This window comes from Tachyglossus aculeatus, chromosome 6 (assembly GCF_015852505.1).
Source record: "Tachyglossus aculeatus isolate mTacAcu1 chromosome 6, mTacAcu1.pri, whole genome shotgun sequence".
Taxonomy (NCBI): Eukaryota; Metazoa; Chordata; class Mammalia; order Monotremata; family Tachyglossidae; genus Tachyglossus; species Tachyglossus aculeatus.
Window position 1 is genome coordinate 47,735,703 of NC_052071.1, and position 119,728 is coordinate 47,855,430.

Genomic DNA, 119,728 nt, shown 5'->3' on the forward strand with positions numbered 1-119,728 from the left:
GCAAATAAATAAATTACAGATATATATTTAAATGTGGGACTGGGAGGGGGAAGAACAAAAGGAGCAAGTCAGGGTAATGCCAAAGGGAATGGGAGAAGAGGAAAGGGGAGGCTTAGTCTGGGAAGGCCTCTTGGAGGAGATATGTCCATATCGAGCTTATAGTCTAGACAGTGAGACAGAAGAAGGGGTGAATAAAGAATGAAAATCCAAGTGCAAGGGAAATGCAGAAAGGAGGAGGAGGAGAGGAGATGAGGGTCTAGTCTGGGAAATCCTGTTGGTGGAGATATGTCTTCAACAAGGCTTTGAAGGTGGGGAGTGATCATCTGTCGGATATGAAGAGAGAGGGTGTTGAGGCCAGAGCCAGGAAATGGGTAACAGGTTGACAGTGAGATAGACCAGATCAAGGAACATTGAGTATGTTGTCATTAGAGGAGACTGTAGTAGGAGAGCAGTGAGGTGAGGTAAGGCAGGAGGGGCAAGGTGATTGAATGCTTTAAAGTTGATGGTAAGGAGTTAGTTTGAATGAGAGTCCATTTTTAGCCAGTGCTCTTTCCTTCTTTGCCTTCCTGTTCCCTCCTTCTCCCAAGCTCCCCTCATTCACCAAGGATTTTACCTAGTACCTCCCTACTCTATAAACTTCTCCAAGTCGCTTGAAGGAAGCTCAGGTACTGCAACTGCTGCCTATGCATTTAGACAGAGGAAAGGTAGAAATGGAAAGGAGACGAGCAGAGGGAGGGGAGAAAAATAGATTTTAAAAAAATATATGAGCTACAAATAAACCTAGACTGTCTACTGCTGCCTCTCGCCACAACTGAACAAGATGATTCACAAGTCTGTGTCCTCCAAAGAGAGCAGAACAGAGGGGAGGACAGAAGGGGATTAAGGGGGAGGGGAGAGGGTGGAACTGAACTGATTAATCCAGAATATAAACCTGAAAACATCCTCCAAGGACTTTGGAGTCACAGAGCGGAATCTTCCACCAGGAAAATCCATGTTTCTGCTCCAAAGGGAGAATTAAGAGGGGTCTCCCCTGGCTAGCCCTACCACAACCTCCCTAGAGGGGGATTAAATAGGGAGATGCCTGATTTAATTCTCCCGATAGCAAGGTGTTGGATTGAACCATACTTTCTGGGTGTGAGATGCAGCACCTAGCTGGGCTGGATTCTACCAGGAGCCTAGAGGTACTAGGATAATGCTCTCAGGTGAGAAATTATAGGGTACACTGGTAGTGTGTTTGGAAGTGTCACTACACAGCTCTCCCTTGAGACTGCAAACTCCTTGTGGGCAGGAATCGAGTCTACCAAGTCTGTTGTATTGTGCTTTTAATCAGTGGTATTTATTGCTTAGTGCTTAGAACAGTGCCTGGCACACAGTAAGCACTTAAATACCATCATCATTATTGAGTGCTTAGTGTACTATAGCACTATATTAAGTGTTTGGGGGAGTACAATAGAGTTAATAGACAAGTTTCCTGCCCTCAAGGAGCTCACATCCTACAAAGGAGACAGGCATTAAAATAGGTAAATAAATTATGGATCTGTACATAAGTTCTGTGGGAATGAGGGGGAGGTGAATATCAAGTACTTAAAGGGTAACAGTAATAATAATAATTCATTATGGTATTTGTGAAGTGCTTACTATGTGCCAGGCACTGTACTAAGCGCTGGAGTAGATACAACAAATCAGGCTGGACACAGTCCCTGTCCCATGTTGGGCTCACAATCTCAATACCTATTTTACAGATGAGGTAACTGAGGCACAGAGAAGTAAAGTGACTTGTCCAAGTTCACATAGCAGACAAGTGGTGGAGCCGGGATTAGAACCCATGACCTTCTGATTCCCAGGCCCATGCTCTAGCCACTACACTATGCTGCTTCTCAGCATACAGATTCAAGTGTGTAGGCTACAGGGAAGGGGGAAGGACTAGAGGAAAAGATGTCTTACTTGAGGAAGTCCACTTCAAGAAATGTGAATTTAATAAGACTTTGAAGGTGGGAAGAGTGGTGGGAAGGGGGAGGAAGTTCCAGGCCAGAGGGAGGAAGTAAGTAAGGGCTTGTTAGTGGGATAGACAAGATCAAAGTATAGTAAATTGGTGTTAGAGGGATGAATTGCATGGACTGGTTTGTAGTAGGAAATCAGGGAGGTAAGGTATGAGGGGGAAAGTAGATTGAGTGCTTGAAAGTCAATAGTTAGGAGTTTCTGTTTGATGGAGAGGTGAATGAGCAACTACTAGAGGTTCTTGAGGAGTGGGGAAACATGGAATGATTTTTTTCTTTAGAAAAATGATCCAGGAAGCAGAGCAAAATTATGGATTGGAGTAGAGAAGAGACAAGAGGCAAGGAGATCAGCAAGGAGGCTGATACAGTAATCAAGGCGAGATAGAATAAGTGCTTGACTCAGCGTAATAGCCATTTGGATAAAGGTGGAAGGGTTGATTTTACTGATGTTGTGAAGGTAGAACAGACAGGATTTGGGTGACAGATTGAATGTGTGGATTGAATGAGAGATGAGTTCAAGTTAATGACAATATTACAGACTTCTGAGACAGGGAGGATGTGATGCTGTCTACAGCGATGGGAAAGACCAGGGGAATAAAGGGCTTGGATGGGAAGATGAGTTCTGTTTTGGACATGTTTAATTTGAGATGTCAGTGGGGCTTCCCGAAGGCAGGAGGAAATATGAGACTGCAGAGAACAAGAGAGATCAGTGCTGGAGAAGTAGATTTGGGAATCATCGACAAAGGGATGGTAGTTGAAGCTATGGGAATGAATGAGGTCTCCAAGAAAGTGGCTGCACTTAGTACAGTTCTTTGCACATGGTAAACACTCAAAGAATACCACTGATTGACTGATTACACACCCCACACCAGCTCACTTGGTTTACTCATTCAGTCAAACTTGGTCTTCTTCTCCCACTCTCTAGATGGAAGAAATCCTCTTGATAAAAGTTCCTACTTGTAAAAATTTTACAAATGATATATTTAAGTAGGAGTTATAGAATTTATTAAGTGCTTTTCTGTGTGTAGAGCACTGTTCTAAGCCCTTGGGAAAATACCATTATCATTATTACCAAAGTAATAATTATTATTAGTATTACAAAAGTATTATTATTATTACAAAAGTAATAATAATAATAGTGTGGTCTACTGGAAAGAACATGAGCGTAAGAGTCAGAGGACCTAGGTTCTAATTCCAGCTCTGCACTCGCCTGCTGTGTGACCTTGGCCAAGTCACTTCACTTCCCTGTGCCTCATTTTACTCATCTGTAAAATAGGGATTTAATTCCTGTCCTTCCTCCTACTTAGACTGTGAGCCTCATATGGGACAGGAACTGTGTCCCACCTGATTAACTTGTATCTACACCAGTATTTAGAAAAGTGCTTGACACATAGTTCTTAACAAATACCATAATAATTATTATTACAGTAAAGTAGACATTATCCCTGCCTTCAAGGAGCTTACAGTCTAGTGGAGGGATCCAGCCCCTAAAATAAATTACAGGTAGGGGAAGACCAAGAATAAAGACCAAGAATAAAGATATGACCATAGGAGGAGAGGGGATGGGGAGAGTACCAAAATGTTTAGTGGGTGAGAACCCAAGAGCACTGGGGACATAGTAAGAAGGAAACCAGAGTCCTCAGTGAGGCACAGCTCACCAACTGCTGATAGAGTTTGTTCAATCAGGGGGCATTCGGGATCAGGAACTCCCTCTCCTCATCCTCCTCTTCCTGCCCTCCAAAGCACATTCCAACAAAGCCCCTGGGTTCTATCCTCCCACACTCCTTTGTCATTCCCGACTTCACAGTCCATCCCCAAATTTCTACATTTGCAGTAGGGGAGTCTCCCCTTTGTGCAACAATGAACTGAAGAAGAGCCCTCCAGCTGCCCCATTTCCAGCCTGTGGAGCACTGTGTCAATTTTTTAAATCCTGGCCACTGATTCCCCTCCTTCAGCCCCATCATTTCCCTTCCTGCAGTTAGGGAGAGAAAGTCCAAAAGGGAGCCAGGGCTGGGAATCAGCAATCCAGGCTTTGTTTCAATTCAGCTCCAGTGGACTCTACCAAGCACTTAGTAGAGTGTTCTACAGGGGACCCAACGTGGGCCTGGGCTGACAGGGCCTGAAGAACCCATCCTTGCTCTGTCAGACTGAGTGAAGAGCACTGCCCCATCATTTCAGTTTCCTCATCTGTAAACTGGGAGTTAAAACCGTGAACCCCATGTGGGACATGGACTGTGTCCAACTTAATTAGCTTATATCTACCCCAGTGCTAAGTACAGTGCCTAGCACATAGTAAGATCTTAACAAATACCATAAAAACTGATTTTTTAAAAAGTCTTGCAGGGCAGTGCTGAGTCCAGCAGTCTCAGGCAGCTTTGCCCAGGCTCCACACTGGCTTTCTAGGAAGTTTGCTTCAGAGACCTCCAGTTTTCTGAACAAACCCTGCTGTCTTTGTTGTGTCAGCTTTCTGAGGTTTAGTGGATCCTGGGGATGCTGTATTTCCCAGTGTAAACATCTGCTTTTTAGGCAGAAAAAAGCCTAAAGCCTAGAACCATTTCTAGGGATACTGTATTTTCCAGTGTAAACACCTTCCCAGACTGAGCCCCCTCCTTCCTCTCCCCCTCCCCACCCCCCACGCCCTACCTCCTTCCCCTCCTCACAGCACCTGTATATATGTTTGTACAGATTTATTTCTCTATTTTACTTGTTCATATTTACTATTCCATTTATTTTATTTTGTTAGTATGGTTTGTTTTGTTTTCTGTCTCCCTCTTCTAGACTGTGAGCCCGCCATTGGGTAGGGACCATCTCTATATGTTGCCAACTTGTACTTCCCAAGCACTTAGTACAGTGCTCTGCACACAGTAAGCGCTCAATAAATTCTGATTGATTGAATGAATGAACCTGCTTTCTCGAAGTGATCACTGTTGTGGATGCCTTATGAGCCCACTGTTGGGTAGGGACTGTCTCTGTATGTTGCCAATTTGTACTTCCCAAGCACTTAGTACAGTGCTCTGCACATAGTAAGCGCTCAATAAATACGATTGATGATGATGATGATGATGATATGTAAATGCAGGTTTTCTAGACAAAAGCTGGTGCTCTGGCTTTTTCATTCATTCATACAATCGTGTTTATTGAGCGCTTACTGTGTGCAGAGCACTGTACTAAGCGCTTGGGAAGTACAAGTTGGCAACATATAGAGACGGGTCCCTACCCAATGGCAGGCTCACAGTCTAGAAGGGGGAGACAGAGAACAAAACAAAACATATTAACAAAATAAAATAGAATAAATATGTACAAGTAAGATAGAGTAATAAATATGTACAAACATATATACATATATACAGGTGCTGTGGGGCGGGGAAGGAGGTAAGGTGGGGGGATGGGGAGGGGGAGGAGGGGGAGAGGAAGGAGGGGGCTCAGTCTGGGAAGGCCTCCTGGAGGAGGTGAGCTCTCAGTAGGGCTTTGAAGGGAGGAAGAGAGCTAGCTTGGTGGATGTGTAGAGGGAAGGCATTCCAGGCCAGGGGGAGGACGTGGGCCGGGGGTCGACAGTGGGACAGGCGAGAATGAGGCACAGTGAGGAGGTTAGCGGCAGAGGAGTAGAGGGTGCGGGCTGGGCTGGAGAAGGAGAGAAGGGAGGTGAGGTATGAGGGGGCAAGGTGATGGAAAGCCTTGAAGCCGAGAGTGAGGAGTTTTTGCCTGATGCGTAGGTGGATTGGTAGCCACTGGAGATTTTTGAGGAGGGGAGAAACATGCCCAGAGCGTTTCTGCACAAAGATGATCCAGGCAGCAGCGTGAAGTATAGATTGAAGTGGAGAGAGACAGGAGGATGGGAGATCAGAGAGGAGGCTAATGCAGTAATCCAGTTGGGATAGGATGAGAGATTGAACGAGCAGGGTAGCGATTTGGATGGAGAGGAAAGGGCAGATCTTGGTAATGTTGCAGAGGTGAGACTGGCAGGTTTTGGTGATGGATTGGATGTGAGGGGTGAACGAGAGAGTGGAGTCGAGGATGACACCAAGTTTGCGGGCTTGTGAGACGGGAAGGATGATAGTGCCATCAACAGTGATGGGAAAGTTCAGGGAGAGGGCAGGGTTTGGGAGGGAAGTTAAGGAGTTCAGTCTTGGACATACTGAGTTTTAGATGGTGGGCAGACATCCAGATGGAGATGTCCTGAAGGCAGGAGGAGAAACGAGCCTGGATGGAGGGAGAGAGAGCAGGGGCAGAGATGTAGATTTGGGTGTCATCAGGGTAATGATGATAGTTGAAGCCGTGGGAGGAAATGAGTTCACCAAGGGAGTGAACAGAAGCATACCTTTCCACTGCTAGGAATTATTGTACTTTCCTATGCAATACAGACTCTCCAAATCTCATCAGACACATAGGTGGGGAGGGGTGGAGACAAAGGACACTATTTCTTCAAGCAAATCTCTGCATCCCGTGCTTATTTCCGCTTATTTGATTTTCATGACACGCAATTTCCAATTTTCCCCACTTCATTGCTATTGATTAGAGCCAGCCAGAAAGCAGGAATTGAAATGAAAGACTAATAGCTGGGATTAACCTGAGGGTGGAGTGAGCATGCAGGTCTGAATAAGAAAGGAGGAGGGGAATGGTACAAAAGAATGATTGACTGAACTCTCAACTCAAAGAATGAACTGCGTGGAGTGGAAGTGGGAATCTGGCAAGTCTGTCAATAGATAGTCGCTAGTATGCATCTACTGTATGTACACTTCTGTACTGAACACTTGGGAGAGCACAATAACAATAATAATAATAATGGTGTTTATTAAGTGCTTCCTATGTGCAAAGTCCTGTTCGGAGCGCTGGGGAGGTTACAAGGTGATCAGGTTTTCCCACAGGGGGCTCACAGTCTTAATCCCCATTTTACAGGTGATGTAACAGGCACAGAGAAGTTAAGTGACTTGCCCTAAGTCACACAGCTGACAATAGAGTTAGTACCCATGAGCCCTGCCCTCAAGGAACTTAAACTCTTCTGGGTGCAGAGCTCTGTACTAAGCACTTGGGAAAGTACAAGGGAGTTAGAAGGCATGAATTAGAAAGCATGGTCCCTGCTCTTAAGGAGAGTACAATCTGATTGTCTGGCCTTGCAGGGTGATGTCCAAATGTCCAGCTTACTCTGGCTCCCTCTTGTTCTTCTGTCCTCTCTTCATGCCAGCCGGCCGCGCTTTGGGGAGCCTGCCAGCTCTGACCCCACAGGGAAGTCAGGGCCAGGTCTAGAGCAGCCTTTGGGAAAAGAGCTCAGTAAGAGGAGGAGATAGTCAGATCTAGACCGTAAGCTCCTCTCCAGACTGTAAACTCATCGTGAGCAGGGAATGTGTCTGTTTATTGCTGTATCATGCTCTCCCAAGCGCTTAGTAGAGTGCTCTGCACACAAAGTGCTCAAAAATATGATTGAATTAATGAATTTGTGGAGTTTTAATTTCAGGGAACATCTTGTCCCTGTGACTCTTCCCTGTCCTCCAATCCATCATCATTATCCTTATTATCATTAGTAGTAATAGTAATTCATTCATTCATTCAATCGTGTTTATTGAGCGTGCTTACTGTGTTTATTGTTTATTTATTATATCTATCGAGCATTTACTGTATGCAGAGCACTGTACTAAGCACTTGGGAGAGTACAATAAAACAATAAACAGACATATTCCCTGCCCACAAGGAGCTTGCAGTCTAGGGGCAACCATTGTTCATTATTATTTCTTAATACATAATATAATGATATTATAATTAATTATTAATATTGACATCAACAATAAAAAATAGTAATAGACTGTGCTTGCATCTATAATTCTATTTCTCTATTTTGATGGTATTGACACCTTTCTACTTGTTCTGTTTTGTTGTCTGTCTCCCCATTCTAGACTGTGAGCCTGTTGTTGGGTAGGGATTGTCTCTACCTGTTGTCGAATTGTACTTTCCAAGCGTTTAGTACAGTGCTCTGCACACAGTAAGTGCTCAATAAATACGATTGAACAAATGAATGAATGAATGGTGAACATAGTGATGCACTGACAGTCTAGGGGACCAGCTTAATGTTTCAGCAAGAGTGTCTCAGGCTGCAAGAGAGACAAGGAGATAATTGTGGGGGCTGGGAGAGCCTCCTTGTGGAAACTGGGCACTGAGGAAAGGAAGAAGGGCCAGGACCTTTCTCTGAATTTTCAGAAGCATCCGTCTCCAGTTTGGAATCAGAGATGCTGCCACCTGCCAGAGCAGGGATCAATTAACAGCACCCCTGGGTACCTTCATCCAGCATGCCAAGAATGGCAGCCTTCAGGAAATAGATGCCAACGGGAAACACCTGGCCCTACCACAGCCCCAAACCTAGAATTTCAGTCTCCTATTTACTACCCTCCACTAAATTCCAGAAATCATTCCCTCAAGGGAATGAGGATGCAGACATTACTGTGTGACTTTCCTCTGCCTCAAATCACCCTGAATTTGTCACTTCTGCAATTAGAATGGGGATTAATAAGAGACCATAATAGGTAAACTGTTGTAAACCACCTAGAAATTGATCTGATCCCTGCCTTCAGTGGGTTTATGACCTAAAACCAGCCAAGTGTAGGTGATGAGCACAGCAAAGAAGCAGAAGTGGAAGGTAAAGTTTTCAAGAATTGACACTTTGCATATAAAAGTTGAAATTCCCAGAATGGAAAAGTCAAAATCACTGCTAGTTTGGAATGTCTCCCCAACTCTAGCCCTTAACCCTAACTATCCTTGGGGACACAAAGGTCAGTCTCAGCAGTCACTTCCCAGGGCATCCAGCTCTGTGCAGGACACCACCCCTGCCCAGTGCTGGTCAGAACTTGGATAATAATAATAATAATGGCATTTATTAAGCACTTACTATGTGCAAAGCACTATTCTAAGTGCTGGGGAGGTTACGAGGTGATCAGGTTGCCCCACATAGGGCTCACAGTCTTAATCCTTATTTTACAGATGAGGTAACTGAGGTACAGAGAAGTTAAGTGACTTGCCCAAAGTCACCCAGCTGACAATTGGCGGAGCCAGGAAGGAGCCCTCCTTCCTCCCCCTCTCCTCCCCCTCTCCATGCCCCCCGCCTTACCTCCTTCCCTTCCCCGCAGCACCTGTATATATGTGTATATGTTTGTACATATTTATTACTCTATTTTACTTGTACATATCTATTCTATTTATTTTATTTTGTTAATATGTTTTGTTCTCTGTATCCCCCTTCTAGACTGTGAGCCCACTGTTGGGTAGGGACCGTCTCTATATGTTGCCAACTTGTACTTCCCAAGCGCTTAGTACAGTGCTCTGCACACAGTAAGCGCTCAATAAATACAATTGATTGGTTGATTGATTGATTGATTTGAACCCATGACCTCTGACTCCAAAGCCCGGGCTCTTTCCACTGAGCCACGCTGCTTCTCAGTCACCACTGTCATCACCCCTCTGATGGCTTCTGTGTGAGCTGGGGTAGTGGAAACAGGCCAACAGGCCAGCCTAGTGTTTGTTAATTTGAGATACGGTAATTCTCTTAGAGCAGAAGCCCTGAGATGACAGTGATGCCAAGGGGATGAAAAGAAAACGGTCTCCCTCACTGTAGGTTGTAAGGGCCATTGTTCACCCACTCACAAAGGGGGAAGGATGGTCTGTCGGACACTGATCAGGCCAGCCACCCTCACCTATGATGGGTCTGTCTCATCGTCAGGACCAGCGGCTTTGAAACCTGAAGGAGAGCTACATGTGGAATGGGGAAACAGGAGTCCCTACTGCTGTGCAGGAGTGGGGAGGGGATTCACCTTTATACCTAGGTAAGGGGCCCAGAGCAAAGGCAGGGAAATCAAGGGCCAAAGACCTGCTCTATTCCATCTACTCTAAACTCTCAGCTACCAACCCAGTGGCAATGGACAGAGGACACCTCAGCAGAGAAATTAGATCTCTGCTCTATTAAGGACTGGCCCCTCCAACTAGACAACATATTACTGAGCACACACAGTCTTCAGCTCCCTCAGGAGGCAAAGCCCGGCACTAGGCATTTGAAGTTTAAGCTGAAATAGAGGACTTGGCAACCTTCTGTCGTCAAAAAAATAAAAAAATAACCGTGCAAATGCTATACTGTGGCTACTCTGTTGTACTGTACTCTCCCAAGCGCTTAGGACAGTGCTCTGTATACAATAAGCACTCAATAAATAACTTTGATTGACTGGCTGATTGTCCAGAAAGAGTTGAGGGCCACTGTTGTAGGGCCAGTGGGAGCGGAGAAGCAGCATGGCCTAGTGTGGTACCTCGGAGTCAGAAGGACCTGGGTTCTAATCCCAGTTTTGCCACTTGTCTATTGCGTGACCCTGGACAAGTCACAACTTCTCTGTGCCCCATCAGTAAAATGGAGATTAAGATTGTGAGCCCCATGTAGGACAGGGACTGTGTCCAACCTGATTACTTCTAGCTACCCAGCAGGTAGAACAGATACTGTACTGTACTCAGCACTGAGGTAAATACAAGATAATCAGGGCAGACAAAGTCCCTATCCCATGTAGGGCTCACAGTCTTCATCTCCATTTTACAGATGAGGTAACTGAGGCACAGAGAAACCAAGTGACCTGCCTGAGGTCATGCAGCAGACAAGTGGCGGATCTGGGATTAGAATCTATGACCTCTGACTCCCCCAGGGACACACAGCAGGCAAGTGGCAGAATTGGGTCTGAGTTAAAATTTTCCAGCTTCCCTGAAGACCTGTGAAACAGACTCTTGAGGAAGACCAGTCCAGAATTCCCATTGTTGTCACTTTTAGCACTGCTACGAATGATTATTCTCTGCATTTGCAGCCTCCCTCACAGACACAAATCCCTCCTACTTTCCCCCTCCATCCCACACCAGCCTTCCCCAGCCTGGCTTCTCTCCTCAGTCCCAATACGTTGGATTCATTCTCCCTCCTCTTTCAGTCAACACCGCAGTACAGCAACTTACCTAGCCACAGCGCATCAGGTTTTCATAGCGATCATAAACGTTCCTTCATTACCATCTGCCTGAATTATTTATCCCACTGTAATGAATGCGGCAACGGTAACACAGGATGCAAATCTCCCCTGACTCCAGACACTTGAGGGCTCCTAGCCTGTGGCTCCTGATTAAGTAGGCATCCCTGCTGATAAATAGCGGAAGGGACAGGGCCCGAACCCCAATCTCCTTAAATAATAATGATGGTATTTGTTAAGCACTTACTACGGGCAAAGTACTGGGAAGAGGGTTCAGAGAGTGCTAGTGATGGTGGGCTCACAGGTGATCCCAGTCAGTCAGTCAGTCGTATTTATTGATTTTTGTATTTATTGAGTCCTTACTCTGTGTGGAGCACCATACTAAGAGTTTGGGAGAATACAATATATATATTGTGTGTGTATATGTGTGTATATATGTGTGTGTGTGTATATACAATACACACTTCCTGCCTGCGGAGAAGTTACAGTCTAGAAGGGAGACAGACTTTAATATAACTCAATTACAGGTATGTACATAAGTGTTGTGGGGTTGGGAAGGGGAATGAATAAAGGGAGCAAGTCAGGGCAATGCAGAATGGAGTGGGAGAAGAGGAAAGGGGGGTGCTTAGTCAAGGAAGACGTCTTAGAGGAGATGTCCCTTCAGTAAGGCCTTGAAGGTGGGAGAGTAATTGTCTGTCGGATATGAGGAGAGAGGACATTCCGGGCCAAAGGCGGGATATTGGCGAGAGGTCAGCAGTATGACAAGATCAAGGTACAGTGAGAAGATTGGTGTTAGAGGAGCAAAGTGCGTAGGCTGGATGTAGTAAGAGAGTAGTGAGGTCGGAGGGGGCAAGGTGATTGAGTGTTTTAAAGACAATGGTAAGGAGTTTTGTTTGACTCGGAGGTGGGTGGGCATAGTGCAGCTGGGCCATTCGGCTTCTCTCACACTGTTAGAAACCAATTCCCGTATTTGGTGTCCAGCAACTCCTGGCTCAGACTGCACACACCCAGCCAGTCACTGGTGGGTTTATTCGTGGCCTAGTGGTAAGAGCAAGGGATCAAGAGGCAGGGGTCCTAGGTTCTAATCCCAGATCCGCCACTCATCTGCTGTGACTTTGGGCAAGTCACTTAACTTCTCTGGGCCTCAGCTACCCCACCTGTAAAACAGGGATTAATCAGTGGTATTTGAGTGCTTACTGTGTACAGAGCACTGTACTAAGTGCTTGGGAGCATGCAACAGAGTTGATAGCCCACAGTGAGCTAAATCCTACTTCCTCCTTATTAGATTGTGAGTCCCACATGGGACAGGGACTGTCCAACTGGATTGTCTTGTATCTATCCCTGCACTTAGTACAGTGCTTGGAACTAAGCATTTAAATATCATAAAAAACGGTATCAATCATATGTATTGAGTGCTTAACAGGTACCGTAATAATAATGATAATTATTATTATTACCATCTCTTTGCCTACTGCACAATGGACAGAGGAAATGCAGTTAGAGATACTGATTGTGCCCTTACTGTGTGTAGAGCAGGGCAAGGAATGTGTCTATTATTGTTATATTGTTCTCTCCCAAGTGCTTTGCGCAGTGCGCTAAACACAGTAAGTACTCGATAAATGCAACTCACTGACTGACTGACCCTGGGCAGAAACCTGGCAGAGGGTGAGGAGCTATTTAGGTTCCTTTACAGTGGTCAGGAAAATGCTCAATAAAATAAAAAATGTATTTATTTATTAGTGCTTGGCTTACTCTGAGCCAAGCATTGTAGCAGGAATGGTTTTTGAGTGCAATGCAGTGAAACAAATACTTAGTAATAATAATGGGGCTATTTGTTAAGTGCTTACTCTGTGCCAAGCACTGTACTAAAAGTTGGGGTAGATACAAGTCAATCAGATCCTATGATCAGATACAATCCCTATCCTACATAGGGCTCAAAGTCTAAGGGGAAGGGAGAACAGGTATTCAAACCCCTTTTTACAGATGAGGAAACAGCATGGCTCAGTGGAAAGAGCCCGGGCTTTGGAGTCAGAGGTCATGGGTTCAAATCCCAGCTCCGCCAATTGTCAGCTGTGTGACTTTGGGCAAGTCACTTCACTTCTCCATGTCTCAGTTACCTCATCTGTAAAATGGGGATGAAGACTGTGAGCCCCCCGTGGGACAACCTGATCACCTTGTAACCTCCTCAGCACTTAGAACAGTATTTTGCACATAGTAAGCACTTAATAAATGCCTTCAGTATTATCATTATTATGAGACTTCTAGGCCTGTGTCCTTTCCACTCCATCCCAGTTTTTTTCCAATAGCAGCAAAAGGAACTATACCTCGTGATTCTGGAGAACCTTTCACCATAGAAGCCCTCGGTGTTTTTCAAAAACATCCCACCGTGATTTCATGCCTACGCTGCACACGGAACAGCAGCACAGATAAACTGAAGAGGCTACGTATGCTGTTTCTATGAGTGTCAGTTGGGTTTCTGTTTTTATAGAGGTCACTCAGTTTCTGCCACAGATATTTATAGACATTATCTGTGCTTCTCTCGCTTCCTCCATTAGGTTGTTAACTCCTCTGGAAAGGGGTACAAAGTTTCCTTCTGCCTTTGCAATTCCCCACAGAAGCTATATAAACACAAGGATCTGTACAGAGGCTGCTCAATATATTTATTAACTGATTGATTGTTTATTTACACATGTAGTGAGCTGGAGCTGCAACTGCCTGAACCTGTGTTAATCAGCAGGATGAATTGATCACCCATTGTGTGCAGAGCACTGTACATAAAGCAGGACCCCTGCCCTATGAATTTGGAAGGGCACCATATTGGTCCCATGGTTTTATGGTGGTAATTATGTGGGAGTGGACTCTCTAGGGGAAGGGAGATAAAACTTGAGAAATGCAATGGCTAAGCCCCGCTATGGGTTTTCCCTGTATTACTTAAAAAATAAAAAAGCCGCACCCTGCCCTTTCCAAATGTACCTCAATCAGGCATTCCTCAGTTCTAATCTGGTCTCCGCCACTTGTCTGCTAGGTGACCTTGGGCAAGTGCAAGTCACTTCACTGGGCCTCAGTTACCTCATCTATAAAACTGGAATTAAGACTGTGAGTTCTATGTGGGACAGGAACTGTGTCCAACCTAACTTGTCTCTACCCCAGTGCTTAGTAAGCACTTAACAGGTACTGTAATAATAATAATAATTATTATTATTATTTTTATTACCATCTTCTTGCCTCCTGCACAATGGACAGAGGAAATGCAGTTAGAGATATTGAGTGTGCCCTTACTGTGTGTAGAGCAGGGCAGGGAATGTGTCTGTTATTGTTATATTGTTCTCTCCCAAGTGCTTAACACAGTGCTCTGAACACGGTAAGCACTCAATAAATACAATTGACTGACTGAACCTGGGCAGAAACCTGGCAGAGGGTGAGGAGCTATTTTGGTTCCTTTACAGTGGTCTGGAAAACGCTTACGGCAACTAGCCCTTCCGCAATAACTGTTGAGATAAACCATCCTCTCTCCGATAGCTGATGTGGAATCCAGATATCTCAGGGAAGGCCATGTGTGAGTCAAGGACAGGGATCTGAGGAGATGGTTTACAAAGCCACGGTCTACAAAGCCTCCTCCACTTTCTGTGCAATTAGCCTTTCAGCCTGCTCCTCCTTTTTCAGAGAAGAGAACCTTCCCACCTCCTTACCCCAGCCCAGTCCTTGAAAAGGAAAGAAAAATCAATAACAACAGACCTTTTCACACACCACCTTGCCCGACAGTCCTATTTTTCATGGTTTTCTCCCATTTTTTTGTTCTTCCCTTTTCTTCCTTTACCAGGGTGTGCGTCAGTTCCATTGTGTTTCCCAGCCCTGAGCCTATAGAATCCACTGGGCAGGAATGAAGGAGTCGGAGTCTTTAATCAAGGATGGAGATATTCATCTCTGCCCTCCTCTTTCCATCTCCTTGCTCTCCTCAGTCCCTTCGGGTGGGAGAAATCCACCCCGACCTCTCTCCGCAAACACAGCCGCACTGGGATTTAGCTTCCAATCCTTCCTCTGCCCCAAATCTTGTCTCCTACCATGGGGCTCTTCTAGCTCGGACCCTTAAACACCACCTGTGCAATGTCAGGTTTGAAATACTAATCCCTTAGACTGTGAACCTCCTGAGGAATAGGATCCTCTGAAGTGTTTTCCTTCCCCGTGCTTAGCACAATACTCTATACACAGTAATTGCTAAAATACTAGTAAGCACTTAACAAATAACACAATTACAATTATTAATCAGGACATCCTAGACAAATGTGGTCATTCCATTCTGATGGTCTCAGGTGAACCTTGCAAGTGACTTTTCCCAAATTGAGTCCCCTTTTTCCTCTCCTCCTCCCCATCACCCACTGCCCTACCCTCTTCCCCTCCCCACAACACTTGTATATATTTGTACATATTGATTACTTTATTTTACTTGTACATATTTACCATATTTTATTAATGATGTGCTTATAACTATAATTCTTTTTATTCTGACGGTTCTGACATCTGTCTACTTGTTTTGCTTTGTTTTCAGTCTTCCCCTTCTAGACTGTGAGCCCATTTTTGGATAGGGACCGTCTCTATATTTTGCCGATTTCTACTTCCCAAGCGCTTAGTACAGTGCTCTGCACACAGTAAGCGCTCAATAAATACGACAATGAATGAGTGGGTGTATATCAAGAAGCAGCATGGCTCAGTGGAAAGAGCATGGGCTTTGGAGTCAAAGGTCATGGGTTCGAATCCCGGCTCTGCCACATGTCTGCTGTGTGACCTTGGGCAAGTCATTTAAGTTTTCGGAGCCTCAGTTACCTCATCTCTAAAATGGGGATGAAGACTGTGAGCCCCATGTGGGACAATCTGATCACCGTATATCCCCCCCCCCCAGAGCTTAGAACAGTGCTTTGCACATAATAAGTGCTTAACAAATGCCATTATTATTATTATTATTATCTCCCATCATACACCTCTTTCCAGTTGTTCACCAGAAAGTAGTTCATCTCCACTTCCTCTTCCACTCTCCACGCCTTAATGCCAGATTCCTGCACTCCGGGAGGCAGGCCTGAGTTTCCCATCCCTGCTTCCTGGGTGACAGCAGACATGGAGCACCAGAATGAAGCAGTGGTGTCTAGTGGAAAGAACATTTTGTCAGTAGACCCCCTCCCCGTCCTTTGTATTTTCAGACTTTGAGCCCCGCCAAGAGACAGAGACCATGTCGAATTCCCACTTGGGTATTCTTCCCCAGCACTTAGTACAGTGCTCTGCCCACAGCATTCATTCATTCATTCAATCATATTTATTGAGTACTTACTGTGTGCAGAGCACTGTACTAAGAGCTTGGGAATTACAAGTTGGCAACATATAGAGATGGTCCCTACCCAGCAACAGGCTCACAGTATAGAAGGGGGAGACAGACAACAAAACAAAACATGTAGACAGGTGTCAAAGTCATCAGAACAAAGAGAATTAAAGCTAAACAAAATAAACATCATTAACAAAATGAACAGAATAGTAAATATGTACAAGTAAATAGAGTAATAAATCTACAAATATATATACAAGTGCTCTGGGGAGGGGAAGGAGGTTAGGTGAGGGGATGGGGAGGAGGAGAGGAAAAAGGGGGCTCAGTTTGGGAAGGCCTCTTGGAGGAGGTGAGCTCTCAGTAGGGCTTTAAAGGGAGGAGGAGAGCTAGCTTGGCAGATGTGGGGAGGGAGAGCATTCCAGGCCAGGGGAAGGGCGTGGGCCGGGGGTCGACGGCCGGGCAGACGAGAACGAGGTGCAGTGAGGAGGTTAGTGGCAGAGGAGCGGAGGGTGCGGCTTGGGCTGGAGAAGGAGAGAAGGGAGGTGAGGTAGGAGGGAGCGAGGTGATGGACAGCCTTGAAGCCGAGAGTGAGGAGTTTTTGCTTGATGCTTAATAAATACTTTAGCTTATTCTACCTGGGTTCTGACAACACCTCCATCATTTACCTTCTATGTGGCCTTGGGCAAATCACTTAATTTATCTGTGCTTCAGTGGGGATTCAATACCTTTTCACCCTCCCCATTAGGGACAGTGAGTGATCTGATTGTACTGTATCTACCCTACTCTTAGCACCTAAAAAGCACTTAAATACCACTGATTGAATACCGTTAGTGTTTTTTATTATCATCCTACTTATTATGGGGATGGAGGAAATAAAACATCCTTTGATTCTGTCAACTCTTCAGACACACTATCTCCAGGATGGGCTCACGAATTGGGATAAGGGGCACATTGCTTTAAAACCATGATTTTGTCTCCATAGGGCAAGCCCCAGTTTCACCAGATCCAAGATGAGCTTTTGGCTGGCCCCTAGCAGACTCAGGCAGAACCCAGAACTAGGCTCTGAAAATTACTTTTAAAAAAATATCCTGGCCCTGGGCAGGCACACCCACATGATCAGTTTACACAGGCAAATTGTCTGGGTAATTTGAGACTCAATAATACATTTAGATATTTCAGCCCACCCTGGCAGCATGCACTTTCCCCTGCTCTATGTGTCTGCCTCCCTTAGGCTGTGACTCCCGTGGGTTTTTGTGGATTTTTTGCATCATTACTCAAGCTCAATACCATGCCTTGCTCATTAGAAGCTTCAGTATTAGTAGCAAGCTCAGTAACAGCAACCGCATGCGCTGAAGCCTAGCACATAAAGCAAGGACCACATCTCCCCAGCAATTAGTCACTTTAACACATGATCACAATGGAAATGTCTACTCCAGGGAACAGGTTATTTTGGGAAAGCAATGGAATAGCATGGCTTAGTGGAACGAGCACAAGCTTAGGAGTCAAAGACCTGGATTCAAATCCTGGCTCTGCCACATGCCTGCTGTGTGACTCTGGGCAACTCACTGACTTCTCCCTGCCTCAGTTACTTCATTTATAAAATGGGGATTCAATACTTCTTCTCCTTCCTATGTAGACTGTGAGCCACGTATGGGATAGGGACCGTGTTTGAACTGATTATCTTCTATTTTCCCCATCACTTAGAACAGTGCTTGACACATAAGAATATTCTTATTTAGAAGAAAATAGACTCGAAATTGTAAGGTTGTTGTGGGCAGGGAACATGTCTGCCAACTCTGCTGTATCATACTTTTCTAGGTGCTTACGACAAGAAGCAGCGTGGCTCAGTGGAAAGAGCATGGGCTTTGGAGTCAGAAGTCATGGGTTCAAATCCTGACTCCACCAATTGTCAGCTGTGTGACTTTGGGCAAGTCACTTCACTTCTCTGTGCCTCAGCTACCTCATCTGTAAAATGGAGATGAAGACTATGATCCCCCAAGGGACAACCTGATCACCTTGTATTCCCCCAGAGCTTAGAGCAGTGCTTTGCACATAGTAAGTGCTCAATTAATTCCACTGATGAAGAGCCCTTTCCCTGCCATTAGGAAACACTTAAAATTGGTGAGCTTTTTCCACCTGCAGACATATTCACCGAGTGCTGAGTTGTGCAGTGAATGATCTCCTCCTTCCACCAACGCCAGACAGGGCACCACTGACACCACCTTTCCACCTGCCCTCTGCTCCCCTTCCCCCAAGCAAAATTGCTCTCCGTACCCCTCACAAAACATTCCTGCCTTAAGCCATCATCTAGGCCAGGAGCTTCTGACATATGGTCCCCTGGGGACCACTTGACTGTGGGCATTATGGGCATTTTTTCCCCCAACTAGCCAACCCACAATTACTTAGGCCACAGTAGGACTTGGTCCGAACTGAGATGGGCCCTTAATGAATACAGTCCACAGTTCACAAGAACAGATAAGCCTGTCAGATGCACAGATTCTCATTGACTTCATCTTAACTGATCCATGGCTAGCAACTGACCACTTTTGTACTAATCAAAGTGATTCAACAGTTTCTTAAATTTTATGTGTGGCTAAGAAATACATATTTTTGAATAGCTAACATGTTATACTTCAAGGTTGCTCTCAGTTAAAAACTTTATGCAGTCTGAAAATAGAAAAGCAGCATGGCTCAGTGGAAAGAGCATGGGCTTTTGAGTCAGAGATAATGGGTTCTAATCCTGGCTCTGCCACTTGTCAGCTGTGTGACTTTGGGCAAGTCACTTGGCTTCTCTGTGCATCAGTTACCTCATCTGTGAAATGGGGATTAAGACTGTGAGCCCCACGTGGGACAACTTGTTCACCTTGTATCTACCTCAGCTTTTAGAACACTGCTTGGCACATAGTAAGCACTTAAATACCATAATTATTATTATTATTACACAGAATTCTGGTCAAGGGACCAGTATTGAAAACACTTGGAAACAGCTGTCCTATGCTCTCTTCGCAAGCTCAGCTGCCTTCCTGGCTTTGCCAAGTCACATCCCTCCACTCCTTCAAAAATTTACTAAATCCCTCCTTCAGTTGAAAACCTTTCCCCTCCCCCATCCCTCCAACCTCTGCCTAAACTACCCATTCCAGTAAGCCAAGCATTTGTATGTATCTCAGGATACCTTATGTATATATTTCTCTTACTTATATCCTTCAGCTATAACCCCAGGGCACTTGCCCCTTTATCTAATTGTGTGTTAGGTTTTTAATCTTCTTTCTGTGTACTCTACTGGATTTCTAATTCCATATAGACAGTGTCCTTTTCTTCTTTTGCAATTCTTCTCAGTACTTAACCCAATACTCTGCATCTTACAGGGGTTTAGTAAACACTTTTGACAGTGGCCACTACCAATACTATACATTCCCCCATATCTCTGTAGATAAAGGTTTTGCCCCCTTTACTCCCTGAGAACTAACTTTTCCATCTGCAGGTCAGGAAATGACACTCATGGTATTTATCAGGCATTACTAAGTGCTAAGATTGGGGAGGGATAATCAATTATATTCTTGAGCACTTACTGGGTGCAAAGCATTGTACGAAGCACTTGAGAGCACAATAGAACAGAGTTGAGAGGCATGTGCCCTGCACATAATGAGTTTATAACCTAGAGAGGGATATAAGATTATATCTATACAGTCCCTGTCCATGAGACCTACAGTCAATCATATTTCCATTTTACAGATGAAGAAATTGAGGGCCCAAGAGGTTAAGTGACTTACCTGAGGTTTCACAATAGGTCAGTGGCTTGAACCTGGTTATCCTGATTTTCAGCCCAGTGTTCTTTCCACTAGGCCATAGAAAATGCTAATAGGGTGAGTTGAATTCTGTTCAACGAGGTAGGCAAAAACCCCATGATAAAACCTTCTGCAGATTGCTTAACTCTGTGCTTCACCTCATATGTAAAATGGAGATTAAGACTGTGAACCACAAGTAGGGCCTAGACTACGTCCAACCTGATTAGCTTGTATCTACCCCAGCGTTTAGCACAATGCCTGACACATAACTCTTAACAAATACCCTAAAAAAAGGGATCCCTAAGCAAGACCATTACTGGTTAAGACCTGTGGTCCATCCAGACTAATATTCTGACTCTGACAATATCAGTGGGATGCTCGAAGGGACTATGACCCTTCTTGACCTCATCCTGGTAGCTACAGAACTTAGCATACAGAACTTTGCACACAGTAAGTGCTCAATAAATACAACTGAATGGATGAATAAATACAGAGGTAGAAAATAACCACGTTGTGACAACTGGGCAGTTTTAGAGAGCTGAAGGACTGAAAAGAAGGGTAATCTCAGGTTGTGTTATCCAGGAAGGAAGGTGAACATTAAAGAGAAGGCCACAGATGTGTTTAATGTATGTAAGCTACTAATTTATTGGGAGAAGAAATAGTACTGGTAGTGAGGGCTAGGATGAAGCAAGCTGAAGGCAATAAAGCCTTCCTGGTTTATGGGGCAGCTCGCTAGAGAAGTGCCCAATCAAATCGATGGACTCACTTAAGAAACATGTAAAACAGGTGTGTCCCCTTTGAAGCTGCTGAGAAATGGCAATTGGCACAGTTGGGGCAGCCACGTACATAGAACAAAATTGAGTCTCCCCTACAGCTTCCTGGCATGGGGAATACATTGAGAACCTATGGGGTTTTTAAGAAGAAATCTGGGAAAACTTTGCATTTGTCACTGGATTCCCCATTCCCTAGAGAGAAAACCAGAACAGGAGTCTAGTGTTAAGGAAGAAGGGCTCAGTTTCACCAAGCCGTAAACTCCTTGAAGGCTGGGATGTGTCTGCTTATTCTACTCACCCAATTGCTTAATACAATGCACTGCACACAGTAAATGCTCAATAAATACCACTGATCTGAAGCCTCCCCAAGACTAGGGGAGGAGTGAGAATTCAAACCCACAGAATACACCCCCTAGCCAAGGCTTAATCTACTGAGTGATTCTCCCCTCCAACACAAATTCCCTTGATCAACAGTATAGCTACTGTTGAAAAAGGTCATCAGGTTCCTTCACACTGTCTAGGTACATGGCAGAGAAGAGGGAACTTACTCACTCTCCTGCCTCCAGTTCAAAGCAGAAGCTGTAAATAGGCTGTGAACAGTGTGAAGGAGAATGGGAGTGTGAGATTCCAGAAGGGCCGTTTTGCCAATTAGCTCATCATCACCCCAGTTCCAGCTCCAGATGCCAAGATTGTCATGGGCTACAAAAGCAAAAAGTTAAAGATCTCAAACTTCTTCCTCCATTGGATTTACCCTCCCATAAGGACCTCTCCTGGATTCTAAAATTGCCATCTAGTGACCACAGCAATAGTAACTGCTCATGGCAGACTCAGTTTCCCCCTTTAGGAACAGTAATGCACCCTCTCTGGGCATTAAAGGCACCAAAGTCACCTTCTGACTCACCTTACACTCCTCAGGCTTGACCTGCCTAGCTAAGTATCTCAGAGAACTATAAAGTAAGTTGTTTAAACATGTAGCCCTGCAGACTCATCTAGCCTGTACTCTCCTTTTGGGGGGTATTTTTTAAGTGTTTACTATGTACCAGGCACTGTTTGTTCTAAGCACTGGGGTAGATACAGTATAACCAGGATGGGCACACTCCAGATCCCACATGGAGGTCACAGTCTTCATCTCTATTTTGCAGATGAGGTAACTGAGGCACATAGAAATGAAGTGACTTGCCCAAGGTCACACAGCAGACGAGAGGATGTAATTCATATCCATCCTACACTTCCCCTAAACCCCAAAACGAAGCAAATCCCCTCCTATTTTCACAAACCTCAAATTCTTGTGTTCAGATGAACACGAGATGCGCTTCTCTGGTTTTTGGCCAGTAGAGAACAGGCAGAGCAGAAAGGATCAAGTCCAGGAAGCAGGCAGCCAAAGATGCTTGTAGTTCAGGCTTTCCAGGGAATTCACGGCAGTTTCCCTGTGTCAGCAACCCTCCTTCCAATTACACAGATCGGCCCTCCTCTGCTGACTTCTGAAGTGGTATTGATGGCGCAAATCTGTGTGAATTGCTAATTAGCTCAGGGCAGAACCCTCTTCTCCGCCACTTGTCTGCTGTGTGACCTTAGGCAAGTCGCTTCATTTTTCTGTGCCTCAGTATCCTCATCTGTAAAATGGGGATTAAGACTATGAGCCCCACGTGGGACAACCTGATTACCTGTATCTACCCCAGTGCTTAGAACAGTGTTTAGCACATAGTAAGCACTTAACAAATACCATCATTATTATTATTATTCTCCACACAGCTGCCAGAATTAGCTGCCTCGGAAGGGGCTTTAATGCTCCACTCCCAGCAAGGAGTGCTCGTGGTTCAGTGGAAAAAGCACGGGCTTGGGAATCAGAGGTCGTGAGTTCTAATCCCGACTCTGCCACTTGTCAGTTGTGTGACTTTGGGCAAGTCACTTAGCTTCTCTGTGCCTCAGTTACCTCATCTGTAAAATGGGGATTAAGACTGTGAGCCCCATGTGGGACAACCTGATAACCATATTTATCCCAGTGCTTAGAACAGTGCTTGGCACGTAGTAAGCACTTAACAAATACTACTATTAGTGTTATTACTTTTATTGTATTATTATTATTTCTGGGTGCTGGTCGTTATCCCGCCACTCGAGAAGAGCCGCGTGCTGGAGCATCTTCTTTCCAGGGCCACTGCCTGCTCTAGGAAGCCCAGAGGATCAGGAGGACAAGAAGCAGAACGTGGGATGTAGCGTGGCCTGGTGGAAAGAGCACAGAATTGGAAATCTGAAGAACTGGGTTCTTATCCCAGCTCCACCACTTACCTACTGTGTGACCCTAGGCAAATGCTGAACTTCTCTGTGCCTCTGCTTCTTCAACTGTAAAATGGGGATTCAAGACCTGTTCTCCCTCCTTCTTAGGCTGTAGGGCCCAATTTTTTTGTATCTGCCTAATTTTTTAGTAGAGTGGTTGGCATATAATAAGCATTTATTATTATTATTAACAATTATTAGCAATAATAATGATGATGATAGTATTTGTTACATGCTTGCTATGTGCCAGGCACTGTATTAAGCACTGGGGTCTATACAAGCAAATTGAGTTGGACACAGTCCCTGACCTATGGAGCACTCATAGTTTCAATCTTCATTTTACAGATGAGGTAACTGAGGCACAGAGAAGTGAAGTGACTTACCCAAGGTCATGCAGCAGAAAAGTGGCAGAGCCAGGATTAGAACCCATGACCTTCTGACTCCCAAGCCCATGCTCTATCTACTACACCATGCTGCTTCTCTGCATTTAAGAAACACCAAGGTTGTTACAGCAGGATGGCTCTCTAGAGACCTGCCCCAGTACTAAGCAAGCACATGGACTGGTTAATTTTCACCCATCTGCTTGTCCAGCGGGGAATCAATCCATCAGTGGTATGTACTGAGCATCTTCAGTGTGCAGAGCACTGTAGTAAAGGCAGGGAAAGAATAAGGGTGGGAATGTGACACTGTCCCTGGTTCAGAAGAAGCTGACAATCTAAGAAAATATGGTGGTAAGAAAGGACTGGTGACAGACACGAGGAGAGTTGAAATGAGATAAAGACAAGGACAAATCCTCTTCCTTCACTGTCATTAGCTCAATCTAGTCAATCAATCAATAGTATTGATTGAGCATCTACTATGTGCAGAGTGTTGTACTTAGGCGGTTGAGAGACTACAGTATTGGTAGACATGCCCCCTACCCACAATGAGCTTAAAATCTAGAGGGGGAGACAGACATTAAGAAAAATAAACTACAGATATTTAATAATAATAATAACAATTTTGGTGTTTGTTCAGCACTTACTATGTGCCAAGCACTGTTCTAAGCTCTGGGTAGATACAAGGTAATCAGGTTGTCCCACATGGGGCTCACACTCCTAATCCCCATTTTTCCAGATGAGGTAACTGAGGCACAGAGAAGTTAAGTGACCTGCCCAAAGTCACACAGCTGTTAAGTGGCGGAGCCACGTGTGCTATGCTATTGGGTACAGATCCAAGTGCCCGGAGGGAGAGGGAGTTGGGGAAAAGAGGGCTTAATCAGGGAAGGCCTCTTGGAGGAGATGTGACCTTTGTAGTTGGGAAGAGTGGTGGTCAGGTGCATACGGAGTAGGAGGCAGTTCCAGGTCAGAAAGAGGATGTGGGAAAGGAGTTGATGGCAAGATAGACAAGATAGTGACAAACTAAACGATCTGGCATTAATAATCATAATAATGACATTTATTAAGTGCTTACTATGTGCAAAGCACTGTTCTAGGCACTGGGGAGGTTACAAGGTGGTCAGGTTGTCCCACGGAGGGCTCACAGTCTTCATCCCCATTTTACAGATGAGGTCGCTGAGGCCCAGAGAAGTGAAGTGACTTGCCCAAAATCACTCAGCTGACAATTGGCAGAGCCAGGATTTGAACCCGTGACCTCTGACTCCAAAGCCCGTGCTCTTTCCACTGAGCCATGGAATGAAGTGTGCGGGCTGGGCTGTCATAGGAGATCAGAGAGGTAAGGTTGGAGGGGAGAGCTGACTGAGGAAAGGAGTTTCTGTTTGATGCGGAAGTGGTTGGGCAACCACTGGAGGTTCTTGAGTGGGGAGACAATGGACTATTTCCCCTGTGGAGGTGGCATTTCTGAATGAAACTAAATCCCTGGCTGCCAAGCCCCTCTTGTGCCCCCACAGTCATGGCAGCTTTGTGAAGAAGACAATGGAATCCATGGACTTCTCCAGTTGGTGTCAGACTCAGCCCGGAGAAGACTCAAGCTGGTGCTCAGCTGTAATAGTATTTATTAAACACCAACTGTGCACAACACACTGCGCTATACATTGGGAAAAAATATATGGGTGAGAATTTTGACCTGCTTCCTGGCTTCCAAAGAACTCACAGTCTGAGAGTAAGGCAGGTGGGGGAAATCAGGGTTAGACCCAAAAGGATAGATGAAAAATTAAAATGTGAGACATGGACAACGATAAATAGGGAAAGGCAATAGGGCACTGTGGCCAGAGGGGAGCAGGGTTTTGGGCTCCTTTTGGCCCAGTACAAGGTCTGAGCCATAGCCACAACCATCCGATGTTCTGAAGTTGAGAAGACCTCAGCCCACAAGTGTTTGAATCTTTCCAGGGTTGGAGCAAGGGCTGACGGGAGTCCCGATGGTACGCCTGGGAGGCAGCCTCTCTCTGCACAGGGGACCCCAGTGTCCAGTGCAAGGGGACTAGTAAAATCGCTGGTGTTACACATGGGAGTGGGAAGATATATATGTTCACACTCAAAAGAGCAGATATTCTAGACCAGCAGCCAACAGGCTCAGAAGCCAATGAATGGCTCACACCTCTGAGCCCCCAGGCCAGGGATGAGGTTGGCATTCGGCCCATTGAGGCCCAAGACGTGTGGTCTGTGCCCTCATCATCCCAGTTTGAGAAGAAATCCTTTTGTGCCCTTGGTAACTCAGTCTCATCTCTGCCCTGGACAATTTGCAAACCAAGAAAAGCCATAGCAGGAAAACAATCACAGAGCCAGGAAGAGATCCAGTGATATTCATTTATTCATTCATTCAATCATATTTATTGAGTGCTTATTTTGTGCAGAGCACTGCACTAAGCACTTGGGAAGTACAAGTTGGCAACATATAGAGACGGTCCCTACCTAACAACGGGCTCACAGTCTAGAAGGGGGAGACAGACAACAAAACAAAACATGTAGACAGGTATCAAGTCACCAGAACAAATAGAATTAAAGCTAAGTGCACAGCATTAACAAAATAAATAAAATAGTAAATATGTACAAATAAAATAGAGTGATAAATCTGTACAAACATATATACAGGTGCTGTGGGGAGGGGAAGGACGTAGGGCTGGGGGGATGGGGAGGAGGAGAGGAAAAGCGGGGCTCAGTCTGGGAAGGCCTCTTGGAGGAGGTGAGATATTACAAGAAAGAGGGAGAGGGAGAGAGAGGGAGAGAGAAGGAGAGGGAACAGGAAAAGAGGCATAAGAGGCCTGGGAGGGGGAGGGAAACAGACAGGCAACCTGACAGGCTATTCAAGTCAAATTTGCTTTGATTCAAAAGCATATTTCATCTTTTAATTCTGCAAATAATTTGGCAACGTAGACACTGTGTAAAAAGCAATCTGGGCAAACATTTCCAGTGTTGGTTTGGCTCAACTGACAATGTATTCAATTACCCTAAGTCTGGGCGTGCTTCTGTTGTAATATAGAATCCTAGTGCCCAGCCTGAAAAACCTTTGCAAAAACATGGAATGAGGTATGGCTCTCCTAAAGCCCTTCCTCTTCAGTCCTGCAGCCCAGTCTTGCACCAGCAGGAGAGATGATATAGGGACCGAGGGAGTGTGGCGAGGCCGGGTTTTGCGGGGGAGTTTTTTTATGGTACTTTATTAAGCACTTACTATGTGCCAGGCACTGTATTAAGTCCTGGGGTAGATACAAGCTAATCAGGTCGGACATAGTCCATATCCCACATGGGACTCACAGCATTAATCCCCATTTTACAGGTGAGGTAAGTGAGGCACAGAGAATTTAAGTGGATAAAGGGAAAAGGTGCTTAAGAAATTAATCAGTGATCTCTTTTGAAAACTGTTTGGGTGCAAAGCACTCTGCTAAGCACTCGGGAGAGTAAACTACAACAGAGTTGGTAGATATGTTCCCTGCCCACAGGAGAAATCTAACTCTCCAATTGATTAGGAATAATCAAAATTTACTTTCACGTTTAACACTGAACATGGGAAATTGAGCCTCTCAGTGGAGGCCTACTACCTGCCTACCCACCCAACCTTAGACTTCTAAGTCCTCCTCTTACACTACGGGAAGAGTATTATTATTTTTATTATCCTCTGTGGGTCTCGATATGTCCAGTTGTGAAATGGAGATGACATTTGATACCACATGAAAGAAAAGTGCAGTCTAGAGAGTCCCCCTTCCCCTCTGGACAGGCTGTACTACACATCTCTGCTCACATCCTAATCTCAATCTATGGTATTTATTGAACTCTTACTCTGTGCAGAGCACTGTACTGAGCACTTGGGAGAGTACAACAGAATTGGTAAGCACATTCCCCACCCACAACGAGCTTGCGGTCTAGAGTCTCCCTAGGGAAGAAACAGCTCTCAATTAGGTTGGGGGGCCACCAAAATGGGAGCAGGGCAGTAGCTCCAACACAGAATTCGAGTTAGGGGAAAACTAGAATGAAGGTGATGGCAGAGAGGCCAGCACCTGCTGAAAGAGCTTGCTTTCTTTTCTTTTTCTTTTTTTTAATGGTATTTGTTAAGAACCTATTATGTGCCAGGCTCTGTACTAAGCACTGGGGTAGATACAAGCTAATCTGGATGGACACAGTCCCTGGAAAAATAATAATAATAATAATGGTATTTGTTAAGCGCTTAATATGTGCCAAGCACTGTTCTAAGCACTAGGATAAATAAAAGCTTATCAGGTCGTCCCACATGGGGCCCACAGTCTTAATCCTCATTTTACAGATGAGGTAACTGAGGGCCAGAGAAGTTAAGTGACTTGCCCAAAGTCACACAGTTGATAAGTGGCGAAGCTGGGATTAGAACCCACAACCTCTGACTTTAAAGCCCGTGCTCTTTTCATTATGCCATGCTGCTTGGGCTCACCATCTTAATCCCTATTTTACAGATGAGGTAAATGAGTCACAGAGAAGTTACGTGGCTCACCCGAGGTCACATAGCAGACATGTGTTAGACCAAGATTAGAACACAGGTCCTTCTGATTCCCAGGCCTGTGCTCTATCCACTAGGACACACTGTTTCCCATATGACTTCTTGCTGTGATTCTTCCTAATGTTTTAGAAGGCTCAGCTGGCACCTCTCCCTCATATCTCTTCCAGCCAATGAGGCCTCGGTCCTAGATAAATCCACTGAAACTCCAACCCATTTCAGGACAGGGACCATATCTTATTCTTCCTGTCATTTTCTCACAGGATCTAGTTCAGAGCCGATGAGATCTCGGGAAATTTTTATTAACTGCTCAACTGACTGATTAATCAATCAGTGGAATTCATCGAGTGCTACCTGTGTCCAGAGCATTGTACTAAGGACTTAGGAGAGTGCAATTCAGTAGAGTTGGTAGAAACAATCTCTTCCCTCAAGGTGTTTCCAGTCAACTCTTAGAACAGTGCTTGGCACATAGCACTTAACAAATACCATCATTATTAACGGACTGTTGTACAAGAGTTGATGTGTCAGTGATGCACCTGGAAACCAATTTTCCTGGGGATTTTGAAAGAGCCCTAGGTCCTACCTGCTCATTCCAGGGGGCCAGTGCTGCTTTCTTCAGATGAATAATGTCAGCATAAACTCAAATTCTTCTTGACTTTGTGCCAACCTGCACAGGGCTGACATGATGGATTCCCTATTCCCATTTCTAAAATTGCCCAGAAAGGGGATGTGTTTAGAAGCAGCTGGCAGAGCAGCCTCTTGCAAGGGGCAGGCCTTTCCCCACCCACTTCTTCCCGGGACAGATCCCTCTCCTGTCTCGGTGCAACCGCACAAAAATGCAGAGCTGGTGATGTATTAGTCCTATCTCCGAGATGGCTCCTGGCTGGGCAGTCAGAATCCCCTGGGGACTAGGTTTGTTCTGTGTCTGGGAAGGACAAGAAACTTCCCTCTCTCTAAGTGGTGATGAGAAGGAAAGTATTTTTTGTTTGTTCTTTCCAAAACTAGCTGGCAGTTCATCCCCTCCACCTTCACAGCTCACCCCTCCCCTTCCCTCTCAGCAATGAGTTGCTAGAAGGACTTTTCAAGGACTTCTCTCAAAGATAGCACCCTATCTCCTGGGTCTCCCGGACCCTGTGAGTATGGTTTGCATAGGGGCTGTGGGGGGTGGGGGGGATAAAGAGGGATGAGAGAAAGGATTTGTTAGACTGGTGGAGTGGATTTGATTGTGAATCCCTGAGGGACAGGGTCCATGTCCAATGCCCACCTGTGGATTCTTACCTAGTGTTTAGTACAGTGCTCTGTACACAGTAAGTGCTTAATAAATGCTATTACTACTACTACCTGGAGGAGGGTGGGAATGCTAAGTTAAGGTGGGGTAATATTGCAAATGAAAATGATCCACCAGGGAAATATTCATTGATTTATTCATTCAGTGGCTTATTGGGTGCGAATTGTTGGATAAGAATACTATAAGGATAAAGGAGACCCAGTCTCTGGACCTCAAAGAGCTCATGATGGGGGCTGGGAGGCTGGCATGGAGTATATAGTAGATAGAGCACAGGACTGGGAATCAGGAGATCTGGGTTCTTATCCTGGCTCCTCCACTTCACCTGCTGTGTGACCTTGGGCAAGTCATTTAACATCTTTGTGCTTCTGTTTCCTCACTATAAAATGAGGGTTAAATGTCTCTTCATTCATTCAATCATTTTTTGAGCACTTACTGTGTGCAGAGCATTTATTCAATCATATTTATTGAGCACTTACTGTGTGCAGAGCACTGTACTAAGAGCTGGGGAAGTGCAACTCAACAGCAAATAGAGACAGTCCCTACCCAACAATGAGAGGGGGAGACACAACAAAACAAGTAATAATAATACTAATGATGGCATTTGTTAAGCCCTTACTATGTGCAAAGCACTGTTCTAAGCACTGGGGGGAGGATACAAGGTGATCAAGTTGCCCCACGTGGGGCTCACAGCCCCATTTTTACAGATGAGGTAACTGAGGCTCAAAGAAGTTAAGTGACTTGCCCAAGGTCACACAGCAGACATGTGGCAGAGCTGGGATTTGAACCCATGACCTCTGACTCCAAAGCCCATGCTTTTTCCACTGAGCCACGCTGCAGGTGTCAGTACCATCAGAATAAATAGAATTATAGTTATATACACATCATTAATAAATCGAGTACTGTACTAAGCACTTGGAAAGTACAATTCAGCAACTAATAGAGACAATCCCTACCCAACAACTGGCTCACAGTTGTTGCAGAAGTGGGGAGACAGACAACAAAACAAGTGGACAGGCATCTTCTCCCTCGCTCTTAGGCTGTGAGCCTTTTACGGGGCTATGTTCAATATGATTATCTTCTATCTACCCCGGCACTTAGTACAATGTGGCCTAGTGGAAAGGGCATTGTCCTGGGAGTCAGGGGACCTGGATTGTAATTCCACTTCTGCCACTTGTCTGCTGGATGACATTGGGCAAGTCATTTACTTTTTCTGTGCCTCAATTCCTTCATCTGCAAAATGGGGATTCAATACCTGTCCTTCCTCCTACTTAGTGAGCCCCATAAGGGACCTGATTATCTTGTATCAGCCTCAGTGTTTGGCACATAGTAAGCACTTAACAAATACCACAATCATTATTATTAAAGTGTTCTACACAGTAAACACTTACTACTACTATTACTACCAGAATATTGCAGCTGAAGGTGCCATTTACAAGGTTTTTACTACCCAAAGTGCTTCCATAATTCTAAAATTTGTGAAGGTCTCACATGTCTGCTTTTTTTTTTCTTAATGCCATTTGTTAGGTACTTACTATGTGCCAGGTGCTGTTCTAAGTGCTGGGGTAGATACAATCTAATCAGGTTGGACACAGTCCATGTCCCACATGGAACTCACAGTCTTAAACCCCATTTTACAGATGAGGTAAGTGAGGAGACATGCAGTGACTTGCCCAAGGTAATACAGCAAACAAGTAGTGGATTCAGAATTAGAACCCAGGTCCTTCTGACTTCCAAGCCCATGATCCATCCACTAGATCATGCTGTCTTCTGCTCAAATCCCTTGTGGATTGGCTATCAAGGTATAAGGCGGGAGCAAAGATTCAAGATGACAGTGCTTTTGCTCGGTGATCTGGAGTGTTGTGAGAAAAAACAGAAAGAGAGGAAACAGCTGAAAAGAGAGCAAAGAATGAGAAAGGGACTTTAGTGGTCAAAGGTTGCCCTGCTCCAGAGGAAATAGGAGGGTGATGTACCTTTTCCAGGTGGATATAGGTTCATGGGATTAAAGTTCATATCCAACTGGCCCCTCACACTTTCTCTGGTGCTCCAGCTCTCAGGTGATCATCATTTTAATTCTCAGTGTATTGAGCCCTGTACCAGGCATCTAGTGGGTTGTCAAAGGAGGCCTCAACTCTCCTGGCTCCCACCCCACTCCTGGCCAGTAGTTGCTTCCCTCCGTAAATCTGCCAGACCAGAGCTTTCCACATCCTCAAAGCCCTCCTAAAATCCCATCTCTTTGAGGAGGCCTTCCAACCCTGCCAAAATTAAAAGAAAAACCAAGAGAATCAGGTTAAGGAATGAGCCATTTGATTTGGGCAAAAGGAGACCCCTTTCTCTCCATCATATAAGAGTCTACCTCTGCTCCTCTCGGGGTGTTTATGAGCCTGCCAGCCTCTCTTCAGAATTAGGGGGAAAAGAACAAGAGACAAATACATAGCATGTCAAATGGGCCAAGAAAAACCAGAGGAAAGGAAAAGTTTAGGGGGTTGATGGCATTACTGCTTCCAAAACAGGGCATGGGCAAGAGTATCTATTTATTTATTTATTTTACTTGTACATTTCTATCCTATTTATTTTATTTTGTTGGTATGTTTGGTTCTGTTCTCTGTCTCCCCCTTTTAGACTGTGAGCCCACTGTTGGGTAGGGACTGTCTCTATGTGTTGCCAATTTGTACCTCCCAAGCGCTTAGTACAGTGCTCTGCACATAGTAAGCGCTCAATAAATATGATTGATTGATTGATTGATTGATTGAGTATCTGCAAGGCCCAAACGATGAATTCTACTCTTGGCCAGATGTAAAAAGAGACTTTTACTTCAATTCCTGTGCTTTTTCTCCTGAGTTCCCTGCCATAGGTGGGTACCAAAAGAAGGGCTTATGAATAACTTCTCCTAATGGATGGGCCCAAATTGTGCCATTATCTTCCTATGCTTGGTCTGCATCTCACTCACTGCCTTATTTTCCCTGCCAACATGCTGACCCCTTGGCCCATTCTCATAATTAAAGAATGACCCCCTGGACCATCATCAATTGCATTCCATCCCCAATGTCAAGATCAACCACCCATATAAGCTGCTTCTTCATGTGGTGCACGAGGATTTTTTTGTTCAACATCGGATCCTCATTCATCTTCATCCTTTTCATTATCCCATCCTCCTCTAACTTTTATTTGTTATTATCACAATCCAGATACCATTTATCATTTTTATTAAAGCCCACTGGCTCCTTGTTCTTCTTTGAATCCTGCCCACTGCTCCCTCATCCTTGCAGTCCCCGTCTGTCTCCAACATCACCTCCCCATACTTCGCCTTCTCATAGTGTTGTCGCACTTCCTTGTCTCTCTCTTCTGTCTCACCCTCCTTATACCTAATAATAATAATAATGGCATTTATTAAGCACTTACTACGCGCAAAGCACTGTTCTAAGCGCTGGGGAGGTTACAAGGTGATCAGGTTGTCCCACAGGGGGCTCACAGTCTTAATCCCCATTTTACAGATGAGGGAACTGAGGCACAGAGAAGTGAAGTGACTTGCCCCAAGTCACCCAGCTGACAATTGGTGGAGGCGGAATTTGAACCCCTGACCTCTGACTCCAAAGCCCATGCTCTTTCCACTTAGCCAAGCTGATTCTCAACTAACTATCCTGACCATCACTCCAGGGTCCCTTTAATCCCATGAACCTGTATCCACCTGAAAAAGGTACATCAGTCTCCTATTCCCTAGGGTGCAGGGCAACCTTTGACCACTCAGGTACTTAAAATTCAAGGAGGAGTCATAGTACTCATTCATTCATTCATTCAATTGTATTTATTGAGGATTTACTGTGTGCAAAGCACTGTACTAAGCACTTGGGAGAGTACAATATAACAATGAACAGACACATTCCCTGCCCACGATGAGCTTACGGACTAGATGGGAGACAGACATTAATATGAACAGATAAATATTTAGGATTTAATTTACTGTGTACAGAGCACTGTACTAAACACTGGGAAAGAGTATACCGGTGGGAATTAGACATGGACCCTATTCATTCATTCCTTCATTCAACTGAATTTATTGAGTGCTTACTATGTGCAGAGCACTGTAGTAAGTGCTTGGAAAGTACAATTCAGCTACAGATAGAGACAATCCCTACCCAACAACAGGCTCACAGTCTAGAAGGGGGAGATAGACAACAAAACAAAGCAGATAGACAGGAATCAATAGTACCAAAATAGATAAATAGAATTATAGATATATACACATCATTAATAAAATAAATAGAATAATACACAAGTACAAATATCCACAAGTGCTGTAGGGCTGGGGAGGGGGTAGTGCAGAGGGAGGGAGTAGAGGCAATGGGGAGGGGAGGAGGAGCAGAGGAAAAGGGTGGGGGTCAGTCTGGGAAGGCCTCCTGGAGGAGGTGAGCTCTCAGTAGGGCTTTGAAGGGAGAAAGAGAGCTAGTTTGGTAGATGTGAGGAGGGAGGGCATTCCAGGCCAGTGGTAGGACGTGGGCCAGGGACTGACAACGGGAAAGGTGAGAAAGAGGCACAGTGAGGAGGTTAGTGGCAGAGGAGTGGAATGTGCAGGCTGGTCTGTAGAAGGAGAGAAGGAAGGTGAGGTAGGAGAGGGCAAGGTGATGAAGAGCCTTGAAGCCAATAGTGAGGAGCTTTTGCTTGATTCTAAGGTTGATAGGCAACCACTGGAGATTTTTGAGGAAGGGGGTGACATGCCCTGAGCATTTCTGTAGAAAGATAATCCAGGCAGCAGGATGAAATACAGACTGAAACTATTCCCTAGAGGAGCTCACAGTGGTCAATTGATTCCCATACCAATTGATTTTCCTAGATTGAGTAGTTCTGGCACTTGGCTTTGATGAGGAAGGAAACAATAATAATAATGCTGGGCAGGAAAAGTGTCTACTAGTTCTGTTATACTCTACTCTCCCAAGTGCTTAATACAGTGCTCTGTACACAATAAACACTCAGTAAATACAATTGATTGATTTATACTTTTGATAGCTGGTAAGCTCTTACTATGCCAAGCACTGCTCTAGACAGTCCCTGTCCCATAGGGGGGATTACAATCTAAGGGGATTTAGGGAGAACAGATTATGAATTCCCATTTTAGAGATGAGGAAATTGAGGCACAGAGAAGTTAAGTGACGTACCCAAGGTCACATGGCAGGCAAGCAGCAGAGTTGGGATTAGAACTCAGGTCCCCCTTTTCCCAGACCTGTGCTCTTTCCACTAGGCCATGCTGCTCCTTGGGGCACCAGGCATGGGATGTGGGGTGATGGCCTCAATTTCCCTTACTCTAGGGAGGACCTTTGTTTCCCAGCCCCTTCTCAGGGATTCCCTGGCCTGACTTAGAGCCCTCGGCAGCCTTTGCCATTCAGAGCCACAAAAGCTAATGGCATTGATGAATCAATCAAGAAAGCTGGCTGACCATGTGTACCTGCCTCAACCAGTCCAGTTTTCTCCTAGATGGTCCAGTTTGGGGTGGCACTTTCCCCTTTCTGGCACAGTTAGGACACTGGACATCTTTACGTCCAGGATTTTTATTTCCAGGGTCTCTCCACCTCAGCTCCTGCTGCCAAGTTTCAAGGCTCAGAAGCAGCAGTGATGTTCACATGGACCTGGGAGGAGAAAGTCTGGGGGGTTGGTCAGGGGTTTCCCCCTCCCCGCCCCCTACCCCCCAGAGAAATATTATAGGTCTGGGTGGGCTCGGGGAAATTCCACAAAATCACATCCATGATGTGATCACATTCTGCTGTGTACCCGGAGTCGCATATGTGATGTCATAGGCATCTAGAAGTCTGATATTCTTGATAGCTGAAGCTGGTTACCCTGACACAGCCAATGTGGTTGGTGGCATCTCTGGGCAACTGCCTGTGCTTGGCACTTCATGCCAGGAGTATGGGTGTAGAAAACCCAGCAAGCTACAGGGGCACTGTACTGCCTCCACTCTCCCAGAAGCCAGGAGTGGTCCAGTAGGCCCCAACAAACAAACCAATATTAAAAATAGAACCAAACCCACCTCATTGGGCCATATGTATGCTAAGGGGCTGAGCTAATGTGGGTCTGTACAGAGCCTTAGCTCAGACTGAGGGAGAAGCAGTGTAGCCTAGTGGAAAAAGCACGAGCCTGGGAGTGAGAGGACCTGGGTTCTAATTCTGTCTGTGTCAATTGTTCGATACTTGCCCTTGGGTAATTTGTTTAGCTTCTCTATGCTTCGGTTACCTCATCTGTAAAATGGGATTAAATCTCCCCCCACCTCCAATTTAGACTGTGCCCCGCTTGTAGGGCAGGGAATGTCCTGATAAACTTGTATCCACACCAGTACTTAGGACAGTGCTGGACACATAATAAGCACTTAACAAATACCATAAAAAAGGGAGCAGAGAGAGAGATGGAGCAGAGAGAGAGAGGGGGCAAAGCAGTGGAGAGAAGGAGAGAAGGAAGGAAAGGGAAGGAGGAGGGGAAAGTTGCAAGGGGGAGGGGAGGGAGAGGGGGAGGAATAAGGAGGAGGTGATGGGCAACACCTCCACCCATCAGCCTCTCAGTCTCCTCCTTTCACCACGCCGGGTGTGACTGGCTACAAGTTGGCAGCAGCCCAGGTTATGAAACAGAGTTGGCATTTAAATGACCCAACAACAAAATGTTCAATTTAATTTGGTTACTCGACCCAATAAAGAAGAAGCAAGAAACAACATCTAATTAAAAACATTGATCCATAGAAACTGGAGTCTGGCTAGAATTGAGCTCCTCAGCAAACTTAGGCTCTCACAACTAAATCACCCAAATGTGTCACCAATAAAGCAGCAGCAACTTCCCAGACATACCCACACAGGGGAGTCAGTTAGCAACTCTCAGCCCTCCCCTGGACAGTCCTTCATTCCCTCTCCCTCCCTCCCCGGCCCCCTGACCCACAGGGCTGAAGTTCACAAACCCCCTAGGGAGAGAGTGAGAGCAGGGAGGGGTGACAAAGAAAGCAGGACTCCTGATTCTTGAAAATCTTCTTTTCCCTGAGCCTGGCCTATAGGATGGCAGATTTGGATGGGGTGCAACTCCAGGGTTTTGGCTCTCATTTGTGCAGCTGGAAGAGATCTAATCAAGCCCAAATCTATGGTGGAAGCAATCCAATGCAAGCCAGGCTGAGGGCTCTGTCTGACCTGGGTGTAGATCCAAGGCCCCGTGGATTCATTCCAGTGGACGCCTACTCCCTCTTTCCAGGACAGAGCAGGCAGAAGGGGACCCACTGAAGGGAATCCTCAGCCTGGGAATGTTTCTCCACTCCTCCAGCACATTCATTCATTCAACTGTATTTGTTGAGTACTGTGTGCAGAGCACTGTACTAAGTGCTTGGGAAGTACAAGTTGGCAACATATTGAGACGGTCCCTACCTAACAATAGGCTCACAATCTAGAAGGGGGAGACAGACAACGAAACAAAACACGTAGACAGGTGTCAAAATTGTCAGAACAAATAGAATTATAACTATATGAACATCATTAACATAATAAATAGAATAGTAAATATGTACAAGTAAAATAGAGTAATAAATCTGTACAAATATATATACAAGTGCTGCGGGGAGGGGAAGAAGGTAGGGCGGGGGGATGAGGAGGAGGAGAGGAAAAAGGGGCTCGGTCTGGGAAGGCCTCTTGGAGGAGGTGAGCTCTCAGTAGGGCTTTGAAGGGAGGAAGAGAGCTAGTTTGGTGGATGTGTGGAGGGAGGGCATTCCAGACCAGGGGAAGGACGTGGGCCAGGTGTTGATGGTGGGACAGGTGAGAATGAGATACAGTGAGGAGGTTAGATTCAGTTAGTTCACAGTCTGTTCCGAGCTCCTTCTGAAGGCAGAGAACCGAACTGGTTGCTAAGAGGAGTTCCTGAGGAATGGGAAGATGACACTTACAAGGGTAAATGCAATAAAATCAGATTGGACACTGTCCCTGCCCCATGTGGGTGAGGGAGAACAGGTAATTAATCCCCATTTTACAAGCGAGGAAGCTAAAACCCAGAGAGGTTAAATGACTCACCTAAAGTCACCCAGCAGGCAAGTCGATGAGCCGGGGTCAGAAGGCAGGTCCTCTAACTCCCAGACCAGTGTACTTTCCAATAAGCCTTGTCTTGTTTTATGCTGTAGAATCATTTCCACTCCATAGCGACTCCATGGACACATAATAATAATAATAATAATAATAATAATAATGATGATTGCATTTATTAAGCACTTACTAGGTGCAAAGAACTGTTCTAAGCACTGGGGAGGTTACAAAGTGATCCGGTTGTCCCATGGGGGGCTCGCAGTCTTAATCCCCATTTTACAGATGAGGGAACTGAGGCCCAGAGAAGTTAAGTGACTTGCCCAAAGTCACACAGCTGACAATTGGTGGAGCCCGGATTTGAACCCATGACCTCTGACTCCAAAGCCCGGGCTCTTTCCACTAAGCTATGCTGCTTCTCTCCCAGAATGCCCCACCACCATCTGCACCATCCTGTAATAATTAAGCCAGCTACAAGAAAATTGGCACAGGTCTTCCAAGTCCAGGATGTTGAAGATATCAGGCCAGACCTAAAATCAAGCTGAGTGTGGGAAAGTGATAACAATTTATATAACAACTGAATTCATTCATTCATTCATTCAATCGTATTTATTGAGTGCTTACTGTGTGTAAAGCACTATACTAACTGCTACTAACGATGGCAGGGGTAGGACTGATCATCTGCACGCCTCTGAAGTTCACAGAAGTCAGATGAAAGCTTTAACTGGGCTCTGGTTCCAGGACAGTAGCAAAACTGTGCCAGCGAGTGTGCATTACATACCAGGGATCACTTGGGTCCTTGAAAAGGCAGATGTGGAGTTCTTTGTGTGGTCCCTTGCCCCTCGAGGTAAGAATTATTCCAACACCAGGCGTTAAGAGAGGGTGAATAAAGTCACTGACAATGGTAAGTAAGGAAGAGGGCTACTGAAATAACTATGGGCTATGTATGGACAATGCAAACCAAAAGAAATTCCAAACCCATAGACAAAGGCCATACATTTGCTGTTTTGGGAAAAGTGTGTCTCTTCCCGGATGTCTTGTGTCTACAGGACTTTGCCTGGAAAACACCCCAGCTGAGCAGCTGTCCATCTTCAGGAGACTTATTATTTTATTATTGTTATTATTCTGGGCAGGGAACTCCAGTAGATGTTATTGTTATTGTTGCTGTTATTATTATGATTGTTATTATTATTATGCTCATTGTGCACAGGGAACACCAGGAGACTTATTTATTATTATTATTATTATTATTATTATCATTATTATTATTATTATTATTACTCTGTGGGCAAGAAATGTGGGCTCTCTGTTGCACTGTACTCTCCCAAGCTGTTAGTACAGTGCTCTGCACACATAAGCACTCAATAAATACTCTTGATTGATTGTATTTGTTAAGCACTTATTATGTGTCAAGCACTGCTCTAAGCACTGGGGTAGATACAAGTTATCAAGTTGAACACAGTCTCTGTCCCACATGGGGCTGATAATCTAAGTAGGAGGAAGAATAGGTATTGGATTTCCATTTTTCAGTTGAGGAAACTGAGGCCTAGAGAAATTAAGTAACTTGTCCAAGGTCTTACAGAAAGAAATTGGCAGATCTAGGATTAGAACCCAGGTCCTCTGTCTCCCAGGTCCATGCTCTGCCCACTAGACCACTCTACTTCTTTGCTCAGAAACAGCCAGCAGCATTCTGAGTCGTTGATCCCCTAGAAGCCGGGGAGCCAGGAGCACTGAAAGTCCAGACAGTGAAAGCAAGTGCATGGAATAAAAGACAAACCCCAGTAATAATCCCAACACCTGCCCCTTGAGAGTGGAGTGGGAATTCTTCAAAGCCCTATCTGCTTTTCTACGGGATGTAAAGAAGAGGTGTGCGTGAGCTGCCACTGGGCCAGAGGTCCGTTCAGTTAGGGGACATGGTTCCTGGACAGGGATGGAAACCAGCTGTGTCTTTATTAAGAGGCAAGGTGAGCCAAAAGCAACTTGTCAATTCTGAGGTGATGATAGAGCAGGGACTCGACCCAGAAACACCTGCTACACAATAGGACATTCCCTGCTCTGCTAAACCTCCGCTGCAGCCTGGGGCCCACTGAGGCAGGATGGAAATGGTACTTCAGAGGGAGTCTTATTAAAAGCACTTCTCCTCCAAGAGCCCTTCCCCGACTAAGCCTTGTTTCCTCTTCTCCCACTCCCTCCTGATTTTCAACCCTCCCTCAGCCCCTGACACTCTTGTACATATCCATAATTCATTTATTTATATTAATGTCTCCCCCTTTAGGCTATAAGCTTGTTCTGGACAAGGAACAAGTCTACCAACTCTGTTTATATTGTCACTCCGGCTCCGTTTCCCTCCTGCCTCAGCTGAAGTGAACTCTCTTCTTCAGGCTTAGTGATTGGCAGCTACAGTAGCCCTCTCCCCCTCTCCTTGGTCACACCTACCTGTGAAACTCCCCCTCCTTCTTCACACACTTCACTCCCACCTGGCCTCAGACTCTGAGACAGTGCTGGAGAGGCTCGGGTAGACATCCCCACCCTAAGAGAAGCTCAACCAAACTTTCTGCAAGGGGACTGCGGTTCTGAGATGGACATGTTTGTTGTTGAGAGAGGGTTTCTCTTAGATTCCCCTCTATCCAACAAGCTAGAATCCTCCAGCAAGGGCAGAAGCAGAAGGCACCCATCTCTGAACAGGTTCTCCAAAGTGAAGTTTGGTTTGGGAGTAGCATGGGAAAGGAAGTATGTAAGAAATGGGGGGTGTCCAAAGTGGTCTGTCCCATCCTTCTGGTCAGCCTAGCTGTTCCTATTCTCCCTTTCTCTTCCTCCATCTCATCCTGAAATGACCCACCCAGCTCCCTCCTTCCCTCTACCACTCCCATGGAAAGTACTGATCTTGCTTGAAGCTGATTTTGCTTGAAAGTAGTCACTCTTGGTAGAATGAATTATATAGGATAGACCAAGCAATTCCCAAGACCCATCTGTCCAGGAAATTTAGCTCCCCCTTGCCCAGAGCAGAAAAAGAGCAGTCACTGGGCCTGTTTGGGTTTGCTCCTCTTCCTGTCCCAACAGCATTCCTCCAAACCCTGAATGATCAGTTGGGGTTGCAGGAGGCTGGGGGAAATCGAAGGGCCCTTACAATGAATGACTCGTCTCTGGATTCTGGACAGCTAGGCCTTTGGAGAAGAAGGATCTTAGACACAGAAAATATCCCTCTGGGAGTCTATAATCCCCACCCTTTTCATCTGTCCCATAAAGGCTGAAGGGCACATCAATATGGTACCTCAAACTCCCCCTTCCCAGGTCTTGACCTTTGGAGAAGAAGGATTTTAGACACAGAAAATATCTCTCTGGGAGTCTATAATCCCCACCCTTTTCATCTGCCCCATAAAGGCTGAAGGGCACATCAATATGGTACCTCAAACTCCCCCTACCCAGGTCTTGATGCTGCCCCAAGCTTGGGAGCTGGGGTCCTGTTAGTAATGCCTACAGGAATGTTCCCCTACCACCACCCTCCTTAATCTGAGGCTTTACCCACGTTTGCCAGAATCATAACAGTAATTGTGGTGTTTGTTAAACAGTTACTCTGTGCCAACCACTGTACTAAGCGCTGGGGTAGATACAAGATCGTCAGGTCCCACAGGGGGCTCACAGTCTAAGTAGGTGGGAGAACAGGTATTGAATCCCCCTTTTGTAGATGAACTGAGGCAGAGAGAAATTAAGAGACTTGCCCAAGGTCACTCAGTAGACAGGCGGCAGAGTCAGGGTTTGAACCCAGATCCTCTGACTCCCAGGCCATGCTTTTTCCACTAGGCCCCACTGCTTCACTGCCTTTTGGGGAAGCAGAGACACTGAGGGGATCTCCCAAAACTGTTCTCTTTTGAATGAGCTGGTTGCGTCTGAAGGAGAAATCAATGTGTCTCAGCGCTGTGCCACTCTAACCCAGACTCCACCCACCCAGGTCTTCTACCTCTTACAGGCAGTCTATAAAGGGCAGAGATGTCTACCTGCCCCTTTCCTTCTGCCCCTTAACCTCCCCTCCCTGACCTGGATCCCTGGAAGCATATTCCCGTGTTCATCCAGAGAGCAGAGTAACCCGGGGAATCTGGTTTTTCCTTCTACCTCTGTTGTTCATTCTACTCCTCCCCAGCCCACCCCCACTCACAAGGGACCCAATGGAACAGCTGTTCTTAAGCCACAGCTCTACAAGGGAAGAGTAAATAGAGCTCTGAGCTCTAGGAGCTAGGGCAGAGGGTAGTGATGTCAAACTCGGAGTGTCCTGGGGCTCCTGGCTAACCAATGGGCCCCAAAGTGACTCTCCTGCACCATAAATTCCTCTCTGTATCCGCCAATCTTTCCACCCAGTCACCTTCCCAACTGGCCTGAATGCGTCTGCAAAGTGTGAGGCCCTAAATCAGGACAGCACTCTCCTCCCATGAAATGCCAGCTTGGCAGTAAAGCTAAATCATCCTGCACATGCCTGAAGCCTAATCCTGAGTTTTGCTAAAGGTTACAGAGGGAATCAGCAGATGCTGACAAACCAGTCACTTAGACTGAAAGCTCCTTGCAGACAGGGAACGTGTATTCTGTTGTATTATACTTTCCCAAGTGCTTTGTGCATTAAGAGTTCAATAATTACCATGATCAACTGATTAATAATAATAATAATAATGATGGCATTTATTAAGCTCTTGCTATGTGTAAAGCACTGTTCTAAGCACTGGGGAGGTTACAAAGTGATCAGGTTGTTCCATGGGGGGCTCACAGTTTTCATCCCCATTTTACAGATGAGGTAGCTGAGGCACAGAGAAGTTAACTGACTTGCCCAAAGTCACACAGCTGACAATTGGCAGAGCCGGGATTTAAACCCATGACCTCTGACTCCAAAGCCCATGCTCTTTCCATTGAGCCACGCTTTTTCGATAGAACTCATCTCTGCTGGTCTCAGTATTTCATCCTTGTGAAGGGGGATATGCTGATGTTGGGAGTGGAGGTATCCTGACTAGAAAAGCAAGCTAAGATTTTAGTGAGATATTCTGCCTCTCCTACAGTGTCTCCAATATTATCTCCAAAGCCTTCATAATCACCACACCAATAATATTGTACACTAAATGGTAAGAACTCTGTGGGCAGGAATCAGATCTTCAAACTCTTTACTCCTGCCCCAAGCACTTAGTACGGTGCTCTGCATCCATTAGGTGCTCAATTAATACAATTTTTTAAATGGTACTTGTTAAGCTCTTACTATTTCTCAAGTATCATTTTAAGTGCTGGGACAGATAGCAGTATATCAGGTTGGACACAGTCCCTGTCCCAAATGGGCTCACGGTCTAAGTAAGAGAGAGAACAGGCTTTAAACCCCCATTTTAGAATTGAGGTAACTGAGGCACCGAAAAGGTTAGTGTTTTGCCCAAGGCTATAAAGCAAGCAATTGGCAGACCCGGAATTAGAACCCAGGTCCTCCAACTTCCTGGCCTGCACTCTTTACTCTAGGCCACATTGCTTGTTGCTTTTTTTCCTTATATTCATATTCTTTATCTCTCTCTCTCTCTTTCTTTCCCCCACTCCTCCCTCCCCGCTATTCTTTAGCAAGGCCTTTCCATCTATCAACTTTCTCCTCTTCATATTCCATGTAACTCATTCCACGCTCGACGCTCCTACCCCCCACGCCGCTGCCATGGCAACCCGCTTTTTGATCCAAGCTGCGAATGAGTGACTTTTGTTTATTTAAATGACATTTCAGATGTGAAAGGGAGAGAGCCGGAAAAAGAAAGAGGCAGATTGGACCCGAGCCAGGGCTCGCTGGGGAAACAGGAGGGAGTGTGAGCTTGTTCCCCAGTCCCTGAGTGAGCAATATGGAACTGTTGTTTCCTTCCCATTTTCTTCTGATTTCCCCTGGGGCAGAAACAGAACCATTAGGGGTCTTCTGGGTTCTGCTTAAAAACCAGAGGAGCTTGACAGAGATTCTGCCCACTGTGGAACAACTGAGACCAGCAGGGTGATGCGGCCCAAACATGGTGCCCGGGCCCACAGCTGGTCAGGGGAAACTGAAGAACAGGTGGCAGAAGGCAATGGGATCACAGAGCTATGACTGTGGCCCTTCTCACCTCCTGAGTTGACATAACTCCAGACAACACCCTCACGCCAACAGTCTTACACAGCAGCAGTAGCAGAACCTGGTGGAAAGAACACAGGCCCGGGAATCAGGAGACCTGGTTTCTGTTGTACTGTACTGTCCCAAGCACTTAGCACAGTGCTCTGAGCATAGTAAGTGCTCAATCAACAGACTGATTCTAATCCTACCTCCACCACTTGTCTTCTGGGTGATCTTGGTGCTTAACTTCTCTGTGCCTCAGTTTCATCATCTGTTCTCTCTCCCCCATTGGACTGCGAGCTGATCTGATTACCTTTTATCTACCCCAGCACTTAACGCAGTGCTTGGCATAGAGTAAGAGTTTCTAAAATACTGCACACATATATTCCAGTTCCCCAGAACCATTTTGTTCAGGCTCAACTTTGTGGTTTTGGATCAGGACAGGGTGGGATCCTGGAGACCTAGCCCAACAGGGAGGCTGGGATGGTGTTGGAAACAGTCCCAGGAGTGTGGTGCCATCCAGGGAGGGTTCTAGATAGATTGATCAATCACTTAACATATTTATTGAGCACTTACTGTGTGCAAAGCACTGTACTAAGCATTTGCGAGACTACAATATAACAATATAACAGACTAGGTAGACATGTTTCCTTTCCACAGTGAGTTTACAGTCTAGAGGGGGAGATGGACAATACTGTAAATAAATAAATTAAGGCTATGTACATAATAATATGTACATATGTACATATGTACATATGTACATATGTACAGTAATATTATGTACATAATAATAATTATTATTATCATATTGATTAAGTGCTTAGTATGCGCCAGGCACTGTTCTAAGCATTCAATCATTCAATCATATTTATTGAGCGCTTACTGTGTGCAGAGCACTGTACTAAGCGCTTGGGAAGTACAAATTGGCAACCTATAGAGATGGTCCCTACCCAACAATGGGCTCACAGTCTAGAAAGGGCGCCCAGCCCTGTTTCACAGCAGAGGGAACTGAGGCCACCAGAGAAGAGGTCGCCTGGCATGTGGGGATTAGAACCTTTCTGTGTGGTCCTCTCCCAAGCGCTTAGGACAGTGCTCTGTGCACGGCGGGAGCGTGGGAACCACGGTCGAAGGCCCAGCTTCTAGGCCTGCACTCTTTGCCCTGAGCTGTGCTGTGCCTCTTTGGATTTCATCCTCAGACCTTTGACCACGTCGCTCTCGCTTGCACAGAGCCCAGAATTTGAGAGGTCAGGGTCCGGTGGGCGAGGAGGTTGCCCGGCCTGGGACTGAGTGGAGCGGCAGCCCCGGACCAGGAATGAACCCAAAGCATGGGCAGGAGGACGACGGGGCAGGGAGCACCATGGCGTGGTGACTGGGGCACGGGAGTCACAAGGACTGAGTTCTAATCCTACCTCCACCCCTTGTCTGCTTGGTGACCTTGGGTGAGTCGCTTCACCTCCCTGGGCCTCAGTTCCCTCATCTCTAAAATGGGGATGGAGACCGTGAGCCCCATATGGGAACGGGACCGTGTCCGACCTGAATTGCTTGTAATAATAATAATAACGATGGTAATTGTTAAGCGCTTACTATGTGCCAAGCACTGTTCTAAGCACCGGGGTACTGAAGAGGATACAAGCAATTCGGCTGGACGCTGTCCCTGTCCCATGTGAGCCTTATAGTCATAATCCCCATTTTACAGATGAGGTAACTGAGGCACCGAGAAGTGAAGTGACTTGCTCAAGGTCACACAGCGGACAAGTGGTGGAATTGGGATTAGAACCCATGATCTTCTGACTCCCAGGGCCGTGCTCTATCCACTGTGCCATGCAGTGCTGTGACCTGAAGGAGGGGTCAATAAAGGGACTAAATGGTGGAGAGTCTGATCCAGCGCCAAAGTCTTTGAGATAGAACCAGTACCAACCTGATAGACCGTAAGCCCATTGTGGGAAGATAATATGGCTGTTTATTGCTGTATTGTACTTTTCCAAGTGCTTAGTACAGTGCTCTGCATACAGTAAGCACTCAATAAATACAATTTAATAAATGAATCACCGTATGAATGATCTCCCCAGAGTCCTCCCAATCAGTGATGGTCAAGACCAGATTGTGTAAATCTGGAGGTCATCCCAGCCCAGGAGCCTTAGGAGAGGACTGAACCCAAACCGGATTACATATGAGACAAGACCACCTTCTCTTAGTGGCAGGGATTTCAAGAGACCCTTCTCGTCTGTGAGCTCCTCTACACTTACTCATTTGTATTGTACTCTCCCAAGTGTTTAGTACAGTGTTCTGCACACAGTAAATGCTCAATAAATACCAATGATTGTTTGATTAATCCCAGGAACAGAAGAGACCGGAGCTGGAACAAAGCTGAGAGACAAAAGGAAGGGAGGGAATGCTCTGTCTTGAATAGAAGAAAACTGGCTGAAGAATTGGAAATCAAAAGTGAAGGTAAACAACCATTTCTCAGGATGGAGAGATAAATAGTGGGGTCCCCCGGGTTCACTGTTGTTTAACATCTTCATAAATGATCTGGCAGAGGGAACATGCAGGGCAAACTACAAGTTGACAAATGACCCTGAGTTTTTCCAGCTGGTGAAATGCCACGGAGATGGGGATGACCTGCTGGAGTCCGATGGATCGGGACAAGGAGACTGAAAAATGGTAGGTGAGCTTCAATGGGAGCAGTTGCAAGGCACATACACCCAGGGAAGAATGATTCAAGAATACAACTTCATGAGAGGGGCTTTGAATTATCAGTCACAATTTAGGAAAGAGAATCCTCAGAATCCTCATTGACCACTCTTTTAAATCATCATTCCAAAGAATAACCGTCATGAACTGGGGATGCTGAGGGAATGGAAACAAACCCAAGGGCATCATTTTGCCCCTAGAGAACACCATGACCCACCTGCACTCAGATAAATACTTGTGATTCTACTTGTCGCATTTTAGGAAAGAAATAATTGATCTGGAGAAAGTAAAGAGGAGGACAACTAAGATAATCAAGCTTACTGATGAGGATAAACTGGATTTAAGACTCTTCAATCTGCAAAGACACGGACTTAGAGTAGACATAATCATTAGTGGTATTACTGTTACCATTCCTGTATTAAGTACACGCTATATGACAGGCCATGGAGCTAAGTGCTGGAGTAGATTAAGTTGATCATATCAGACACAGCCCCTCACCATCTGAGTTCCCCAGGAGGCCTAATGGAAAGAGCATGGTCCTGAGAGTCAGAGGACTTGAGTTCTAATCCCAACTTCACCACTTGTCTGCTATGTGACCTTGGGTAAGTCATTTAATTTCCCTGCACCTCAGTTACCTCATCTGTAAAATGGGTATTAAGACTGTGAGCCCCACGTGGGACAGAGACTGCATCCAACCTGATAACCTCGTACCTACCCCAGTGCTTAGAACAGTGCTCAACACATAGTAAGTGGTTAACAAATACGATTATTATTATTACCCAGCGCTTAGTACAGTACCTGGCACATAGTAAGTGCTTTACTACCATAAAAAAACACACACACAAACACTATGCGCAGACCTAATAGGACACAATGATACCCACCCTCTCAACTAATACTAGTACACCCTTATATTCCCTTGTATTAGAGAAGCAGCGTGGTTCAGTGAAAAGAGCAGGGGCTTGGAAGTCAGAGGTCATGGGTTCTAATTCCTGCTCTGCCACATGTCCGCTGTGTGACCTTGGGCAAGTCACTTAACTTCTCTGAACCTCAGTTCCCTCATCTGTAAAATGGGGATTAAAACTGTTAGCCCCACGTGGGACAACTTGATCACCTTGTATCCCCGTCAGTGCTTAGAACAGTGCTTTCCACATAGCAAGTGCTTAACAAATGCCATCATCATTATAATAATTATTTTTCCCACATGTCTTGACAAACCCACAAAAAGTGAAGTGGAGTACTCAGGTACCCTGCCTGCTCACATAGAGCTATTTCCCCACAGCCAACCATTCACCCTGCTGGGTCTTACCTAGAATCCATCAGAAACTCAACAAGGGGTCTCCCATGTGAAGATGGGGATAACTGTGTCCCTACTGGGTGATGAGGTTCTTAAGTAGTGGAATTAAAGGGGCCTGGAAGTTATATTTATTCTGTTAGCCATGCAGCATTGATTTCGTTTTCCTTTTGTTTCCTTTGGCCATTTTCCAGCAGGGAAATGAATTGTCAACAGAGATGAAGATGGCAGCAGAGGTTGACTTCTGCTTGGCATTCTTAGCTCCCAGAGGGGAACAGGTGCTGCAAGGGAGGGTGAGCTGGGACTCCACCATCCAGCCACAACATGCCAGCAAACGAAGTCAAGACCTGGCATGGTTAGCCCACTCTTGAACCTAGCTTCTCCAACACTGGGGAGCCTCTCCCCACACCTCTGCCTCCCCCTTTCACATTCTCATTATCCCTGCAACACATCTTTTGCAAGGTAACGTCTCTCCAACCAACTTCTCTTTTCACTTATCTCTCCCTTGCACATATTCAGGAAGCAGCGTGGCCTAATGGAAAGAGCCCAGGCCTAGGAGTCAGAGGATCTGGGTTCTAATCCCAGCTCCACCCCTTACCTGCTGTGTGACCTTGGGTAAATCGCTTTAATAATAATAATAATAATAGTGATGGTATTTGTTAAGCGCCTACTATGTGCAAAGCACTGTTCTAAGCGCTGGGGGATACAAGGCGATCAGGTTATCCCATGTGGGGCTCACAGTCTTAATTCCCATTTTACAGATGAGGTAACTGAGGCACAGAGAAATTAAGTGACTTGCCCAAAGTCACACAGTTGATAAGTGGCGGAGCTGGGATTAGAACCCATGACCTCTGACTCACAAGCCCGTGCTCTTTCCACTGAGCCATGTTGCTTCTCTGTGCCTCAGTTCCCTCATCAGCAAAATAGGAATTCAATATATGTTCTCCCCCAGACTTAGACTGTGAGCCCAAAAGGAACTTACAGTCTAGTTGGGGAGACATACATTAAAATAAATAATGGATATGTACATAAGTGCTGTGAGGTGAACCTCAAGTGCTTACAGGGTACAGATGCAAAGTCACAGGCAATGTGGAAGGGAGAGGGAGAGGGAGGGCTTAATCTTGGAGGAGGTGTTGTTTTAGTAAATTAAAAGGATTAAGTGAGGTGATAGTTCAGGGACCCTAAATTCTAATCCGGTGTTTGCTGCAAATTTCCCATGGCATTGTGCTGCATCTCCCCACTCTGTTTCATGGACTTCCTAGGGAGTGGTAATAAAAGGCGGCAACACACTTGGCAGATGCAAAGGGGTCTTTTCAAGTCTTCGTTTCTTACCTTTTTCTTCTTTGCCAAGGGAAAAAAAGACCCAATCCATTTTTAGACCCAATAACCAGTTTGTAGCTTAGAAAGCCCCTGCAGTCTCTTCCTCTGAACATAGTTGTCGAGCAATCCAGTGTCCTTTGGTTTTCCCTCCACAGCTCAGCACTGGGAAGATTGTTGGAGCCCACCAGCCGGGATTAGAGAATTTCCCTAGGTGTGTGGAAGTACATGTTCTGAAGCTGCTTAAAAAGGCAATGCCCTGGGAGAGGGTCAGTGCTCTCTCCCCGCAAATTTAGGTTAACCTGCCTTCACTCCCAACTCTGGGTCTAGCTTTCCTAGCTAAAGGTCTCCCAGCCCCATCTTTATACCAAGCACTTAGTACAGTACTCTGCATGCAGTAAGTGCTCCATAAATACCATTGATTGATTGCTATCAGGCTATCCCTGCTCCCTTCACCTCCCAATGGATTATATTTATTGAGTGCTTACTGCGTCCAGAGCACTGGGCTAAGTACTTGGAAGAGGATAGTATAATAAAGTTGGCAGATGCTTTCCCTGCCCATAAGGAGCTCTCTTTAGGAGGCCTCCTGGACTTCCACTTCCTCCAAGAGGCCCAGGGAAAAATCCACTTACTTTCCCCAATCCGTTCCAATGGCTGACCCTTACACTTCCCAACACCTGGCTTGGACTAGTCATAGGAGTCAGACTCAGGCCTTTGGCCTGATGCAGAAATGGAAGAGGAAGCAGTGAGGCCTAGTGGATAGAGCCCGAATTTGGGAGTCAGAAGGTCATGAGTTCTAGTCCCGGCTCTGCAACATGTCTGGGTGTGACCTTGGACAAGTCACCTCACTTCTCTGTGTCTCAGTTACTTCATCTGTAAAATGGGGATTGTGACTATTAGCCCCCTGTGGGCTCCAGAGACCTTCCCTAAGTACTTTTTTACTCTTCTCCCACTCCCTTTCTCCCTTTATTCATCCCCCCTCCCAGCCCCGTGACAATTATGTACATACCTGTAATTTTTTTGTTTATAGTAATGTCTGTCTCCCCCTCTAGACTGTAAGCTCTTTGTGGGCAGAGAATGTGTTTGCTTATTGTTACATTGTACTCTCCAAAGCACTTAGTACAGTGCTCAGCACACAAGAACTCAATAAATACGATTGATGATTGATTATGACATTGACTGTGTTCAACCTAATTACCTTGTATCTACCTCAGTGCTTAGACCAGTGCCTGGCAATTATCAAGTACTATTAAGAAAAAAAAAGGAACTATGAAAGCCTTAGCCTTTTCCTGTTTCTGCTAGCTAAACATTCGCTGGAAACCAAAGAAGCCCCAGCTTTGATTCCAGCTGATTCCTGCAGGTATCCCCAGGGAGAATGGGCTGAGAGGATTCCAGCTTGATCCCAGTGGCCGATTTATAAATACGATTGAATGAGTGAATGAATGAATAAGTGTCTGAGAATCAATCGCAGGGCAAATTTTGGCTCTCTTCTGCCATCCCTCCTACTCTCTACTGTGAAGTGGCCTAATAATAATAAATGTGGTATTTAGTAAGCACTGCTACGTGCCAAGCACCAAGTTAACACACTGGGATAGACATAAGATAATCAAGTTGAATACAGCTGCTATCACATATGGGCTCCCAGTGTAAAGTGAGGGAGAACAAGTATTTAATTCCATTTTACAGATGAGGAAACTGAGACACAGAGGAGTTAAGTGATTTGCTCCAGGTGACACAGCAAGCAAGTGATGAAGCTGGTAATAGAACCCAGGTCCCCTGATTCCTGGCTCTTTCCATTAGGCCATACTGCTTGGTGATGTGGCTAATGAATTCTTCTTCCACAACCAGCACCTCATCGTCAATGGTATTTTCTGAGTGCTTAATGTGTGCAGAGCACATACTAAGTACTTGGGAGAGTTCCCTGCCCACAATGAACTTACTATCTAGGGGGACAGACAAACATTAATATAAACAAATAATTTATAAGCATCCAAAAAGTTTCCACTTGATGACCACTGTTCATTTCAGGAACATTCCATCCAGCCTTTGAGAAGTCAAAAGGGAAGGAAATGTGGAATTCTTATGTCTCATCACCCAGGCAACTCAGATCCACAAGGCAGAGCTGATGTTGGAAAGACATGCACCCATCCACCCACCCTGTGCCCAGCCATGAGATATATATACATATATATACATATATATATATATTTAGGCTGTGAGCCTCCTATGGGACAGATACTTTCTCTGACCTGATTATCATGTATCCACCCCAGAGCTTATAACACTCTTGACACATAGTAAGCGTTTAATACCATAATTTTAAATATAGATATGTATATATATATAGATGTATATATAACCTGAATTTATTTATACATCTATTCATATCATCCTCTCCCTCCTGGAACATCTTGGCCAGCAGGTCAGCTCCCACGCCCCAAGTCTCTCCACTGTTCTCTCACTACTACCGGTATTTGGTACCCCAAAATCCATCCCTCGGCCCGGTCACATCACCATGTTCCCCAGAATACGTTCTGTATTCCGCCTGGTGATGGTGCATTTTCCAGAAATCTTCCTAATCTGATAGAGGGAGGGAAACAGAGTCCAAACTTGCCCCCTCATCTGATTCATTCATTCATTCAATCATATTTATTGAGCTCTTACTGTACTAAGTGCTTATGCCATTGACCTGCCGTCTCCCCCCGCCAGCCTCTTCCCATAGAGAAGCGGTATGGCATAGTTGATAGAGCACAGACCTGGGAATCTGAAGGTCACGTTTTCCAATCCCGGCTCTGCCACTTGTCATCTGTGTGACCTTGGGTGAGTCACTTCATTTTTATGTGCCTCAATTACCTCATCCGTAAAATAGGGATTGAGACTGTGAACCCCACGTGGGACTGAGCCTGGGTACCCAATTTGCCTGTATCCATCCCAGCACTTAGTACAGTGCCTGGCACATAGTAAGCGCTTAACAAATACCCTTGTTATTATTATTACCGCAGTCTTTGCCCCACAAAGGCTGAGCCTTGGCTCCCTCCCAACAGCGCAAGATGATGTCTCTGGGGACCAGAGGACGGAGGGGTCTGTGTTGAGATCAACTGTCCTCCCCTTTGGACTGTGAACCCCTTGGGGGGCAGACTCCCCAGCGCTTAGCACAGTACTTGGCACATAGTAAGCGCTTAGCACCCCCATTACTCTTACTGGAGGTGGAGAGGGTGGGGGGAAAGGGGAGCAGGCCTACCCCTGAGGCTGATTTATATTTCTCATCCTTCCCTCCAGAGGAACTGGAGCCCAAGATGAGATGGTGGGGGTGGCCGGCCTGGTCTGCCAGCCGTTCTGTGGTTCACAGCCCCATCTTGTGACAACGGGCTGCAGCAGCTTTGTGGCTCTCCGGGCAGGAGGACTCTCGGTCGACGAAGCCACCCAGGAGGATGGAAGGTCCCCTGCTCTCCCTGCCCCTCACCTCTGGCCACTTTGGCTGGCCATCAACAGCGGAAAGCTGCTGCTCTGCAAGGCATGAGATTGCTTCTCAACTCCCCAGCATCCTACTGGGGTAGGGAGAAGGTGAGACAGGGAGGGAAGAGGAAAGTGGTGACAACATGGCCAGCAAACAATTCCTGCATGGAGAAGGTCTCGGGGCTGCAGAAGAGCCACAAATCTGCCTCCTAGTCCTGTGAGCTCTTTGGCCCCGGGACTACTTCAATAAGGGAGGCCCCACAAGGGGTTGGGGAAAATCAATAAATTATTGTTAATCAGTGGTATTGATTGAGTACTTACGGTGTGCAGTGTACTGCACTAAGTGCTTGGGAGAGTACCAAAAAAGAGAGTTGGTAAACATAATCCCTGCTCTTGCTTCAGCCAGGAGGTTGCTAAAGCAGGGGAGGCAATAAGGGGAGCCCGAACAGAAAACCTCACCCCTCTCATCACACCCAGATAGAGACAAACACACACTCACACACAGGTGCTTGCTCTCCTGGCTGCCATCATGGACGGCTGGATCCTCTGCCACCAGGTGAAATGAGAGTCAATGGGGCTTATCCTTGGCTTGTGGAAGAGCTGCAGGGAAGAACAGACTCGCTCTACCTCAATCTTGTCTATCTCGCTGCAGACCCCTTGCCCATATCCTTCCTCTGACCTGGAATTCCTTCCTCCATCATATATGACAGACCCCCACCCTACCCACCTTCAAAGCTTTACTAGCAGAGTGACCAAATGGAAAGAGCCCAGGCTCAGTAGTCATAAGACCTGGGTCCTAATCCTGGCTCGGCACTTACCTGTTATGTGACCTTGGGCAAGTCAGTTTGCTTCTCTCTGCCTCAGTTCCCTCATCTGCAAAATGGGGATTCAATGTCCGTTCTCCATCCTATTTGGAATGTGAGCCCCATGAGGGATCTGATTATTTTCTATCAACCCCAGCATGTAGTACAGTGCTTGGCATATGGTGCTTAACAAATACCACAATTATTATTATTATTAAAATCATGTCTCCTCCAAGATATCTTCTCCAATTAAGCCCTCTTTTCCCCTTCTCATTCTCCCTTCTGTAAAACCCATGCACTTGGATCTGGCATGGCTTAGTGGAAAGAGCCCAGGCTGGGGATTCAGAGGTCATGGGTTCTATTGCCACTCCGCCACTTATCAGCTGTGTGACTTTGGGTAAATCACTTAACTTCTCCATGCCTGTTACCTCATCTGTAAAATGGGGATTAAGACTCTGAGCCCCACGTGGGACAACTTGATTACCTTGTATCTCACCCAGCACTTAGAACAGTGCTTGGCACATAGTAAGTGCTTAACAAATACCATCATTATTATTATCATTATTATTATTATTATTATCTGCATGCTTTAAGCATTTGATATTCACCTCACCCTCAGCCCCACAAATCCATAATGTATTTTAATGCCTGTCTCCCTCTCTAGACCGTGAGTTGCTTATGGGAAGGAAATGAAACTACTAACTCTATTGTATTGTTATCTCCAAAGTGCTTAGTACAGTGTTATGCACACAGTAAGTGCTCAATATATACCACAGATTGATTGATTATGAACCCCTTGGGGGCTAGGAACTGTGTCTACATCTCATCTGTGCACTTCTTTCCCAGGGTTTAGTACAGGACTTTGTGCATAGTAAGCATTTAATGAACACTATTACTACTTCTAAACAAAGTGTGACAAGGGTTTTCCTAGAGAAAATTAGGGAGGAGAGATTTCCTCCAGCCTGCCATGGGTTTTAGACCAATGGTATCTGGGAATGTGAAGCATGGCCTGAGGAGCAGTATGCCCAAGTGGATAAAGCACAGTCCTGGGAGTCAGAGGGCCTGGGTTCTAATCTTGACTCCCACTTACCTGCCATGTGACATTGGGTGACTCACATAATGTGATTCTGTTTTTTCAACTGCAAAAATGGGGATTCACTACCAGTTCTCCCTTCTATCTAGACTGTGAGCCCCATATGGGATAGCAACTGTATCTGGCCTGATCAACTTGTTTCTTCCCTAGCAGTGCTTGACACATAGTAAGTACTTAAGTTACATTAAATAAAATCTTGAAGAGGTAGAGGCATAGTGAAGCTGATTTTCTTCTAGAGAACATTTCTGGCTAAGCAGAGACCAACTCGAGTTCAAGGAGGTAATTCCTCCCTCTTATCTCTCACCACTGCCTCTCAACCAACCAAGAAGCCCATTTTATTTTTCTCTAGAGCTGAAGGGAAAGACAATAGCAGAGCAGTTCCCCGACAAAGCCACTGAAACCAGACATCAGCAGGGTGAGGTCCTTTCCCAAGATTTCCCGTCAGTGTCTCCATAACTGCTGCTCTGTCTGTCATCTGAGTGGAAGGATGACTGTGGCCTAGTGGCACAGGCCTAGGAGTCAGAGGATCTGGGTTCTAATCCCAGCTCTGCCACTTGTCTGCTGTGTGAGCTTGGGCAAGTCACTTTGCTTCTCTGTGCCTCAGTTTCCTCAAATGGACAATGGAGATTGAGAGTGGGAATGCCATGAGGGACATGAACTGCATCCAACCTGATTAGCTTGTATCTTCCCCAGCACTTAGTATAGTATGTGGCACATAGTAAGTGCCTAAATACCACTGGGGAGGACTGAGGAGGAAATGTAATGTCTTTCAGGGCCCTGGAGTGGTTGGAAAAAAACATTTGATTTTTTTCCCTCAGAAACCCAGAGTCACCTCTACTGGAAACCAGCCCCTAAGGCTCTCCTCTTCCATGACAAACCCAAAGTTGAATCCCAGAGAGATTCCAGTCCCAGGCTCACTCCCTTCTCTCTCATCCCCTCCTCTTCCAAACTAAGCTCACCTGCCCTTCCTCCTCTCCCTCAAACCTGTTGCTGTCGTGAACCTTCAGCCAACATTTCCCTGGCTAGTCTGCAAGGGGAAAGGGTTGCATTCACTTGGACTAATACTAAAGCTACATATGTGTTTGGGAAAAATAGGTCTGTTCAATCTGTGTCACATTATGAAAACAGGAACGAAAATACAGTGTGAAACACGGAGATTCAAACATCACTTTGCCTCAGTTGGTTTGGGAGACAGAAACTGACTTTGCTCTTGTCATTGAAGAAGGGGATCACAGTGAGAACTTCTGAAGGAAATCCCTGGTTGCCCTTGGAGATGCCATGTGTCTCTCTGCCTCAAACCCAACTCGGAGTCCCTTCTGCAGGGCATCATCTACTCTGGCTCTCCCAAGCCCAAGGCTGATGGATGAGCATCTGAGGTTTTGTTCTTGGTCTAGTATCGTGGCCATTGGACTCCTCGGACAGACTGAGAGGATCTGCATTGCCTGTTGGCCCAAGGTCCAAGCTTCACGTAAGGCAAGAAGAGAAACGGGGCTGAGAGTGAGAACTGGAAGGTTCTGTGCAAGGATTTCAGCATTGCCTCACATGTGATGTGTTGGAATCTAAGGGTTTAGGGTTCCCAAAGCAGAGAAAGCGCCTCAGTGTCTGCCGATTTAAGGTTTAGAAGAGAGCTTCTAGGGTTGTGGCTGAGTCTCAGACACAAGGTTTGCTCAGGACTCAGGCGTGCCCCATCCGGAGTTGAGCCTGTCTTCCGGCTTCTAGCTTAATCTCTGGCTAGAAGCCAGCTGATGAGTTCAATCCCACACATCCAGGCAGCCAAGGGCGCCCCTTACTGAGTGGCACTGCACTCTCTCCCTCGGTGGCTTCTCTCCCCCCACGACCCCTACCCATTCATCCATCAATCCTCCTTGCCCCCCTCGTCCGGCTCAGGGGTGTCCAGCCCATCAAACAGCTCGCCTTCATGGGTTTGCTTCATCTGTTTTTCCAGTACCGTGATCCTCTGCTTGAGCTTCTGCTGGGCCCCGGTGTATTCGGACAGGAGGCGGCCAAAGCGGACGTGCAAGGTCTCCAGGTTGTTCTCCAGGCGCTCGAGCTTCTCCTCCACCGTCACCTCCACGCTCGCCGCCCCCTGGCTCTCATCCAGAAGCCCCTCCTTGATCAGGATCTCACGGCCACGCTCCTCCAGCACCCTCTTGGCATCGGGGTACTCCGTCACCGCCTCCATGAGGTCGTCTTTACGCAGGCAGAAGAGGTCAGAGTAGCCCAGGCTACGGATGTTGGCCGTCCGCCTGTTCCCCATCTTGCTGCCCTTGATGTTCAGGATGCTGATCTCGCCGAAGCAGCTCCCAGCCAGGAGCAGAGCGTACTGGGTCACCCCATCGTCAGCCACCACTGCCAGCTTCCCCTCCTTGATGATGTACATCTCCTTGCCGACATCTCCCTTGCGGCAGATGTAGTCCCCGGGGCTGAAGACCTGGGGCTGCAGCTTGAGCACCAGTTCCACCAGCAAGCCAGCCTCGCAGTCCTGGAAAATACGCACCTTCTTCAGCGTGGCCAGGTGGACGTTGATGGCGATCTCGGCCCGGAGCTTGTCCGGGAGGCTCTTGAGCACTTCCCGCTCATCCACCGACTTCTTGTTGGTCCACAGGTAGTCGAACCACTTGATGACCTTGGCCTCCATCTCCTTGCTCACCTTGCGGAAGTGCATGTAGTGCTTGATGGCGTCGATCTTGGCCTGGAACTCGGCCCGGGTGGCGTTCATGTTGGAGATCATGGAGCCCACGTTTCCCACGATGGTGGCGAAGATGAGGACGCCAACCAGGAAATCGAAGATGACAAAGAGGTACTCCGCGTCGCTCACCGGGGGCGGGGTCTCCCCGATGGTGGTCAGGGTCAGCGTGGACCAGTACAGGCAGTAGATGTACTCCCGGGCCAGATAGCCGTACGTGGGGTCCGTGACGTTTGGGTACACCCACGAGTCTGTCCCGAACCCGATGGACTTGGAGATGGCGAAGTAGATGCAGGCGTTCCAATGGATGATGATCAGAATGTACAGGACCAGGTTGCTGATCCTGAAGATATTGGGGTAGCACGTTCTGGTTTCCGTGCGGTCGAAGAACTCGAACATGCGGGCGAAACGCAGCAGGCGGTTGAAGCGCAGCTCCGGGGTGTGGATGCCCACGACTACGTACATCAGGTCCGTGGGGATGATGGAGACCACGTCCAGCTTGAACTGCATGGTGCGGATGTACGTCTTCCCGAGTCTCTTGGGGTCCTTGACCAGCAGGCCCTGCTCCAGAAATCCTGCCAGCAAAAATGCAAGCCGAGACGTGACCCCTGACGGTGCTCCCAGAGTGGGTCCTCCACTCCACCACCCACCAGGGATCAATATGTATGGTAATTAAGCCGCTTCTAATTCCAGTTGATCCCCTCAGTCTACAAACCCCGGAGACATTAGACCCATGCCAGCCAAGTAGAGATATCACAGCCACGGCTAGGGGATTTACTCTGATGACACAAAGATATGGAGACAAGGGGAATCTCTATGCTCTGCCAACTGAATTAGAGCAGGGCTCTCCGGCAATTGATGGACTCGCTGTCTCGGACCTGTTCGTCCTGAAACTGTTTAACCCCAGCTTGGTTGAGGGGTGGGGGTTGTCGTATAAAGTCTTCTGAACATAGCAAAGACTCCCCCCGACTCCTTCCCTCTCTTTCCCTCACGTAAAACAAGACAAACCTGAATATGTACCCAGAGGCCAACTTAATTTTCGCATTTCAATGTTAAGTCATCCAGAGGCAAAATGAGAGTTGGAAAGATGAGACTCTGAAGGGGAAACTTCCTCTGTTTCTCAGATTTCTCTAATTAGTTCAACTCCCTCCCGAGGCCTGAGACTGCTTCTTCCCACTGAAGGGATAAAGTTTCTCCCCCAGCGGTATCCCCATTTTGCTCCTGGCCCGCTCTAGATTTTGGCAGCAATTCCCGAGGGCAGGGCCACCTTCTTCTTCCCCACCCAGCCCCTCCCTTCCCCCTTCCTGCAGAGCTCCATGCCTCCCAGAGGCTCACCTGTGCGTAGCCTGATCACGATGTCGGCGAGGAAGATCGCATCAGAAGTATAGTCCAGCACCAGCCAAATAATGAAATATTGCCTCTGCAGATCCCTGAAACAGGCCCTGCAGAAGATACATTTGTGGCTGAGAGGCAGCAAGGCTTACTGTATAGACCATGGGCCTGCGATTCAGAAGGACCTGGGTTCTAATTCCTGCCCTGCTACTTGCCTGCTGCGTAACCTTGGACAGGTCACTTAACATCTCTGTGCCTCAGTTACCTCATCTGTAAAATGGGGATGAAGACTGTGAGCCCCATGTGGGACACGGACAGTGTCCAACCTGATTAGCTTGTCCCTACCCCTGTGCCTGGCACATAGTAAACACTTAACAGATATCATAAAAATTTAAAAAAAAACTCAACTGCAGATCAGCTCCTGGGGCCCACTGCTCTCACATCAGCCTGGCTCTGCCCAAGATCAGGTCCAACTCGGGAGGCATTCCAGCTGCCACCTATGATGGATTTTTTTTGTGGCATGTATTAAATGCTGGCAACGTGTCATGCACTATACTATGTGCTGCGGTCGATTCATATCATCCGATCAGACACAGTCCCTGTCCCACATGGGTCTCACAGTCTAAAGGGCAGGGGATGCAAGTACAGGTACTTAATCCCCATTTTACAGATGAGGAAACTGAGGCACAGGGAAATTAAGTAACTTGTCCAATGTCAAACAGCAGGAAAGCAGCAGAGATAGGATCAGAAGATAGGTCCTCTAACTCTCTGGCTCATGCTCTTTTCACTGGGCCTCTCTGAAGTAACCTGAGCTGGGGCTCTTGGTTGACGGTAATGCAGGCAACAGGGTAGAAGAGATGGTTGGGGATGAACCCTGAGAGAAAGCTTGAAATGAGTCTCAGTTCTCGACAGTAAGCTCACTGTGGGCAGGGAACGTGTCTACCAACTCTGTTGTACTGCACTCTTCCAAGCTCTTAGTACAGTGCTCTGCACCCAGTAAGCCCTCAATAAACACCACTGATGATAACTCACCTGGCCACCACCAAGCACCAGTTATAGAGGACGGGGACTGTGATGATGAAGAGCCAGCTGTAATACCAATCCCCAGCGGGATCCAATGCAAAGAATTCCACTTTATTCCTGAAAAGAGAAACACAAACTCACAGGTGGGAATGGCTACTTCTTGGGGCAGAAGATGGTGACAATGGGTGGTTGGGAGAAAGCAGAAGGTTTGGAGATGGGAGGAGATGCGAGCGACAGAGAGGAGGTGAGAGGAGATAGAAGACTTCCAAGAAAGAATCTGTGTTCCTTAGCTTACCAGGACCTTCTGGGGAGAAGGGCCCTAACTAGACGCCCAGGGAGGTAAGGCCTGACTCCTGAATTCAGATTCCTGACTCCAGCACTGAGGACAAATCGTGTCCACACACCAGTCACAAAACCTCATGTGGCCTTGAGTCCTGATACCCTGACCTCCTCCAAACTTCTCAACTAACCGCCACATGACTGTGCCTTCCCAGGCCCAACTCCCACCTCACACAGCTAGATGTTAAATAATAATAATAATAAAATTGTATTTAGGGCACTTACCATGTTTCAAGCACAGTACTAAGCGATTGAGTAGATACAAAATAATCAGGCCCCACATGGAGCCCCCAGTCTAAGCAGGTGGGAGAATAGGGATTAAACCCCCATTTTGCAGATGAGGGAACTAAAGCGCAGAGACGTTAAGCAACTTGCCTAAGTTCACACAGCAGGTACGTGGGGAAGCCCAGTTTAGAACACCGGTCTTCTGACTTCCAGACTTGTGCTCTTTCCACAAGGCCACGCTGCTACTCGTAACCTAGGCTTCTAGCTTCTCTCCTTCATGGGGCAATCACTTTGAGACCAAATCACTTCTCGGAGCTCTAATTACCATGTGTTGTAAAATATAGAGCTCCAGACAAGCCAATTAGCTTTAATACCCTTTTAAGTCTGTGAAGAAACAAAATGTCGTTCATCATTTTCTTCCCAATGCATCTGTGTAATTAAGGATCTTCGCCGGGAAAGGAGCCGCTCCTAGGGATGGATCACAGGAAATAGGGCCCGGCTTTTGAGTAGGCGCCTTCCCTGCTCCCTTCCCACTTATCAGGGACTTCCAACAGAGAGGTGGTGTGTTATCCAGTCCTGCATCCAGCCGAGTGATTCCCTGACTTTCCTCCCCTTCTTTCACAGTGACATGTCAGTTTTCTTCTTCCCACATCCCATCATGGCTTCTGAATTACTTCTGGACCTCTGGCTCTTTGACCTTTGATAGCTTTGATCCACTGTCACTTCATGTCTCTCACCCTACCCCAGCTATCATCATTTGATCCTGAAGGCCCAATGGATTTTCAGGGATTTACCTACCCTAATGTGTGTGTGTGTGTGTGTGTGTGTGTGTGTGTGTGTGTGTGTGTGTGTGTGTGTGTTGTAAGGGACCCCCTAATTGGAAGAGAATTGGGGTGTGTATGTGCGCATGTGTATGTGTGTGCGTGTGTATGTGTTGTTAAAGAACAGCCAATTGGACGAGAATGACTGGAGAAACTGAGTAAGGATTGTCTTCAGTATTTCCAACCCCAAATCCCCTTAGTTATATCAAATCCTATTCAGGGTTAGCCAATTTCACCGTGATATGCCAAACTAGATGTCTAGAAGGACCAGAGACTAAATCAAAAGGCTAACACATGAGAAGAAATGAAAAGCTTGGAAGAAGACGGAGTCATGCTGCTGCCGAAGTTTTGGGGCTGGTGTTCCTCCTGGGACCGAGAGTGGATAGGCAGTTTGGGGAACTGAGTCAGCAGATTGGCAACGCCTGCCAACTGGCTGTGATTTGGGAACGTACTTCTTGGTCTTGCCATCTTCCAGGTTACCATTAGCCAGTTGAAGCTCCGGCCCACGGAACCTTTCGAGGAATGAGTCAGGTCTGACCTCTTCTTCCCGTAAATTCTTGTTGACCCAGTCTCTCACGATCCCCACCAGCCGAACGACACTGCAGAGGGGAGAATGTGGCCAATGAGCAGGGAGAACAGGTGCATCTGGAGGGGCAGTGACTATTCTGGCAAAAAAACAACAAACCTACAGATGTCCAGAGTGTACTAGAGCGTCTCCTGAGCACCATGCTGCACCTTATCTGCTACATAGGGTTATGTTCCTTCTCCCTTCCCTCCCCACCTTCCTTCCATCTTTCTCATTAACTTTTCCAGGAGAAATGGAAAGTGGTGAAATGCAGCTGTCGCTGTCACCATTTTAGCAGAGTCGGTTAAAGGCCAGAAAGGCGGGGAGGGTAAAACAGTTGGCCAAAATGAGATTGTTGGATTATCTGTGGATTTCATTTATCCAGCCTCTCCCTGTTCTTAGTGCCCTGGAGTATCCAGAGTGAACTGTGACTGTACAGATGTAGGTAGGGGCACTTGACCATCTGATCAGCGGGGTCCCAACATAGTAAGAGGAGAAGGAAGAAGAGGGAGAGCATTTACTGAACACTCATTTAGTTTGGTACAATGTATTAAGTGTTTGGAAAACAGAGACTAGGGAAGTCACAGGTTCCCTGCCCTTAAAGGAACTTACACTTTATAAAATGGTGCAGAAAGGGAGAAATAAAAAAAATATTATAACTTGGGCCAAAAATAAATGAATGAAGCAGGCATATAAACACAGTTGTTGTGAAGGATGTAACTGAGTTCACAAAGTTTGGACTGACCCAAGGGATGCTATTCATTCATTCATTCATTCAATCGTATTTATTGAGCGCTCACTGTGTGCAGAGCACTGTACTAAATGCTTGGGAAATATAAATTGGCAACATATAGAGACGGTCCCTACCCAACAACAGGCTCACTAAGGCTCAGGGAATTACTGAGTTTTTTGTTTGTTTTGGGGGATTTTTAATGGTGTTTGTTAAGTTTTTATGATATGTCAAACACGGCTGTAAGCTCTGAGTTAGGTAGAAGTCAATTAGGTGGGGGACAGTCTCTGCCACAAGTCCAAGTAGAGGGAAAAAAGGTATTCAATTCCCATTTTATAGACGAGGAAACTGAGGTACTGAGAAGTTAAGTGACTTGCCCAAGGTCACACAGCTAGTAATTGTCAGAGCCAAGATTAGAACCCAGGGCCTCTGATTCCTAGGCCTGTGTTCTTTCCATTAGATCACACTAATTCTACAAATGCTAATGGCTCCGGCATTTCCCTCACTGGTCAGCCTGAGCTCTGTGTAGTTGTTCTGGGTGGAGAAGAGAAGCCGTTAAGTCCCAAGGCAGGTGATTCCTGAAACTGTGGGCACTGAGAGCCCCACAGACCTCCCGGTCCTAGAAGCTGTCTCTTCCCCTCTTTGCAATTACTCAATCAGTGATATTTAATAAGCACTTACACTGTGCAGAACACTGTACTAAGTGCTTGGGAGACTATATGCAACAGAATTGGTAGACACATCCCCTGCCCACAAGGAGCTTCGCCACTGCTGCTGGAATCATGACCCAACTCTCTAATAACTATGGAGCACCCTCAGGCACTGGGGTGAGGGCTGAGTTATAGGTCCTCTCGGTATAACTTCCCTCTTCTGAGTCTCTTTTTGATCAATCAATAGCATTCATAGAGAGCTCAATATGGGCAGCGAGCATTGTATTTAGCTCTTGGGAGAGTACATAGAGGTAGAAAGCCCAATCTCTACCCGCGAGGAGTTTACCCTCTTAAAGGGAACAAGGGAGAAACAAAGTAATTTACCAAGAGGAGGAGGAAGAGAAAAGAAAGATGGATACCCTCCCTTCCCTCCCCTGATACACATTAGGAGCTACAGTGAAGGGCAGAGGTGAGAGGGATCCTCTTGCCCCATGCACACACACACTTCATCCATCAACAAGGGGTGGGGAGGACCTAGAGGTGAGCCTGAGGCTTGTTTGTCTGCCGCATTCTCATCACGGCTGTGTCAGGCCACTGGACTCGTCCCCAGTAATAGTCACAGCCACAGAAGGGATGGTATATCTCCCTATTTGAGGGCTAGCCGGGTGTGGGGAGGGGACACCGGGAGGATACCTTCGGAAGCTGACTTTTCTCTCTGCCGTCTGCTCTGATGCCGCCAGTCTCTGCAGCTCCGAGGACGTGTCATCATCGGCCACGGACTGCGACCTGCAGGGAAGACAGGGCGGAGTGGCTGCAGGATTTCTCTCTGCTCTTCCTGGGCAGCACCAAGCCCAACGGACTGGGATTTGGGTTGTTGTTTTAATGGATTTTATTAAGTGCTTATTATGGGCTAGGCACTGGGGTAAGATATAAAATAGAATCCCCAACCCACCAGACACTCACAATCTAAGCAGAGGTATCTTCTCCCCATTTTACAGATGAGGAAACTGAGGACTAGATTGATTAAATTATGGGTCCAAAGTCACACAGCAGGTCAGTGGTAGAGTAGAGATTAGAATGCAGGACTCCTGCCTCTCTCAGCCCCATGCTGTTTCCACTAGGTACACTGCCTTTCTGCTCTTAATAATAACAATAATAATAATGGTATTTGTTAAGCACTCACTATGTACCAAGCACTATTCTAAACACTGGGGTAGATACAAGGTAATCAGATTGTCCCACGTGGGGCTCACAGTCTTAATCCCCAATTTACAGATTAAATAACTGAGGCACAGAGAAGTTAAGTGACTTGCCCCAGGTTACACAGCAGACAAATGGCAGAGCCAGAATTAGAACCCACATCCTTTGACTCCCAAGCCCGTGGTCTTTCCACTAAGCCAGGCTGCTTCATTTCCATCTCCTCCAGTCACCCACTGGATGAAAGATCCAGTTAGGGGCAGATGGGCCTGAGACAATCCTGTGTCTGGAGAGAGGATCTCATCTTTCACTTCCGTCTTCTGTTTTGAGTTAACCAAGACCCCTACCCACTTCACTGGGTTGCCAGCTGAATGAGAAACTCTTCTCATAAACCCATTTTCTAAGGAATCCTGGTCTTCCCTCAGGCTCCAGGGCAAAGAAGCTGGCCAAGTTTAGCAGCTGGTTGTCAGTAGGAAGGGATTCCTAGAGATAGATCAATTGGTTTTCTAGAAGCAGTTTTTAGAGAAGCATTTCCCAAAGACTGGTGCTTCCCAGCACAACCAAATCCCTCAAGGAAACCTTGGCAGTGTTGGCTTTCCGGAGGAGGAAGGTGATGATCTGTTCATTAATTTGTTTTGTTTTAGATAACTGTTGGATTTCTTGACTATGAAGGAACTGTTTGCTGCTGAAGTTTGCTATGCCCCTGTAAGTGTCATTTAAATTCTCCACTCAGGAACTGTGAGCTGCCCCCATTGCTATAAATGAACCCCAGTGGATGGGGAATGGAGTTGGGGAGGGTGCGAAAATCACCTAATATTAAAAGGAAAAGTTGAATGCACTAGGGCAGCCTGGAGGGAAGGGATTGGGTCTCTTGGTTTCTGGGAGTTCTCAGACTTGAATACGCAAGATCCCCTGGAGATCTGGGAGCCCATCCAACCCTTCTTCCCTCTAACCTCGAGGGGTTCAAGGTGGATCCAGAGTTTAGAATTCATGAAGAAGACTGTCCTTGAGAGTCCTCGAGAGTCCTTCCCATGTCACTGGATCTCTCTCTCTCTTCCACCTCCCCTAGACCCTGCCTTGCCCCAGCCCCAACCCAAGGCCCAGTCCCAGTCCTGCTGTCCACCCTGAGAGGACCCTGACCTGCTGGTGGCCTTTTCTGGATCATCCTTGGAGTTGGCTTTGGCCGACGGGACCGGTTGGTGATTGTAGTTCTGGTTGCTGGCTTTAGAACTCTTAACACCGTTCACCTTTTCTGACATGGTCCATGTGAAAGAGCCTTCCCTCGAGGGCCCAGCACCTGGAAGCAGAGGAGACCACGGGGGCAGATTGGAGTCATCAGGTTTGACAGTACAGTGTGCTACCAGGACCCACCGATCGGACACTATAAGCCACACAAATAAATCTTTTCTTCCATGTCATTTCCCCCTTGGACGATGGATGAATATCCTTGTCCCACAGTCCCATATAAAGAGCATGAGGCAGAGCCAGGGAAACAAAGCTACAATACTTCCTACCATCAACACCCTCCTCCCTTACCCCTTCCGGGCAGTCCCTCTTTCCTCCTCCTCCCTTCTTTTCCAACCCTTGCTTGCAAACCCCACTCCCCTGTGACCCATTCAGTAGGTAACGTGGAAAGGTGTTCTCCCCCGGATTCTAATGTCTGTGGTTGTTACCATGGTGACCACAAGCGTCTCCAACCCAGCCTAAAGAACTATCAGATTGCCACCCCTGCAGCCGTTCTCAGGAAGGGCTGGGGCATCGGCGGGATGGTGATGAGGGCTCCCGGGGAAAACGGGGGCGGGCAAATCCCATTCTCCACCACACCCCCGATCCGCCCCCGGCACCGCTGTCCCCGAGGGGCCAGGGATCATGGAGATGAACACAAACCTGGTCCCCGTCCCCAGGGGTTGCTGACAAGCCCTCACCAGGCAACCTGGGCGTTTCTGGGCAGCCAAGCAACCAGACTAGAGGGCAGCGGGAACAAGCAATGGTGACTATCCAGCTGAGGGCTGCCATGAGGACAGGCAGAGTAGCCATTCCCACCTCTATCTTTTCTGCCTTGTCTCCCTCCTGGATCACAGTCAATGGAGAAGCCCAGAAAGAGAAATCCAAAGGGAGAGTGTGGGAGTCAGAAGGCAGTCAGCTGTCCATACTCCAGGGACTGACTTCAGGGACAGCCCCTTGGGGGGCTCCACACTGGAACCTGGAAGTGACCTGGGCCCTGGAGCAGATCTAGCTAGGCTGCCCATCACTCCCAGGTCACACGGTTGGTATTGGACTGATCCCAGGGGTCCCACCCAGCCCACCAAGATACCAGGAACATCGTGAGGGCCTGGGATCCATGGGGCAGACACATCTGGTGACAAGTGGCTACTTGGCCACTCGGTGCTTGGAGCAAGCAAGGACGTTTTTGAGCTGGTGTCAAGCAAGCAGTTTTTCAGAGTGGCACTGTTAATAGATGAGGAGCTTCCATTCCACTCCACCCCCATCTTCCCTCCTCCTTTTCCTCCACTTCTCCACTCCTCCCTCCTCTGAGGATTGGCCAGTAGATTCCCGTGTGGGTCAGTGGAAAGAGCACAGGCTTGGGAGTCGGAGGTCATGGGTTCTAATCCCAGCCCCACCGCTTGCTTGTCAGCTATGTGACTTTGGGCAAGTCACTTAACTTCTCTGTGCTTCAGTTCCCTCATCTGTAAAATGGGGATTAACACTGTGAGCCCCATGTGGGACAACCTGATTACCTTGTATCCCCCTCAGTGCTTAGAACAGTGCTTGACACATAGTAAGCACTTAACAAATGCCATTTTGATAAGCAGTGTGGCTCAGTGGAAAGAGTCCGGGCTTGGGAGCCAGAGGTCATGAGTTCTAATCCCAGCTCCACCACTTGTCAGCTGTGTGACTTGGGCAAGTCACTTAACTTCTCTGTCCTTCAGTTCCCTCATCTGTAAAATGGGGATGAAGACTGTGAGCCCCATTTGGGACAACCTGATCATCTTGTATTCCCCCCCCAGTGCTTAGAACAGTGTTTTGCACATAGTAAGTGCTTAATAAATGCCATTATTATAATTATTCCTCTCCCCTCTGTGCTGCTTTATGCTCTAGCATGGCCTCCTTCTATCCCTGAGTTGCAGATCAGGAAGGCGGGATGGGGAACCTGCTAACTGGAAGAACCTGTCCAACTCATTCACTCCACTCAATTCAAGCCTTGTCTGCAAAACTGCTTTCTTTTTTTTACCTTTCAAATTCCTCTTCATTTCTCACCCCACTCAGCTACTGTCTTCTACTTGAATGTGGAGAAGCTGCTACTCATTCCTCTGGAGCATGGGGAAGCACAGGTAGGGGCCAAATCCATAAAATGGGCTTTTTCCCTCCAAGGCCAGAGCAGAGGGGAGATACCCCAATCTGGGTGCTTTGGCTTCAGTTAATGGACCTTTTTAGACCCATTTTGCAGAACCCAAGCCAAGTGCTCTAGCAGTCCATTACTACTTGACTCTAACCTTCTTCTAGTCTGCAAGGTCTTGGTAGGCAGGGAACATGTCTACCAACTCTGTTGTATTATATTCTCCCAAGCACTGAGTACGGTGCCCTGCACACAGTAAGTGCTTGATAAATACCACTGATTGGTTACTAATAATAATCCTGTTCTTCCCTTCTTTTTTTAAGGTATTTGTTAAGCACTCATTGTGTGTGCCAGGCACTGTACTCGAAGTTGAACTAGATACAAGCTAATCAGGCTGGATCCCAGCCATGTCCCACATGGGGCTAATAGTCTTAATCCCTATTTTACAGGTGAGGTAACAAACTCGAAGAAGTGAAGTGACTTGCCCAAGGTCACATAGCAGGCAAGTGGTCTGAATCCCAGACCTGTGCTCTATCCACTAAACCATGCTGCTTCTCCCGAGACCTGCCCCTTCTATGATCTGTGAGGCACTAGGAAATCTGGGACAGAAGCTGGCATGAACTATCTCCAGCATACCAAGAACAAGTTCCAGAACTCCTTAAGAAACATTTTCTTGATTCTTGGGCCCAGACACTATGAATAAATCCATTTTGAAAAGAGTAAGGAGCAGATTTATCATTTTGATGCCCAAAGGCATTAAACTTTTTTCCACCCTTTGGTTTATTTTTCAGTTTCATTGTTATCAGTTATAGACATTTTATATATGAAATATTTTGCTGAAAATTCACTTGGAATTTTAAGGAGCACGGTATCCACCGCCCAGTAGGCTCAAAGAGGGTATGGATGCATTCATGGATGAGCGGTCCATGATGGATTGCTAGAGAATGTAGAGGGAAAAGTTAAGGATGAAAAGTTGAGAGGAAAGCAGCACCACTTCCTTCAGGGTTCTTTGCCCTGTGTTTTCCTGGAATAAGCAAGATGACACCCAGGATCACTTCAGACATGAAGCCAAAGAGGCAGGTAGGCCGGGGCGTCCGCTCTCTGAGTGGCCCCCATGGCCACCAGGCACATCCACCATCTAGACTGTGAGCCCACTGTTGTAGGGACCATCTCTATATGTTGCCAACTTGTACTTCCCAAGTGCTTAGTACAGTGCTCTGCACACAGTAAGCGCTCAATAAATACAATTGATTGTGGGAGACCCTCCAGTGGCCATCCTGACTGCAAGGATTCCACTGGGCTTCCATTGCTGCAGGCCAGCAGGACCTGGCCCATGGTGTCTAGTCTAATTATACTGCAACTACCCCTGCCCTTAAGACAATTCTCCACACAGCGTAAGCGCTTCATAAACACCCTAACCAACCCCCATCTAAGAACATGGTTATCAGAACCCAGGGAGGAAGGCAGAAGGCAGAGACGGCACCGGAAAAATCAGGACAAGATTGCACTGGGAGCCAAGATCAGGATGCCCACTTAGATCAGGGAAGGGAACATCTTGGTAACCTTGACAACAACCTGGGATGCACTCTCTGCCTTTCTAGCCAAGGCATAGACTACTCCAGGGGGGAGAGGTGACTTAGACAATGCGGGACTCACTTCTCATGTCCAGTTACTTCTGCTAGGGTTAGCCTGAAACATCACAGAATCCCATTAAAACACAACTGCCTGAGTAAATGAAGTGGTCTGCACTATGCCTGAATTAGATCCTGCACTTTTACAAGTTGCAGTGTTGGATGAACTCAAATAAAGATCTCATTGGAGGCTATTCCACCAGAATCCTCCTGTTGTGATACTCTGCCCCAAACAGTCTAAACTACTTCACATTAAATCAATTCTCATCCTGGTCCTCTCCCCAAAACTTATATGGGATAAAAACCTCCCCCATGTTCTATAGGCACAGAATAGTACCTCCATTTTAAAGATAAGGAGATTGAGGCTCAAGGAAGTTAAACTTATCCCAGATCAGACATTAGGGAAATTGGGACAGTTTGTAGCAGACAGGTGGGAGCGGCATGGCCTAATGGATAGAGCACAGGCCTGAGAGTCAGAAGGACTTGGGTTCTAGTCCCGGTTCCACCACCCATCTCCTGTGTGACCTTGGGCAAGTCACTTCACTACTCTGGGCCTCATTTACCTCATCTGGAAAATGGAGATTAAGATTGTGAGCCCCACATGGGACAGGGACTGTGCCCAACCTGACTAGCTTGTATCTACCCCATCACTTAGAACAGGGCGTGACACATAATAAACACTGAACAAATACCATCATCATCAACATCCTCATTAGGGAAAGCTGGAAATCTCCCCTAGAACTCCTGGGACCCAGTGACGAGTTGGTCTTGGTGGTTGGGGATGCAGGGGCCCCAGAGATCACCCCATATTTAGGAAACAAAGTTCAGGCTGTTGGACATTCAGCTGGGCAGAGGTGGCTGTGGACATTACTAGGCCCTGCTCAACTCTAGTCTTTGCTTCTGACAGCACAAAGGGGGCAGAGGGGTAGGGAGAAGGGCAGAGAGACAAAAGCTGCCCCGGGTGAGTTGAAATCACGTGGCAGCACTCACAGGAACAACTACTGGGTAAACAGGGCAGAGGCACTCTCTCCCTGGGAGCCGCCCATAATTGGGACAGCTTCGTGCTGGGGACAAAGGACCCTGGGAGCTCGAACATAAAACCCCATTAATTTCCCTTGGGTAGCTCAGGGACACACCATCCTGTGTGTCATAGTCTGATGTGATCTCTTCCGGCAGAGGCAGAGGGAAGCAGCACAGCCTAGTGAAATGAGCAAGGACCTGAGAATCAGAAGGCCTGAGTTCTAATCCTCGCTCTGCCCCTTGTCTGCTGCGTGACCTTGGACAAGTCCGTTCACTTCTCAGGACCTTGGTTTTCTCATCTATAAAATAGGGATTCACTACCTGCTCTCCCTCCTATATAGACTGTGGGACAGGAAATGTGCCTGACTTTATTATCTTGTATCTACTGAAGTGCTTGGCACACAGTAAGCACGTTATGAATATTATTATTATCATCATCGTCATTATTAGGATCTCAGCAGTATCCACAGGACAGGACATTCCCCTGGGGCAGTAATAAATAGGGACAGAGACAAATCTGGCTGCTTAGAAAATCTCCGTCATCCTCTCTCCACCTCCTGCTCCCACTCATCCACCTCACTGGGCTGGGATCCAACTGACATCCCCTCCTTTCTGTGAGTTGCATATTCTGTGTGCTTGATATAACAATAATAAGAATGGTATTTGTTAAGCGCTTACTACGTGCCAGGAACTGTAGTTAGCACCATGGGGTGTACAAGCAAATTGGGTTGGACACAGTCCCTGTCCCACATCGGGCTCACAATCTTCATCCCCAGCTTACAGATGAGGAAACTGAGGCACAGAGAGTGAAATGACTTGCCCAAGGTCACCCAGCAGACAAGTGGAAGAGTCAGGATTAGAACCCATGTCCTTCTGACTCCCAGTCTCATGTTCTACCCACTAGGCCATGCTGCTTCCCATAGAAAATTTAACTCTCCCAGGCCTCTGAGGTTGGTTTTGATATTTTCTGAAATATCTTAGCCAAACTGTCATTCTTCCCCAGGCTTCATCGGCTTAGGGCAGCCTCAAAGCCGCAGCGGTGGCCCATCCACAAAAGCTGCATGCTCCGCTGTGTAAATAATGCTGAATAATTGACAGGTTGGTGCCTACAGTGTTATTATTGATTACTGCGCTGTGCAGGTCTCCTGAGTTTCTAGGAATGTCACTGTGGATGTGTTTATCTAGTGGAAATGCAGCACTTAGTGTGAGGACCCCGGCTGGGCCTCAGTGGATGAGATCGTGTTACCCATATGTCAATCTGTGTACACTGCGTTGAACATGAATCATTCAAGAAAATGGCAACCTCGAGTAGTTCGGGTGAGAAGTCGTCAAGAAAAAATGAAACAGAGGCCCAACGTCAAAGAGCTTACAACTTGTCTGCTGTGTGACCTCGGGCAAATCACTTAACTTCTCTGGGCCTCAGTTACCTCATCTGTAAAATGGTGACTAATGTTGTGAGCCCCATTTGGGACATGAACTGTGCCCAAACTGATAAGTTTGTATCTACCCCAGCAGTTAGTACAGTGCCTGGCACATAATAAGTACTTAAAAAATTCCATTGGGAGTTAGGGTCCAGATACACAAACATGCATGTCTATTTCCATGTGTGTCCCTCCTATTGAAGTATAAGCTCCTCTTGGGCAGGGACTGTGTCTTATACACCTATTGTATTTCCAAAGTGCTTACAATATGCACTGCCTTCAGGAAGCACTCAATAAATACAATCACTACTATTAACTATTTCTATCACTACTATAGCTTTAATTGTATTTGTTCTAACTACTTTGACACCTGTCTACATTTTTTTGTTTTGTTGTCTGTCTCGCCCTTCTAGACTGTGAGCCCGTTGTTGGGTAGGGACCATCTCTATATGTCACCAACTTGCACTTCCCAAGCGCTAAGTACAGTGCTCTGCACACAGTAAGCACTCAATAAATACTATTGAATGAATGAATGAATACTACCCAGTAATCGAAATACACAGCAGCATAAATATTTTTAAAATATTACTATTAATTTTAATAATAATGGTATTAGTTACACACTATGTGTGAAACACTTTTTAATGATATTTGTTAAGCTCTTACTTTGTGCCGGGCACTGTACTAAGCACTGGGGTAGATAAAAGCTGATCAGGTTGGACAGAGTCCATGTCCCACGTGGGGCTTACAGTCTAAGTAGGAGGGAAGAAGATTTAGTCCCCATTTTACAGATGAGGTAACTGAGGCATACAGCCATGATTTGCCCAAAGGTCACACCGCAGAGAAGTACCTGATTTGGGATTATAACCCAGGTCCTTTTGAGTCCCAGGCCTGTGCTCTTTCCACTTACCACACTACTTCTCATGTTTGGTACTGGGGCTGATTCATTCAGTCATATTTATTGAACGCTTACTGTGCTAAGTGCTTGGGAAGTACAAGCTGGCAACATATGGAGACGGTCCCTACCCAACAATGGGTTCACAGTCTAGAAGGGGGAGACAGGCAACAAAACAAAACATGTGGACAGGTGTCAAGTCAGAACAAATAGAATTAAAGCTATATGCATATCATTAACAAAATAAATAGAATAGTAAATATGTACAAGTAAAATAAATTGAGTAATAAATCTGTACAGATATATACAAGTGCTGTGGGGAGGGGAAGGAAGTAGGGTGGAGGAAAGGAGAGGAAAAAGGGGGCTCAATCTGGGAAGGCCTCCTGGAGGACGTGAGCTCTCAGTAGGGCTTTGAAGGGAGGAAGAGAGCTAGTTTGGCGGATGTGTGGAGGGAGGGCATTCCAGGCCCGGGGAAGGACGTGGGCCAGGGGTTGACGGTGGGACAGGCGAGAACGAGGCCCAGTGAAGAGGTTAGTGGCAGAGGAACGGAGGGTGCAGGCTGGGCTGTAGAAGGAGAGAAGGGAGGTGAGGTAGGAGGGGGCGAGGTGATGGACAGCCTTGAAGCCAAGAGTGAGGAGTTTTTGCTTGATTCGTAGGTTAACAGGCATCCACTGGAGGTTTTTGAGGAGGGGAGTGACATGCCTAGAGCATTTCTGTACAGAGATAATCTGGGCAGCAGCGTGAAGTATAGAATGAAGTGGGGAGAGACAGGAGGATGGGAGATTAGAGAGGAAGCTGATGCAGTTATCCAGTCAGGATAGGATGAGAGATTGAACCAGCAAGGTAGTGGTTTGGATGGAGAGGAAAGGGCGGATCTTGGCGATGTTGTGGAGGTGAGACCAGCAGGCTTTGGTGATGGATTGGCTGTGTGAGGTGAACGAGAGAGTGGAGTCAAGGGTGACACCAAGGATGACACCAAGGTTGCGGGTACAAGGTAATTGGATTGGATACAGTTCCTGTCCAACGTGGAGCTCATAAGTTAAAGGGAAGGGAAACTGAGGCACAGAGAGGATACGTGACTAGCCCAAAGTCACCAAGCAGAGCTGGGAATAGAAACTCAGTCCTCTGATTCTCAGGTTTAGGCTGTTTCTGCTAGGACACACTGCCCCTCAAAGACTATTAATTGCTGAAACAGGCAGATTCCAAAATATAATTGATAAGACATGGATAGTGATAAAGACTCCCTGGAGACATGGGAGTGATGATATTCTAGGCTCCAGCGTCCAATTTTCTATAGCCACAGTCAGGCCATAATGTTTGTGCCACTGGTATGTTTTTGGGGTCTGCATAGGAGATGAAGAGTGAGAAACAATGGAGAAAACATTGGCTGAGATAACCCTAACTCCTCTGGACAGTCAGGGAAGGTTCTTTCATTCATTCATTCATTCATTCATTCATTCATTCATTCATTCATTCAACTATATTTATTGAGTGCTTATTGTGTGGAAAGCACTGGGCTAAGCACTTGGGAGAGTACAACAACAGACACATTCCCTGCCCACAATGAACTCACAGTCTAGAGGTAGAGAAAAACATTAATATACATAAATAAATTACAGATATTAGACTGTGAGCCCGTTGTTGTGTAGGGACCGTCTCTATATGTTGCCGATTTGTACTTCCCAAGTGCTTAGTACAGTGCTCTGCACAAAGTAAGTGCTCAATAAATACGATTGAATGAATGAATGAATATACATATGTGCTGTGTGGTTGGGAGGGAGGATGAATGAAGGGAGCCAGTCAGGCCCAACGCAGGAGAGAGTGGGAGAAGAGCAGTGCTCCAGCACTTAGAACAGTGCTTTGCACATAGTAAGCACTTAATAAATGCCATTATTAGTATTATTAAGAGGAGAGGAGGGCTTAGTCAGAGAAGGCTTCTTGGAGGAGATGTGCCTTCAATAAGACTTTGAAGTGGAGGAGAGCAATTATCTATCTGTTCTGAGGGGGGAGTGCATTCCAGTTCAGGGATAGGATGTGTGAGAGAGGTTGGTGGAGAGATAAATGAAACCAAGGTACAGTGAGAAGTTTAGTATTAGAGGAACGAAGTGTGCGGGCTGAGTTGTAGTAGATATCCAAGGGAGAGACAAAGAAGGGTGCCCTATTAAAGTGGGACTGAAATGCCCACAAGTCAGGCCCATGAGAAATAGAAGAGACACAAGATATCACTTCCACTATCACTAATTAACAAATCAATCGATTGTATTTACCGAGTGCTTACTGAGTGCAGAGCACTGTACTAAGCACTTGGAAAAGTACACTACAACGGAGTTATTAGACATGTCCTAACCCTCCCACTGCCTTCCCACTCTTCTCAGAGATCAAGGTGACAGAAAAGCTGCCAGTGGCACAGGCAGCCTGCCCTAAAATGCTTGGACACAGCTATGACCAGTTCCCTCTCTTGAACTCTTTGTGAGATAGGATTCTGCTGTGTGGTCTTGGGCAAGTCACTTCACTTCTCTGAGCCTCAGTTACCTCATCTGTAAAATGGGCATTAGGACTGAGCCTCATGTGGGGCAGGGACTGTGTCCAACCTTATTTCCTTGTAACCACCCCAGCACTTAGTTACATCATCTGTAAAATAGGGATTGAGAGTGTGAGCTCCACATGGGATAGGGACTGTGTCCATCCCAATTTCTTTGTATCCACCCCAGCGCTTAGTACAGTGTCTGGAACATAATAAGTGCTTAATAAATATCACAATCATTATTATTATTAATCAGGCTCAGGCTCTCTAAGACAGTGACTGTTGTGGGGGGTGGCACCGAAGCAGATATGGGGTGATGTTGCAAATAGGCATATACGTAAAGGACCGATGGCCACAATTGCCAACAACATAGGCCTCCCCTCTCCCAACTCCTCTATCCATAGGCCAAGTGGCTAATGAATTGAGATACTAAAGCCCCGTGCTTCCCAGATCACAGTGGTCTTAGCGATGAGGAGGAAATTATCTCCCTGGAAGGAGCTGTGTGCAGCAGTACTAAACATGGCAAACCCAGTCAGTCCCACGGCCCAGAGAAACATTCGTAGTAGTATGAGGAGGAGGAATAGTGCTTGTTAAGCACTTTCTGTGTACCAAGCACTATTCTAAGCCCTGGGTAGATACAAATTAATCATGCTGGACACAGTCCAATATGGGACACACAGTCTAAGAGGGAAGGAGAACGGGTATTGAATCCCCATTTTACAGATGAGGTAACTGAAGAATAGAGATGATAAGTGACTTGCCCAAGGTCTCACAGAAGACACGTGGCAGGGATGGGCGCAAGCATGTAGCATAGTGCTCTGCACACAGTAAGTGCTCGCCCGAGCCTGGGAGTCAGAGGTCACGGTTTCGAATCCCGGCTCCACCACTTGTCAGCTGTGTGACCTTGGGCAAGCCATTTCACTTCTCTGTGCCTCAGTTCCCTCATCTGTAAAATGGGGATGAAGACTGTGAGCCCCATGTGGGACAACCTGATCACCTTGTATCCTCCAAGCACTTAGAACAGTGCTTCGCACATAGTAAGTGCTTAACAAATACCATCATCATCATCATTAAATATAATTGAAACACGATTGAATGATTAGAACCAGATCATTTTCATCCCTTGCTCCCTGCTGAGAATGCTTTGGTAAAGCCAGAGTCTCCTCCCTTGATTTTTGATCTTCCAAGGGCGAGTCCCCATCTTCTAACCCTGGGGACAGACCCTCATCCACTCTCACTGAAGCTTTCCCTGCTTCATCCAGGGGGTAGGACCTGGCAGGGGCTTTGAGGAGCTTTTCTCTGCAGATCTTAGACCCCACCCAACTGGCAAGGTACACTGTATAATAGCTTCTTTGATTCTATCCAGGCAGCCAGAGGCCATAGCAACAATTGCCCCTTTTCTGTGAAATGAATAAATGCAAAGCTTTGGTACCTGAGCAGCTGCATGCATGGAAACCTTTTATCCACACACTTCTGTTCTCAGCTCAAGACACTCAACCCTCAAAAGCACAGCCTACATGACACTAGCACCTGCAGAAGCACACCGCCTCGCGGATGAGTCCCTCTCCACACGTGATTGACATCCTCAGCATCTGAAAACCTCAAGCGGTTCATGTAACTGCATTGAGGACCCGAACCCCAGGAAACATCCCCACCCCCCCGGCCGAGGGTCCTCAGAAAGGCTCTGGCTCCATTGAAAGAGAAGAGTTACAGACACAGAAATGTGGTTTGGATACCCTATTTCAAAGCAACAAGTACCACACTGTGGATACCCCCACTGCTCTTAAAATGGATGTTTCACCAAGCCTAAGTTCACCGGTGGTAGTATTAATAGTAGTAGTACAGCAGCAGCAGCAATGGCATTCATTAAGTGTTTCTATGTGCAAAGCACCGGGGCAATTATGAGATACCTTACACTACCGGTGGGCTCCATGGTTACCAGAATGTTCAGCCTGTCACATACAATTTCACCTGGGCCCGAGATCCACCCAACACAGAACGCTTACCCAACGACCTTGGGCACTGAAGCAGAGAACGCTTCAGAGCCCAGATCCATCCCAGCACAGAACCAGTGGGCTCTGCCTAGACCCCGGCAGATCCTTGGGAGGAAACTCATATGTGGCTCCACCTGATTTACCTGTGGACCTCTGAGTCCATACACAGAAAAATAAAGAACATCAAGGCTTCTTGAAGACAAAGACATAAAGAAATAAGTTACGGATATATACATATGTGCTGTTTGGACGGGAGGGAGGATGAATAAAGGGAGCCAGTCAGGGCTGACAAAGGAAGTTTATTTACATGATTTCTCCACTGAAAGCCGAGTGGAGTAATCTTACTCATTTTTGATTGAAATAGCCCTTTCTCCACCCTTTTGCCTCCTTGTTTTCTCCTCCCCATGGAGTTGAGTGGAACACGTAAGCATTTTTTTCATGGTACTTATTAAGTGCTTACTATGTGCCAAACAATGTTCTATAAGCTGGGGTAGATACAAAGTAATCATATTGGACACCATCCTTATCCCACATGGGGATCACGGTCTAAGTAGAATGTCGTCCATCGGCTACCTTACCGGTCAAATGTCCTGCAGATCACGGTGTCTGGGAGCCAAAATCAGCGGCGGAGAAGCAGCCAGGACCAGGAGCTCTTTGTTCCGATGTGCTCAGTAGTTTCCACTTGCCATTGGCTCAGACGCCTCTCCCAGGGTTCCAATTGCCCATCCCACAGCATCCAGGGCTGGAGTTGGCATATGAAATAGATGCTCCTTCCTGCCCTGCTGGGAGAGACAGCGATGGGATACGATGAATTTCACTCAGTGCCCAGCGCTCGCCGGGCTTTTTCTTTTTCTCTTTCCCTCTCCGATCCCAGAGTCCGTCTCTGCCGAGGGGATGGGCAGCTCGGGCCTCAAGAGAAGCTACGGGGCCTGTGGGTGGAGAAACTGGTCAAACTTTAATGGCGGGGACAGGGCTCTCAACTCACCATGTAGGGAAAGGAAGGAGTATGGCGTGTGTGTGCCTCTCTTGCTTTTTCCCCACTCCCCCTCACTGCAGGAAGCCTGGCCCTCTCTCTCTCCCTCCCTGTGCTCTCTGGAGTGCCAGCGTTAGGTGTACTTCACTGGAGTTAATCACATATGGCTTTGTGTCTGGGGAATGAAGGGGGAGGGGACAGAAAGGAGTCTTCTTTCCGGGCTATAACTCTGGGCCAGCTGCATCCTCATCCTTTCTTCCTTTTCTCCTGCCCTGCTGATCTGGAAACCCTAAAATGAAAGTCCCAAGAGGACTTCCTGCATTTCCCTTACCTCTTTTGTCCATTTTGCTCTGCTCTTTGGAAGAGTTGGGTGGCGGGAGGTGGTGGCGAGGGAGAGGTTCAAGGAGGAGAAGCATGGCCCAGTGGAAAGATGCTAACTACCAGTAGTAGGCAACATTGGGTTTTCAATGGTATTTACTAAGCACTTACTATTTGCCTCAAGACTGTGAGTTTATTATGGGCAGGGAACATGTCTGCTAATTCTATTGCATTGAACTCTCCCAAACACTTTGTACGGTGCTCTGCACATGGTGAGTGTTCAATTAATACCATTTGTTGATTGGTTGGTTGTTTGTCAGGCAGTGTACTAAGATTTGAGCTATACACAAGCTAATCTGGCTGGACACAGGACTAAACTCTTAGAAAAGCACATCAGGCGCTCAAGGTATGTTCCTTGTCCTCATTCATTTAGTTAATCAACTGTATTTATTGAGGGCTCACTATTTATTGAGTGCTCACTCTGTGCAGATCACTATAATAAGTGCTTGAGAGAGTGCTATAGAGTTAGTAAACCTGCTTCCTGCCCTCGAGGGGTTGACAGTGTAGGAGCTGGAAGAAAGACCAGAATGAACTACAGAGAGTTTACAGATATGTGTATCAGTGTTATCAAGGATTGATGGGGAAGGGAGAGAGTGCCCAAGTGCGTAGAGGATGCAGAGGTAATGAAGTGACTAGAGTAGGGAAATAGGATGGGAATTCAATTTGAGAAGCACTGTGGCCAGTGGAAAGAGCATGGGAGTCAGAGGACCAGAGTTCTAACCCCGGATCCACAACTTGTCTGTTGTGTTACCTTGGGAAAGTCACTTAATGTCTCTGTGTCTCAGTTTCCTCATCTGTAAAATAGGGATTAAATCCTACTCCCACCTACTTAGACTGTGATCCCGTTGTGGGACAGGGACGCTGTCCAATATGATTATTGTGGATCTACCCCAGCTCATAGTACAGTGTTTGGCACATAGTAAGCACTAAATAAGTACCATTTAAAAAATGCTCACAGGTTCCACTCAGTTCAATAAGGAGGAGAAAACAAGGAGGCAAAAAGATGGAGAAAGGGCTATTTCAATCAAAAATTACTAAGGTTACTCCACTCGGCATTCAGTGGAGAAACCATGTAATTCATATTAATCTGTCCTTACTCTGGGCTAAGCAGTCCCTGTCCCACATGGGGCTCACAGTCTAAGAGGCAGGAAAAGCAGATACCATTCTACAGATGAGGAAACTGAAGCCAGGAATGTTTAGAAACTTGCCCATGGTCACAAAGCAGGCCAGTGGCAGGACTGCGACTAGTTTCTGGGTCTCCTGGCTACCAGTCTCTTACTCTTTCCACTAGTTCATTTAGAGACTGATGCTTGGGAGAAAAAGATTTTGAGGGAGAAGAGCACTGAAGGAAGAGTCATCGATTACCTATGAAAGGTCTGGAATTATTTCTCTAAGACTCTAAGACAATCAAATCAAAGATCTTGTCTTAAATTCTCTTGCAATTGTTCTCTGCTCCTAGAACAATGCACCCCAATCAACCATTCAGTGGTATTTATGGAGTACTGTTTCCAGAGCACTATACTAAATGCTTGGGACAATACAATAGAGTTGATGAGCAGGATCCCTGCCCTCTAAAAGGGCCACAGTCTAGTAGATGAAAAAATTCAATGAAGTTGATGAAGGTTGTCCTTATTAGCAATTAGAACTTGCTAATACAACTTTCAGATACTAAAGCCCCAAAAGGGGTTCGGTGAATTTTGCAAAGTCACACGGCAAGCTAAAGGTGGAGCCAGGATTAAAACTCAGGTTTCACAAACCAGGAATTATCCATTTGATTGTGGAACCTGCAGTGACCCCCTCTCCCTTGAGCACAAAGAGACAACTCAACTCACAGCTCAGGACCACAGTTACCCAAGAGTGCCTGAGCTCTTAGCATCCTACAACCCAGGGGCAAACCTTCCTGAAAGATCCAGTACTGCAAATGTTTGATCTCGACTGTGTGTCTGCTTCATCCATTGTCTGTGGTTACTCTTTTGAATTGTCCTCTCCTAAGCATTTAATACAGTACTCCACATACAGTAAGGCTTAATAAATGCCACTGTTTACTTTCATTCATTGAGTGCTTACTGTGTATGCAGAGCACTGTTCTAAACACTTGGGAGAGGGCAATATAATAAACAGATGCATTCACTGCCCACAATGAGCTGGAGTGGGAGATGGACATTAATATAAATTACAGATATGTAAATAAGATACCCACTCCCTCTGGATACCTACAGCCTAAAGTTCCCCACTGGATTGTAAACTCAATGAGAGCAGAGATTGAATCTACTTATACTCTATTATACTCTCCCAAGAGCTCTATACAGAGTAAGTGCTCAGTAGTTCCTTGTAGGCAAGGAATGTGTCTGCTTGTTGTATTGTACTCTCCCATCATCATCATTAATCGTATTTATTGAGCGCTTACTGTGCTCAGAGCACTGTACTAAGCGCTTGGGAAGTACAAGTTGGCAACATATAGAGACAGTGCTCTGCACACAATAAGCACTCAATACTCTAGCTCTCTTCCTCCTTTCAAAGCCCTACTGAGAGCTCACCTCCAGGAAGCCTTCCCAGACTGAGCTCTCTTTTTCCTCTCCTCTTCCCCATCCCCCCCCGCCCTACCCCCTTCTCCTCCCTACAGCACTTGTATATATTTGTACAGATTTATTACTCTATTTATTTTACTTGTGAATATTTGCTCCTCTATTTTATTAATGATGTGCATATAACTATAATTCTATTTATTCTGGCAGTTTTGATACCTGTCTACATGTTTTGTTTTGTTGTCTGTCTCCCCCTTCTAGACTGTGAGCCTGTTGTTGGGTAGGGACCGTCTCTATATGCTGCCGACTTGTACTTCCCAAGCTCTTAGTACAGTGCTCTGCACACAATAAGTGCTCAATAAATGTTATTGAATGAATTCAATGAATGAATGAATGAATGGTGTTGATTGCTTGATCAAAGCCAGCTCCCCAAAACTTCCTGGACTGAACTGAACCCTGGACAAACCCCAAGCCCCTTCCATGTCAGGGATTGTCTCTATCTGTTGCCGAATTGTACTTTCCAAGCGCTTAGTACGGTACTCTGCACACAGTAAGCGCTCAATACAATTGAATGAATGAATGCTAGGGAGCTGGGGCAGGAGGGATAAATAAAGGGGGCCCAGTAGGTGTGGGTGTTTTTGCTTCAGGGGTCCCACTCTTCCACTTCTGAAACAGCAAATGATATAAAGGAAGAAATATTAGAATTAATAGAGTAGCCAATAAGATTGCATTTCTAAAAAGACCCTGAATTTGAATAATGCTTTCATTATCCAAACTGCTTTCACAGCGATGATCTCATCTGACCCAAGGTCACACAGCAGAGTCGTGGCTGATCCATGACAACAATGAAAGGTCTCCTGACCTCCAGACTTGGGCGCTTTCCACTAAGCTGCCCTAGCTGACCCCAAGATCCAGGTTGCCTGCAAATGTATGTTGTGTGTAGCACCCCTGGCCTTCTCTCCATCCTCTCGTCCTCTGGCTCATTCTTCCCTGAAATGTGGCAAGGTGGGCCAGGGGGCCCAAGGTGCCATTGAGAAATTTGAAGAATGATGGACTGTTAAGGAGGTTTAGTGAGTTGTGGGGGGTAGTCTCGAAGATAGTAATAATAACAATGGTATTTTTTAAGTGCTTACTATGTGCCGAGCACTGTTCTAAGCGCTGGGACAAGAAAGGGGCTGATCTGAGGTGCTCACCAAGCCTCACCCAGCTTGTTGTTTGCCTATTTGATCCAGAGCCCAATTGCTCCCCAGGGCCCCCTTTGTTTCACAACATATTTTTCCCTGGGCCTTACCTACAAACACACACGCCAGCATTCTCTCAGCTTTCTCTTCTTCCCAGCTTCTCCCTAGAGGGCCTGGGGGAGGAGGCACTCAGACTGGAATCAGGTGACCACACCTTTGACCCCTCCATGTCTCCTGCATAAGCCATTTTGGCTTGTCCCCTTCATTCCAGCTTCCCTTGGGATGTAGCCAGATGGAGGGGCCAGAAAGATATTGAATCCGTGGAGGCTTCTGCTGGCAGCCCAGCCAAAAAAGGGGCAGGAGCAAAATTCTGAACAAGGGGATAGAGGGAGGGAGCGAAGGGCCCACAGGCTACCAAAGTCATCAGTGTTATTTACTCAGCTTTTATTATGGGCAGAGCATTGTACTAAGCGCTTGGGAGAGCAGAATTCAGAGTTGGTAGACATGTTCCTTGCCCGCACCAAGCTTGCAGTCTGGACTTAGATATGGAAGGGAAGATGGAAGTCAGATTTTCCACCTGCCTCTGCCCACTACCCAGGCAACCATTTTCCCTAGCAGCTTCCCTTCCCTGTTTATTCAGGATTCTCTACTACCTGGAAAAACAGAGGGAACATTTCCAAGCTTTGGATAGTTTCAGGAAGGATCTCTCTTCTCCTGCCCACCTTCCTCTGGACTTTGTCCAGGAGAAAGGGAATCTCAAGAAATACAACACTCTATAATAGCCTTGGGGGACAGCAGCCTGCAAACGCAGTAAGTCAGTATGGAAGCAAGTCTGTCCCTCCTAGCTCACTGCAGGGAGGGGAAGAGGGGCAGCAGGGAGTAAGGAGGGAGAAGAGAAGGGAAAAGATGGATAAAGAGGAATGCCCATGCAAAGGCAGGAGCTTGTTAAGGGTAATTGAAGTCACCTAAATTTATCCTACAAAATCTCCATCTTCACCTTTTGGTCAGATGCTTAACAGTTAAGTTATTTGTGGAGGAGTGTGAAGAAGTGGGGGGGGGGGGCAAAGTGGGGAGGAGGAGGAAGAGGAGGAAAAACGGGAGAAGAGGCCTCATGGACTATTCCTTTGAGTTTATGTTCCATATAGGAGTCGTGCTCACAGCTAGTGAGAGCTTTAAAACAATACACTGTGGAGTGTATTATCCACTCTTGGGGCTCAAGGGGGACTGTAAATCCCATGGTACTGTATGGTAAATCCCATACCATCTGGAGGCAAACATAGATGTCATCCTGCAGGTCACAGGGCCCTCACTACCACCCACTAGAATAATAATCATAATTGTGGTATTTGTTAAGCACTTACTGTGAGCCAAGTCGTGTATTAAGCACTAGGTTAGATACAATACGAGCAGATCAAATGCAGTCTCTGTCCTATATGGGGTTTACAGCCTAAAAGGGAGGGAGAAAAGGTAGCTTATCCCCGTTTTATAGAGGAGGAAACGGAGGCACAAAGACATGATTTATCCAAGATCACACAGCAGCAAATGGCAGCTGCTTGAGAAGCAGCGTGGCTCAGTGGAAAGAGCACGGGGTTGGGAGTCAGAGGTCATGGGTTCTAATCCCGGCTCCCCCATATGTCTGCTGTGTGACCTTGGGTAAGTCACTTAACTTCTCTGAGCCCCAGTTACCTCATCTGTAAAATGATGTAAATGTAAATGTAAAATGTAAAATCTGTAAAATTCGATGAGTCCCATGTGGGACAACGTGATCACCTTGCATCCCCCCCAGCACTTAGAACAGTACTTTGCACACAGTAAGTGCTTAACAAATGCCATCATTATTAAATGGCAGGGCTTTTATTTGAACCTATCTCTTGACTTCCAGTTCTGTGCTCTTTCCCTAGGTCAAGCTGCCTCCCTCAAAACAGGGCAGGACCAGAGAGTGACTGCAATTCTTACATGAGAACTTTGACCTTGTTCATTTCATTTTTGCTAAATTATAGTCATTTAGGAACATCATGACTGTCCCCAATGCATGTCTGTCCAAATTCACCCAAGCAAAAGTATCTGAGTACTAAGCGAAGGCTAATTGGAAATTGAAAATATGGCAGTTCTAGTTCCACCAACCAGCCTCTGCTACAGATAGAAAAGGCACAGAAACCTCAGCAGGGCTATTATTGAATCAGATAGATAGTCCAACCAGCCCAGAACTTTTCCTCTAGCAATGGCAGGATTTCAAGGTCCTCGGGAGCAGAGATCATGTCTACCAACTCCATTGTCCTTTCCAAAGTGCTTATTAAATATCATTGATTCCCAGATGGCTGTCTCCTTATCATCTATCCTCGTGGCTATGAATGAACCCGCTAACAAACTAACAAACTATATCATCCAACCCCTCCTTAAAAGTATTGCTATTTCTTCCCAACACACCTTCTTATGGTAACAAATTCCATTCACCTGCCTCCACTTCAGAAGGTCTTCTGGACATTTGTTTTAAAACCTGCCACCTTCCAGCTTCACTGGGTTCCCCCAGCCCTGCCGAACACAGCAGACTAATAAAAACAACATGTCCTAGTGGCAAGAGCATGAGCGTCAGAGGACATGGGTTCTAATCCTAGCTCCAATACTTGTCTGCTCTGTGGCCTTGGGCAAGTCACTTCAGCTGTCTGTGCCTCAGTTACCTCATCTGTAAAATGGGAATTAAGACTGTGAGCCCCATACGAGACAGGGGCTGTGTCCAACCTGATTACCTTGTATCTACCCCATCGCTTAGAACAGTCCATGGCACATAGCACTTAACAAATACCATAATCATTATTGTTACAAACCCAAGGTCCATAGGAGCCATCGTGTCTTCCATATATGCTGCCCTCTTTTAACATCAATCTGCTCACCTCTAACACTAATCTACTTGCTATACTTTGATCTCATCTGCCTCAACGCTGACTCTTGTGCCTCTGGCTTGGCACTCCCTTCTCCCTTCATATCCAACAGATTATCGCTTGCCCCACTTCAAAGCCTTATTAAAATCATATCTCCACCATGAGGCCTTCCACAATTAAGCCCTCATTTCTCCTACTCCCTCTCCCTTCTGCATCACCCTTGCACTTGATATTCACCCCATCCCCCTCCACTACCCTTTTCCTCCTGTAGACTGCCAACTCCTTGTGGGCAGGGAACATGTCTACCAGCTCTGCTGTATTGAACTCCCCCAAGCACTTAGTACAGTTCTCTGCACACAGTAAGCCCTCAGTAAATACTATTGATCGATACAGGATGGAGGATTGTGAGTGCCCACCCAAGCCTAAGGGTTCAGGATAAATTTCAAAGATTTACCTATGCCTTCTCAGGGAAATTGCTCCACAAAGTCATCAACCCCCTTGGGTCTACCCCTAGCCCCCATCCGCAATCCCAATTCTTGGACAAAAGTTGACGGAGTCAGGATCCCCAGAGTGTGATGTTTCTGGTATATTTCCTTTGTATTTATTGATATCTCAATGTTTGTGAAAACAGATTCCCCAGGGCATGAGCCTTGTACAAAATACAATATGACAGATTGATACTTGCAGTGGAAATTGGCCAGTAATTAGTGGTTGTGTATTCAGTAGCTGACCTCCCGCTCTTACCAGGCAAACCAATTCATTTTTTATAAATGGGATAACTATTCACTCCCAAATCCTCACGGGAAATGTCTTCAGTTATGTGCTAGCAGGGAACCATCAGAAAACAAACAAATCAATCTCTAGCAATACTCAAGATGAGAGCAGATTTTCATACACACACACACACAACATACACAAGATAATTTCATTACTGGCTGAACAATATAGAGATATTGACTTCTGCCAAAATCAATCTTGATGGATGGGAAGAGAGGGAGGATGAAACAGACATCCGAGCATCAAATTCAATATTTGAGGTTTTAATCTACCTCTGTCATACTAGTGGGCTTGTGCATGGTAGTGGTACTTTATGACTACTTTCATACAATCATGGGGCAAAATATTTGGCCTGCATCTTTTGGGGATTCAGTGGTCACGGAAAAATCACAGAGAACCATGTGAAAAGCATTTTGGACCGACACACAGAGAAAAAGGGGAAAATGTTTGTGTGGTCCTCAAGAAGCCTGATCGTTAAAGAGGAAAGTTTGTAAAGTGCAAAGTCTTCCTATCACCTTGATTAATTCATGATCAATAACAATATCATTATTATTGCATGCGATTTGAAAGTCACTAGTTCCTTACATGTAAACCCTATAGCCCAATTAAATATTCTAGAGTGGAGATGAAGGAAGGTAAACAAAACACTGTTCATGTCCTCTGTGAGCCAATCAAGAAGCAGAGACTTACAAGGAGAATTCTCAATAGTGGAAGAAGGCATTCCATGGTTGTATAGTTAGGAGCCAATCAAGACGCAGGGACTTACATCAGTGAATAGGTTCCTCTATCAATTCTTCATTCTAAACCTTGATATCAAGGGTCTGCAGTAGAACAGGTAAACAATAGATAGGCCTTGGCTCATTACATGACTGTTTTCACCCAATCATGAGGCAGAATATTTGGCCTGAATCCTTTGGGGATTCAGTGGTCAAAGGAAAATCACAGAGAACGATGTGAAAAGCATTTTGGAGCAACACACAGAGAAGAATCAAGTTGGCCCAGTTCCTCAGTTCCATGAGGTTCCTCCAAAAATCCCCCTTGAGGTCCAAATTCCAACCCCATTTCTAGGCAGAGGGTTCCATAACCCTCAGAGCAGTCACACGTTGTCAGCCCGTAGGATCCTAGAATGCTTTTAGGAATGAAACGCCAAGGATTCCGCTCCTCCAATGTGGCTTGCTTCAGATGGACCAGCCAAGGGCAGCACTTACCTCTTCACGCAAAAGAACATGTGTTGGGGAGGCTATGGGTCAGCAGACACCCTCCCTAAACAACTACTTGGCTGTCCTCCTGCAAGCAAAACGCCCTGGGCCCCTATTCCATAACCCTCCATTGCCACCACCACAACTCTCTTTCAACACCAACATCCACACCGTTTTCTAACTTTGTCCCTGCCTAACCGGAGCTCGCCCTTGAAACTACAAGGGCAAAGTCCTTAACCTAAGCAATCTGACCAGTTCTGGCTCAGAGGGACAGAGGTATATTGGCATGACGGACAAATATTTTCAGGATCCCAGTTGTCATGGTAATAAGTACGCCTCCTTCCCTTGCCCTCTTCAATCCCCTCCACATCCCCTTGCGTAGGATGCAGTGTGGCACCCCTCCCTCCCTTACATTTTAGGTCACCCAGAAAAAGGCCATGGGGGAGGTGACTTCCTGGAGTCGTCAGTCTGGGGATTGATCTAGTTTCAGTGTTTGAGGCAAAAGTACATGAAAAGCATTGTCCCCAAATCTTGACCCGTGTGTTCTTCTGGGGCAGGGAGAAGTGTTGAAGTGGGAGGGGAGACGGGGGGAGCAGCCACTGTCTATCTCCTCATCCAAAGCCACGTGTTAACGACACAGGCAGAGACCAGCATGGAGTAGAGCAGGAGTTCCTTCTGCCGCCAGCCACTGCACTGCTCCTCCAGAGACTGCAGTCTCCTAGAGATCTTGTACAGCTGCAAAACAAAAACTCCAGTCAGACGGATACAGGGCCAGGCCATCTTCACCCAGCAGGCCCAGCAAGTTCCTGAACAGAACTGTTCTGAACTCACTGAACAGAGCTGCCAATGCACAGGCTTCTGAGAAATGGTGACATCCGGTGTGGCAGAACCAGGTGGGGAGACGGTGCCACTATTTTCCTCTCTTCCACTGGAATAGGGCAGTGTACCCCAAAGACTACTGGGTAATGCTGGATTACCCTTTGGAGAAGTCTGTCACTGGTTTAGAGCCATACTTGACTTGGATACTAGGGGCTGGGGGCAAGAGACTAGGCGATAGAAGGGATTGGTGGGCAGTGGGGAGAAAGCAGAATTGATATCCCCAAGACCTCAAAAACGCCAGGAGTGAGATGAGGTTCAAATGGGCCAGAAGGGATTCCCAGAAAGAGAAAAATCATGGAAAGAGTGGGGACCAGGGAAGACTACTACAGAACCCAGAATCTGGGATGGAAGAAGCTTCGCTACAAAAATTTCTGAGAGGTTTAATTGGATCCATGTAGGCAAGCAACTGTGTAACTTCTCCCTTCTCCTATCATTCTTTTTCCTCACTCCCCACCACCAGACACACACACACAGAGGGAGGAGAAAAGCCCTTACAAAAATAGCAAAATGAAAACATACTTCCAAAACATACATATATATACCTGACTCTGACTTGCTCCCTTTGTTTTTCCCCTCCTCCCAGCCCCACAGCACTTATGTACCTATCTGTAATTTATTTATACTGATGTCTGTCTCCCCCAACCCAGACTGCATGCTTGTTGTGGGCAAGGAATATATCTGTTCATTGTTATATTGTACTCTCCCAAGTGCTTAGTACAGTGTTCTACACACGCTAAGTGCCCAATAAATATGATTGAATGAAATATAAATATATATTTATTCATATATATGTCAAATGTTAGGTGCTGCCTCTCTTTTCTCTTTAGCAACTTTTCTCTCCATTGGAGTGTAGTTGCTAAAACGTGTTGAGCTACTGTATCCTTTGTTGCTGCTCTCGTCTGTGCACAAACTCTTTGAGAGCAGGGACTTGACTTCTCCTTAGTCAAGTCAGCTGTCCAGACTCCTACCCCGTAAGTCACCCCCACAGGACAGACTGCAGCAAGCAGTGGGATGTGGCTCACTGTGTCTTCACTGAGAGAGACCAAGACCAGCTAAGCCCCTTCAGGAGCCAGAGTAATCTCTGCCCCACAATTCCTCTCCCTCTCACTGATGCCAAGCGCTTAGTACAGTGCCCAAGCGCTTAGTACAGTGCTCTGCACATAGTAAGCGCTCAATAAATACGATTGATGATGATGATGCCAGTGCTTCATGGTCATTCCCTGGCTCACCATCAGCAAGGAAGCTGAGTGCTGAAACTGGTTTTTGAGACATACTAGTCAACAGCCCTATATAATAATAATAACAACAACAATAATAATAATAATGGTATTTGTTAAGGGCTTGCTTTGTGCCAAGCTTCCTCTCAGGGTCGCACCTACAGAGTTTCCAGTACTCCACCTTTCACGACTACAGGAGGGAGAGTCAAGCAGAGGCCTACCCATTCCATTCCTAGCTTGGCCAGTGGCTAGCGACTGGAAGGCAATCTGCTACAAGTCAAAACTCCCCTGTGCTGGGCCGCAGTGACACGGGAGAGAGCCAAGAGCAGAGACTCGTTTACTGAGCGGGAGGAGGAAATGGTAAACCATTTCCATATTTTTACCAAGAAAACGCTATGGATCCACTACCAGAACAATTGCAGGTGGAGGTGGGGCGTTGCTGTGGGTCGGACATGACTCTACAGCATAAGACAACAAATTGTGCCAAGCATTTTGCCAAAACGGGGTAGATTTAACACAATCACATCAGACACAGTCCATATTCCACATGGGGCTGGCATTCTGAGGGAGAACAAGTGTTTAGTCCCCATTTTACAAGTCAGGAATCTGAGGCCCAGAGAAGTTAAAGGGCTTGCCTAAAATGACACAGCAGGCATGTGGGAGAGCCGGGTTTAGAACCCAAGTTTCCTGATTCCCAGAACTGTGTGCTATCATTAGACCACAGTGTTTTCCCCTACAGGGAGCAGGTCCAAAGGCAGAGTCAGGATTAGAACTCAGTACACTGAGTTTCCAGCTCTTGCTCAGCTCTCAGAGCCTCCACTCCTCTCTGGGGGTCATTCTTGTCCAGGACCAACACAGTTACTTTTTCCTCCATGTTCTCACCTGTTTTTTCATTGCCATGATCTCTGACCCACCCATGTCCTCCAAGGAGGCCTCCAGGGCTGGGCCCAGATCCTGAGAACTGCGGACATAATAAAAAGCGGTGTTATTGCCTGGCAGAAAATGGAGTGCATGCCTGCACGCACAAACACATACACACACACACGCCTGGCAGAGACATGAACAATAACCAAATCTTGTTACGCAGCCACATATTAACACATGAAGGTCTGGGGAGACCCTCACCGCAACCCTGGAGCACAACCCCTGACCCCGGAGACCACCATCTCTTGTCTGTTTCTTTATTGTGCACTTGCAGAGTCGCTTGTTCTGCACAGACCATATTGCCGTATTGTGGGCGTTAGATTTACGATTTGGCTGGAACACAATTAGGGCACAGGGGATCACTCTTCCAACACTTGAGGTCTTGTTGGCCCCCTAGGTGATGCACAATGGAGAAAACCACTTAGACACCTGCACAAGTGTGTGTCACTCCCTGGTTGTGTCCTTCCTGAGAGTTTAGTTCGCTGCATTGCACTGAGTGTATGCTCAGTGAATACTACTACTAGGACTACTATTACTAGATGAGATTACCTTACCATCTCAGTCCTTCCTACAGTCCCAGGCCTTTCCTCCAGGGAATCAGGCCCTTAGGGAAGCAGGATAGCAGCAGCATGGCCTAGTGGAAAGAACATGGCCTGAGAGTCAGAAGGACCTGGGTTCTAATCCCAATTCCCCCACAGGTCTGCTGTGTGACCTTGGTCAAGTCACTTCACTTCTCTGTGCCTCAGTTACCTCCTCTGTAAAAATGGGGGTTAAAGCTGTGAGCCCCATGTGGGACATGAATTGTGCCCAACTTGATGATCTTGTATATACCCCAGGGCCTAGTACAGTGTCTGGCACATAATGATAATAATAATAAAGATAGCATTTATTAAATGCTTACTATGTGCAAAGAACTGTTCTAAGTGCTGGGGAGGTTACAAGGTGATCAGGCTGTCCCACAGGGGGCTCCCAGTCTTCATCCCTATTTTACAGATGGGGGAACTGAGGCACAGAGAAGTTAAGTGACTTGCCCAAAGTCACATGGTTGATAAGTGACGGAACTGGGATCCACAACCTCTGACTCCCAAGCCCGTGCTCTTTCCACTAAGCCACGCTGCTTTTCTGTGTGTCAGGTTGTGCACTAAGTGCTGGGGTAGATACAAACTTATCAGATTGGACACAATCCATGTTCCACATGGGGCTCACAGTCCTAATCTCTGTTTTACAGATGAGGAGTTAAGTGACTTGCCTAATATCATACAGCAGACAAGTGGCGGAGCTGGGATTAGAACCCAGGTCCTTCCAACTCCAAGGCCCACGCTCTTTCCACTAGGCTGTGTTGCTTCCCGGAATTATAAATTAGTCCAAGGGGAACGGGGCCTGTGAGCCCACTGTTGGGTAGGAACTGTCTCTATATGTTGCCAACTTGTACTTCCCAAGCGCATTAGTACAGTGCTCTGCACACAGTAAGCGCTCAATAAATATGATTGATTGATTGATTGATTGATTGAGAGGTGGACTGTAGAGGCATGACCCAACTGCGAAGCTCACACAGCCAGGGTCTGGGAAGGAGAACTGACCAGTGGAGCAGGGAGACCTGCCAATTTGCCCTGTCTCTGACCAAAACTCTACCCTGGTACCTCCGACTCCCCATCGCCACACATTGGAGACCCCCGCAAGGAAGCCAAGGCCTGCCCACCCCAGCACACAAGGCAGTAGGCGGATTCCTCTGCGGGTAAGTATGCAAACGTCGAGCACAGAGGGCCAGGGAATGGCGGACAGCAGAGTGATCCAACCCCCTGCCCCAGGGATGTGTGAGGTACAAACATACACACTCAGAGCAGCTGGCAGCCCCCGCTGTCCCTCCACAACAGCTCTGTCTCCAGCTCCGCCTCTGCCCTCCCACCACTCCAGGTGGCCTCCTGCAGGAGGAAACCCAGCCAAGAAATAAGCAGGAAGCAGAGTGTGAACTTGGAAGTGTCGCCGTTGGCTAGCAGGGAGCATGCCGCCCCCGGCAAGGGCCTGAGCCCTGCTTAGTGGCTCCATCAGGAACATTTTTTGGCCTCCACCCCCTCCACCCCTGTGATTCTGGGGAGAGAGGTCTCTAAATTTCCTTCTCTCTTCCCTCAGATCCACTGTGTCTCATGCCCAGGCTGCAGCCTGGCTCAAACTGGTCCTGCGCCAAAGAGAAGGGAAAAGGGGGTCAGGAACCCAGAGACCACCCCAGCCTCAAGTACCCCCTTCCCCACCCCTGGGCTCTGCTGCTCACTCAGGGTTAGAAAGCATAGGGAGGAGGGACATGCATGTGCGTGCGCGCACACGCACACACACACACAAACACACACACACACACACACACACACCAATGTGGGCCAGAGGCACACAGGAGACTGGTCACCTGGGTTGGGCCTGGGGCATGAGAGATGCCTGAAGACGGTGAGAGAGGAGGCTGCCCAGGAACCACACTGCCTGGAAGACGTTCTGCAGGCAGAAGATCCTGTTCCCCTGCATGAAGGGAGGGCAGACAGGGGCAGGGCTGCTGCCCCTCTTTGGCCTGCAAAGTGTGGGTGCAAACACGCATGCATGTGTACACATACGTGTACACACACAGACACACACACACACACTTGTTACAATCCTGGTGTTTAGACTAGTGTCTTTACCTCCCTATAACAGCCCAAACTGTGCCTAGGGAAGCTTTGATGGCAGAAACAGAGATCTGTCTGCCTGGACCCAGGGGCCACTCACTAATTGTGTAAGGACTTCGTTTTTGTTTTTTTATGGCATTTGTTAAACACTTACTATGTGCCAAGTACTGCACTAACAGCTTGGGTAGATACAAGATTATCGGGTTGGACACAGTGCCTGTTCCACACAGGGCTCACAGTCTTATGAGGGAACAGAGGCAAGGAGATGCTAAATGACTTGCCCAAGGTCACACAGCAGACAAGTGGCGGAGCCAGGATGAGAACTCAGGTCCTCTGACCCCCAGACCTGTTCTACTAGGCTGTGCTGCTTCTCAGCAAGGGGGGTTGGGGGTTAGGGGGATCTTGGCACAGCTGGTCTTTGTGTTAGGGGTTGGGAGTCACCATGAAGTCAGTCTCCTGGAGGCCTGGGCGGGAGAAGAATGGAGGACGACAAGATCTGGATTTGTGGGCAGGAAATATGTCTACCAACTCAGTTGTATTTTACTCTTCCAAGAGTTCTGCACACAGTAAGCACTCAACTACAATTGACTGAATGATAGTGAGAGCAGGACTCGTAATCCAGTTGGGGGAAACTGCATACAGACGGCAAGAATCTTTCCTAATAATGTACCCCGAGTCAGGCCTGTAGCTTGGGATGGGGTCTGAAGCTCCCACTGGCTCTGAGCCCTGAACCTCAGCCATGTGACCCTTCACCCCCATCCTCAGGATGCTAATTACAGTTCAGGGTGTCCTGGGACCTTAACTCACCTTGGGGCCACACCCAAGCTGTTCCACCATGGCCTCCCATCACCCCTCGTGGTGAGCTCAGAACGAACCCCAACCTGGAAGTTGCGGAGGGACCTTAAACCCACCAACTCATAACATATTGTCTCAAACTCAGTTCTGAACAACTCAGTGGCAGCAGAAATGGACTGAACAGAGAGAAGAAAAAGAAAGAAGGAAGCAGAGAAGGAGAGAAGAGGGAGAAAAGAGGGAAAGAGAACACCCACCTAGGCTTCAGATTCACCTCAGAATCTCAAGTGGCTCAAAATGTCACAGAATGCAAAGTAGCCAAATCCTTTACAGTATTTCACAAAATCACAAAGGGTGCTGGCCACCAAACTAGTTTGTGAAGCTGGAGGGTGGTAGGTTCAAGACTACCCAAAGGAAACAGTTCTTTCTTTGCCCAGGAGATGGAAAACCCCAGGATTCATTACCACAGGGAGTACCCCCTTCTCCTGCCCCATCCGTAGCACTTGGGGACAGACCTTTAAACTCTGTTGCATCCCTCTAACTGTAATTTATCTTAGTCTCTGTCTCCCCCATTAGCCTGTAAGCCCCTTGAGGGCAGGGATCATGTCTACCAACTCTATTGTATTGTGGTCTCCCAAGCACTGAGTACATTCATTCATTCAATTGTATTTATTGAGCGCTTACTGTGTGCAGAGCACCGTACTAAGCGCTTGGTAGTACAGTGCTCTGCACACTGAAGATGTTCAGCACACAGCACTGATTGACAGAAGTTGTGTGGGCTCAAACTAACAGCAGGTTTAAGGGTTTGGCTGAATGTGTTACTGCATTCATTCATTCATTCAATCATATTTACTGAGCACTTACTGTGTGCAGAGCACTGTACCAAGTGCTTGGGAAGTACAAATTGGCAACATATAGAGACAGTCCCTACCCAACAACGGGCTACCTTCTCCCAAGGAGCCGAGGATATGCCTTTCAGGGCTGGCACAATCCATAGCGGGCCTGAGTGGAACAGAGTCCTTACCGATCATGGCCAATCTTCGCTCTTTGGAGGGAAAGCCGGGAGTCCTCACCAGGAGCCCGTTCCCTCTGAAGTCGGCCTGCTGGGCCCAGGGGGACCTGAGGTAGAAACCCCCTCTAGTCAGTGCCTGCTTGACTGCTTCTGGCAACTGCCCTCCCCACCCACCCCCACCAGTCCCTCCCCAAACACAAGTGCACTCCACTCTGGGGCCGAAGGTGAGAGGGCGGGCCAGTCAAGGGGGCCAACTGGCCCAGAGCCCGTCGAACTGCAGGCCGCAGATGCTCGGCCCAGCAGATGCAGAGCCAAGACACGCTGGGGCGCGTGGGCAGAGCTGGAGAAAATGCCAGGCTCTGGAGGGGGATGTTTTCTCATTTCTCAGAAAGGTTGGCCCTGTTTTTAGTGGCAGAGCCATGACAGAGGGAGAAGCGGGGAGTGGGGGGCCCTTGCCAGCCCAATTGTTAAGCTGCCCCTTCTCCCACGGTTCCTGCAATGGCTGGCATTTCTGTCCTCTTCCCTCTCCCGTGCCCTGGGCCACCCTGGCATGCCCGGTGCCCCAGCAGCCCTAGCAGAGGACGGGCATGGAGAGGAGGATGGCAGGCGTTATCACCAGGAGCTGACCAGGACCCATCTCCGCAGGGAAGACAGCCACTGTCTGCCCGGTCCAGCTTTTCCCGGCAGAACTGTGTTGTGACAATCCTAAAGTACTCGTGAACAAACAGCAAAAAGGCATGGGGATCAACCCCACTGGAAACTCACCCACACATCTCTGCCCCCACTAAACAATGTCACAATTATCACGTCACGAGGTTTGCCTGAGAACTAAAATGGGCCGTGACATTTGCAACCCGATAGATTGAGCTGACACCCTGCATTGGTCAAAATTCCTCAACAAACCAGGCTTTGTCAGGATCAGTTCTGCTCCAGAAGAGACCCTAAAGGGGGCGGGGAAGGACTCCAAACAGCTTGGAATACTTATTTAAGCTGAAAGAATTTCAGGGATCCGATTTCCTTGCCAGCATGTGGGCAGTGTTAAGTGGAGCACTTCACTGGGCGAGCCTGAGGCAATGGATTCACAGTTTCCATTCCTGGTTCTCTGATTCTGGGTGACCAACACTCTGCAGTCAGTTCTCAATTTCACAGGGGCTGCTGTTCAATCCTAGACCCTTTACTTCTACTGAAACTATCTGCCATTTTGCACGCTTGGCCTCTACACCAGAGAATGGGCAGAGAAGTAAAAGAATTAAACTCAAGTCGGCTGATTCTTTCTGCAACAAAATCGAGAGTTGGCCTCCTGAATACTGGGGACTTAGACTAGCAACGTCTCTTCAACATCGCTTACTTTTATAGTACTTTCTCATGTGTTCAGTACAGTGTTTCGCACTTGGGAGGTGCACCGACAATCACAGTGATTGAGTGATTGACTGATCTGGCCCATCCCGGGGCTCTGCAGAGGAAGGCTGAGTGAATGAAGTTCTAGAGCAAGAATGGCTGTGTCCACACACAGCTCCAGATATGTCCCAAATAGCTTCTCTACCTCTCCAGCTTATTCAGGGCAGGACTGAGGTGGGCCACCCTCTACCTCTCTCGTCCTCAGAGCCCCAGGATAGGGAAAAATAGCAGGAGTGTTCCCAAGGACAGTCTGAAGCCCAGGAATTGACTCTGGCCCTGGATACAGTACCACGCTCCTGGACACTGTAGTCCCAGCTCTGACGAGGGTCGTCAACCCCCCCGAAACGTCAACCGGCACAGAGGTAAATGTGGAGCCAGAGTTCTGTCGGAAGAGGGGCCGCAGGCTGCCTTCAGTCGCCTCTAGGAAAGGAAGAAACGATGCTGAGTTACATGGCCCCAAATCCCAGAAAGCAAAATTTTTGCCAGCCCTCGTCCACAGGCCTACTGAGACTAGGGGACTTCCCTCTCTGATCCCGGCCTAGCTGGCTCTGTGTCTGCCTGGTTCTTTGTCTTTCTGCCTTGCGTTGCCCACCCTAAATCAGGTAGAGCTCCACAGCCCACCCCAAGAGCTGTGGGGTCGAAGGATACCCCTCCTCCTCTTTGCCCTGCGTACTCCTCCAGCCTTGTATCAAGAGGATTTTTGAGGTCTGGGCTGCTGATCCCTCACCCTGATGTTTGGAAAGACCCACTAAACTGTATCCTCCTGAAACACATGGGGAAGTGGAGCAAAGCACCCCCTCCCTCTGTTGCCCAGCCAGAAGCAGTGTGGCCTAATGGAAAGAATACAGGCCTGGGCATCAGGGGACTTGGGTTCTAATCCTGGTTCTGCCATATGACTGCTGTGTGATCCCGTAACTCCTCGGTGCTTCAGTTTCCTCATCTGTAAAATGGGAATTCAATACTTCTCCCTTCCCTTTAGACTGTGAACTCCGTGGGGGTCAGAGATGGTATTCGACCAGATTATCTTATCTCTACCCCAGTGCTTAGTGCATTGCTTAGCACACAGTAAGTGCTTAACAAACAACACAATTATTTATTATTATTATTTTCTTGGATCCAACAACAGGGTACAAGGGCCAGTTCCTTTTCATGGACAACAGACCCCCCCCCCCCCCCCAGCCCCAGCCCACGGCCTGAAGTCACTGTTGAGGGGGCAAGGTCTAGGGGGGTGATCCCTGGCTGTTGGAAAAGGAAACTGGGTGGCCAGTGAGAACTGGGTACCCCAAAAGGGGGAAATCCACACACCAGGTGATCCCCCAAAAGATGAAACTTTTCAGCTGGAGCTGAACTTTGCCTCCAGCACTTCCTGCTCCAAGTAAAAAGCTGTCATTTGTCTCTGATCATCTTCTCCCCTCCCACTCTGTGGTGGTTACTGGGGGAAAGGTCGGCTAAAACTGGACTCACTTCTCCCCCACCCCCAATTCTGTGATGCCATGGAGGGGATCTGGCTTCTGGAATGGGACCCAGGGCCACCAGCATGGCTTGGGAAAAGGATGCAATGTACCCATCCCCACTCAGGGGTCTCGGAAGAAGGCCGTTGGCTCCCTGCCTTGGGGTGTGCCTTCTGGGCTGGGGGCAACTCCTGGCCTGGGATGATGGATGGCTGTACTGCTATCCACAGTGGGAATTAGGATTTAGCCTGATGGGAGCTTCCAACATTGGGTTGGGGCTTTTGAAACCCAGACTCCAAGATTCCTGGGGTGATATCACCCACTGGGGGAGGTTGGGAGGGGGACATCTTCCCCAGGTGATGCCAGATAGGGAAGGACACTGGCAAGCTGGGACCCCCAGGGGCTTCAGCTCTAGGAAGAGCAAAGTGCCCAGAGCTCTAGTTCATTTGCATCACCCACTCTTCTCCCACTCCCTTCTGCATCACCCTGACTTGCTCCCTTTGCTCTTCCCCTCTTCTAACCCCACAGCACTTATGTACAGCACTTATGTACATATCTGTAATTTTATTTATTTGTATTGATATCTGTCTCCCCCATTCTAGACTGTAAGCTCGTTGTGGGCAGGGAATGTCACTGTTTGTTATATTGTACTTTCCCAAGCTCAGAGTACAGCGCTCTGCACACACTAAGTGCTCAGAAAATCCAATTAAATGAATGAATCATCCCCCACCTGCTTGCCCCTGAGGCTAGAGCTAAGGCTCCTTCAGGGGACCCAGCCAAGCATCATCGCCACCTCCACCCAGGCTGCTTCCACCAGCTCCAACTCAGCTCCCTACACAGAGGTGCTTCGGCTAATGAAGACAGCACCCAGGCTACTGTAGGGGCTGCAACATAGGGGACTCCCGCCTGCTGCTTCTAGAGTACACCCCTTTCTCTGTTACCCTCTGTCTCCTGCAACAGGGACAGCGGAACAGGGAGGGGGACATGGGGAGAGCGGCACAAAAGGACCCAGACACAGGCCCCAACCCCACACTTGCCCCATTTCTGAGGGCATGGCCGAGGCAGCCGCCCTCCTCCCCCCACACTACTGCCAAGGGAGGAAATGCACTGGCCTGGGTCGCCAGGGGTGCCACCCACACCCTACCTGCCACGGAGATCCTGTCGGGGATGTGCATGTGGAAGGACGGGGGTAGGTCTCCAGCTGTCTCCTGGGGGTCCTCCAGGCCCGGACCCCCCGCCACCTTAAGCCGGGCAGGGACCTGCATGCTCTGGTTGATGGCTTCCGAGAAGTCCAGGTCGTACCTCGGCCGAGTCGGGTCACCGCCACCCAACAGTGTAGATGCCATGACCCTGGGAGCCCGAGGACTAGCCTCTCGCACCCTGTCCAGGTCCTGCTGAGGTTGCTACAGAGACAGAGAGAGAGAGAGAGGCAGATGGGAGCAAGGGCAGTGAATCACCCTGATCAGAGAGGCAATCCAACAGCCTTGAGAAGCTGGGTTAAGCCCAAACAGATGGTTGGGTGGGTCCCCCTCTAGACTGGAAGCTTGTTGTGGGCAGGGAACGTGCCCATTATCGTGGCTCAGTGGAAAGAGCATGGGCTTGGAAGTCAGAGGTCGTGGGTTCTAATCCCAGCCCTGCCACATCTGCTGTGTGACCTTGGGCAAGTCACTTAACTTCTCTGAGCCTCAGTTACCTCATCTGTAAAATGGGGATGAAGACTGTGAGCCCCAAGTGGGACAACCTGATCACCTTGTATTCCCCCCAGCGCTTAGAACAGTGCTTCGCACACAGTAAGTGCTTAACAAATACCATCGTTATTATTATTATTATATTATACACTCCCAAGCACTTAGTACAGGGCTCTGTAGAAAATAAACACTGATTAAATATGATTGACTGACTGACTGGATGAATGGGCTGGGGGTGGGTGAGTGGACCGGCTGTAGGAAATAGAATTGTAGTTAGAGCCAGTTGTTGGGTAGGGACTGCCTCTATATGTTGCCGACTTTACTTCCCAAGCGCTTAGTACAGTGCTGTGCACACAGTAAGTGCTCAATAAATACAATTGAATGAATGGGGACAGACACATCATAATAATAATAATAATAATAATGATAGTAGTAGTTGTAAAGTGCTTACTATGTGCCAGGCACTGTACTAAGCACTGGGGTGGACACAAGCAAGTTCTGGAAGGAACCTTTCTAGACACCATGCTAGTGGCCTAGTGGATCGAGCACTGGCCTAGGAGTCAGAAGGATCTGGCTTCCAATCCCAACTCCCCTCATATCTACGTGAGATCTTGGGCAAGTCACTTCACTTCTCTGTGCCCTAGTTACCTCATCTGTAAAATGGGGATTAAGACTGTGAGCCCCATGTAGGACAGGGACTGTGTCCAACCTGATGCGCTTGTATCTGAGTCAGAGTTCATGGGTTCTAATCCCGGCTCCACCGCTTGTCAACTGTGTGACCTTGGGCAAGTCACTTGACTTCTCTGTGTCTCAGTTACCTCATCTGTAAAATGGGGATTAAGACTGTGAGCCCCAAATGGGACAACGTGATAATCTTGTATCCTCCCCAGCAATTAGAACAGAGCTTTGCACATAGTAAGAGCTAGACAAATACCATTAAAAAAATGCAACTTCCTCACTCCCTTCCACCATGAGGTAGGGAAGGGGCAAAAATCATTATTCCCATTTGACAGATGGAGAAACTGAGTGATGGTGAAGATCCACAATAAGAGAATCCAGGACCCTAGGCCAGAACTCTTACTCTGCTTCCCGAGAACAGCCCCAGCTTTGCCTCCAAAGGCAATCCCCTTCACTAACCCCACCCAAATTCCCTGCCTCTCCCTTCAAAAGGACATCCAAGGGCCTGTGGGTCTCAGATCTCCATCGATGTAAATGAACTGCTATTTCCCTCTAGGGAGAGATTTCCATTACAAAGTACCGCCAAAAAAAGGAGACCTCCCCCTCAGCTCGGGAAATTCAAAGGAGAGGAAGCCAGGCCACCGAACAGGACCGAGAACACACAAAGGGACGAGGATGAGAGGGGAGCTGAGGGGGAGGGAGGGGAAGAACCGTCCTCTGCACCTGGGACCGCTTCGGGTATGAGAGAGGTCCAGCCCTCTTCTCAGAGGAAGAGAAGGGCCGGGGAATGGGAAGAGAGGGAGGAAGAGGAAGAAGGGAAGGAGGTGGAGGAGGAGGAAGAATGGGGGAAGAAAGTGGGGGGTGAAGAAAGGGAGGGGGCAAATAAAGGAAGAATAAAAGGGTTGGGGAGAGGAAAAATAGGGAGGAGGAAAATGAAACAGAGGAAGGGAGATGGGAAGAAGGGAGGGAGAGAGGTGGGAAGAGGGAAGAAGGGAGGAATACCAAGGCTGAGTTTCATTGCTTTCTGAACTCAAGCCTCTCCCCGGACCTATCACTCCAGGGACCTGATCCCCAATCGCAAGGGGAAGGAAGTTCTCAAAGGTCAGGACGAGAGGGGGGCCGGAGAGAAGGAGGTCAAATTCATACCTAAGAGAGGGAAAGATGTCAGCAGAGCGTCGAGCACAGGGGAAGCCCCACCGTTTGGGACGCTAAAGCGAGGCAGAGAGGCCACTATGGAGAAAGGCGTGGGCCAGCCTGGGCCCGGAGTGGGGCGGGGGGATTTGCAGGGCTCTAATTTCTCCGCTGCTATAATTAAGCCTGCCAGATTATTAGCCACCCACAGGGTCTGCTGGCCCGGAGTGCAGCTTGTCAGAAACCAGCCTTTCCCTGCTGCTGCTGCTTTGGTGGCTATCCAGCACGTGCTCTCCCTCCAACGGCTGCAGGAAATAGAATTGTAGTTATTGAGTGCTAACTGTGTGCACAGCACTGTACTAAGCACTTGGGAAGTACAATTCAGGAATTCAGACAATCCCTGCCTACGGGGGGCTCACAGTCTAGAAGGGGGGAGACGGACATCAAAGCTAGTAAACAGGCATCAGTAGCCTCATTATAAATAAATAGAATTATAGATATATACACCATTAATAAAAATAAATAGAATTATAATAATATGTCCACATATACACAAGTACTGTAGGGTGGGGAGGGGGTAGAGAAAAGGGAGTGAGTTGGAGTGGTGGGGAGGGGAGGGGGAGCAGAGGAAAATATTGTACTTGGTACACATTGAAAATATTGTACATATTTATTACTCTGTTTTACTTGTGCATATTTACTATTCTATTTATTTTATTAATGATGTGCATATAGCTATAATTCTATTTATTCTGACTGTTTTGACACCTGTCTCCATGTTTTGTTTTGTTGTCTGTCTCCCCCTTCTAGACTGTGAGCCCATTGTTGGGTAGGGACCATCTTCATATGTTGCCGACTTGTACTTACGAAGCGCTTAGTACAGTGCTCTGCACACAGTAAGCACTCAATAAATATGAATGAATGAATTAATGAATGAATGAATGAATGAAAAGGGGGGCTTAGTCTGGGAAGGCTGTACATCTCTTTGTCTCCTCTCTGAGCTGAGCTTTTCCTCGCAGGCCAGAGACGGGGTCTGCCAGGGCTGGGGGAGGCGGCAGGGCCAAAGGAGGCCAAGGAGGGGTTACGACTACTTCAGCACTTAGCACATAGTAAGCGCTTAGTCCCTGCCACTATAATTACTTTGCACAGAGCACCTGGGAGAATATCACTGAGTTAAAACACACAATCCCTGACCTCAAGGAGTTTAAAGTAGTAATATTCATCATTCATTCAATCGATCATATTTATTGAGCACTTACTGTGTGCAGAGCACTGTACAATTCAGCAATAAAGACTGACAATTCCTGCCCACAACGAGCTCTCTGTCTGGTGGGAGGGGATACAAAATGTGGAGGGAGGGGTGTTAATGGTATCTGTTAATCGCTTACTATGTGTCAGGCACTGCACTAAGCGCTGGAGTAGATACAAGGTAATTAGATTGCACACAGTCCATACTCCACATGGGGCTCACAATCTTAATCCCCATTTTATAGATGAGGTAACTGAAGCACAGAGAAGTGAACTGACACCCAAAGTCACACAGCAGACAAATGGCGGAGCCCGGATTAGAACCCAGGTCTTCTAACGAGAACGTGCTCTTTTCGCAGCATTTGATGAGCAGCATTTGATGCAGTGACTGTACTGAGGGCATGGGAAGTACAGAAGTATGAGAAGCAGCGTGGCTCAGTGGAAAGAGCACGGGCTCTGGAGTCAGAGGTCAGGGGTTCGAATCCCGGCTCCACCAATTGTCAGCTATGTGACTTTGAGCAAGTCACTTCACTTCTCTGGGCCTCAGTTATCTCATCTGTAAAATGGGGATTAAGACTGTGAGCCCCACGAGGGACAACCTGATCACCTTGTAACCTCCCCAGCACTTAGAACAGTGCTTTGCACTTAGTAAGCACTTAATAAATGCCATTATTATTATTATTACAGAACAAAAAAGCTACCCATTCCCTATCCACATGGAGCCTAGACTTCCACTGAGGTGACAGAGATATGTACAGCCTTCCCAAACTAAGCCCCGCTTCACTCCCTCTTCCCCATCCCACAACACTTGTGTGTATATATATTTATTAATATAATTCTGTTGATTTTTATTAATGATGTGTATATATCTATAATTCTATTTATTTATAATGAGACTACTAATGCCTGCTTACTTCTTTTGATGTCTGTCTCACCCCTTCTAGGCTGTGAGTCCGTTATGGGCAGAGATTGTCTGAATCCCTGAATTGTACTTCCCAAGTGCTTAGTACAGTGCTCTACGCACAGGAAGCGCTCAATAAATACGATTGAATGAATGAATCTACGGTCTACAGCCCAGTGGGGGAGATGGATGCAATATAATTTATAGATGAAAGAAAAGAAAAATGGACATGTAGCTGAAAAAGTGCTTAAACAGTAGGGTCTGTTAGTCAACAGGTACAGATGTTCTATGAGTGGCAATGCATAAATCCACAGTTTGTGGTATTTATTAAGCACTTATGTGCCAGGCACTGTACTAAGTGCTGGGGTAGATTCAAGATCATTCATTCATTCAATTGTGTTTACTGAGTGCTTACTGTGTGCAGCGCATCATCAAGTTGGACAGAGTCTATGTCCCACATGGGGCTCATAGCCTTAACCCCCATTTTACAGATGAGGTAACTGAGGAACCAAGAAGTGAAATGACTTGCCCAACGCCACACAGCAGACATGTGGTGGAGCCAGAATTAGAACCCAGATTCTTCTGACTCCCACGCCCATGCTTTTTCCAATAGGCCACACTGCTTCTCCAAGTATAGTTGGCCCAAGAGCGCTGAGGTGTGTAAGTGTGGGGAGAAGAAAAGTAACTGAGGAAAAAGACCCTGTTGGAGATGTGATTCCAGAAAGATGCTGAAGATGGTTAGAGCCAGACTAATTTCTTCCAGGTCCTGAAGAACTCAGAAGAGTCAGAAGGACCTGGATTCTAATCCTGACTCCACCACTCATCTGCTGGGTGACCTTGGGCAAGTCATTTGACATCTCTGGGCCTCAGTTACCTCATCTGTAAATTGGGAATTAAGACTGTGAGCCCCATGGGAGATATGGACTGCGTCCAACATGGTTAATTTGTATCTACCCCAGTATTTAGTACAGTGCCCAGCACATAGTAAATGCTTAAATACCATTTAAAAAGCAGACACATGCTCATTAGCAAAGCAATTCAATACCTAATGAAACCCTTCCAGAGGAAGGATGGGTATATATGTTTATCCATGCAGGTACATGCACACCTCCTCTCCCTCCCACCACCACCAACCTCACTTTTTTCAATTCAAGAGAGAAAAATCGATTTCCTTCATCCCTAGGGAAAATGCCAGAAGGCCCATAGGAATTCAAGAAGCAAGAAGAAAATAGGCTTTTACAGTCTCACTATGGATACTGAAAACTCAGCTGTCAGTCTGCAGGAGGGCAAATGTGTTTAAACTGATCGGTTTCCCTGCTAACTTTCTTCAGGGCTTTTCTCACAGATGGAGAGCATCTGGGGCATTCATTCAAAGGGACTGGATGTTAGGCCCTATGGGGATGTGTATGAACTTGTTTATTTTTACAGAGGGAAAGATTAAGAGAGCTTCTGACTCAGCCAATCAATCAATCAATCGTATTTATTGAGCGCTTACTGTGTGCAGAGCACTGTACTAAGCTCTTGGGAAGTACAAGTTGGCAACATATAGAGATGGTCCCTACCCAACAGTGGGCTCACAGTCTAGAAGGGGGAGACAGAACAAAACAAAACATATTAACAAAATAAAATAAATAGAATAGATATGTACAAGTGAATAGAGTAATAGATACGAATCCAGAAGAGACTTGCCTAATACTCTGATAATATTAGCAGCTTCCCATATTCGAGGCAGAGAAAAATCCAATGTTTTCTGCCTATTCCACTTTCTCTCTTCCCTTCCAGCATGACTAAGGTGCCTCTGTTTCCTCATTTGTAAAATGGGGAGTCAATACCTACTCTCCCTGGCCTTTAGACGGTGAGTCCCACGTGGCATGGGGACTGTGTCAGATCTGATTGACTTGTAATAATAATAATTGTTGGTATTTGTTAAGCACTTACTATGTGCCAAGTACTGTTCTAAGAGCTGGAGGAGATATAAGATAATCAGGTTGTCCCACGTGGGGCTCACAGTCTTAATCCCCATTTTACAGATGAGGTAACTGAGTCCCAGAGAAGTGAAGTGACTGGCCCAAAGTCACACAACTGACAAGTAGCGGAGCCAGGATTAGAACCCATGACCTCTGACTCCCAAGCCCGGGCTCTTGCCACTGAGCCATGCTGCTTCTCTAGTTAAGGCAGTGCTCAGATCAGGTTCCCATAATAGTAATAATAATTGTGGTATTTGTTAAGCGCTTATTATGTGCCAGGCACTGTACTAAGTGCTGGGGTAGATACAACCAAGTTGTACTTTCCAAGCGCTTAGTTCAGTGCTCTTCACACAGTAAGTGCTGAATAAATATGATTGAATGAAAGAATGAACCAAGGCCCCAAAGTCCCTGTCCCACATGGGGCTCACAGTCTCAATCCCCATTTTACAGATGAAGTAACTGAGGCCCAGAGAAGTGAAGTGACTTGCCCAAGGATACACAACAGACAAGTGGCAGAGTCAGGATTAAAACCCATGACCTTCTGACTCCCAGCCTATGCTCTAGCCACTAAACCATGCTGCCTTTAGCAGGTGTTGTTTTCCTGTGGGCAATTAAGGATTCATTCATTCATTCAATCTTATTTATTGAGCGCTTACTGTGTGCAGAGCACTGTACTAAGCTCCTTCGGCCCCCTTCACTTAGTACATCTAGTTAGTAGAAGTAGCAATAGTATTTACTAAACTCTAAGGATCATACTGAATGAGGTCTAGATACAGTCCTTGGCCCCTGAGGGGCTCACAGTCAATCAACCAGTGGTATTTATTAAGCACTTACTATGTGCAGAGCACTGTACTAAGCACTTGGGAAAGAACAATAAATGGCCTTACAGAGAGACTACAGTCCTGGGAGTCAGAAGGACATGGGTTCTAATCCTGATCTGCCATTTGTCTGCTGCATGACCTTGGGTAAGTCGATAACTCCTCTGGGTCTCAATTACCTTATCTGTACAATGGGAATTTGTGCTGTAAACCACATGGAGGACATGGACTGTGTCCAACCTGGTCGGCTTGTATCTACCCCAGTGCTTAGTACAGTGCTTGACACATAGTAATAATAATAATAATAATGGCATTTATTAAGCGCTTACTATGTGCAAAGCACTGTTCTAAGCGCTGGGGAGGTTACAAGGTGATCAGGTTATCCCACGGGGGGGGCTCCCAGTCTTAATCCCCATTTTACAGATGAGGTAACTGAGGCCCAGAGAAGTGAAGTGACTTGCCCAAAGTCACACAGCTGACAATTGGCAGAGCTGGGATTTGAACCCATAACCTCTGACTCCAAAGCCCGGGCTCTTTCCACTGAGCCACGCCGCTTCTCCATGTGAGCCCCATAGTAAGCAGTTAAATACCATTTTTTAAAAAATACAATGGAGGTGGAAGATACTCTCCCTGCCCTCAAGGATCTTACAGTCTAAAATCAAAGAATAATAGTGTGCAGGGGTAAAGGGGCTGGGGAGATCCCCTCTGGCACCCCCGCCCCTCTGCCTGAAGTCGTGGACTTTCGCCAACCCCTCTGCCCGCTTCAATTTCCAGGCAGGGGCCAAGCTGGACAGTGCCAAGAACAAACAAAGGAACTGGCCGGAAGCGTGGGCAGGACAATAATAATAATAATAATAATAATAATAGCATTTGTTAAGTGCTTACTAAGTGCAAAGCACCGTTCTAAACACTGGATGCCTCCTTCAGAGCAGGGAGGGAAGAGGGGGCATGAGGAGCAGCATTATGTAGTGAATAGAGGGCCACTTGTCTGTTGTGTGACCTTGTGCAAGTCACTTCCCTGCTCTGGGCCTCGGTTACCTCATCTGTAAAATGGGGATGGAGACTGTGAGCCCCATGTAGGGCAGGGACTGTGCCCAGTCCGATTTGCTTGTATCCACCCCAGTGCTTAGTTCAGTGGCTGGCACACCTGTTTCATCCTCCTTAATGCCCTCTTGCCCTACTCACAGGCCAACTATGCTATCTGGCAAGGGGTGTGAGCCACTGTTGATGGCCTCTAGCACACTTAATGAGTTTTTACCTGAACTCTGCCCCTCAACACTTATGTCCGTATCTTTTTCTATTATAAATCATTTCTATTTTCTATTCATTTTTCTATTATAAATCCCAGACTGAGCCCCCTTTTTCCTCTCCTCCTCCCCATCCCCCCAGCCCTACCTCCTTCCCCTCCCCACAGCACCTGTATATATGTTTGTACAGATTTATAACTCTATTTTACTTGTACATATTTACTATTCTATTTATTTTGTTAATGATACGCATCCAGCGCTTAGAACAGCGCTTTGCACATAGTAAGCGCTTAACAAATACCATCATTATTATTATTATTTAGCTTTAATTCTATTTGTTCTGACGACTTGACACCTGTCCACATGTTTTGTTCTCTGTCTCCCCCTTCTAGACTATGAGCCCGTTGTTGGGGAGGGACCGTCTCTCTATGTTGCCAACTTGTACTTCCAAAGTGCTTAGTACAGTGCTCTGCACACAGTAAGTGCACAATACGATTGAATGAATGAATGTCCACATGTTTTATTGTCTGTGTCCCCCTTCTAGACTATGAGCCTGTTGTTGGGGAGGGACCGTCTTTATATGTTGCCAACTTGTACTTCTCAAGTGCTTAGTACAGTGCTCTGCACACAGTAAGCACTCAATAAATACGATTGAATGAATGAATGAATAGTAAGTGCTTAATAAATACCATTATTATTATTAATATGAGACTGTGAGCCCCATGTGGGCCAGGGACTGCTCCAACCTAATTACCTTGTATCTACCCCAGCGCTTAGTACAGTGCCTGGCACATTGTAAGCCTTTAACAAAAGTCAATTGTGGGCAGGGATTGTCTCTGTTTCTGAATTATGCTTCCCAAGTTGCTTAGTACAGTGGTCTGCACACAATGAGCACTCAATAAATACGACTGAATGAAGATACCACCATTATTATTAATATTGTTATTATTATTACTATCGGCTGGATGCCTCCATTAGCAGCGTGGCTCAGTGGAAAGAGCCTGGGCTTGGGAGTCAGAGGTCATGGGTTCTAATCCCGACTCCGCCACGTGTCTGCTGTGTAACTTTGGGCACGTCACTTCACTTCTCTGTGCCTCAGTTCCCTCATCTGTAAAATGAGGATTAAGACTGTAAGCCCCATATGGGACAAGCTTCTGACCTCGTATCTCCCCCAGCGCTTAAGACAGTGCTTGGCACATAGTAAGTGTTTAACAAATGCCATAATAATAATTATTATTATTATTACCAGAGGCGGGAGTTGGGGAGGAGAGGGGCATTGGCTGAATGTCCCCATCCGCGCCCGGGGTATCCTGGCCAGGCAGGGGCATGGGGCACAGGGCATGGGGGCATAAGGCATGGCGAAGCAGCATGGCTCAGTGGAAAGAGCACGGGCTTGGGAGTCAGAGGTCATGGTTTCAAATCCCGGCTCTGCCGCTTGTCAGCTGTGTGACTTTGGGCAAGTCGCTTCACTTCTCTGGGCCTCAGTGACCTCATCTGGAAAATGGGGATTAAGACTGTGAGTCCCACGTGGGACAACCCGATCACCTTGTATCCTCCTCGGCGCTCAGAACAGTGCTTTGCACATAGTAAGTGCTTAACAAATACCAAAATTATTAGTATTAGTATTAGCATTAGTATTAGTATTATTCTAAGGCACGGGGCATGGGAAAGGGGCAGGGGGCAAGGGGCAGGGGCATGGGATGGGGGCATGAGCCAGGGGTATTGGGACAGGGGGCATGGGACAGGGGGCAAGGGGCAGGGGCAGGGGCCGGGGTATTGGGACAGGGGGCATGGGGCAGGGGCCACGGGGCATGGGACAGGGGCCACGGGGCAGGGGCATGGGACAGGGCCACGGGGCAGGGGGTACGGGGCAGGGGCCACGGGGCGGGGATGCGGGGCAGAGGCATGGGACAGGGGCCACGGGGCAGGGGCATGGGACAGGGGCCACGGGGCAGGGGCATGGGGTACGGGCCAGGGGCATAGGACAGGGGGCATGGGACGGGGGAACGGGGCATGGGACAGGGGCATGGGACGAGGGAACGGGGCATGGGACAGGGGCCACGGGGCAGGGGACAGGGGCAGGGGCATGGGACGGGGGCACGGGGGATTGGGACAGGGGGTAGGGGGCACGGGGGATGGGACAGGGGCCACGGGCCAGGGTCTTTTAGACTGTGAGCCCGCTGTTGGGTAGGGACCGTCTCTAGATGTTGCCAACTTGGACCTCCCAAGGGCTTAGTCCAGTGCTCTGCACACAGTCAGCGCTCAATAAATACGATTGATTGATTGATTGATTGACAGGGGGCACGGAGGATGGGACAGGGGATGGGGGCACGGGGCGGGGGCACGGGACAGGGGCTTGGGGCAGGGTCATTGGGCAAGGGCATGGAGCACGGGGCAGGGGCCACGGGGCAGGGGCCACGGGACAGGGGGCAGGGGCCACGGGGCAGGGGCCACGGGACAGGGGGCAGGGGCCACGGGTCACCCCTCGCCCGGGCTCCGCCCAAAGGGAAGGGAGCCTGTCGGTGCCCCCCGGTGCCCACCGGCCGCACGAAACTTACTAACCTCGACACGCCTCTCCGCCCCTCCCTGCCCGCGGAGGGCCTCTGACGTCATCGCTCCCCCTCCCGCGGAGCGGGGCTTCGTCCAATAGGAGGCGAGGCCCAGCCCCAGGCCGGCCCGGGATTGGTGGAGCCTCGGGGGCGCCCCGCCCTCTCTTAAAGGGGACGAGTCAGGAAGGCAGCAGAAGGGGAACGGTGATCAGTCAATCAATCAATCGTATTTATTGAGCGCTTACTGTGTGCAAGTACAAGTTGGCAACATATAGAGACGGTCCCTACCGAACAGTGGGCTCACAGTCTACAAGGGGGAGACAGAGAACAAAACCAAACACACTAACAAAATAAAATAAGTAGAATAGATATGCACAAATAGGATTCGTTAATTATAATAATGACATTTGTTAAGCGCTTGCGGTGTGCAAAGCACTGTTCTGAGCACCGGGGGGGAAACAAGGTGATCAAGGTCCCCCTTCTAGACTGTTGGGTAGGGACCGTCTCTATATGTTGACAACTTGTACTTCCCAAGCGCTTAGTACAGTGCTCTGCACACAGTAAGCGCTCAATAAATAAGATTGATTGATTGATTGATCAGGTTGTCCCACAGGGAGCTCGCAGTCTCCATCCCCATTTTACAGAAGAAGGAACTGAGGCACAGAGAATAATAATAATAATGATGGCATTTATTAAGCGCTTACTATGTGCAAGGCACTGTTCTAAGCGCTGGGGGGTTACAAGGTGATCAAGTTGTCCCCCATTTTACAAATGAAGGAACTGAGGCACAGAGAATAATAATAATAACAGTGATGGCATTTATTAAGCGCTTACTATGTGCAAAGCACTGTTCTAAGCTCTGCGGGGGGGATACAAGGTGATCGGGTTGTCCCACAGGGGGCTCACAGTCTCAATCCCCATTTTACAGATGAAGGAACTGAGGCACAGAGAATAATAATAATAATGATGGCATTTTATAAGCACTTACTATGTGCAAGGCACTGTTCTAAGCACTGGGGGGGATACAAGGTGATCAAGTTGTCCCACTTGGGGCTAACAGTCTCAATCCCCATTTTACAGATGAAGGAGCTGAGGCACAGAGAATAATAATAATAATGATGGCATTTATTAAGCGCTTACTATGTGCAAGGCACTGTTCTAAGCTCTGGGGGGGATACAAGGTGAGCAGGTTGTCCCACGGGGGGCTCGCAGTCTCAATCCCCATTTTACAGATGAAGGAGCTGAGGCCCAGAGAAGTTAAGTGACTTGCCCAAAGTCACACAGTGGACAAGTGGCAGAGCCGGGATAATGGTATTTGTTCAGCGCTTACTATGTGCCAAGCACTGTTCTAAGCGCTGGTAATAATAGTGGTATTCGTTATTATTAATAATAAATAATAATGGTATTTGTTAAGCGCTTACTATGTGCCAAGCATTGTTCTAAGCACTGGGGTAGATAATGATAATAATAATAATAACGATAATAATTTTGGTATTTGTTAAGCGCTTACCATGTGCCAAGCACTGTTCTAAGCTCTGAGGTAGATACAGGGTAATCAGGTTGTCCCCTGTGGGACTCACAGTCTTCATCCCCATTTTACAGATAAGGGAACTGAGGCACAGAGAAGTTCCATGACTTGCCCAAGGTCACACAGCACACAAGTGGCAGAGGTGGGATTAGAACCCACATCCTCTGCCTCCCAAGCCCATGCTCTTTCCATTAAGCCGCGCTGCTTACTATATGCCAAGCATATAATAGAACGTAGTCAGGTTGTCCCACATGGGGCTCACAGTCTTCATCCCCCTTTTACAGATGAGGGAACTGAGGCCCAGAGAAGTTAAGTGACTTGCCTAAAGTCACACAGCTGACAAGTGGAGGAGACAGGATTAGAACCCATGACCTCTGACTCCCAAGCCTGGGCACCTCACTAAGCCAAGGTGCTGCCTGATGAGGTCAGGGGAGAGAGCTCGTTAGTAATAAGTAGTAGTAATAAGTAATAAGTAGTAATAAGTAATGAAGCAGCGTGGCTCAGTGGAAAGAGCCTGGGCTTTGGAGTCAGAGGTCATGGGTTCAAATCCCAGCTCTGCCACTTGTCAGCTGTGTGACTTTGGGCACGTCACTTCACTTCTCCGGGCCTCAGTTCCCTCATCTGTAAAATGGGGATGAAGCCTGGGAGCCCCCAGTGGGACAACCTGATTACCTTGTATCCCCTCAGCACTTAGAACAGTGCTTTGCACATAGTAAGCGCTTAATAAATGCCATTATTATTAATATTAATAATTATGCTATTTGTTAAGCGCTTACTATATGCCGAGCACTGTTCTAGTTGTGGGGGTAGCTACAAGGTAATCAGGTTGTCCCACGTCGGGTTCACAGTCTGAATCCCCATTTTACGGATCATCATCATCATCAATCGTATTTATTGAGCGCTTACTATGTGCAGAGCACTGTACTAAGCACTTGGGAAGTACAAATTGGCAACATATAGCGACAGTCCCTACCCAACATTGGGCTCACAGTCTAAAAGGGGGAGACAGAGAACAAAACCAAACATACTAACAAAATAAAATAAATAGAATAGATATGTACAAGCAAAATAAATAAATAGAGTAATAAATATGTACAAACATATATACAGGTGCTGTGGGGAAGGGAAGGAGGTAAGATGGGGTGAGGTAACAGGCACAGAGGAGTGCAAGGTCACACGGCAGACAAGTGGCAAAGTCGGGATTAGAACCCGTGTCCTTTGACTTCCAAGTCCATGCTCTTGCCACTAGGCCATAGCCCCTGCCTTACTGGGACAGGGACTGTGTGCAGCCCGATTGGGTTGGATCTATCTCAGCGCTTAATACAGTGCCTGGCACATGGTAAGAACTTAATAAATACCATTATTATTATATTATTATTCTCGGGGCCATCAGAAATCCACATGGCCTGCTTCGTGCACCAAGGAAGTGGGACCCTCTCCCTGCCCATCCCCCAGACGTCCCTGCGGCTTCTTCCGTGTTGGGTTTCTGGACATGTCCCTCTTGGCTTTCTTCCATAAGAGCAGCTGCTCGAAGCTCGCCTCATCTCTACGTAATGCATAAAGCATGGGCCTGGGATTCCGAAGGTCATGGGTTCTAATCCCTACTCCACCGCTTGTCCGCTGTGTGGCCTTAGGCAAGTCACTTTACTTCTCTGTACTTCAATTAAAGTGTAAAATAGGGACTGAGACTGTGAGCCCTATGTGGGACAGGGACTGTGTCCAATCTGATTTGCTTGTAACCACCCCGGCACTTAGTACAGTGCCTGGTATATAGTAAGCACTTAATAAATGCCATAATTATCATTATTATCTCCCGGTGGAGGGGGCAATTTTCTCCCTAAGAGAACCAAGAGAGGGCTGGGCTTTTTTTATGGTATTTGTTAAACCCTCCATGCCAGGCAATATACTGGGGCAGATACAAGCTTAGCAGGTTGGACACAGTCCCTGACCCACATGGAACTAACAGTCAGTAACAATTTTAAAGATGAGGTAACTGAGGCAAGCAAGGTAAGCATTCAAAAAGTATCATTGATTGATAGGCCTCTAGCATTCCTGCCTTCAGGATTGTTTTTCAGCCTCTATGCCCACCTCTTCACCCTTCTCATCCTGCTCCCCTTTACACCTCCACTTCTAGGCCAACTGCCCCTTCCCTTCCTCTTCCCTTCCACCTGACTCGAGATGACCACTGCCTCTGCCTACTCCTGGATCCCTAAAAATGATGATATTTATTAAGCACTTACTATGTGCCGGCCACTGTACTAAGTTCTGGGGTGGATACAAGCAAATCAGGTTGGACCCAGTCTCTATCCCACATTTTACAGATGAGAGAACTGAGGCATAGAGAAATGAAGTGACTTGCCCAAAGCCACACAACAGACAAGTGGTAGAGTCAGGATTAGAACCCATGACCTTCTAACTTCCAGGCCCTTGCTCTACTCACTACACCATGCTGCTTCCCCCAACCTGAGTCCCCAAGCCCTCTTCAAGTGGCCTGCATACCCCAGTATCATAACTGCTCTTATTAATAATAGCAATCATGGTACTTGTTAAGCACTTACTATGTGCCAGGCACTGTTCTAAACACTGGGGTAGATACAAGGTAATCAGGTTGGATACTGTCCCTGTCCCATGTGGGTCTCACAATCTCAATCTCCGTTTTAAAGATGAGGGAACTGAGGCCCAGAGAAGTAAAGTGACTTGCCCAAGGTCACACAGCAGACAAGTGGCAAAGACGGGATTAGAACCCATGACCTCTGACTCCCAAGTCCGGGCTCTTGCCACTAGGCCATGCTGCTCTCCAGATAGATAGCATTTCTATATCAGCATCCCTACCACACCCACCCCGTCCTCCTAGCAGGCTAGGGATGGGAAACTGAGGGACATTCATTCATTCATTCATTCAATCGTATTTATTGAGCGCTTATTGTGTGCAGAGCACTGTACTAAGCGCTTGGGAAGTACAAATGGGCAACGTATAGAGACAGTCCATACCCAACAACGGGCTAACAGTCTAGAAGGGGGAGATAGACAAGAAAACACAAAACAAGTAGACAGGTGTCAATACCAAGAGAATAAATAGAATTATAGCTATATACACATCATTAATAAAAGAAATAGAGTAATAACTATGTACAAATATACACATGTGCTGTGGGGAGGGGAAGGGGGTAGGGCAGAGGGAGGGAGGGGCGAGAAAAAGACAGGGGGCTCAGTCTGAGAAGGTCTCCTGGAGGAGGTGAGCTCTCAGTAGGGCTTTGAAGGGAGGAAGAGAGCTAGTTTGGTGAATGTGTGGAGGGAGGGCATTCCAGACCAGAAGAAGGACGTGGGCCAGGGGTCGATGGTGGTACAGGCGAGAACAAGGCCCATTGAGGAGGTTAGCGGCGGCAGAGGAGCGGAGGGTGTGGGCTGGGCTGGAGAAGGAGAGAAAGGAAGTGAGGTAGGAGGGGGTGAAGGGGTAGAGAATTTTGAAGATGAGAGTGAGGAGTTGTTGCTTGATTTGAAGGTTGATAGGCAACCGCTGGAGATTTTTGAGGCGGGGAGTGACATGCCCAGAGTGTTTCTGTACAAAGATAATTTGGGCAGCAGAGTGAAGTATAGACTGAAGCAGGGAGAGACAGGAGGTTGGGAGATCAGAAAGGAGGCCGATGAGAGATTGAACCAGCAAGGTAGCAGTTTGCATGGAGAGGAAATTGTGGATCTTGGCGATGTTGTGGAGGTGAAACCGGCAGGTTCTGGTGATGGATTGGATGTGTGAGGTGAATGAGAGAGCAGAGTCAAGGATGACACCAAGGTTGAAGGCTTGTGAGATGGGAAGGATGGTAGTGCTGTCTGGGAGAGGGCAGGGTTTGGAAGGGAAGATAAGGAGCTCAGCCTTGGACATGTTGAGTTTTAGATGGCGGGCAGACATCCAGATGGAGATGTCCTGAAGGCACGAGGAGATATGAGCCTGGAGGGAGGGAGAGAGAACACGGGCGGAGATGGAGATTTGGGTGTCATCAGCTTAGAGTCACCACTTTCCAGCCACCTGAAACCACTCCGGGGGGTTCCCCTGTCTGGTGCCTTCCTGGGGTGTCCAGGGGATGATCCCTGCTGTGAGGTCCCCGGGAGAGCTCAGAGATCCTCCTTGGGACTGGGTGGGGAGGGGTATGAAGAGGTGGAGGTGAAGGTGATGAAGGGGTGATACAATGAGCAAAGCACTGACCTGGAATTCCAATTTGTATCACTTACCCCGGAGGATACAAGGGGATAAATCAGTTGTGAACGCTGCCTGGAGTAGCCACCATGTCAATCACACACCCATCCTCCTGGGGCAAGAAGAATTTAGGGAAAATAAGGCGTCTGCCATCTCTACCACCTAAGAGAAACATATCTTAAGCCCTTAAAAGAGATAGCACATGTGAGATGACTCTGATTTAAACCTTCCTCCCTCCTATCTTCAGACCCCTTCTGGATTCTTCTCTTCATCAATTCCCAGCTCTCTACCCCCTACACCTACTCAAGTCATATTCTAGTCTAGTCAATCAATCAATGGTATTTATTGAGCACTTTGGGGAGTGCACTGAACTAACTGCTTGGGAGACTACAATGGGGTGAATATTAGGTGCTTAAAAGCTACAGCTCCAAGTTCATAGATGACACAGAAGGGAGAAGGAGTAGAGGAAATGAGGGCTTAGTCAGGGAAGGCCTCTTGGAGGAGATGTGATTTTAATAGGGCTTTGAAGTTAGGAAGGGTGGCGGTCTGGGGTATATGGAGGGGGAGTGAGTTTCGGGCCAGAGGGAGGACACAGGTGAGGAGTTGAGAGGATCGAGGTATAGTGAGTTGGAGGAGTGTGTGGGATGTCTTGTAGTAGAAAATCAGCGAGGTAAAATAATCATGATAATAATGATGGTATTTGTTAAGTGCTTACTATGTGCAAAACACTGTCCTAAGCGGCAGGGGGGATACAGGTGATCAGGTTGTCCCACGTGGGGCTCACAGTCATCATCCCCATTTTATAGATGAGGGAACTGAGACACAGAGAAGTTAAGTGACTTGCCCAGAGTCACACAGCTGACAATCGGCAGAGCCGGGATTTGAACCCATGACCTCTGACTCCGAAGCCCGGGCTTTCCACTGAGCCATGCTTCTTGCTGATTGAGTTCTTCAAAGCCAACCATAAGGTGTTCTGTTTGTTGTAGAGGTGGCACAGCAACCATCGGAGGTTTTTTGAGGAGTGGGGAGGCATGAGCTGAACTCTTTTTTTTAGAAAAATGATCAAAGAATTAGTCAAAGCAGAGCATATGCAAGAATGTCATTACCTATTTTCCTGCAATTGTGCTTGAAATTTCTTGAGACAATTCTCAAACTGGAGGATTCTCAAGGGTCCTATGGCCCCGCATCCTGTCTCTAGAGAAGGTTGTTGATCCGTTTAAGAATTTCTGAAATGAAAATCCAACCATTGTCACCAATACCCCGATCTAGTCTTCCAATTCTTGTGTAAATATGTAGCTTTTGTTCTTAAAATAAGTGCTCTCTGAGGCCAGAAATGGGATCTTCTATGTCGTTCTGTATGGAGCCAAGCAAAATACCCTTTGTACAGGAATGCTGGGTATTCCAGGGACACTGGAGGGCAATGAATTGAACAGGTGGAAGAGAAAGAGGCAGGTGTCAGAAAGAGAGACATAAGAATGAAAAAGTCAGTTAGTTGTATTTATTGAGTGCTTACTATGAACAGAGGACTGTACTAAGTGCTTGGGAGAGTACAGTACAACAATATAACAGATACATTCCCTGCCCACAATGAGCTAACTCGTCTAGAGACAAGTTTATACTCTAGAGATGAGTTTATAGTCTAGAAACAAGCTTACAGTCTAGAGGCAGTAAGTCCTTCCCGCTTATCAGGATGCTCAGGACTGGAGGAAGACCTTTAAACTTAGAAGCATAATCAGCTGGTGCTAAGTGAAACAGTGTAGGGAACAGGGGGAGTTTAGAAGAACCAAACCAGAAAAACAGCCAACTAGAAATAATATGGTTAAGTGGAAAAAACACGGCTTTAGAAGTCTAATCCCAACTCCGCAAGTTGCCTGCAGTGTGACCTTGGGAAAGTCACTTTACTTCTCTGTGCCTCAGTTTCCTCATCCATGAAATGGGCATTTGATACCTGTTCTCACTTCTATTTAAGCCATGAAGCTCGGGGGTGCGGGGGAGGCAACTGTGTCTGACCTGATTATCTTGTATCTAGCCCAGCATTCATTCATTCAATCGTATTTATTGAGTGCTTACTGTGTTCAGAGCACTGTACTAAGCATGTAGGAGAGTACACTATAACAATAAACAGATACATTCCCTGCCCACGATGAGCTCACAAGTGCTTAACAAATTCCATAACTATTGTTATAATTATTAGAAAATATCAACATTGTAAACAAGGGAGAAGGAGACATTTCCACATCAAATTAAAGATCAAGGTAACTCTGAAAACGGAAAGAAGCTGTTAGATTCAAGTTTTATCTTCAGATGTACTAAAGAGATGGAGGGAAAAGATATCTCATCTTCGATTTATTTTGTTAATGACGTGCATATAGCTTTAATTCTATTTGTTCTGACGATTTTGACACCTGTCTACATGTTTTGTCTTTTTGCCTGTCTCCCCCTGCAAGACTGCGAGCCCATTGTTGGGTAGGGACCGTCTCTATATGTTGCCGACTTGTACTTCCCAAGCACTTAGTACAGTGCTCTGCACACAGTATGTGCTCAATAAATACGATTGAATGAATGAATGAATGAATGAATGAATGAATGACAAAATGGACAAGCCGGAACCATACTGGAAGAAATTTAAGGGTGTTGGGGGAGTTTGGGGGGGATATATTCAGAGAATGAGGAACCAGGCAAGAAACAGAAGACTCTGGGAAGCCCCAGCCACTAATTGTTCTTGACAGAGGAAACACTAGGATCTGTCAGAGAGGAAGAAAATAGGATTCAACTCTTGAGGAAGTACCCACTTGTCTCCAAGAACGGGGGGGTCTCGTCTGAATTTTATACGGAATTTGCCATGGATTGAAGCCTTTTGCAGAGGTTCGCAATGAGATTCTGAAGCCATAATAATAATTGCACTGTTTGGGCTAAGTGGTGAGGTAGAGCCCGCTGTTGGGTAGGGACCGTCTCTATATGTTGCCAACTTGTACTTCCCAAGCACTTGGTACAGTGCTCTGCACACAGTAAGCGCTCAATAAATACGATTGAATGAATGAATATGATAGAATAGATACAATAGAATCAGATCACACACAGTCCCTGTCCCACGTGGGAAAATCCCAATGCCCTGGACTCAACTGCAGGAAACCAAAGGGTTTCCACGTAGAAGAGGTTAAACTGTCCTAGGCTGACTGTAGGCTTAGCGAAGAGTCAAGATTGCTCTTTTAGGACAGGGAACGTATCTACAACCTCTATTATATTGCACTCTCCCAAATGCTTAGTACAGTGCTCTGCTCTCAGTAAGTACTCAATAAATACCATTGATTGATTAACTGAATGGTGGAGGCCCTGTGACAAAAAGCATTGTAGGAACTTCTAACAGAGGATCTGGGCATGGGATTGCTGAAACAGCAAGGCGTAGTGAGAAACAGCAAGGTGTAGTGGATAGACTTCGGAGTCAGAAGATCACGGGTTCTAATCCCGGCTCCACCGCTTGTCTGCTGTGTGACCTTGGGCAAGTCACTTCACTTCTCTGGGCCTCAGTTCATTCATCTGTAAAATGGGGATTGCAATTGTGAGCTCCACATGGGACAGGGACTGTGTCCAACCCAATTTACTTGTATCCACCTCGGTGCTTAGTATAGTGTCTGGCACATAGTAAGCACTTTACAAATACCACAATTATTATTATTATTGCTGGACATTGGGATTCTGTTGTAAGAAAATGTCATATGGGCTAATGAAAACCTGGTAAGGGATGGGAGGGAAAACCAAGCATTGTGTGATAGTAGCAACAGTGGATATTTTAGGAAAAGATGACAAAACTAAATAATCCATAGAAATAATTATTGATTTAGGGTTATTAAGGGCCAGATTGATTGCAAAATCATTACCAGGATATCTGATAGGGTGGGGGTCTTAAGACTGGAAACTTTTTTTCTTTCTTCTGCCAGCCCTCTATTTGGCTCTGAAAAGCACTTTGCTTCAGGAAAGCCACTCTGAGATCAGTGGAACTCAAAGCAATCAGGGCACCTCATCTGGTTCCCCCCAGGATTTTCTCAGAATCCCACTGGACCAGCCTGACCTTAGATGCAGTGTTCTTGTAAATGGTACTCTATTAAAATAGTTCATTGTTCAGTCAATTTTTTTCCAGGCATTTCATAAAAGAATACCACTTGTACTTGCTTTCTAAAATATTCCCAAATTTGTACCCCAAAGCACGTGAATGCAGCTTCATTCCAAATCTTACAGAAGGAGAGGAAATCCTAAAGGGGAGGAAAATGGACCAGAGAAAGTGAAGAAGGAAATAGGACAGGAGTATTTGTGTTTACAATTCTTCTCAAGTTAGCAAGGACAGAAATGTAATGTGTAAAAAGAGAATCTGACTGAAAGGAGAAAAGTAATGTGCAAAGAAAGGATGAATTTTGGTAAATAGTGTCACTTTGGTAAATAGTGTCCCTAAACACCTTTTCTGCAATGAAAACACTTGAGAGACAAAGAAACCCATGAGGCAAAGTATGAACTATGTGGCATTCCTTAGAGTTATTCCTACGGAAGGCATTATTATTGCTAGAGAGCTATTCACTGCTCTTCACCAGTTGTGGATGAAATCAGCTCAAAAACAGAAGTGTTGCCTAATGGAAAGAGCATGGGGCTGAAAGTCAGAGGACTTGGGTACTAATCTTGGCACTGCCAATTGCTTGCTTTGGACCTTGGGTAAGCCACTTCACTTCTCTGTGCCTCAGTTTCCACAGCTATAACATGAAGATTAAATACCTGTCCTCCTTCCTATTTAGACTATGAACCCCATGAGGGACAGGGACTGTGTGTGACCTAGAGACCTAATTAACTTGTATCTACCCCAGGGCTTTAAACAGTGTTGGACACATAGCAAGTGCTTAACAGATGCCATAAGAAATAGCAATAATTATTGCTATGATTATTGTAATAATAATAATAATTGTGGTATTTGTTAAGCGCTTACCATGTGTCAGGCACTGTACTAAGCGTTGGGGTAGATATGAGCTAGTCAGGTTGGACATAGTCCCCATCCCACGTGGGGCTTACAGTCTTAATCCCCATTTTACAGATGACTTAACTGAGGCACAGAGAAGTTA

General features: G+C 46.9%; 2 protein-coding genes across 3 annotated transcripts; both read right to left on the reverse strand.

The window, feature by feature from the left end:
• Window positions 1–55,900: 55,900 nt before the first annotated feature.
• Window positions 55,901–77,093, reverse strand: CNGA2 (cyclic nucleotide gated channel subunit alpha 2). 2 transcript variants are annotated; one of them, XM_038748302.1, is made up of 7 exons: window positions 77,025–77,093; window positions 64,765–64,921; window positions 63,121–63,213; window positions 60,935–61,081; window positions 59,107–59,214; window positions 58,078–58,184; window positions 55,901–57,317 (listed from the first exon to the last, which is right to left on the reverse strand). In XM_038748302.1, the coding sequence occupies exons 2-7, from the start codon at window positions 64,881–64,883 to the stop codon at window positions 55,912–55,914; spliced, it is 1,980 nt and encodes a 659-aa protein (XP_038604230.1). In that variant the 5' UTR covers window positions 64,884–64,921; window positions 77,025–77,093; the 3' UTR covers window positions 55,901–55,911. The 2 variants fall into 2 exon arrangements, with proteins under 2 accessions (XP_038604230.1, XP_038604229.1); XM_038748301.1 differs by lacking the exon at window positions 77,025–77,093 and adding an exon at window positions 65,161–65,218.
• A 7,864-nt stretch (window positions 77,094–84,957) lies between these two features.
• Window positions 84,958–115,795, reverse strand: LOC119930125 (mitochondrial fission factor homolog A-like). Its single transcript, XM_038748624.1, has 8 exons — window positions 115,733–115,795; window positions 114,662–114,738; window positions 97,824–98,082; window positions 95,518–95,648; window positions 93,843–93,937; window positions 91,777–91,932; window positions 89,337–89,415; window positions 84,958–87,093 (listed from the first exon to the last, which is right to left on the reverse strand). Exons 3-8 carry the CDS (start codon window positions 98,023–98,025, stop codon window positions 86,962–86,964), a joined length of 795 nt encoding a protein of 264 aa, XP_038604552.1. The 5' UTR covers window positions 98,026–98,082; window positions 114,662–114,738; window positions 115,733–115,795; the 3' UTR covers window positions 84,958–86,961.
• Window positions 115,796–119,728: the final 3,933 nt, after the last annotated feature.

Excerpts from the sequence above, each read along its gene's own strand:
- CNGA2 (XM_038748302.1), bottom strand. The coding sequence starts at position 64,883 with ATGTCAGAAAAGGTGAACGGTGTTAAGAGTTCTAAAGCCAGCAACCAG. Across the intron at positions 63,214-64,764 it reads CCAGAAAAGGCCACCAGCAG|GTCGCAGTCCGTGGCCGATG; the intron begins GTCAGGGTCCTC and ends TCTTCCCTGCAG. Across the intron at positions 61,082-63,120 it reads AGAAAAGTCAGCTTCCGAAG|TGTCGTTCGGCTGGTGGGGA; the intron begins GTATCCTCCCGG and ends TCCCCTCTGCAG.
- LOC119930125 (XM_038748624.1), bottom strand. The coding sequence starts at position 98,025 with ATGGCATCTACACTGTTGGGTGGCGGTGACCCGACTCGGCCGAGGTAC. Across the intron at positions 95,649-97,823 it reads CGACAGGATCTCCGTGGCAG|AGGCGACTGAAGGCAGCCTG; the intron begins GTAGGGTGTGGG and ends TTCCTTTCCTAG. Across the intron at positions 91,933-93,842 it reads GCGAAGATTGGCCATGATCG|GCCAAAGAGGGGCAGCAGCC; the intron begins GTAAGGACTCTG and ends CACACTTTGCAG.